This window comes from Pteropus vampyrus, unplaced genomic scaffold (assembly GCF_000151845.1).
Source record: "Pteropus vampyrus isolate Shadow unplaced genomic scaffold, Pvam_2.0 Scaffold50, whole genome shotgun sequence".
In the NCBI taxonomy this organism is placed as follows: Eukaryota; Metazoa; Chordata; class Mammalia; order Chiroptera; family Pteropodidae; genus Pteropus; species Pteropus vampyrus.
In genome coordinates this window covers 8,794,919-8,904,124 of record NW_011888831.1, presented here as the reverse complement: position 1 = coordinate 8,904,124, position 109,206 = coordinate 8,794,919, and the positions used below count along the sequence as shown (strand labels likewise).

General features: G+C 37.8%; 3 protein-coding genes, 1 long non-coding RNA gene, 1 other non-coding gene and 1 pseudogene across 12 annotated transcripts in view; 1 reads left to right on the top strand and 5 right to left on the bottom strand.

Moving 5' to 3' along the window:
- Positions 1–5,811: 5,811 nt before the first annotated feature.
- Positions 5,812–57,622, bottom strand: RHOT1 (ras homolog family member T1). Of its 6 annotated transcripts, none has more exons than XM_011360020.2 (21): positions 57,334–57,622; positions 43,774–43,832; positions 42,160–42,241; positions 40,120–40,163; positions 39,813–39,866; positions 39,607–39,659; positions 35,797–35,905; positions 35,377–35,478; positions 30,337–30,435; positions 29,710–29,818; positions 28,820–28,940; positions 26,638–26,722; positions 26,127–26,272; positions 25,055–25,155; positions 23,532–23,662; positions 22,765–22,848; positions 21,243–21,362; positions 20,527–20,729; positions 19,390–19,485; positions 17,618–17,740; positions 5,812–6,916 (listed from the first exon to the last, which is right to left on the bottom strand). In XM_011360020.2, exons 1-21 carry the CDS (start codon positions 57,407–57,409, stop codon positions 6,799–6,801), a joined length of 2,115 nt encoding a protein of 704 aa, XP_011358322.1. In that variant the 5' UTR covers positions 57,410–57,622; the 3' UTR covers positions 5,812–6,798. The 6 variants fall into 6 exon arrangements, with proteins under 6 accessions (XP_011358322.1, XP_011358324.1, XP_011358323.1 ...); XM_023530600.1 differs by lacking the exon at positions 5,812–6,916 and adding an exon at positions 16,046–16,159; XM_011360022.2 differs by lacking the exon at positions 17,618–17,740.
- Positions 9,591–9,708, bottom strand: LOC111739459 (annotated as a pseudogene).
- LOC105291952 lies at positions 56,812–71,785 on the top strand. 2 transcript variants are annotated; one of them, XR_895871.2, is made up of 4 exons: positions 56,812–57,168; positions 58,521–58,616; positions 60,992–61,056; positions 71,636–71,785. It is a non-coding gene; the product is annotated as an uncharacterized LOC105291952 (long non-coding RNA). The 2 variants fall into 2 exon arrangements; XR_002780267.1 differs by lacking the exon at positions 71,636–71,785 and adding an exon at positions 68,469–68,599.
- Positions 61,650–90,844, bottom strand: RNF135 (ring finger protein 135). Of its 2 annotated transcripts, XM_011360018.2 has the most exons (5): positions 89,852–90,841; positions 87,171–87,314; positions 84,516–84,678; positions 70,935–71,024; positions 61,650–69,966 (listed from the first exon to the last, which is right to left on the bottom strand). In XM_011360018.2, exons 1-5 carry the CDS (start codon positions 90,197–90,199, stop codon positions 69,437–69,439), a joined length of 1,275 nt encoding a protein of 424 aa, XP_011358320.1. In that variant the 5' UTR covers positions 90,200–90,841; the 3' UTR covers positions 61,650–69,436. The 2 variants fall into 2 exon arrangements, with proteins under 2 accessions (XP_011358320.1, XP_011358321.1); XM_011360019.2 differs by lacking the exon at positions 87,171–87,314 and having other exon boundaries at positions 89,852–90,844.
- Positions 90,845–92,087: 1,243 nt separating this feature from the next.
- LOC111739499 lies at positions 92,088–92,206 on the bottom strand. Its single transcript, XR_002780277.1, has one exon. It is a non-coding gene; the product is annotated as a 5S ribosomal RNA (ribosomal RNA).
- A 7,868-nt stretch (positions 92,207–100,074) lies between these two features.
- The window catches only part of ADAP2 (ArfGAP with dual PH domains 2), a 22,580-nt gene continuing 13,448 nt past the window's right edge, over positions 100,075–109,206 (bottom strand). Inside the window, exons 8-12 of the mRNA XM_023530378.1 lie at positions 106,710–106,793; positions 103,810–103,872; positions 102,516–102,593; positions 101,593–101,840; positions 100,075–100,563 (exon numbers count right to left, since the gene is read on the bottom strand). Coding sequence (XP_023386146.1) covers positions 100,545–100,563; positions 101,593–101,840; positions 102,516–102,593; positions 103,810–103,872; positions 106,710–106,793 — 492 coding nt within the window. The 3' untranslated portion in view covers positions 100,075–100,544. The remainder of the gene's footprint in view (positions 100,564–101,592; positions 101,841–102,515; positions 102,594–103,809; positions 103,873–106,709; positions 106,794–109,206) is intronic.

The window sequence follows — 109,206 nt, the reverse complement described above, 5'->3', positions numbered from 1 at the left end:
TGTTATGTGAAAGAAACCAGTCACAAAAAAACAAATATTGTATGACTCCATTTATGTGTAATGCTCAGAATTGGCAAATCTTATTATTATTTTGCCACTTTTAAAATGTTTCAGATTATTTCAAAATAAAAGTTAAAAATATAAAATCAAAGTGCTCAATGAGATTATCTGGAGACGGATTATACAGAGAGGATAAGGGAACTCAAGACAGAACCTTGGGGTATGCTAACACTTTTAGGTTGAACAGGAGTTGAACATCCAACAATATAGGAAATTCAGCTATTTGTGCTGCTGGCCAAGACAATAGGGTTGAAGAACATCTTATTGGTCTCAATACTCAAGACAGCTTAATCAAGACATTTCTCAGATACATGGAGAAAAAACAAAGCTGGCTGTCACCCATGCCTCTCCTGCTTGCCCAGACTCAACAGCAACGGTTCAGCTCTGCTTAAGTGTAGGAGAGACAGGAGCTTGCCACTCAGTGGCGCTTGCTGTGGGGATGCACATTTCCTTTTCTGGGGAAAGAGGAAGGTAAAATTAAATCCACTGGGATGGAGCTCTGTGACTGTGCACAACGATCCTAATCTTCATTTTAGAGAAAAAAAAAATCAAGTAATTTGCACAATGAACGTGGCAAAGTTAGGATTCAAACTTGAGTTTTAGCTCTTAAGTCCATGCTTTTCCACTCCTCTACCCACAATCTAGTGAACTTCCAATACCACTAAGGGATCGTTTAGATTCCAGGGCTGCTAGTCAGTGTTTCCACAAGGGCTACAGTGACTGAGTAAAGTTGTTTCTCAAACAAAGGATGCATAAATCAAGAAAATTAAGTAAGACAAAAGCAGATAGATACATAACCCCTGGGTACTTTAGGTGGGAGCACAACAGGTGGGGCTAAGATCCGAGACTCAGTTCACTGCCAGGAAGGCACAGCCAGGCAGGTTGGAGACTGGTTGGCTACGCCAGGTTCAGTTTCTCAGGGACAGGGGAAAGGACAATTTGCTGAGACCTGCTTACCACGTCACTTCCTCGCTTCAAACCCTTCAGTGGAATCTCTAGAGAGGGTAAAGAAGATGGTCTCTAGACAAAGCTCGGGGAGGGCAAGGGTGCCAAGCTGAGAAAAGTGGGGATGAAGGGGACAGACGCTCTCTGAACACCAGGACTCAGCTCCTGGATTCTGGCAGCTTGGCCTTGACCCTCCTGAGACCTAAAGGATGAGGAGCTGGGGTTTTAGACAGAGGGAGCATCTGCAAAGCTCCCAACACAGAGTGAGGGAGGTGCATTCTTAGGACTGAAAGATCTCTTCGACTAGTGTCATCCATGGGAGAGCGCAGATGTGACTGCGAAGAAGGTCTGGGGCCAGGTCTGCAGGGTCCTGTTTACCACCTTAAGATTTGAATTTCATCATAAGAGGAAAGGGAAGGCATTAAAGAGTTTGTTCTCTTTTAATCAAAATTATACTTACACATAATTGTCTTTAAAAAAAAATTTAACTGTTAACTTAGCTATCCAAACAGACTGTAATCTCTTTGAGGGCAAAGACTGTATATTGAGTGACTTCAGCTTCCTCAATGTCTAGTGAAGTGGTCTTAAACTTCAGCATGCATCAGAATCACAGGGCCAGTATGTGTGTAGGGGGGTTGTCAACGCAGATTTTGCAAGGCCCCAACCTCAAATGTTCTGATTCAGTAGGTCTGAGGTGGGGCCTGAAAATTGTATTACAAGTTCCCAGGAATTGTGACCACACTGAGAATCTGGGGGAAAAATAAGAGGCTGAGAGGAAATTAGTAAAAAGAATAAGTGAGTGTGTGAAGACACACTCGGCCACTTCCACTCTAAAGGTATACAGAAGTGGCTGGGATGGAGAAGCTGGAATTATGGAAATCCCAGAGGCAGATTAGAGAAGTAAAAATAAAAAATCGTTAGTGATAAAACCTTATTCTAGGAGTTTCCCCTTTATTAATGCCCCCGTCTCAAAGTATTTCTCCATTTATAAATAAAAGGTAAAACAGTATTTTCTTCAAAGTTAACAATTTAAGAACAATTAAACAAAAATCATAAAGAGCGCTTTTAAAAGAGTAGTTACATCCCTACTTCCCTCAATTACCTATTCCTGAAATAAACCTAACCACCAAGTCTGCACTCCTCTAAATAGACATCATCAATTACCTGGTGACAGCTACCAGAAGTGAAGGCAAAATGCCTCTGAGGGATTGAAAGGCTTCCAGAAAATCTGCTTTGCCAACTTTAACCCTTCTTAGTAATAGAAATGTCAAAACTTTTTTTTTTTCCTTAGGCCTAGCCTTTTAAACTGAACATACTAAAGTATGTATAAAATTTACTAAAGGTATAATATCAAGTTAAAGGCTGGCTCCCACAGTGGAAAGAGTACTGAACTAGGAAGTGAGGACACCTGGGTTCTAATCCTTGCTCAGGCACAGACTAATAGTGTGGCTTTAGGTAAGTCACCTCTGCTTTTTGTGCTGTTATGCTACAAAAGTACAGAGTTGGACAGATGATCTTCCTGGTCTAACTAACCCCTGAAATTTTGACTTTCGAATCTAAAGAAATAAGAAGCATGATCACACTGTAATGTGCACAAGGGGCAGATTCCCCAGATAACTAGAGTTCAAACTAAACATCCTCGTAGGGCTCTTTCACCTTCCAGGGATGCCAATTACACACAACCAGACAAATGGAAAACAAATATGGATGATGTACCAAAAGAATAGCTCCAGGTGAGTGCTCAAAGTGGAACTGACGCTCCCTTTACCTTCTGAGTGCTACACTGCCCTCCAGATGAGCCTCTCTGCTGGGCCAGACCACCCCGTTCTGGTGAATAATACCATCATTAAAGTGAAAACAAATTAAATGCATGTTACGGGTTCAAACTGTTTCTCTACAAATAAAGCATGACTATAGTAGCTTTATAGTACTTCCTAGTATATTATACCTTTTCAAATTCCAGAACAAGGTAAAAAAATTTTAACCAATTTAAATGCTGCTATGCATTTACTACTACCATATTTACACAAGGGTTTGGTCAAATCTGGCCCACAGCCTGTTTTTGCACAGCCTGTGAACTAAGAATAGTTACATTTTTAAGTGGTTAAAAAAAAAAATCAAAATAATATTTTGACAAGTGAAAATTATATGAAACAAATTTCAGTGCCTATAAGTTTTATTGGAATGCAGTCACGCTCACTTGTTTACATATCATCTACGGCTCCTTTCTCATTATGGCAGAATTGAGCAGCTGCAAAAGCCTCAAATATTTACTATCTGGACCTTTACAGAAAATGTCTGTTACGCCTAAGTTATACTACAGCATATATATCCATATAATCCTAATAATAAACACTTCCAAGGGTTACTTGATTATAAAAGGCTTATATGTAAACTATGAATAGGAAAATACTGAAAGAAGAAAAAGAATTCTTGTGGAATTTGGATATATGGATGTATGATGATAATATTGACAATGCCTCGTGTGCATCAACATACAGCTTTCAAATCCAGAAGGAATGACAATTTCTCAATTTCACTGACTCTCTGCTAAAGGAGATTAAAATCTACAGACCAAATGCTATCCTTGGAAAATACAACTAGGAACCAGAATGGCACTATGAAATTAGGAAGTGTTTCCTACTGATGACAAAATCTCGCCTTCTAGTAAGGTGTCTATATTTTCTGAACCCAAAATAACTGGGACAAATGGTCTGATAAGTGTGAGTGTGCCACAGGAGGCAAGAGGATGTAGTTTTTTAATTTGGGATATATAGAGAAATCTGAGATACTCACAGGTAAGACTTCCACAGAGCTAAGGGCCAAACAGGTTAACAGACATTTGCTCTTATTGATGAAGACTTTTGATAGAGTTATAAGAAAACAAGAATTACTTGCAAACTTAGAGGTTTTTAACACGTGGATCATTGGGACTGTGAATCTGGGGATTGAGGTTTTTGGAGTGGTCAGCATTCTCATACTGTAAACATCATATAAATTGAGCATCTCGACATGTGGTATTTCTCAAAAAGTACCTAGCCTTCAACTTCCTAAAAACACACGGACTATTAAAAATTAAAGGATGCTGCCAAATACATGTTAATAAAAACTAGGTCACATACTCATTTTTAAGATTTGCACATATATTTAAAAGACACTTTTATATTGACTTTTACTAGTACAATTCAAACAAAAGGGCCATTAATACTAACACTAGTTCTATTCTGAGGGCCTGTTTAGGAAAGATTTATGGTCTACACAGAGTTTGAGCACTTACCTCTGCCCCCCCCTGCCCCACCCCCCTACTATTTATTATTCAGTTGCCTTCCCTCAGGTCAGAAAAGTTCTCATTTCATTCAGGACTGACTCATCAGTATACTTCACCTTTGGTACCTTCCCTCTGACTGGTGATACAGAGATACAACCACCCTCCTACCTCTTCTTTCATAGGCCATTTCAGAAAGGTTATGTGCTCCCCAAACTCCTAACATCAGAGCCCACACCTATATAGCATTTATAAACTCTGACAATGTGGGATATTGCTCCTTTTATGATCAAATGTGAAAGAGAAAGCTATTGTGAATGGCAAGAAGCAATAGACCTTTGATGTGCTAAGCAAGACTAGGTTACCGCATTATGCCACTGGACTATAAACCTTCAAAGGAATGTTTCTTCACATCACTACTTCACTATTCATTAAAACATGGTAGCAAGCAGCCTCAGAATTGTCCATTTAAAAGATAATGCAATTGGTGCAAAGTGAAATTTCCTTTCAATATTCAAGTTCTATTTTCCTCATTTTTCCTTAGTTATACTCTTACAGCTTGCATATTCTGAGCAACTGTAAAAGCCAGAAGAAGCCTATTACTGTACTTATTCACGTATGTTTTCACATTAACTAGTCTCTAAAGTGGATGTGAAATGAAAAATATCTGCACATGACTATAGGTTAAAAAGAAACCAGTGAGCATTCCCTCTACAAACCTGCCCTGCCTAGACTGACAGTAAAGGAAGGCTGCTAGGCTTGTTGAGAGTGGGTAAGAATACAGGGCAGCTACAGATTTGTTTTCTATGAATCAGGCACTTAAGCTCAAATATAAAGTTTAAGAGAGAAAAATCTAAGTATACAAACACACCGTGACTTTCCATCTCTTGACAAACTACCGTCTTTCCTCTATTTCTCACAAACACAACAATCTATAAGGAATAGTCATTTAAAATATTTTAGTCTGAACAGGGAAGAACTTGGAAGGAAAGAATTAACTCATTGAAAGGTGTATAACTGACAAATTTACTTGGTAAATAGAAATCTCAGAAAATAATGAAAATGAGGAGTCACCAGATTGTTCCTTAATTTTCCTTTCCCTCAAATTTAGAATAAAAATGGGGGGAGGGGAGAAAGGGAAATAAGCAAGTAAATATGGCACACATTACTTTACAAGCTTATAGCTAGTAAGTTATACTTCTACTAGCTGCTTAAGAAGTGTGATCTTATGAGAAAACATTCCTCAGAATAGTAAATAGAGAAAAAAGCCCTGTTAAAGGAGAAAATAAACATGTAATCAGAGCAGAAACCACATTAGTTAGATATGTGGAGGGGAAAACAATTGGCCTTTTCTAAGAATAGATTTCCCTACAACTTAAAAATAATTTCCCCTTATACATACAAATCTTACTTGTCTTCTTTCCTAATTAGTATTATGTTTTTGTATAAAAAATAATTTTCAAGGTAAGAAAGATAGAAACCACAGGATTTCACTCACATCTGTACAGAAATATTTACTTTGTAAGACAAAAAACTCAAGATCACAGTACACAGTGGTTATTTATTTAAATACTTGAAAAGGTCGATGATGAAAAAAATAGGTTTATCATGAGAGTTTATATTCATTAGATTTATTTTACCATTTAAAAAAAGTGCTGCTTCTAGGTTATCCTAGCCAGATACAGAACACTTCATGATACATGCAGCTACTGTAATATACTATAATAGACACAGCCATTATAGAATGATTTACACTTTGGGAGGAAATTCAACAGTAGTAATGGTGACTGTTTATTTAAACTAAAAACATTGATAATATACAAATCTTTTTTCTCATTTGATTGAAAGGGCTATAAAATTCAACATACTGACAAAAGCAGCAACATAATCACATAAGTAACACCTCTAACTGCCTTTAGCTTACTCCTTCCTTAAAGGAAAGCCTCACACTCAGCTATACAATTTCTGGACTGCATGATGGCTTCAAGGGTGGCTTACCATAAGTGACTGAAAGTTGTTTTGGTAAGCTGACACTGACCCCTTTGTTTTTAAAAACGGAGAGAAATGGCAAATTGTGCCTCATGTCCCTAACAAACCCCAAAATCATTCTGAGTAAATGTGAAATAAATAAGTGATCCATGAGTAAATATAATCTCTGAGCTGACTTAAACCTAACAGAGTGAGCCAACTGAGCACTAGCAATACCATGTAGAAACATCTAGAAACATCATTTCCAGAACTCAGTTTAGGAGACCATATCTTGCCTGAATATGTACATTATTTACAAAATATTCCCTTTTGGCCTCTGGAATTTAGCCATTTTAGTTTGGCTGTTAAGCTGTTTCTTTCCATATGTTAGTTAATACTGCAGTTATAACTATCATTAAAATACTCTTATGCATGAATTACAAATATTAATAAAGTAACTCTGCATGTATAAATATGTCAATATTCCTAGCAGAATTTAAAGCATTCAGAATGTACATAAAAGTATTTTTTTTTTGGTAGGGGCCAGTATTTTTTTTTAATCATCGTTGTTTCAATAATGCTTTGTACATAGCAAAGCCCAAAACTGCAAAAACAGTAGCACCAAAACTTGCTCGAAGCCAAAACGTGGAGCTCTTGAGGTCAGCTTGTGTCACGTGCCTGTAGTCAGAAAATATAATTAATGTGTGAAACATGATTAGTATGAAAATACCAGTTAATTAACAGTCTACTTTTAGGGAAGTATTAGCACACTTGTCAGGCTAATTGCATACAGTAATGCTTACCAAAAAACATTTATCAATATAGTCATGTATATATTGCTTAGATAATCCTTATCTCATAATGTAGACATGAATAAAAACAAATGTCTTTACAATTAGCTACTATTTGGGAGCAAACGTTTTAAATTTTATACATTTTCTTCATATGAGAAATGGAGAACTTAGACAAATCAATCTATCACTTTTTAATACTACCATGCTCTTTCAAAATGAGATGTAAGACTGAGATCTCATAATTTTGAGAGTCAATTTCATGGAACTTAATATACACTCTCTAGTCTCCAGGAACTGAAAGCTAACTTGTAAGCAGTTAAGCGACAAGTGACAATACTTTTCTAAGAGCAATGCTTAAAGTCAATTTTGGAAACATTGAGCCCCATAAAAATTCACCATAGAAATACCAAAGGGAGTTGGGAAGATACCAGTTTGTATTAATTTGGCTACTGCTGATTAATGAAAGGAAAAAACAAACAAATCCTGGTAATAGTTAGACAGGCAGTGGTGATACCAACCAAAAGATGTAATGTAACATGATGGACTGAAAGGTAAATGATGTTTAAAAAAAAAAAAAAAAGCTATGTTGTGCATGACAAGAACAGGGACAGCCTGTACCACAAACTGAGTTTGTGAGCATGCTCAGTTAATAACACTGCTAAGCACTCTCAAGAGTCTCAAGTATGACAGCTTACCACAAAGAGGATAAAGCTCTAAAGCAAAGGCTAGAACATTTTATTCAAGTGTCACTGAAGTTTTAGTTAAGTGAATACAATTGAGGTAATGTAGAAAACTTAAGAGAATTAAGACCTTAGAGAGACTGGCTAGTTTAGGTTATTTTACAACTAAGTTAAACGAACAGACTGAAGAAAAAGTCAGATATCATTAAAAGACCAAGACACCGACATATGCAAAAGAGTTAAGAGCCAAGAATATAAATTGTACAAAACTACTTTGCCTCAATAACAGTGGGAGTGAACAATCAGATTAGTTATCACAAAATGCGATCTGTAAATCCATAGAAACAAGTCTATACCATGAGTGCTCCATGCTTATCACCATGGCAAAACAACACACAGCACTCCAATTTCTTATCTTGCCCAGTTTCTATTAAAAAAAAGATTGCTCCTTATATAATTATTATTTTACAAAGCAAAGTGATAACGCAGGTTCATTCCGCCTTGCAAGTTAGTTCTTTCAACAGGCAATGTTTTATTTTTATATTTAAAGTTAGGGAAGAGAATACTTAGGTTTTAGTTTTTCCAGTTGGAAAAACTCCAAGAAGGCCAACCCACTGGTTGTGGGAAATGTTACCTGGCTTCAAGAAAAAGTGGACCATGAGATGACTCCATGAAGATGGAATCTTCAACAGAGCTGATGGCGTGCACTTGGTGAGTAATACTGCCTTCGTCGTCTGCTAACAGCATGGCACCCCACTCAGCTACCCGGGCTCTTAACCTTTTATACACATGCACACAGTTTGCAGTTCACAGCAGAGCTCACAAAAGGGGACTGAAAATAACATCTCTCAATTAAACATCCCACACAGAAATTGAGTTGCCACCTATATGAAGCATCTCATGCTTTCTATATTTAAAAATAAATATATTCTACAGCAAATTGCCAAACTTAAAAATCTATCTATATGTACTCTTTAAAACACTCAAATACTAGGCAAGGAAACCTAAGGCTGTTACATACATCCTCTATATATCCCTCGGAGGCTGGTGGTGGTCTTTCAAGAGAAGCCCTTGAAACCAATATCCTAAGCAGTACCTGCCAATATGTGGTGATGCTAAGTATTCATTCAAAATGAGGCTAACAACTATTAGTCGTGACGTTTATAGATGCTTCTAATTTCAGACTACCAAAAACTACAAAATACACCTGTGAAAAATTGAGCCCAACATGTCAAACTCATAGACTGTCATGAACCTATGATGAGAGTTTCAAAGTTTACAACTCCAAGTCAATAGTGATGTATAGAATTTGAAGCGAGAACACAGGCTAAAAGTGCATTAGAGCTTTTGCTTCAAACTTTGCTATCTCTGTGTTTTTTGTGCATTTCCACTGATAGAAGATTTTTTGAAAAATTTTTTCATGTTTTTTTAACTTAGGGAAAGAAAGGGGTTAGGATTAAAGCTAGCTATAATTACATTAACATCAGTCAAAATAATTTCTCATAAATATTCAAGTATAGAATCTGTTGCACACAGCTCCCTTTATCGTATTTTAAGAAACTATTATCATTCACTAAATAATATATTCTGACTGACTTTATTGCTTAGTTTTCTCTTGCATTTCAAAACAGTAATTGTTATTTTCCCCTAGCTATAGTATAAGCTTCAATAGGCAAACAGCAGTTCATATTTATATATGACAAACAATATAGATACATGCTCAAGATGTATCTAGTTAAAAACTCAAGGTAACTATTTATTTGTTTATTTGTTTGTTTGTTTATTTTAGGCGAGGCAACCCTTGGTTGACCGCACAGATTGTAAGGACCTTGTCAATTTACAACCCCTTATTTTGTTTGTTTGTTTGTTTATTATTTATGACTACAGCACCTGGTCTTCCTAGGTGGTCTCCCATCCAAGTATTTGCCAGGCTCGACCCTGCTTAGCTTCCGAGATCAGATGGGATCGGGCTTGTTCAGGGTGGCATGGTGTAGACTCAACGCAACTATTAACTCATATGACATATTTCAATGATTCCATCAACGTTATAGTAGTTTTTTTGACACTTTTAGACATGAAAAACTACACTTCCAGACATGGAAAACTACTTAGAGAACTATTTTATGCCTTTATCATGTGCATTTACAAGCTGCATTAACCAGGCTCCACTTATAAAAAAGAAAGCATTTGTAACGCATGGCACATTTGTCATTGCTTAGCTGACAACACCTGAATAGAGAATAGTGCAATCTTAACTGTATTCCATAACTATTAAGAACTGAGTCATGTTTGTCATTTTAGGTCTCAAGTAGAAGCAGAGTAACAATTCCATAAAGCTGCTTCCCAGTTTTCTAAATTCAAGCAAAAAATAATTCTTCCACAATTCAAAAGTATAATTCTTTCAAAATGACTCAAATATCATCTTAGAATAAATTTAATATCTTACTGTATACTTTTTCTTCTTAAAGTTTTTATAGTATTAAAAAGGTAATATATGTTCATTATAAAATATGTGCAAAATAAAAGTAGGAAGAAAAAAAATCACCTAGAGTCCTATCACCTAAGGCAAATAATTAAAATTTGGTATTTCCTTTTAGACTTTTTCTATGTATTTCTTACACAGCTGCAAACACAGTGTGTATCATTTATATAATTTTATATCCTTTTAAAAACTTACCATTATATAAGAACTTTTCCATAAATTATAGAAACATCATTTTAAATAGCTGCATTATATTCCATTCTCCTATTGGCGGCTATCTGCATTTACTGGTGACTATAACAAAAGTGATGATTATCTTTCCACATAAGATTTTTCTCTATATTTAGGATACTTTCCTTAAGACAGACTTCCCCGAAAGGAATATTATAGGGTTAAAAATGTGTGTATGTGACTATGTGTGTATAAAGGTTCTTTTAAAAAATCTGTTGATATACCAGAATCATATTTTCCTACTCTATGTGGAATAAGATAATTTAGTTGAGTAGTACCTCTTTTTAGAACATAATGACTAAATGCTGGAATGTAACCTTAATCAATCATTTGAAGCTTGTCAGAACTTTCAAGTTCTTAGGTGGAAAATTCTTGTGTTTTGGATGCTGGCTTTCTGTCTTAGAAGTGCTAAGGGCCCATCTGTCAATCAGATGACAGGTGCTCTTGAAACAGGTGTGGGAGCGGACCAACATGTTCGGACTTGGATATTATTAAGGCTGCTACTCAATAAGGCAGAGAGGAAGAAATGTTTTAAAATGCAGGCAAGAAAGGTTAAATTAAGAACTGTCTTTGTGAACCAGTCACACCAGGCATGTAACAGTGACCAAAATTCCTATGTACTTTTGCACAGAATGCCTTAAAGAAAGCATACAAGATGCTTTTGGTTAACTCTGCAATTTATGGCAAATATAAGAAAATTACCTAAAATCTTATTGGTTCAATGTATTTAACCAATAATAAATAAAGGGAATATTATCAATAGCAATAACCAAATCTTAAACAGCTCAATGGCATTAAACCCATTCTAGCTACTACCAAACAGGATAGTTTTAACATTGTTTTTTTATAATGTGTCATATTACTTTATATTTGGAGTATGAAAACTATATTGCAGTGACCTAAAACTTTGCAAAAATTAGAATTGGAGAAAGAAGGAGAATAGAGAGATCCAGATTCAATTAAGCTTGTCTTAGGTTGCAGGCTACTATGGAGAGGAAAAATAAGTAAAGTAGAATATACTCAAGGTGTACAAATGCACTAATATGAAAGGTCTAATTTTATAATTCTATCCATATATGTATCTCAGGTATGGAGTTTTAAGTTAATACTCTGAAAAAGCTTATGGAACTATAATGCATGTTACCTAAAGTTACTAGTAATGCATGTAACTAAAGCTCAAAGATATCATATATAATTTTCTGCTATTTGCAACTACACATCTCAAGTTGAAAACTATGAGGTCACCAAAACTAGTTTTGTTTTTAAATAACTCACTTTTTTTCTAAGAATTCTGAATCTCCCTGCTTTTACTGCTTCTGCCTGAAGTATTTTTTAATATTTATTTCCAATAAAAATGCTACTGCTAATAATAATCTTAAAATGACAATTTCCCTAACTGAACTAGTAGGCGTGAAATATTTTAATAATATATTTTTCAAAATAGGTTAAGAAATCAAAACAGTACCCTATAAAGATGAATTAAAACATAAAAATCATAAGAAGGCTGGCTGTTAACTAAGCATGCCTAAATCGTAACATACTCTAGAAAAGGACATAGGTGTGCATCGATGTCAAAAAACGCTTTACCAAGCATTAGAAGAATCAAAATTTAGATGATCATAGATACATGAGAAATACTCCATGGGGAACATGATACCTATATGTTAACTACTAATACTTAAAGATCAGAATAGGCAAACTCCACCCTGTCATGTCCTTTAATATACTAACCAAATGGCAAAAATATTTTAAATTATAAGTAGCAGCAGCAGCTTACTTAATGAGGCTGTATAACACAAGCTCTTCTATAATTTTAAACATATGACTATGTATCTAAATTCAAAGAAAAGCTTTGTAAGGACCTTCATACAAGGGAAAACAGAAGTTTTATATGAAACTAAAACAAAGGACAAACTTCCCTGGATACAATATTTTACTATAACATTAATATCCCTAGAACTCTTACATTCCCAACAGAAGCTCTATAACATTAAGATGTCTAGGAACCAATCCTCTCCATAAAGCAATCCTATGAAAAGGCAATTCATTTTGGTATAATGATAGTAAAATCCTTCCTTCAAAAAAAAAAGGGCTCTTATATTAAGTAATATGATTTTAAGTAATGTAAAAGAGGAACTTAAGTGATTATTAAAGTAATACGGGCAAATTAAGTAATTCATTGACTAATGGCTTAAAATATATGCCACACACATCTAATTTAAAAAATACGGTAAAAAATAAAATGGGTACAATGACTGTCCATCATACCTTTGGGTCTCTGTAAATACTCAGTATGAACTATGCACTTGGTTGCTAAAGTAAAATGCTGTTACCAAACTTATGAAGTAACATGAACAAATAAGATATGGCTAATGCAAACAATAAAATAGGATAAAAGAAATTCTATAACCAAAATAGGCATCAAAGAAAATCACACCAAAATAATGCACTATAAAATAAACAATTTTGATTGAATTACAGATTAGAAGAAGTGGATTATACACAGAAAACTAGTTGGGAAAGGGATCGAAAGGAGTTAAAAAAAAAATGACTAAGTAGCCCAGACAAACAAATGAAAATGAACACCTAAAGGAAGGACAAATTAAAGTTCGCAGCACACTATAGTATAGTAACATCTTCATTCATGCAAAGTAGGAGTTTTCTGCAGTCAGAATAATATATATTTAATAAACTAAAATCCTGGGTAGTTCAAACCAACAATGAAGCTCACTTCTACATGATCATTTTAATACTTTCAGATTAAAAAGGTATTTAAAAATTAAACTATAATCAAAGGTATTTTTTCCCGGTTACATGATTTACACGATTTGAAATGAAAACATTACCAAAGATTAAAATCATCTGACCACATGTTAATAATCCTCCAAATGTATTTAAATTAAAATAATTCCAGTTATTCATAAATTATTCTAAAGAAAAACAAACCTATTCAGATCTGAAGAGTGAGCCCATATTACCAAACAAAGTTACATGCCAAATACAGTTTAACATTTCTCTCACATGTTGAAATCAATATACAGTCAATTAAATTGGAAAGAAAAAATCTATTATGACTTTCTATTTAAAATATGTACTGCCAGTGAATAAGCTCCAAAAAAGGAACAATCTTTTCTGGTCAAAGACACATAGCTAGGGAAAAAATGGACAATTTTAGAAATAAATCTATTAAAACTGCTTAAGTATAAAATAATAGACTTACATCCTCTCATGATCAGATTATAGCACTTCCTTTTTTAGCATGGGACTAAGGTCACTGAAAATATACCAGTTTAAAGAAAAAAATTTTTTGGCAACATAATGTTTAGAAACTTAAAGGTACGTTCATATCTTCTTCATCTTCATATTTTGCCCCAGCTCACCCCAGCAGGATCCTACCTAAAGCAGGTACTTAAATTAAGTATTTAAATAAATAAATCAAGGACTGAGGGGTGAGATAAAGGGAGAACATGTATTATCTCTGGAAGTAATTTCTATTTCAGCAACCACTGGAACAATGCGCTAATTTGAGAGTAACATCTATGTACCAATATTTGTCTATCAGTTTCTTGGTAGACATTTGATAAACCTTTTCCTTAATTAAAAAATTAAAACTGCTCTTTTACAGCTATAAATCAAACACTAAGCATGGCAGATTTCTAAAACCAAATACTTAATTCTTAGCACTGAGTGAGAATCCTCCCTACTAAATTATGGTGAAAAATTCTTAAATGGCTTGTACTCAATCAGTCAATCCTCTTCTTGCTTATGTAACATTAAGATATAACTAGAACGACAAGTGGTGACCGACCACCAAAGGTTGCCAAAACCTGAGACTATTAGAGTAAGGTGATTTCATTTGCACCGCACAGCCTTGTAATTTTTTCAAATTTTTCATGGGACAGAGTAAAATGGGGGTGGGGATAAGAAACACTCTCATTCCTTAGGTATACTTTTTTGTGCATGTGTGCCTGCATTTTTACAACTCTAATCCATATCTCAAGACTGAGGTTACAAACTCGTGGCCTCTATGCCTCGTTTGTTCCGATTAGCACTTTAAGTTTTTAAAATTTAGTTGCTATTATGTAAATACCAGAAAATTTCACATAAAAACCCTAATTTCTAATCTCATAGAATCAGAAGACCTGGTAACACCGGGCCTGTACAATAACAAATGGCCAGAGCTGAGCTGTGGCTGCCTCTTTTAGACAAGGCCTATCATAGTCTCTTCTCTTATTTCTTACACTTGGCAACTTCATTTATTTACATTATCTATCCAGACCCTATAGGCACTTAAGTTTTAGGCCTCCACCCCCACCTACCTTATCTATATCCTTTTGTAAACCAGAAAAAACTTCAATACACAACTTTTAAATTTCTACTGTACTTCTATCAAATAAATTATTGAAATACAACCAGGGGTCAGGAAGGAGTTCTTTGAAAGGTACACTGGTTTCCCCCCTCATCTTCTTCATTTCTTCCATTCTTGATTACCAGATGTCAGTGGTATCTTGACATTACTATTAACTTACTTCTAGTTTATAAATAGATATGACAAAATGTACTGATTTCTCTTCGAGAATCACTGTATGGAGTAATATACTATTAGCAAGCTCATCTAATAATACACATCCAACCTATTTCATTTGAAAGCTGACTAAACCAATCTAAGAATAAAATTGTCAAAAAGATGCAGATAATGAATCAATCTGCAATTCTGGACAATCAAGAGCTTCTAGAATAAATAGATGGTTTGTGATGAGCAACTACTAGACACTAAGGTGGGTTCACCAAGAATAAGACACCAAACAGATGTCACTTTCTATTTAAATAAAATTATTATGCTGGTAGATAAGAAGAATGCAGTAAAAAGTTATGTATTGATTTCGAAGAAAGTCCTCCATGAAATCTCTCATGAAAGATAAAATATGGGCTGGATAATAAAATATTTTTAATTGACAGAATAATCTTTCCCCAAGAACTCTGAACCTGTGTCATCGGGAAAAATATTCCCTAGTGGAGTGCTATAGAGCTTGCTTGCTGTAGCTCACTCTCTCCAATCTCTGGGTATTTGACATTATTTTTTATCAATAACTTGAAAGATAAAGAAGACATATCTACCAAATTTGCAAATAACACGATGCTGAGAGATATATATAATGGGACAAATGACAAAAATAATGTTTGAAATGACTGAGCTAGAACAAATGGATCAAAAAGAATATGACATTTAATAGAGATACATATGTATCTGCATTTAGATTCAAAGAGTCAACTGAAAATGGCAAATACACAACTAGAGAGGAGGGGACACTGCCTTAATAGCAGTTCATATGGAAAAAAATATGATTTCCGTTAACCCCAAGATTAATATATATCAACAGTGGGCCGGGGCTGTTAAAAAGTTAATTCATGCAGTAGACAGGTCCTGTCCTAACTGTGGAACATGGCTGCCCACTGTTCGGGACTTGTCAGATCATACCTGGAGCACTGTTCTCCATTCTCAGTGGCACCTTTTAAGAAGTACTCTGAAAACCTAAGGGGCTTTGAGATGAGGACAACCAGGAATAATGAGGTCACTAAACCATCTAAGAAAAGGCTGAAAGAAATGGGGATGTTCTACCTGGAGAAGAGAAAATTAGGGGAGACATGATGGCCGTCTTCAAATGTCTGAAGGATTGCTATGTTGAAGAGGGAGTAGAATAGTCGTATGTTGTTCTAAAGGGCAGAACTAAAACTAAAGGAAAGAAAGTTATAGGGAAATCATTTTAGTTAAAAATAAATAAATAAAAAGCAAAAGCAAAAACCCTCTCCAATGAGGAACGCCATCAGCAGATAAGCAGCACTCTCTCAGGAAGGCTTGCAGGAAGGCATTCAAATGGGAGGTTAGGCCAGATGAATTCTAGAATCTCTTCCAACACTACTATTTCCAACATCAGAGCTCCTGAATGTTGTTTGGTTTGAACTAGCCTGCATTTTCTCAGACAGCTGTCATGAGAGAAACTATGTTACTACTTTATAAGATGTCATTCAAAGGACAGAGGCAGAACATTACCACCAAATGAGTGTGGTGATCCCTTCAAAGCTGTCACCTGGGCTGGCTGCATTCTTATTCCAGAGCTGCTAGTACTCAAACCACCACCAAAACTCTTTTGGAATGCCAGTTTCTGACTCACATGAGATACAGTCTCACTGTTTCAGAGCCACACCTACTACATTGCTAGTCGACACAAATTTATCCTAGTCATCTGGTACAGTCAGAGCGTAGCCCTCAGTGAGAGCCCAATGGTAAATCAAATTACTGACCGATTTCTAACCAAAATCTATTTAGCTTTATCAGCTATCTTAATCAAGTCCAGTTCCCAATGACATTTGAATGATTTCAAAAACCTAATTCATCCAAACACACAGAAATTTGATGTTGGATACAAATTAATATTACATAGGCTCTTAAATGTGCACAAAATGTAAAATCAATTTGAACAAAGCTAGTATGACCAGAATAAGAATATAACCTTCCAAGTTCATTGCTTTGAAGGAATGTATATATCCTACTTTTTTTCTTTCTTTTTAAAAAGCATATTATTTTCTAGGCATACTTCATGTTTTGGGCTCAATTACAAAGACTGCAAAAACTAGTACTACATATCATTTTTTCTTTTCCATATTCCTTTGAATTCTTAAAGTTGGTTATTATCCTCATTTCCAGAAACCATGTTCTTTCAAATAAACCTTCTAGGTATTTATAATAGAGAAAATTTTCAAACTCAAGATATTGTTCACATTAGCATGGTTTTAATAAGTTATATTATTTGAATATAAGCTAAATACAGTATAATACTTGGGATCAATGTTTCTTTTACTTACTACAAGTCTCCTAATCTATTTCTACAACTCTCAGCCAAAAGATTTTAATCTCCCTACCTATATTATCCTAATATGAAAGATATTTAACTTCCTTAATGAAAAAAGAAAACATCTAAAATCTTATAGTCCCCTAAATATATCTATTAATTTAAAGACATTATTAAAGATGAATCCAAATCTAAACATTGTCACCACAGTGAGAATTTTAGTGGAAGTTAGTTGGGCATCAGCCAGCTTGTCTTTATAGTGAGTATCCATATAATACTTATCCACTTTTTCTTTTGTATTTTAACAGAATGCCTGGTACCCAGTAAATAAAGTTAAGAACCTGTTAAGAACTGCAGTGAAGATTTTGTTCTTTACAGATTGCAGCAAGTCTGAGTTGAGGAAGTTCTGACAGATGCAAAATGTACACCTGTTGCAGGTGCACATACAGCGTAACCGGGCATGGCTGCGAAAACACACAGAAGGACAGGAGTTGAGTTCTTACTTACAAATATGGCACAAGCCAGGGTGTGCCAACTTAAAAAAAAAAAAAAGATTTAGGCATAAGCAACACTAAGGAAAAGGATAGTGTGGGGCATGCTAAAGTTGTGCAGAATTCCACATACACCAAAAATATAATAAGCAGCCACAGCTCCCTCCTCCCTCCCTATAGAGAATCTAAGGACAATTACCTAACACTTTTGCTTTTTTTGTAGGGGGGATGGAGTTATTATATAAGAGTTTTAGTGGAATAAATATGCACAGCAATAGATGGCACCCTCATCTAAATAAAAAGAAAAACTGAATAAGCCATAGCACCCGCCAAAAGGACAAAGTTTGCTAACATTTAAATAATCATCCCCTCCTCCTCCTCCTCCTCCCTTAGCATACACACATGCCTGAAAACCAGGAAGGAGAAGAGTGACAAAAACACAAAAGAGTCAAAAGACGAGTATATTCAACCCTGAAGAGATATGAACAACATCGTCTTTAAATTATCAAGCACCCTGGCTCCCAAAGGAAATCAAAGTGCTTCATAAATTTCTACTTGAACAAAATATAGTGTTAATTTCATCTGCTACTAAAACACGGCAGCTAAGTATGATAGTATGAAACTCTGAGTAAGGATGTAAAAATCAACAATGGATCCAATTGTTATTAGATATGAAATTTAGGGAGGTTTTCTGACTCCTTTCTGGTTGAGTGGAATTACACTAGTTGGTACAGCCACATGGGGCAACCCATTTCACCTCCACCCTAACAACCAAAGTAGGAGGTCTCAATGACTACTTAGTGGTCAGAGCCACTCAGACATACAAAGCCATCACACCACCCCTGAAGAGGTACTGGCGCAGAATCCACTCAGAAGAGCGCCACCTGATGAGTCAATGCCATCACTTCCTGTAACACCTGAACATTTTTTAGAGGCTTCTCAGTCAAAGGACTGGCCCAATCTGACTTGGCTTAGCTTGTGAGATCTGATGAGACCACAGCACACACTGGCATGGTTGTGGAGGTTAGCAGCATCCCAACAACGCCTAATTCCCAACATGAAGAAAAACAAGAATTAATTTTTTTGAAACTCTTATAAGCTCAAGACATTCCTTTTTAAAACTCGATGAACATATATCACTGCTACTAAGTCACTGCCAGCTGTCATACTGGAATCCATCTGTTATTTTATAAATTGAATCTGACTCTTCAACATACACAGGCTCCACCCACCAAAAAGGAGGGATGCAAAGTATGCTTAGCAACAGGGAGATGCTTCATGAGAAGGAGTTTGGGATTAACCATATAAAGAAGTATCCAAGTATGTACATTTATCATATATGCACGCGTACACACACACACACACACACACACACACAAACTGCAGTAAAATGTTTTGAAGATGCGGATCTAAAAACACAGTTGCAGTTATTTACAAGATTAAAACAGCACATTTACACCGTAAAAAAAGACACTATAATATGCAGGTAGGCAGTAAGCTTGACCAAGCAGTGCGTTTCTGGATAATTACTAAATATTAATTATGGGAAGAAAGGAGAATTGCTCATCTATAAGAAAAGGTCAACAAAATCCCACAGAAGCCATAAAGAAAAAGTAACTTACAAAGCAGTTTTTAGAAAGACCCAGATTTTTCTCAAATTCTCTATTCTATCAGTGTTGCCCATGTCTCGGGAGAGTCTGTCTCTGTAATGATCCTCTCTGTAGATAACATACATGAGGGTTTTAAAGCAAAAGTAAAACATAAATAAGGTTGTGCTTATCTCATAGTAATAGGAATGACTTGTCTTCAATACAAATAAAATTTCAATGGTTTACTGCATTTTAAAAAAAGTATCAGTTAATAGAATAGCAGTAAAGTTAACTCCGACTTGAAAAACCTGTAACAAATTAATACTTTTCTGAAAAACTTCAGTTTATAGCAATGTTTGATTATTACTATTTTATACTGTAGTTTCCATAAGAAAAATAATTTAGAGAATAACATAATCATAAATAAAATAAACTATAAAGTCCTGAGAAACGCACTGCCTGAAAAACTATCTTGTTACAAAACAGAATTTATACAAACATAGTACTTGAGAATGCCATTAAGAACCATGCAATTTTAAGGCAGTTAGTAAATTATGAAGATGACCACAGTTATGTGCTTGTGCATATGCATGTATAGATACACAATAAATGTACATAAAACTTATGACTCATAACACAATGTAAAACATTTATGTAGTAGGAATTCCAATTACAACTACTTTTTAGAGCACTTAAAAAAGATATCATATTCTGAATTCAAACAAATCCATAATTTAAACATAAATTCATAAAATATTTTAGAATCTTTCACATACTCCAGGTCAATTAATCAAAGGAAAAATATAAAGATGAACTTTTTGTTCATATGGAAATACCTGATAATCATATAGCAACACGTAACAAAAGCATTTCATTGCAGTAAGACTTTTTTTTAAATGCTGGGTGGGGGGCTGAGCTTATTGTACTATCCTATTTAGATACAGTCTGCTCAAAAATATACAAATACTGTCAGAAGGACTATTTACATAATTTATTACAGCACCCAAACCAAAATTCCATTTACTCAAATTTGTACCTTCTCATTACAAAGTCTCTTTCTGTTGCTGAACAACTTCTATGTGACAAAGATTCTACCCTCATGGCTAATAATGGCGTGCAATGTTATTATGAACCATGCAGCATGAAAATGATGGCAGAACAAGTACTTACGGGTACATGGCCATTGTTGTCAATTTAACAAAGATATCTTTACTAGGTGCATCAGCAGTATTGCAAGTGAAGGCTTGTGGTGGAGGCATTTTGTGTTTCCTGCAGAAATCAGTTGGTGAAATACTATATTCTTGTTTAACTTCATGCAGGTCTGACTTTGCAGCTATGATTAAGCAAGGTATTCTGCTGTCCATAAAGTGTTGCTATGGAATAAAAAATGAAATCGAAATCTGATGACAAGTTTAAATGTGCACTAAAAATTATCTCTGAATGAGCAATGCATCAATAGTTTCAAAGAGTAAGGGAACTAAAAGGCAAAGACTGGCAGTAGTCCAGGTCAGTCTTAGAATACGACCAGGGCCCCTGTTCTAATGCTGGTAACAATATAAGCCTATAATACGTCCTCAGATTTGCTACAATTTGAAAAAGATTTTTTTAATTAAAAAGATAGAATATTTAAAAATAAAAAGAAATCAACCTAAATTTCTCTATCCTAAAGCAAACTATTTTCATTTTAAAGAAGAGGAAAACAAAACAAAACAAAACAGATGTCTAGGACTTTACCACCTTCAAATGAAATCAAAGCCTTTAGGGACAGGACGCAGATGTATGTATTTTTAAAAAGCCCCACAAATGATTTTCTTGCATTTCCCTGGTTAGAAAACACCACATTACAATTCCATTAAACTCCATATAAAACTTACAGACCAACAAACCTTAAAAATCCTGGCACAGTATTCAAAAGATTTGGGGTTACTGACATCATAGACCAGGCACACAACATCACAAATGATCTCAGCCTCAGTTAGAAATTCCGATTCTGAAATATCATGCAACTTGTAAAAAGAAAAAGATAATGAGACAGTAAGTATCATATACTGAAGTGTAAGTCATGATGTTTTATTACTTGCTTAAATTAACTTCCTAATTAAAAAATACTAGTTAACCATAAATTTTCAGACCATTCTTAGAAGTGTGAAATGTGGATAAATTAGTAGTTTCTGACTCTGTGGATTAAAAATGGTTATTAAGGTTCTACAGAAGCTAATGTTTAGTGAGTGATTGAAGTGTGCTAGACAGGCCTTTACTTGCATTCTTTAAATTCTATAAATTAAGAAGACAAGCTAAAGAGATTAACTGTCTAAGATAACACATCTAACAAGTCATTAGACCAAAAGATAAACTCAGATATGATTCTAAGTCTATTTTCTTTCTACCACAGGTACCTTTTCTCTCCACCAATCAAAAACACAAAGCGAAGAACTCTTTACACTAAGGTCATTTCATTCTACTTTACTGCCTACACTTTTCCAATGTTTACTACAAAAGTTCTAAAGAAGTATCCCATCTATGATATGATAATGATCCAACAAGAGTAAAATTCAGTACTGAGTAATAAGATAATGCATCTTTGTTGAGAAGAAAGGGGAAGTGTACAGTCAGAAGTGACTCAATATACTACAAATAAAACACTATTATATTATGGATATTAAGACATAAAAGATACCAGTTTACAAAGAATGGTGTAAGAATAAAAACGGGAAAACTAACAGTCAGAAATATTTACTGAGTACACAATAAGTAGAACTATACTTATAGGAAAAGAAAAAAAACAAGGTTTAATTAAAAACTGACAAAGAACTTTTATCATAAAGAGTAAAATATGTATAAAAGTCAATGTGAGCATTTGTCTGGTAGAATAAACTATTTGCAAAGAGAAAAAGAGAGGGAATGAACTTTTTCTAGTACCTACCATTTATTAGGAGCTTTTCGTATTAGCTAACTTAGTAAGAAACAAAAGCTCAGAAAGAGTAAGCCACTTGCCTGAGGTCACGCAGCTAATCTATGGTGGAACAGAGTACAAACTGAAATGTGACTGGATCAAAGGAGAATACATCATCTCTTTCTACTGTATTTCATAGTCTCTTTTCAGTCACAACCCTTCTTTTAATCATTTTTTAGCTTAACACATTTGTTTACTATACCATTTCCTGCTAAATAGATGAAACTCAATTTTCACTTTCTTAACACAGAATTAAGCACACAAATAGATGAATTTTTACTTGATGCTACACCCATGTAATCACCATATATGTCAGGGAATTAAAATTAATTTCAGATTGAGGTGAAAAAAAATCAAACAAAGTTCTACAGACAGCCATTAAATTAAACCCAACTGTTTTCAAAGAGTCTTTAAAAATATAATTAATAATCTTTACATGCCAGAGAATTTCTTACCAACAAGTATTTCTCTTGTCCATATACATAAACAGTGTTAATCGCATAGTAGGATTTATGATCATCACGAATATTCTTCTGCCTCTGGAAATAACCAAAAATATCAATATTTACAGTAAGAAATTACAGTAATTAGTTGTCATCAATACACGTGCTTTGTGTTTATGTGTGGGTATGTTATCAATAAAAGGCCACTCTTCCCTACACTATATATCATTTATCGGTACAAAGGGCATATTGACTTTACATTTCTTAGTTCTTAAGGCCTAAGACAAAAGATGCACTTGCTCTGCATAAAGTGAGAGCAGTAGCTGAAAAGGAAGTACACTATATTATTGAAACTGTATTCCAGAGCCATCTGCTGGCAGTTCTCATTATACTATAATTTCATCTGATATGAGATTCATCTGGAAATACGTCAACCTCCTTAAGGCAGTAGTCAGAATTAGATTTCAGTATTCAATTTGAAGTATTTACTGTATATTTACTTCATGCCAAGCACTGTGTTAGGGCTTTCACACAGGTATTCATTTAATCCCATTTAAACACTGGTTAAAAAAAAAAAGGACAAATGATAGCTAACATTAATGAAATAAAGACAAAGCCAGTTCAATAGGATTATTATTATACTTTGGATTGTACTTTACTAATATATAGGTCACTGAATTACAGTAATCATCTAAAAAGATTAATGGCTATTAAAAATTATGTAAACTTGTGACTATGAAAATATTTTGGGTAAAGTTCTATTTTCTGACAACTCTCACCAGTAAGTTTCTTCCAAGAAGAGCCTGAAGAACTCCACTTTTCCCACAGTTTTTCATCCCAATTACATTACATCTGAACACATTTCTTTGAGTCTGTTTTTTCTGAAGGTCTATCTTTTTATCTCTTGTTACTAAAAAGAAAAAAAAAAATTATGTGCCACTTAGACTTACTGAGCCTCCATTTCACCTTCTGCAAAATAGGGTATTGCTATTTATCACTTTTATGAAGTGTCTGATCAATGAACAAACATAATGTACAACAGTCAAGCTGTATGTGGAATAAAGTACTAAATATAATAAAGAAGGGCCTCGTTTAGTGAAAAAGATGCATTTTTGAAAGATGGCTATAAACTTCTATTGACTGAATATTTATTTCATCATAAATAGTAAATTTTCATTAAAAAGTGATATCCTAAAAATGAATGAAAATACAACCAACAATACATGCCTTCTTTTTTTTCTATGATAAATTATTGTCATAACAAGTTACAAACTAAAAGATGCTCTCTCAAATCTACACTCTTTTGGATCTATAAATAGTAATGAGAAATATACTCTGGGGTTAAATGGCCTTTCAAATATAAATCTGTAAAAGAGGCAGGCAAGAAAGCAATACTCTATCAGCAGAACAATGGGGCATCTCTTCCTGTGGTACAGACCTCCTTGAGCTATAGCTAAAAGATTCAATTGCAACAAAGCTCACCAGAGGCAAAAAAGTGACAACTATAATACAAACACACAATAATAATGGGATAGTTAAATAAGTTATAGGGCATTCATATGATTACAGAATAACATTAAAGATATATAAAAATATACTTACTGATATAGAAAGATGTCCATATTTTGTTAAGTGAAAGAACCAAATGCTGACTAGCAATTAGTTCCTTACTCTTTGATGCTGAATTAAATACTGTCTAATTGGCTAAGTACTTTAATTGCTCTATCAATTTAAGATTGGTTGTCTTATGAGGGGGCTTCCTGTAAGATACAGCATTTTTTTTGTTTTTTTCTTACCAATTAGGATATAAGAAACTCTTGAAATATCAGTTCCCTAATTTGTTATTTCCATAGCTATGAGTTTTCTGTAAGTGGAGCACATTGCTTGGCAAGAATTACAAGATTTGTGAAAGATTTATTAATGTAGAAAAAGATTACAAAGCCAAGAGATGTACAATTAGTTCAATATCAGGATCATATGTTAATAGGCATTGTTTTTAATATTTAAGGAAAATTAAAACACAGGACAAACTATACTTTTAATGCCTGTAGCCTTCCCTGATTTTCATCAGTGGAGTAACCTCAGGGGCGAACTAAAAGGAAACCTCTACTCTTTCTTTTTTGATAAACAATAAAATCAAGCATTTGACTCACAGGAAATTACCAAATCACAGGGAAAACAAATAAGAGTGTAAACATGGAAGACTAGTGAAGATTTATTTATTTTCTTTTTTTTTACATATGAAACTGGAATCTTAAATTTTTTTTCTAACTTTTTCACTAATTAATATTTAGATACTTACCTGTAATGGCTGAAGCTTGAGACTCTTGTTCAGTCAATATTGAATAGCCTAAGTAGCCCAAATACTCCAGACACCGTTGTACATCTAGATAGGTTGTGAGCCTAGGAAATGGAAGAGTTTACAATGTGGCAAGTTTCTCAATGAACATAGGAAAAAAAAAAAATTCCAACAGCTCAAATAATTTTATCACCAGACCCAGGTAAGTGTTGTCATACTGCTTTAATTTTCCATTTCCCATGGTTTTTCCTATGCTGCCATTCTTAAGGAAGAGAAGAAGGGAGGAGAATGCAAGATGTGAAGGATTCCTGTATCTACTCCACCTGCCCAGAAATAGCAAAGCCACACAGATGAGCAGTGAGCTGCTGGCAAAATCTAGAGCAGGAATTTTCTTTCTTTCTTATTTTTTTATAAAACCTGCTTCCCAAGTTACATAGTATACAGCAAATATTGGCTAGTTGAGAACGTAATAATTACATCTGAAAAGGTTTGCAAAAGGAGCAAAAATAACTGAAAGGTGCTTGAGACGAGTTAGCCTTTTTTATGATCTGAAAAAAGAACAGATTTTGGTGTTAAGAAAGTTAGTCTCACCAAGACTAAAGTAATTCCATCATCATACCCAACCAGAGGATTTCCTTAGCACCCTAGATACAATGTCAACTGTACTGTACCCTGCCTGTAGACAAATCCTAAGTGTACATTAAAAACAAAAAAATCTCAAGTTAAGTCTTTAGTGTCAAGTAAAATATGCTCTCCCCATATTCTGAAGGTATAATAATTGTGTAGTAGCAATGATGTTTCTCATTCTCTTAATCAAAAAATGTATTAAAATTTAGCTGACAATGATGTGAGATTTATTATTGTTTCCCTATATCATCCAAAAGTAATATCCCTTCCTGATAAATTTATAGAACATCTCAAATTCATCTGAGAAACAGCAGTAACACTATAAATCCTGCTTATTATGATTAAAGCACTTTGTAAGATCTGAAAAACTTACAAAATGATGGCTGTAATGTACCATAATTTTAAACTAGTGGTGACTATAGAGGAAACAGGTGAGCTGTATACTCACGTCCACTGGGAAAGGAATCCCTGGTAGGTTATCCAGCCCCTTTCATTTGTACAAACTGTGTTATTCACATCTGGCCCCCAAGGTATGTAAGGGAAAACTTTAAACAAGTCTTTAAGCTCATCAGGTGACAAAGCACAGTCTCTATCCTGAAGATACACAAGGAAGAGTACATAATGTTTAGAGATCTAAAAGACTAATTCCCAAACACAAAATTCTCCTAAGTCTAGTAAAGTTATGTTTCTAAAAACTAATATATGAAAAGAAATTTTACATTTATCAAGTAAATTCCTTCCATGTATGTAAGAAAATCTGTGTAAGAGTATCAGAAACTATACTTTCTCATCTTGAGAAAACAGAATAAAAGAAAGTATTTTTGCTATTTTAATGTAAAAGAGCTTGAGCAATTTTTGGCTATGTGACATGAGCACCCTGTAGCTAAGGGAACAGAATTAAATCATTCACTGAAAAAGAGTTTATCATATATCATGGAAAATTGAAGTTAAAAGCTTACCAAATCATGCTTGTCAAAGGTGCTCTGGAGAAACAAATATGCATGATGATTTAATTCAGTTGTGCAATCAGAAGGTATTTTTAGCCTTTTGATAAAAAAATTAAGAGAAAAACAAATCCTCAATCAAATGTTAAAACTTAAGAAACTGCAACAAGTCTTTTTGTGAGATAACAGCATTTACAAAATATTTTTGCTAAAGCCATTTAGACTTTCCAAGGAAAGTCACTGGAGTAGCACGGCAGTCCTCAAAAGAGTTACAATAATGCTCATTCCGAGTTGACATGTAAACTTTTCCTAAATATCTGAAGAGCAGGTTGAAATAAAAATTTTACAAATAATGCTGATTAAACTGTAATAGGTTTGTTCTTCCCATACAAATTATGTCGATTATGTCAACATTGTAATGAGTTGAACATAGTGTGAAGAGATGTTATTTCTGCCTGATTTGACCTTTCTGACCCACCCTAAATTCAGTTGAATAAACATTTATCAAATGCACTGAGCTAGGTACTAGGGACATAAAAGAAGACAGGCTCCCTACCTCTAAGAAATCATATTCAAGTGGGAGATGTATCACAAACAGTTAATTTCACTGTCTCAACAGAATGAGATGAGTGCTGAGTATGGGTAAAGTAAGGGTAAAGTACGGGGGTCGGGGGGGTAGGAGGGTGTCAGCACTGCTGAGAGACACTGTCATCTGAAATGAGACTTGAAGGCTAACAGGCATTAACTAGGTTGAAGGGAGGAGAGTGAAAACATGGACAAAAGCCTGGAGTAGGAAACAACATAGGATTGGTGGACTATAAATAGTTTAGTATTTACTTCTAAAATGAAGGCAGGGAGTAAGCATGAGCAGAGCAGATCATGAATGACCTTGTATACCAGTTAAGAAGCTTGGGTTTTATCCTGTCTTCAAGGGAAGTGACATGGCTAAATCTGTATTTATATAGCTGTTAATCTAGCAGCAGTGTGCAGGACAGAGGCAGAGTTTAATAAGATAGAAAAATTCAAGTGGTGGCCTAAGGGGCTATTTTGAAGAAAATTCAAGGCGGAGAGCATAAAGAAATTGAGAGACCACAAAGCTATAAAAGATGGGGTTTCCTCACTGTCATACTTAAGAAAGCAATAAGCAATCTTCTGGAGAATTTATCTATCTATGTAAATGGCACAGAAAACTTGACAAAAAGGTCCTGGGACAAATTCACTCATTCAATATATATTTATTGAAAAATCTAGAAAATTACTTGAGCCGGATTCAATAACTTTAACAAGAGAGGATTCAATTTAGAACTGATTAACCAACCAGGAATCCAACAAGAAAGAACTTTGCTCCCTCAATGATGGGGAAGGAGAAAACAACAACAAAGTCTTTCTGAACCTGTACATAGTTAGCTAGGGTGCTATGCTAAAATAAAAAAAGACATTATGAAGATAACGTGCCACTGAAAAAGTGAAGGAGAAAGACTGAAGCCTCGAAGGCCCAATCTTGGGAAGTCACTTCCCTGAGTTACAGAAGAGGAAGCCTAGTACAAGGCAGTCTCCTGTTTCGGGGTGACACTGGATCCATTTTTAAACAAACAGAACTTAAAAAATAACCACAAACAGACTAGTTGTTTAGGAAAAATACTTATTTTATTCTGAACTAAGAAAAGACTATAAACCTTAAAGAGAAGAACTAATGAAAAGAAAAATGCTAACTAATATATTTCTCATCTCTTAACTCCAAAAACTAGTTTATCTAGCACCTTTTATTTCCTTCCTCAGTAAAATGAATAATAATAATAAAAAAAGATATTTGCATTCTCCATAAGAAAAAAAGGAAAAGTTTGAGCCATGCTATAAATCAGTGGCTTTCAACTGGGGAAGATTTCGCTCCTGTGAGAACATATGGCAATTTCTAGAGACGCTAGACATTTTTGGTTGTCATAACTGGGGGAGGAGGTGTTACTGGCATTTAAGGATGTGCTAAACATTCTATAATGCATGGGTGCATGGGACAGACTCTACAACAAAGAATTATTCGGTCCAAAATGTCAATAGTGCTGAGGTTGAGAAACCCTGACATAAACCTCTCTGTAAGTCTAAATTATTCCTAAGTCTAAAATATCCCAAAGCTTACCTATGTGCTAAAATTTTTAAATACTTGGCAAGTGAAATCAATTAGAAAGCTAAAGGTACATACAAAGGAAATAAATATTCAGGTGTCAGATCCAGATCATCATCATAACCAAATCGTCGAAGCACAGTCCAAGTAGTTTCATGTCTCCCTCTCTGGATAAAAAGTGTGTGTAAAAAAAGAAAACCTGAAATAAAAGGAGTTAGTAAATACAATTGATGTGAAAAAGGGTACAGTCATTTGGAGGAAAAAGCATATAACACATAATGGCAAGAGCTACATTCATGAACATATGCATACTAGTTTTGTGCACTGAGGATCAAATCAAAACCAAGTTCACGAGTGTCTCATTAAAAACAGAGATGATTTTAGAATCATTTCACATATACACCCAAGTGAGCAAGAGATGGTATTAGATAAAAGGGCCAAAAACACATCCCAAGGAATACACTAACATTCACAAAGTTATAAAATAAAAACAAAGGAAATTCTTTTACAGATCTTCGTGTTTATTTCTATAATGAAAAATTCTGCTTTTCAATTTCATTTATATCACTGTGGTTCTATCACACATTCTATAGGGAACATTCTGTACTTGGTAAATTTGACTGATAGACAAAATGTCTTCTCTAAAAATAATTTTTATTTAAGGATGCTTATGAGTAGGAAGAATTTTAAGATAAATTTGTTCCAGAAATCTCTTTCCCTCAGATGGACCGCTGAATTCCTGAGATCCAATCAATTTCTCTAATTCTAATTTATGCTGACAGTAAGGATTACTATCCCCGCCAATGGCCTGTCTCTTCCAACTCTTATATATCCAAGTTAGATTTTAGGCATATGAACAAATACTAACATTTCTTAAAGTATGAATAATACTATGCTATAAAGACCTTCACTTTCTGCCAAATTTTGAAAATATTAAGTTCAAAAGGGGGAAAATACCATTCATTCACCTTTCAGTGTTAATCCACTATCAGCCACACCATCATTTATATGTTTTCTGACTACGTTCTTGACATCTTCCAGAGCTTGAGGAGCTAACGGAGTGTTGAAACAAATTCTCTAGCAAAATAAATATAACATTTTTAAAAATCAGCATTAAAACCATAAATAATATATACAAAGCATTAATCTATAAAGCAATATTAAGTCAAAGAATTGCAACCAAAAGAAACAAATTCTATGAGGATAGTCTCTGCCTTGTAAAACAAGTCATACTTAGAAGGAAAGAAACTTTCCTTACTCTCCTCATGGCATTTCTAAAACACAGAGCTCTTTGTGTAGCTATGTTACTCAAAACCAAGAAAGAAAAATAATTCAGAGTTCAGACTTCAAGTCATCCTTAATACACCCATTGTGTACCATGAAATAATACTGCCAAAGAGTCTCCTTGATTCCTAGGCGCAAGGGAGTTTTATACCCCACGTAAAGACTTAAATAGCTTGATGTGAAGGACAGTTTACATGAAAGAGACAGAAGTTTATCAACATATCATTGTTTAAGCTAATTAACTCTTATAGCTTTCTTAGTCAAAATAACCCCGCCAAGATTTACAAATGTCTGAAAAAGAGGAGATCTACCTGAAAGAAGTTGAGCTCCGCATCATTGAGAGTACCATCATTATCTTGATCAGATATTTTAAATATACGAGTAAGGGCTTTTATACAGGCTGGTTTCATCTATAAATCGTTAAGAAAATAAAATTATTTTAATTAAAAAGCTGGAATTTTAAAATGTGATTTTCATAAGGCTAAGAATAATTGATTGCTCTGTCAAATACATAACATCGAATACAACCGACATGAAAAATGAACTAAAGCAGAGCTGTTTACTTTTATACTCAACCCTTTTTAAGTAAATGAGGACCAATATTTGAAATGGTCAAACTCTTCCCTCATGACCATGACTCCTCTAAGGAGAGAGAAAAGAGAAGTTCACCTTTAGAGACAATTCATTCTTCCAGACATATAGAGAAGAAATATTTATTTATGCCCTAATTCCATAAAGAATTTCAATGGACTAATAAAACTACTAAAGGCTTTCCTTCCCAACTTCTAATATTTTTTTAAATTTCAGTTTTACTAAGGTATAATCAGCTGTCGATTTTTGACCACCAACATCTGATTACAGAATGGGACTAAATGTTTTGATCTGTCATTTGTGTGTGTATATATACCAAAGCTGGGATATAAAATGTGCTTAATTCACAAACAGGTGGCAAATTAGCACTGGTTGGTAAGTGTAAAAGCCTTTCACTAACTTCCTATTATCAGATAAATCACTTACATTTAAAAAAGAATCTTGCCTTTTGTGACTCTGTAAAACTTTTAAAAGTAATGATGTTGGAAATATACTTTGATAACATCCTTAATATTTGTTTTAGGATTTATAATTGATAGGACAAATATCTGACTATTTAAAAATAAGGCCCACAAGCTTCTAATTTGTATAATTGCTATAGTGATTATAGGATAATAATTGTCAACAATTTTGAGAAAATAAAACTTTCAGGATGATTTCTGAACATTGTGTAAACTTGGAAGCAGATTTCTTATGGAACAGCTGATTCACAGAAATTAGATGGCAAGGTAAGGAAATGTATACTTATTAATTTCAATGCTATCAAACTCAAATGCAGAAAAGAATTTTTTTAAAAAATAGGAACGTTACTTTCCCAATCATATAGATAATCCTTTCTTTTTCTGTTTTAAATGGGAGTCTCTAGGAGAGCAACTTGAAATAGTGAGAAAAAGATTAAACTTAAGATATAAAGATATTAGAAAGAACTGAGAAAAAAGTTAAACATTTAGAGAGAACTGGAAGGAGCTTCCTTTATAAAAGAGTACCAAATGGACTATAATTTATAACATCTACAATCATGAGCGATTTTTTAAAAAATAAAGAATGGTAAAATATTGCTTCTATAATCCTAATACTAGATATTCAAGATTAATACAGATTACATTGTTATATTTTATTTACTCTTTTAAAAATCTGTTATATAATAACCTAAGTGTTTCAAAAAGTAGCAACAGCTAGAACTATGTAAAAAAACAGCATCTAAAAATAACTTTATTTTTTGCAAGTGGTTTTTCCTCACATCACAAAAAGCTACATTAAAAAAAAGTAATTTGGCCTTTTGAGCCACGCTTCTCTTGCTCAGGCCTGCTACCACTTCTGGAAGTGTACTTTCCTTTCTAATAAAACTTTTCTTTTCTACTGTAAAAATAATAATAATAATAAATAAATAAATAAATAAATGATAAAGTAATTTGAGGAAAAATAAAGTGATACATTTTTCATTAAAGCCTGAAATGTATCAGAGAAGCTAAAGTGCTCTAAGGTATTGGCTTAGATATTTAAATATTAGCCACCTTAAAATACAACACCAAAAAAATGACTTCTTTTAAGAAGTATTAAAAATTGTATCTTATTAAAGCTATAAAAACTTTTTTATAGTAATAAACTCTTTTTCCATATAAGTAATCTAAACCCTCACTCAGTAAACATTATTATTACATAAAAGTTATATCTTTTTCATTATTAGGTAAGCAGGGGACTCCATGGGTCACACAGAGTCAATCAGCACTAGAAAAACAATTACAGTTTAGGTTTTAATTTTTAATATGATCTTTTTGATGATTCTGCCGTAAATCTGTGTTAAAAGGTTACTGCTGTCTAAATAAAAGTTTCTAGTGTAAGCCTAGACTCAAAGCTCGTTCTTGTGTAAAACAAGGTATAGTCTCTAAAAATTGCAGATTTTACTTCAGGCAGGTCCTTAAGAAATGAAAAAGAGATGGTGGTAGATGTTTTACTCATGAGACTGGAGAAGGGGAGGGGGTGATTAGCAGATTAGCAGAACTAATAATAGGCCTTTAAAAAGTAGCAATTAAAGAATTGAGAACAAACTAATAGAAGGGATTTAATGTACTGCTAGGCTAAGGCTTCAGAGGTTAATTCTCTATAGGAGAGTGTTTCCCTAATTTCCTCGATAATGAGATATGTACCTGGCTGAATCAGGATGTAATCTGTGTTTTTAACAAATGCACCTAGTGACTATTATGAGGAAAATTTCGGAAATACCAAGTTAAGAGTAAATTAGAAAGAAGCATTCTAATTAAAGAACAGTAACCAGGATTAAGGAAAAGCAAATCAGGGTCAGATTAAAGGATAACTCAGATTAATTACTTATAGCAGAGGCCAGCACTTTTTCTGAAAAGGAGCACACAGCAAATATTTTAGGCTTTGGGAACCAACAGGCAAAATCAAGGATATCATCTAGGTGCTTATATAGCAAGAGAGAATCAAATTTCCATAAAATTTTTATTGACAAAATTCAAAATATAATAGTTACTAAGTATAAATTTGCTATATAGGTCTACTAATAAGAATGGAAATCTTAGAGGGTTAACATTTTGATTAATTGGGGTTCAAAGTTAGTGTTCCCTACCATAAAAATTGATTGCAAATGTTCATCTGTTAATGCTGCTCTGTAATGAGATTTTACATAATCTTTGAAAAAGTTTTTGCACGGATCATATTGCCAATACTGACACACATCCATAAACATATAATTTTAACTGGGCATATTCATTGGAAGGCATTTAAAGAATTAGATTCTTTTCTTGATTTTTGCCTGTTAGCATGTCATAACATTGCAGATTAATCAGTTCCAACTGAAGGTTAGGTGAAAGCTCCTCAGCTGCACAATCAAATGGATTATGAAATATGGAAATTTCCTTTGCACTTGCATCGAGGTCCAAAAAAACAAGGCTGGAACTGTAGTTTCAACTTAGAAAATACATCTGCTTTGCCAATTAAAAATTGACTTTTTTCCTTTCTTGTTTGGGAAGATACGAAAAGCACTGATAATAAAATAAAATGTCACATAACAGTGATACACAAGATATAAATGTGTCAGTGCAAACAGCAGTGCACCAAGTACCACTCAGCACTTCTGCTGGGTACTTCAGCACTGAAAAGTGATGAGAGTACCACATACAAGCTCTGTTGCAACTACTTAACTTTGCTTTTGTAGCACAAAATACAAACAAATACAAACGTAAAGAAATAAGTATGTGCTGCAATAAAACTTATTTATGAATGATGAAATCTGAATGTCATATAATTTTCCCATATCACAAAATATTACTCCTTTCAATTGTTTTTCAATCATTTAAAAATGTGAAATGTATTCTTAGTTCTTAGGCTATAAAAAAACAGGTGGCAGGCCAAATTTGGCCCATAGGTGAAAATCTGCCAACCACTTACCAATACTATAAACTTTTCCTGAAAAAAAAACCTGCAACTTTCTATTTCTTAAAAACTTAACAACAAAAAGACAAATAACTTGAGAAATAATCAAAAGACTTAAACAGACATTTCTCCAAAGAAGATATGTAAATGGCCAATAACCACATGAAAAGATGAACAAATCATTAGCCATCAGGGAAATGCAAATCAAAACAGCAATGAGATACTGCTCACATCCACTAGGATGGCTATAATAAACCAAAAAACAAAGGGAGGGATAACAAATGTTGGCAAAGATGTGGAGAAACTGGAACCCTTGTACAGTGTAGTGGTTCCTCAATAAGTTAAACATAGAATTACCATGGCACCTATCAAGTCTACTCCTAAATATACACTCAGAAGAACTAAAAACATGTTTAAACTTGTGTGTTAATGTTCACAGCAGTTCTATTCACATATCAAAAAGTGAAAACAACCCAAAAGTCTATCAAGAGATGCACAGATAAACAAAATGTGGTATATAGCCATACAATAAAGTATTATTTAGCCATAAAAAGAAATGAAATATTGATACATGCTACAATATGGATGTACCCTGAAAACATTGTTACATGAAAGCCAAACAAAAAAGACTACATATGGTGTGATTCTATTTACATGAAATGTCCATAAAAGGTAAATCCACACAGACAGAAAGTAAATTAGTGGTTGCCAAGGGCTGGGGCTGAGGGGGAAGAGGAGTGACTACCAATAGGTATAGGGTTTCTTTTTAGGGTGATGAAATGTTCTAGAATTAGACAGTGGTAATGGCCACATGACTGTGTGAATATACTAAAAATCACTGAATTATACACTTTAAAAGGGTGAATTTTATGGTATGTGCGTTATCTCAATAAAAATTTAATTTTAAAAGTCCAAGGCAAAATATCATTAAATTTCAGATATTCACTAGGAATTACTGTGTTTCTTAGCTATGAAACAAAAGGGAGTGTTCATGTTGTATTACATGTTGTACCATGTCAAATAACCACACATTTTTGTGTGTGTTTCTGTTTATGGTAGCAAAGCAAGGAGACCACTAGCTAAGTCTTTGGACTTTCTGTTGTTACCGGTGCTAATTCTTTTGTTTATTTTGATGGCACTTCCTGAAATAATATTTGATCTGGAATACTTTTCTGAATATTTACTAGGTCTTTGAAGAAAAGTACCTAGAAAATACCAGTTTAATAAGCAATAAATTTAAACTTCTGCAGTTTATGAGAATACTTAAGAGTTACTAATAATCACTACCATACTAGAGTTACTACCCATACATTCCAGTCCCTACTAACGGAGATGGGAGTTGGGGTTAGGGGTAGAGTAATTACCTCTTTCTCCTCTGGGCAGTACAGGGGCCCTGTAGGATGAAGAACAGCTTTCTGTGCATAATAAAAGAGCTCTGATATGTTCTTAAGGTTTTTTGCTGAACACTGAAAAAAAGTTTAAAATATTACGCTCTGAAAATAATAATGAGAGCTCAGAACAAATTTTAAATTATCAATATAAGGTAATAAGATTCTTTGAAAAAACTGAAAAAAAAAAAAGCATTTTTCTTAGCAGATATCAAAATTTAATTGTCTCCAAAGAGCTCAGAGGCCAATTCCAAGGTCTCTGTTTTATTTTGTTTACATAAGTTCATAAACAATAAGAAATTTATTCCATCTCACATCTTCTCCTCTCCTATTTCAAACCTCAATTTAGTGAGAATTCATCAACAGTATACTTCAAAATCAAATGACAAGGCATACCTCTACACAGGTTTCTATTTCTGTATACTGGTTCATAATAGGAAGGATGGTCTCCATACTACTGTATTCCACCAGGTCAGATTTGTTCCCAACCAATATCAAAGGCAGTCTGAAATAAACAGGGCACATTGGAATAATAAAGAGGGCAAAAGATATTAGATTTAATTTTAATGTACATCATAACCCATTCTAACTAACAAGCTTTAATTAATCTTCCCAATGTGAACCCCCTACTGTAGTCAAAAGCTCCCTAGAGAGCATATTTGATAAATATTTACTGAGTACCTATAATAAGCCAAGTACTGTTCTAGAAATTAAGGACACAAGGCAGACAAAAGTCCCTGCCCATCCTAGTTGTGAAAATCAGAAAACAGTCAATAAGCAAATAAACAAACAAGACAATTTCTAATTCTGTAAGTGCTATGAATGAAGTAAATAGGGGGGATATGGGATAGAGTAATGAAAAGGAACTACTTATATATGATAATCGGTGAAAAATCTCTCAGGCACTGAGTAAAGGGATGATGGATGAAATGGAATCTGCCATGTGAAGAGCCAGGAAAGACCTGGCCAGGAAGCAGAGACAGTATGTACAAAAGCCCCAAAATGAAAACAACATCCTGATAAGTCTAAAGAACAGAAAAATTCCAGAGTGGCTGGGCAGTTCTGAGCAAAGGGGAAGAGATATAAAATGGGGTTGGAGAAAAGAGCAAAGACCAGACACATAAGGACTTATAGCTGTAGTAAGGAATGTGAGTTTTATTATAAGTATAAAATGGAGGTTATAAGTGGGGGAATGACATGATCTGATGGATATTTTAAAATGTAGTCATTTGTTGTCTTTTAGAGATACACATTGACATATTTACAATACATGATGTCTCTATTTATTCAAAATGATCCCAATGGGAGGGGCAATAAATGAAACAAGACGAGTTGATAATTGTTGAAGCTAAATGGTAGATACAGAGACATTTATGTTACTATTCTCTATACTTTTACATGTTTTTTTTTTTTTTCAATATTAAAAAGGTTTTTTTTTGTTTTGTTTTGTTTTGTTTTAATGTGGTGGCTTGGATTAGGGCAGTAAAGATGGAGAAGTAGTATTCAGATTTGAGATATAGGAGCAGCTGGCAGATTAGATATAGAGGTTGAGGGAAAGGCAGAAATCAAAAAAACACATTGGTTTTTGGCTAGATAAAATGTGTCAATCTCCTGAGACAGAAAAGATTAAGAAACTTTTTTGGGTTTGGGACAGGCAGGGAATTAAGAATTTTGTTTCAGACAAGTGAAATCTGATAAGCCTATCAGAAATCTAAATTGGGGATATCAGGGAGAACTAGCCTGGTGGAGAACTGTTATTTGTGCACCCTGCAAGAGAGCCTTAAAGGAAAGCAAATCATCCTGATGGAACTCCAAAGTGCCAGAGGAATGCTTGTAAGCATTTATTTACCCCTTAATTATGCATAAAAGGACTGGCCCACTATATAACCCAAATATAGATTCCTAACGGAGCCAGGAGGGTTTCCAAAAATGTAGTGGTTTGCACCAAAGGTGTGCTCAGAATAATTTAAGGAGCTTAAAATAATACACATGTCCAACTCCCATTCCAAACCTACTAATTCTAAAACTCTAGGGATTGGGCAAAGGCAGTTATAGTTTTTTAAAGTATCTCAGAGGACAGTGATGGGTACCCCTGATTGAGAAACACCATAATAGGGGAGTGGGGAGATAGGCAAAAAAGGTGAAATGGAAAAAGAGGTCCAAGCTTCCAGTTAAGCCACAAAAAAGATTTTAAAAGATAAAACATACAAGCCATGAAGATGTAGTATATAGAGCAAAGAATATGGTCAATAATATTGTAATAACTCTGCATAGTGACAGGTGATTACAAGACTTGATGTGGTGATCACATCATAAGGTATATAAATTTTGAATCACAATACTGTACAACTGAAAACAAATATAATACTGTATGCCAACTATACTTTAATGAAAAAAAATTTTAAAAAGAACCACTATAACAGGTCCAAAAAAGTCCTAAGGAAAAATATATGAGTAACGAATATAAACTTAAGGGAGGAAGGTATTGGAAAGTGTAAGGTCCATATTATAAAAAAAACAGACCCCTTGGGACAAGTCAACTATGATAAAAATAAGTATGCTCATACGATTCAGAGAGGGAAAAAATATAGCCACACCCAAGGAAGCTCAATTAGATCTTCGAATGTTAAAAGCCACTTTCAGGTGGTCCTAGAAGAGCCACAAAATTAGCCACAGCATTTTAGGAAGCTGTCAAAGGAAAGCCAAATTTTTAAATTTCAGTGGTCCAAGCTAGTGCTTGATAGATCTTGGCAAAACTGATTTCTGTGAAGAGTCCCTCCTGGTAACAGCTCAAGCAATCAGTAAGAAGAGCAGGTGTCAGGGGCATATAGGTGTTGGATCCCCCAAGGCATCCCTGTGTAATACACCATTCTGTGATGATGTAAATCTTCTTTATGTGCACTGTCCATTAATGTAATCACAAGTAGTTACTGAGCACTTGAAATGTGGCTACGGGCGTTTGAGAAACTAGATTTTTAGTTTTTTTATTTCATTTCACTTAAATTGTCGCAACTGACTAGAGGCTGCTGAATTGGACAGTGTAGCTCTAGAGGGTCATTCTCTCCTTTCCATCTTGATAGTAAGTCACTACAAAGTTTAAAACCATGATGAAGAGGAGCCATCAGAGGTGCAAGGCACAACATATACAATACCATCGCAATCACAAAGTCTCTCCCCATTAGTATGTGAGATAGACAGACTCAGGGACCATGCTCATCTGCATAGAACCAGATCTTTAGGTTTCAAGGCACAAAAATGCCCAACCAAAAAAGAAATCTAAAAAATTAAGCAAAGGATCAGCTATTGTCAATACATAGATATTAGTCTGTCTTCCTAACATTTAAAAAGACTCAAATGCTTCATAAATAACATGTTCAATTATACAACACTGCAAGAAAAATGTTTTGCTTCTAGTTTGATTTAAAACTCAAGGCATTTGTACCCAGACCTACCATTTTGCTCAGAAAAATACAGAATGTGTGTTCTCTTGCTTTTTCCCTGTCATGTATATATGTCTTCCGCAGAATTTCAAAGAAATTTCCCTGTATAAATTCCTAAATGAAGATCTCTAGAGTTTTTCAGAGATCTTATAAAGGACTCACACATGCATTATTTCTTTGGATTATTAAAATAACCACATGTAGCCAAGACAGGTATTATCAACATTTCTGCTTATAGGTGAGGAAATAGGCTCAATGAAGTCAAAGTCTTAAAACTTGTAAGCGGCCAAACCAGATTCCACAGATCATTCATTTTCCTCCAAGTCCTATGCTCTTACATGCACCACACTATGAGCAATCGATGACAAGGGAGAACAGCATTCCTCATCAAAGGGGCATCTCAAGAGACAAGGCACTTACAATACAGGTGAAGAGGAATTCTAAAGCTAAGATTTTTCAAGCAACAGTTTGAGAAAGAAATGTAAAGATTATTTATCAAAATATTTAATGTTTGAAATTGTGAATCATTATAGTATCAGAGCTCTATTTTCTGCCCTTAAATAATATATGTGCTACATTAAATAATTTTTCCCCCAAAAGGCGTGTGTGTATAAAGAGAGAGAGACCAATAGATAAAGCAAATGTAGCAAAATGCTACCTGGTGGCTCTAAGTGAAGGGTTTATTGATGTTCACTGTACTATTTCTTGCAATTTTTCTGTAAGTTTGAAAATTTTCAATATACAAAGTTTGAGAGAAAAAAAATACCTGCTGTCTTTGTCTGTTCTTTCATTTATGAGAGGAATCCATCGACTTGTTACCTAAAATGAAAATTAACAAGAGCTAAGCCGTGATGGGATCTTCTTTGAAATTACCCTGCCCTTGGACTCCTAAAATGCTAAACTGAGGGTCAATTTTGAAAGTGCCCCACTGAAACTTAACTAAATACAGTGAAAAAAGTCATGATTTCATACCTTATCAATAGAATGCTTGTTGTTAACAGCATAAACTATGCAGATGACATTAGCCTACAAGAAAAATTAACAAGTTAATGTTGTTTATAAATAATAATAATAATAATAACAATAATAATAAAAATTTAACATGCCTCTAAGAAGAAAATGTTCCTAAGGACTTATAGCAAAAAATACATACTCAAAGTCAGCAATAATAACAAATAACTGAAAAGGTCCTCTAGATTGAGAGAATGAAAAAGGCAGGCTCATAGAATCAGCACTGTCTCCCCCGCCCCAAAAAAACCCTACAACTATTTTAACTCACCTGTGATATTTCTTGATGAAGTTGCTCATCACTCTGTTCTGCTTCTAGAAATGACAAAGTAAAAGAGTTTCATATTTTACACATGTTCATAAAAACTATGGCCAAACTAAAGTCTATGTAACACCCATCTAACATCCTTCCAAACATCCTTCATCCCTCATATGATGGTGCCAGACTAGGTGACAAAGGACAAATCAGGGGAAAGAAAGAGTGGAACTATGATAAGGAAGCTGGCTGGCACTAAAAGACAAGTCCACAAGTGATAGCTAAGGCAAAGAGCAAAAGGCATTGTGTTATAAATCTAGGGCAGCATCTGACACAGAGTTGACAAGGGTCAGGCAAAAGAGATCAGAAACTCAAACTGGAAGAGTCAGAAGCCTAGACAAAGAGTCTACCCAAACAGGGTCGGAAGGCCACATGAGAATCTGGACAACACAAGCTTAAGATCTAGATAGCAGATATGAGGACCCAGAAGCAAAACTAGAGCATGATAATGAAGAGTCAAGAATTCCTTCTCTGGCACAGATCTCTAGCTAGAACCAGTCTCCATGGGTAGATGTGCATATAATCCCAAGGTGCAGGAGATAACGCACAACATAGCTAGGATGAAGAAGCACACAAATGAAGAGCAAAGCTATTACTGACATATTTTGATCATCTTTTGTTATATGTTTTCCCCCAAAATGCCTGTTATTTCTGACATATAAACTAATATCATGAGTTCAACTGCATTGTATATTATGTTAAATAATTGGCCGTATTTTTAATATCTTTTCATATGAAAAGTAGTTGAGTAATCAATGGATTAAGGCTTCAGTTCTTATACTGAGGTGAATCTAAGTATATAGTTACACATATTTAAAAAGAACTCTGTACATAAAACTAGTTATAAGACTGATTATAGCAGAAAGAAAACATCCAACCTCTCTCAGCTTCTAGTACAAGTACTGTCCAGGAGAAATATAATGCAAGCCATATACATAATTTTTAATTTTCTAGCAGTTACCTCAAGAAAAGTAAAAAGGAACAGGTAAAATTATTTAACCCAAAGTATCACAAATATTAAAATTTCAATATGTACTCAGTAGAGAATTAATGTAATATTTTACATTGTTTTCATTCTAAGTCTTCTAAATTCTCTTGTATTTTATACTTACAGCACATTTCAGTTTCGACTAGTCATACTTCAAGTGTTCAAATAGTCACATGTATCGGAGTGGCCAGTTCTAATACTCCTTTTTTAGGCCACATGGGATACCAGCTTAGCAAAACAAAGTATTACCAATGTAGTTATACCCATTTTTACAAATAGATTTTATCATTAAAAGCAGTTTCAGTTCACAGCAAAATGAGTGAAAGGTACGAGATTTCCCATATATCTCCCATCCCCATATTGCTCCCCTATTATCAACATCACCCATCGGAGTGGTACACCTGTTACAACTGACCCTTTAAAAAAGGCCCAGAACAAAGCAAAATAATTTAATGATTAAAAAGTCGTAGTGTATGGAAAAATTTTAAATTATTAAAAGCAATACAAATGTGCTTCTATTAGCATAAAATATAAGCAAACAGACAACTGTTTTAGCTATTATTTTATTTGGGACAAAGGCCTGAAAATTAAAGAACAAATTTAGAATTCGACAAATTCTCAAATTCAGAACTCTTTCTAAATTGTCAGTGCATGCCAGATAACAAAATTAACCCAGAATCTCTCTCTGCAAACATACAAACTTCTCTCCCAGAACTTCAAGCAGAGTAATAATCTATCTACTTCTTATCATTTACCATCCCTCCTTCTTTTTCATTATTATGGAACCCAACTCAGTAAATCAGGGACAGAGAACTGCAAGATGGAAGCTACAGGTGAGTGTGGGAGTTGAAAGGGAGATACAAATGAGACAAGAATAGTAAATGATCATTTACTGCCAGAGAAAAAAGACTACTTCTCTTTGAACATTTTTTAAAGCTCAGTAAGTACCTTCTTTGAGAACTATTAAGTTAACCCTATAGCTTCACCTACAATAGGTCTTTTATTACCTGAGTAGTCTACAATGTGTGTTGGAACTCTCTCAGGGGTGACATCAGCTGGAATGGTGATTTCTTCTGCTCGGGGAGGAACCTTCATTAGAAAACAAATAGAGAAAAGGAAAAACTTTTGGATATTATCTATCAAACTTGTTAACAGATTATGTAAATTTATCTATATATTAGCCCCTTTCACCCATACTTATCTGTACAGGTATCTGTTATACTTTTAAATGCTTATTTTTGTGCTTTATCACAGATGCAAATATATACCAAAGCTATATGATAAACCACTTTTTTTTTAAAAAATGCACATTTTTACCAGTGTGGACATATTAAGGATACTTCAGATCTGATGCAGCTTAAAATAGTACTTACATTAATTCAGTGTTTCAAACATTAAATTATCAGAATTCATTTCTTCTAGAGGATAACTGATTGGCTACACAAACCTTATGTTTAATGACTGCATTTTTTAGAAAGACTGGATGATTTTTTTAATCAACTAAAACCCCCTTATTCACACCCAAGAGGACCATGCGAAAATTACAATTCTAAACTAAGTTAAACTATCACAGAAAACTTTTAGATATTATACCTTGAGTGATCATAATTAACGTTGCTGATTCTATGAACCACAAATGAAAATATTCTTCATTTTACAAATTAAATAATTACTTATTTAACCATTTTATTTAAAAGGAAAAAAAGCAAAAGAAACAACGAATGGTCATATGGCCACTGTTGAAAATACTATCACATCATACATCAAATTCCTGTCTGAACAATGAAATTATACAGATATTCCTATCTAAAAAAGAGTTAAAAAAAAGGTAAATGCAAATACTGTTACTAATAACTCCTACTATGTGAAGAAAGAGAATAATAGGAAGTAATTTTCGCCCCATTTGCATTGATCCCATTCCCCACAACAATATCTTGACTTTACATAAGGCTTTAGACAGCAGTCCCTCATACTGGAACTTCCGAAATGTAAATAAATATATTGTCAGTAATAATAAAACCACCTTACTTTTGGTGGCATTCTACCACTATTAAGCTTATTTTATTTGAGACCTGCAACAATTGTCTGAGGTAGGCAAAAGCGGAATGAACTAGTTTCGCCATTTGCAAAATGACAGAGGTGAATAGTATTAAAGGCTTTCAAATATGTGTGCCAGATCCTAGTGGTTCTAATGCCCCCGAGACTGAGGAGTGTCGGGTAGAAGGCAGGTGGGGATCCAGATCTTTCACTCTAACTTCAACTAAAGGAATATTCATCTGCTTTATGTTTTGGGCTTATGAGTAACATTTGTTTTTAAGAAAGGATTTTATCTCTAATATCCCTTTTCACAGATGAGACAAATAAAGCACAGAGATGACAAACATACTAGCCAAAGCCAAAAGTAGGATATGCAAAGGATTGAAGTGAACTCAGATCTAGTGTGATTCTTCTACCTACACTATATTTCAGGGATGTCTTATATAAACTAATATAGGACTTTTTAAAAGTCACAACTGTCAGAAAGGAAACACATATAAAAAAGGGCAGAATTTATTTCATTTTAACTCAATTTTGATAATTTTAAAGCATTTTAAAAATAGAAAAGAAATTAAAATGTTTACCTCCTCTGGGAATTCTTCACTGACCAGAGACATAATCAGTGATGTCTTCCCAACTCTAGCTGTGAAAAAAAAAAAAAAAAAATCATTACTTTAATGAAGTGTTCACTTTCTACATAAAAACTCAAATTCAGCAACCACACAGAAAAGTCTGTTATTTGTTAGCTAAATTTGGAGGCATCCAAATTACCAAGTTTTAGTACAATACTTAAAGTATATATTTTTCTTCTGCTTAGAAAGTTACACATACTCATTGTTTAAAACAAAAAAATTAACAAAATTTGACAAAAAAAGTAAAATTTTCCCATATCCTCCATTAACAGTTTAATATAGACAGTCTCCCAGATTTTTCCTATACTTATATTAATATATTACAATAGTTTACCACAGAGGAATCATAGTATTCATACTATTTTGCAATCTTCCGTTATCACTTACTTATGTATTGGGACAGTATTTCATGTCAATATATAAAAACCTCCTGGGATGAGAGAAGGAAAAGTTATTATTTAATGGATATGGAATTTTTATTGGGGATGAAAAAGTTTAAGCTATAGAAAATGGTGACTGTTTACATAACGCTGTGACTGTATTTAATGCCTCTGAATGGTTAAAATGTTAAATATTTTGTTTTTGATATTTTATCACAATTTTTTAAAATAGCAATAGTAAGTCCATTTTATGTTAACATTTATAAAACCTCCTACATTATTTTTTGATAATGGTATAAAAATCCATTGTATGATATGTCACAATTAATATAATCTAACAATGAACAGTGTTCAACTTTTCAGTTTTATAAATAATGCTTCAATGAGTATTTCTACAGGATAAATTCCTACAAGTGGAATTTAGGTTATCATGCATGATCTTTCTGCTTTTAATAGATATTGTTAAATTACCTTCAAAAAGGAATAAACCAGTTTACACCCCTACCAATAGAAGATCAGAGTGCCTATTTCTGCACATCATTACACTGTTTCCTTTTTAGGGTATCATATTTAAAGGGTTAATAAGAGCAAAGAAACTTTCCTGTTACATTTTCTAACCTAGCAAATTCTTTTTTAATGTACAAACTTAAAAATCTTAATTTTCATTCTGAAATTTGATTTCCATTCCCATCACTTTCTGACCATATAATTATTACTGTTAGACATTCAACTGCTTATCAACTAAATCCCTTTGCGATTCTAGAGGAAAACAGTACATCTGCCTTTTAATCTCTGCCATAATAGCAAATTAATGTTTCCATAAGTAAAGCTGAAATATAAAAGAACTGAAAAATTTTTAAGAGAAGTCACATTTCTTTTTTAAACGACTAAAAGAAAGGGTGAACTAAAAACACAAGTCAAATATCTGGGGAAAAAATAAATGGCTGGAAAGGGAAGAGTAGTGCTCAAAACAATTTAAAGGATATGCTGCAAACAAGTGAATACTGCTGGTGGAGGGACAGATTAGATGGTTTAACAGGTGTCTTCTGGTTCAGATTTCCATGGTTCTTTTAAACTGACCTGTGTGAGAAGGCTTGAGCCTTTTCCAAGCGGCTGACAAAAAACATTTCACTGAGTTCCGTCCGACCATGTCATTGAATCCAGAGCCCATAATCACAGAACTACTAGGCCCTTTGTCATCCATATCACCTTATACATCTCCCCCTAATAATTTTCAGATGAAGAACCTGGGACCCAGAGACAGTGATTTTCTCAAGATCTCACTAAAAGAGTCATTGCACATTAAGAGACTAAACCATCTCTTGATTGCTAAGCCACTGCTCTTTCTTATGCCAGACTTAAAAAAATATTGTTAACACAAGTTAATAACAAAGAAAACAAACAGTGACCCCTAAAGTCAGCAAGCACTGCATATACAAATACTACGTAAGTTAATTAAAATATTCACTGATTCATTGGTGACTAATGCAGCAGCTCTGGTTCAATTTTTTTTTTAAACTTATTTTGAGAAAATTTCAGACTTACAGAAAAACTGCAAAAATAGTACAAAGGAGTCACATCTATTCTTTAACCAAATTCCACATATGTTAACATTTAACCATATTTGCATTATCATTCTCTCTCTACATATATGTTTAATTTTTAAACTGTTTGAGAGTAAGTTGCAGACATGATGATCCCTTACCCTTAAGCACTTTAGTATATGTTTCCTAAAAATAAGATCATTTCTTATATAACCACAGGGCATTGTCACAATCAGGAAATTAACACCAATACAATATTATATTATTATCTAATCTATAGACCTTATATATCTCACCATTTGTACCACTATTATCCTTTATAGAAAAGAAAAATCTTTTTTTCTATCCTGGATCAAATGTTGCATTTTTTTGTCATATCTCTTTAGTTTCCTTTAATCTGAAAGAGATCCTCAATGTTTTTTTTATCTTTCATGATCTTAACGTTTTTGAAGAATACAGGCCATTTAATTTGTAGAATTATCTCTCAATTAGCTTTATATGGTGTTATCATTAATTTCACTTTTAGCAGGAACACCCCAGAAGTTATACTGCATCCTTCTCAGTAAATCACAGCAGAAGAGAGATAAAGTCGATTTATTCCATTACTGGTGATGTTAGGTGTCATCATTTGGAGGAGGTGGTGTTTGCCAGGTTTCTCCACTGTAAAGTTATAATTTTTCCCTTTGTAATTAATAGATATCTTATGAAGAGATACTTTGAGACTATGTAAATATTCTGTTTCTCATCAAATTTTTGCCTACTGGTTTTAGCTGCCATTCATGATTCTTGCCTGAAATTATCTGTTTCTATCAATCCTTCTATATCACTTTGCATTCTACTGTAAGAAAAAACTTTCCTTCTGATTCATATTAGCATGGTCTCATGGATTATTCCACGGGTTATAATCTGATACTGTCACTATTCAGGGGCTCAAATTGTTCCACTTTACTTTTTAAAATTATATTTATGCAGATATAAAGCAGCATATACACTACAAATATGTATTTGCATAGAATAAATTCCTGGGAGGATATATACACCAACAGTGGTTATCTCTGAAGTAAATATAATTGTAACTTTCTTCTTTGGGTTTTTCTGTATTTTCCCAACTTTCTATAATAAATATATAATTATTGCTACTAGAAAAAGTTAACATACTATTTCAAAAGTCATTTTTGGTAGTAAAAATTGGTATGTTCTAAATTTACACATGGCAACCGAAATTCACCTAAAAATTGGCATGTTAAATGCATTCTTTCATCTCTTCAACAAATATTTCTTGAGCATTTCTATATGCCAGGCACTATTTCAGGTGCTGGGGATACCACTGATCCCTACTTTTAACTTTCATGGAGATTACGTTCCAATGGATTTATAAAATTTTCACCAATAAAGAACTCTTTCTACACATTCAGATAAAAAGCAAAAATTCAAAAACTGTAGCCATCTTTGATTCACCCTTCCTCTGTACTTAGCATTCAAATTCTGTCAAATTTTCCTTTGAAATTTTTAATACTTATTTCTTCCTCTCTGTTCCCACTTTTTCCTAATTACAACACTTTTACTGAAAACTTCCCAGTTTCCAACTTTCTACCCACTTCTCCAATCTTTCATTAATCTATTAACAGTGCAAATGCCAGTCCATCTTTTTTAAACATTCTTTTCATTTTCTAACTCATCTGATCAAAAGCCTTCCTTGACTCTCAATTACCTACCACATCAAGATGAAACCATACTGTTGGCCTTTGAAAATCATACATAATTAAACCCAGCTTGTTTATTTAATCGCATACCCCTCTATTTCCCACATACATGATTTGCTCAAATAAGGTCATTCTACTATATCTTAGCACAAACAAGCCATGATGAATCCTGTCCCCTCACATGGTTTTCTTCATCTAAAATACCACTGCATTCTCTCTCTACCTCTATTTCTTCAAATGTTAACCATCTCTCAAGGACAGCTCAAATTCTACCTCATCCTTAAAGACATCTCGGGGCTACTAAAGCCCTCCCCTTCCTTCTCTGAACTAACTACTCCTGTGCCACAAACTGTTATGAATATAAGGTACATAATTAACATATGAGTCTACAATTAACAAAATAACCAAATATTTTTAAACACTTGATAATGAACCAAATTTTTCAATTTTATACAAATGGGTAAAACACCTCTAGCACATCAACCAGACTGATTGAACTATGTGACATTTCACCTTGCCCAAGCACAATAGTATTGCTGTAGCTTCAGCACTGCCATTTGGGAAATTAGTTCAACCTCCTGGAGATTCTGGAACCTTCCCACTCAAAGCTTTTCTTAAAACCAATTGAAGAGCTGAGGCAATAAATTTTTTTAAATTACTTTGTTCATTTTTAGTAAAAAATAATTAATGTTGAAATTTCAAATATTAAAGGAGGATGTGGTATAATAAAGAATACATCTGATCTTTATCCCCAGTTCCTAGCACAGAGCCTCGAAATCCCTTGAAATTTCTGAGTGACAGAAGTCTTTTGTTATTGTCTATTTCAACAGTACTTGAGTTTATCCTCATATCCTGACTCATTAGAGGAACAAGAGGGCCTAGACAGCTTCAGGATAGAAGGTGGTTGCCAGAAAAACCAACCATGTGATTATACAGTTAGAACTTTCAGCCCCACCTCAAAACCTCTGAAGAGGTGTGTGTGTGCTAGAGATTGAGTTCAATCATGTGGTCGATAATTTAATCAATCATACCTATATAAGAAGTCCCATATAAAAACTCTGGACATCAAAGCTCAGGGGGGCTTCTTGGTTGGTGAACGTATCAATGTACCAGGGAGGTGGTGCAACCCTGACTCCACAGGAACAAAAGTTCCCAAGCTTAGGACCCTTTACCTTGCCCTATGAACAGATCTTGCAATTCATCTGTGTAATTGTAAATAGAGAACTTCCCTGAGTTCTGTGAGTCATTCTAGTGAATTATTGAACCTAAGGGAATTATGGGAAGCCCCAAATTTGCAGTTGCCCAGGAAGAACTGTGGGTAGTCTCGGGACCCCACTGTAGCTGATGCCTAAAGTAAGGGTAATCTTGTTGGGGAGCTTGCCCGTTAACTTGTGGGATCTGACACTGGCTCAGGATAGTGTTAAAGTTGAATTGAATTGTAGGACACCCAGTTAGTGTCTGAAAATTGTCAGGATGCAGAATGCTTGAGAGTTTTGCATTTATAAAAAGAAAAGATGGCTCAAAAAACTGAGAAACACTGTAACAGACCTTCTATCCAAGAGCATAAGTTCCACTTACATTTGCCCCCTGCCTGGACTACACTAGAAAAAACACTAGAATATACTGAATATTAACTTATGTTTCTAAATTACCCACTTTTCTTGTGTAGACTCTTACTATTAGTTCATTTGATAAGTATTTACCTGATTGTCTTCTAAGTATAAAGTTTAGTTCTAGATACTATGTGGGGATAATATGGAAATGTATCAAACAAGATAGGTAAAATTGCCACATAAGAGGTATGAATCAAGTGCTAAGTTCAATCACTCTATTTAAAGAAGTGAAGAGGGAGCACAAAGGACAAGAGGAGAAGGGAATATCTACTCCTCCCAGAAGTCTAGAAACACATCAAGAAATCAAAAAGCTAATAAAAGAAGCCTATACCTTGGTCTCTAGGAGGAAAAAATAATAATCTGTTGACATATGCATTCTTAAGACAGTATTAAGAAGGTTGCCTAAGTACAGAATATCACCAATGGTCACCTAAAGGACTTCCCATACATCCTTGGTGAAAACTTGCCATTTACCACCAGCTACTGAGCTCCCCCAGGAAGACTAAGGAACAAGTATTTCACTATCACCCACAGGAAACTCTACAAGCACAGGGAACGTGTCTTTCTTGTTCACTGCTGAAGCCCTAGCTCCTAGCAAATTCACTTAGTAAATGGAGTTATATGGCTTAGTGGTTAAGGGCACAGATTTGAAATTCTGTGGCTGGCTACTTTCGAGGACAAAAGAGTAAAATGCAATGGGCGGGGGCACTTCAAATTATTAGTAATGTTTTATTTCTTAAGCTAGGTGATGGGTATTTGTTCTTTATTCTTTATACTGTTTATATAAATATTTCACTTAAAAAAAAAAAAAGAATACAGGTTTTAGAATCAGATAGAATTGGACTGAAATCTTAGTTCCAGCACTTACTAGCTGTGTTTCCTCAGGCAAGTCATCAAGCCTCAGTTTGCTCATCTATACAATATGGTGCTGAAAAGCTTCATTGAATTGGTAAGAGGATTAATTAAGATGACAGATGTATGATGTATACCTTGCACACATTAAATACACATATGGTAGTTGTTGTTGTGATGATGATGATGATGTCTGACTTAAAGGGGTTAAGTGAGCACTGGAATGGACCAGAAAATTTGGATTTGAGAACCAGCTGTGTCATTAACAAATGACACTGAGTTGTCACTGATTCTCTGTGGGCCTCAATTTTCTTATCAGTTAAAAAAAATTGGATAGATGGTTTCGATGCTTATATTCTATAATTAATCTATAGTATCCTGTAGCACATCAAGAAAATAGACCTTAACAGATGAAAAGATGCATGTTACATCAGGTCACATATCCTATAGTACCTCTGAAATGGTAGACAGATCTCCACTGTATCTGTTAGCTGTTTAATTATGTATAGGAAATGGTTTGGCAGAAACATTTATTTATCTACAAGAACTAAGTAGGACTCACCAAGCCAATATGGGGTCCAGGAATTTCTAAAACTTGCTGACTTATATTCAGCATTTCATAACTTTTTTCCTTAAATAACTCCATTCATCATGGCCTTGTTTAGGGTCCCAACAACCCAAAACCTTCAGCCAGTTCAAGGTAGTATTCATCTCAACATCCATAGTAGTCCATCCTAATTCCACATGATAATTATGCACAACGAAGGCAAAATAGTTATCTTATTTAAACTGATCCAAGCCACTGTCCTCTATCCAGCATTAAGAAACCTAGAACTTAGACCTTCTATTTTTTTACTCTTGGCAACTAATACTACAGAAGAATAATATATTTGGGAGGGAGCCCTAATAATATTCCTTGCAAAGAGTGGTGATGTCTTAAGACAAATAACATACAACAGAGCTCTCTGTGGATCACCACACAGGAGAATGCCTCTGTTGTAAAGTCCAATCAAGTCCACAGGGCTCTATACTTAATGTAATTTATTTAATAAGTAGTGTAACCTCCAGGTACTTAAAACAAACCTTTTACAAAATCTAATGCCTGTACAATTCCTGTGATCTTTGAACTTCTAGGCCTTTTTGGCCCCAGTAGAGATGTCTGCTTTGTCCCTAGTGTCTCCAAAATCCCAAAACTACCACCGGCACAGATATGTCCAGATAACCAGAAATCTCCAGAAATTTTTCCATTTCTGAAGAACTCTCTTGATACCTTATACATCTCTATATTTTATCCTTGATCTACTATGTTAGGAATGGAAAAAATGAATTAGATACTCAATGACTCAGATGCTACTTGGTAATCAGAAGGAAAAGAAGTCTCATTCTTGCTTGGTCTTTGAGAATTTTGCCTACCTTAATACCCTTAAGATTTTGATCCTTCTCATAATCCCCTTTACAAAATTACTTTTAAAATGTTGCTTGTATCTCACCGCTACAAGGCCCTCACCAGTTTCAAAAGAAACCTCCCTAACTTTTAATCCACAGTTCAAAAAACAAAATGGTCAAAATTAAGTTAATCATCAACTTTAAAAGGCCTACAAGTTTCCAAAAAGTTAAGGACTTGTTGCTCCATAATCAAAATCGCTCAGGATCCCTTAACAAAATTCAGGCCTTCGACAGGTGTTCTGTGTTACCTTTAAAGTCCTCCAGCACCGCTCCCACCCTCCGCCCCCATAATCCTTACAAATCTTCCTCATCTCTCTTTTTAAAACTCATTGGAACACCCCTTTTCCTAGCCACAATCCCTTTCTGCTTTTCCCATGGATCCCCTACAAACTCAGCAATATTTTCAGAAGAGAAAGACCAACATTCTAAGGACATTCTGATTTCTTCACAGCTCAGCTTATCAGAGCAGTTCTGGCTGCCTGTGCTGCCAAAGTAGAAACCTGCCGCCAGGTCTATTCCAACGGGGCAGGGCTCAGAAACAATAAAGGAAGCACCTTGGCAGAAGAGGAGGCATTGTAGAGACTACAACAGTTAAACAGCTTTACTTATACTTGATCATATAGACATATAAGACAGTGGTACCAAAGAATGGGAATAATTCAATTTATTTATATCGGTACTACTTTTACCTTTCAGAGTGTGACATTTTTATTTATTCATTTATATCTTGCCTCAGCTGTTAAAGAATATGAGGCAGTTTAGCACTCACTACAATAAAACAATTCCATCTAGTTTCTGAGGTAACTGTATAATAAAAGGTCTTCAAAAATCAAAGAACATGACTCTTTTTCACATAAAATCCCAAGAGCAACTTCCTTCTTTTAAAATAAATTCAAAATTAGAGCAAGAGAAACAGATTACAGTGAATGTGGGAGAAAATGAGCATGTTTTCATTGGTATTATTTTGGGTTTCCTTTTGGAAGAGCAGTGAGATAGATGATAGATATTTTAATAAAGGATTATACACGTGATTTAGTTAAATGCTTCAGTGAACCAAAATAGGGGTTTTTGTTTCTCTTATGCCTACTACCTAACCTTGAGTGAGACCACCAAAAAATAAAAATAAAGCAGCAGGTTTAAAATTAAAATAGGCCACTTTTAAGCTAATTTTAATTGAGAAATGAATGAGTGCCTTAAAGATAAGGAAAACATTTTAGAATTTTAAAATTCTAAATTTTAAAATATTTTGTTTTAAAAAATATTTACATAAGCCTACAATCAAAAAGGTCACTTAAAATGGAAGATATGAGTATAAACACTAGATATTTTAAACTGATCTAGAAAATAAAAATTATTTCCATAAAGGAACAAAGTCCCAAGCTCTTCTCTAATTACTGTACCAATAAAATTTTATAAATACATAGTATATTTTATTTAATACCATTTTATAATAAATATAAATATAGTTAACATTATAAATAAAAATACAAGTATATGGCATTTAATATAAATATTATTATGGAAGACAAAAATATTATCCTTTGTTAGCCAGCCATCTCATGGTCTCTATTACCTCTCTTTTGCATGGGAAATATTAAAGTGATCTATAAAAACAAAAAGCACAGCCACATTATCCCCAAGGACAGAAGGCCTTCTGATTTAGTTCAACACAACTGCCACAGTTCTGAGACTCCATGCTTCTAAGTAGGTCATCCATGGGAAACATAATTCATCACTATAGAACAAATTATCTAGATTTTCCAGGCTAAAAATTTCTTTGTCTTCTCATCACATCTTTTGAACATCTAGTTCTAAATGACAGCAAATTCCTAATATTCAGGAAGTGGAAATAACATTCTCTGCTTCCAATTACCATCCAACTCTAGCCATATTGACAATTTTTTTTAATAACACTGCCTGCTTCAAAAGAACCTACTCATTGTTATCTGCTTTATTAAAAAGCCTTGGTGTCTCTTCCTAAGTTACTGTAATTAGAATACACAGAGAGGAAGACGGTGACAATGGAATTATATTTTTAACTGGAAAACTTTAGCATTTTGGAAAATAACTGAGCACTGTTCCAAAGGAAAATTGTATTGACCATATGCAGACAGTGTGGGCTGCAGAAGAACTAATGCTGTGGTCTATCCCTCTCCTTCATACCAGATCCACACCTGTGCCCAACTCGTGCCAGAGGACCGAAAATCACAGCGGAGGTTAGGTCTTAGTACATATCTGAGGATGATGTAGAACAGACTATATGAATAGAACAGACTATGTAGGATGGACTCTCTATGGTCAGATGCTTGAACATCCTCGGTCACAGAAGATCACCCAGTATATACTGTGTACTAACACAGTATAATTGAAACTGAGCAGTTTAATCTTCAAATATCATTCTAACAAAGACCAGACTGGAGAACAATATGGCTTTAAAAGGACCACAGAAAGTTTTTTTTCTAAAATAACTGCTATTCCTGACGTGTCTTGACTCTTATCCCCAGCTTATAGCTAAAGAATCTTTCCCCAACCCGTTCAAATCTCTAAGATGACTTCCGGTATTTCAAAGAGAAGGTGACCTCTGTTGGCAAGGGCTATAATTCCTGGCAGCCAAGACATGGAATAGACATGGCATTGTCATTGTAAGTCACCGGTCTACTTTACTGCCAGAATACAGGAATCTCCCAAACAAAATAAAGCTAAGGACAAGGAACAAGAGACTGGATGAATGCTGCCCCTTCAAATCCTAACAATAACCATATCAGCCTGGATTTAAAAAAGGAGAATAATCAAATTTATATGACTGAGGGGAGTGGTTTGGAAAACAAGTGAAGTCTAAATAAACCGAACTAGCTTCAACTCATTCATTCATTCAATAATTCTTTGAGTGCCTACTTTGTGCTAGGCCTATTCTAGGCACTAGGGATATAGCAATAAACAGGACAAATCTCCTGTCCTCATGAAGCTTACTTTCTAATCCAAGTAACAAAAAAAGAAAACAAAATAACGAGAACAAAAATAAGTGAAAAAATATGCAGGGGAGTGGGGATAATGTCTGGGTCAGGCAGGGTCTTCCTGCAGAGAAAGCAATGAAGGAGAGTGATACAAGAGCAAAGCAAGGGCCAGATTGTGAAGGACTCTGTAAACCTGCATTAAAGTTTCGACTTTATTCTAAGTGAAAGAAGAAATCATCAGCGAATTTTAAAAATGGGTAACAGGATTTGATAACTTTTTAAAGATCACTCTGTCTGCTACATGGAGAATGAATGAAATTAGAAGCAGGGAGATCAGTTAAGGAGGTATTCCAAAAGCCTAGGCCAGAGCCAGTGGAAGCCTGAACTAGTTTGACAAATCCGGTAAGAGCTACCAGACTCAATTAAAAAGAGGATAAACAGTTCCACTTTCTTAATGAACTTGACCTGTAGTAAACAATTACATCTCAATTAAAAAAAAAAAAAGACCTCACTAAACTAAAACTATCTTATGTACTTTTATGTAGCTACATGATTCAGATAAAAGGGTAATATGACTCACGCTAATTTTACTGTAAGAGGGACATTTGTTAAGCATAATAATGCAAATCTAGTTAAATACAAATTCTGGCCATCGAATTCAACCATGAAAAGCTATAACCTGAAGAACTAAGTTTTGTGTGGTTGCATTTTTAAAGATTTTTAAAGTTTGTTTTGTTGAAAGAGTGGTAATTTTTTGTTTTGGCCTGAATGGTATGCAATACGTTCGATAATTAAGATAAGGTGCAGATGATATTTAAAACATTTTGGTTTTCTCTGAAAATACTTTAAAATTTATAGACAGTCTAACTTCTCTGATCTAAGCACTGACTAAATATTAAGCAATTAATTAGCAGTAAAGCCTGGATGGGTCAGAATCGAGATTCTGGATGGGCCAAAAAAACACCCCCATGTGACCCTCAGATTACAGTACAAGTTTGGCAAACAGAATGTTAAAATCATTCACAACTGTTTCAGAGCTTCAATGAATGAAGTTGCTGCTGTGTGGTTTGGGGACAGACACTAACAGCAATAAAATGTGCTGAAGTGATAGAGAAGGAAACAGGCTTTACAATACCAGAAATGATGCTCCTTTTTCTTTTTCTCCCCATTCCCTTTAACATCTTAAAACTACAACTGAATTACTACCACTTTTTTCTAAGTGATTTTCCTGATAAATGTATGTATCAGATCAATATTAAAATAGTCTTGGTCACACTTATGTTTACCTAGCATTTAGGGTGCTACAGCCAGGCCTAACATTATAAATAAGGCTTTTTCTTGTGTCAAGTTTCACACTATGATCAAAAAACTTGCATATACACTTTTATCAACTCTTATTTGCTTTCATTTCTACAAAACATAGCTTGTAATTTTTCTAACAAATGTTTATTTTACGTATTTATAAATGAATAATACTGTTAACATTTTAACTTAAATGTCCTAAGGCTGACAATATATTTTATATTATGTATAGCATTTCAATTAGGTGTTTTACAGACTAATTATATGTGTTTCCTATATTCAAAACTAGTAATAAAACATAGGATTTTTGTTTTAAGAAAATGAGAATTAACAATTACTATAAACTATTTTATGATACAGTTAAGGATCAATTTAAGCGATCATTCACTCATTTTCCCTACCTTGCTTTTCCAAACTCATCAATATGAACCATGTGTTGTTAATTAACACCTTCCTGAACTTTGTCAAGGAAGTCCATGCAAAATACAGATTAAGATATAGTTATAAATAAAGACTAAAATTCACAACTGCAATTCAAAAAGCAAACTGGCTAAGTTTACTTCTAACTTCTGATTCTAAAGAAAGATTTCTCCAAATGGCAGGTGCACAGAGACTTCAATGAACATTAAAGAACACTACAGAAGACGATAAAAATGTGTTAGTTTTCTTCCTTGGGAGTGTATCACAGTGACCTGGAGGGGGTTCTCTAGAATGGAATAGAGTTTAGAACAGATCGCTTCAAAAGAGCAATGGCAGAGTATTAACTAATGTACTTTAAAACAAACAAGCCAGTCCTCACCAGTCCACTTTCTTATTTTAGTCAACCGAGTTAGTAAGTCCCTGATGTTCTCTCTCCAAGACAGTGAAAAGAAGGCATTTTATCTTCTTTATATCTTCAAAAGGTGAAATCTAAGAATCTCTAGGAGGTCTCATGGGTGCCTGTTATTTATAAATTTATTCCAAACCAAGTAGCTACGGAATAACACTAAAAAGAGAGGGAAAAGTAGGCTTTAGGGTAACAATAATTCTCTTAACTAAAGGACCCTCTCCAGATAATTATTCATTCATTGAGCGCTGTGTAACTTGAAGTTGAGAGTAAATTTGAGGAAATATCGAGTGTACCAGGAGTTATTCCAAGGCAAAGTTAAAGAAAAAAAAAAAAAGCTCCTAGCTTCAAGTCAATGCTTAGAGGGAGAGAATACGGCGAGCGCAAAAATAAAAAATAAAAAAAGCCGAAACCTGACCTTGTCCGTAAGTCGAATAGTTCTGCACCCCACCCCACCCCCACCTTCTCCAGGAGCGGGTTCACGCAATCTCAATTGGTCAGTCTGCCTATTCCAGCATCTGCCCGACAGTGACAAGGGAATCTTCAAGGAAGATGAGCGGGTCTGAAAGGAGCGGCCTCAGAAGCTGAGGCCCAGGAAGAAAGGACTCGAAGAAGAAAAGGAGGAGAGGACCTTCGGAGGGATGAGACCGGGCTGTCAGAAGCTAATGGGGACATGGCTTGAGAAGACAACTGCGGGACACGGGAGGAAGGTCTTATGAGGGCCCAGGTGAGGCCAGAGGTTGAGGGCCGCCTGCGGACAACCTGAAGGGAAGAGTTAAGGGGCTGGGAACACAGGGTTTGCTGATGGAAGAGAGCGGGGCGGCGAGAGGCGAGCAGGCCCGGGGAGGCAGGGGCCGCGGCAGCCACCGCCAGCACGGGTGCGCGGACTCACGTTCTCCCACCAGCAAGATCCGCACGTCTTTCTTCATGTCGGCGGCTCGCAGGGGCCGTACTCGGCCCGCACGCATGGAGCGGACTCCTCTCGCCGGGAGCGCCCACCCCTAGGCGCTGCTCTCCCCGCGCTGCCGGCCAGCCTCCCCCGCTGCCCCGCCCGAGCCTCGGCTACCCGGGCCCGCTGCGCCGCCTCCTCCGCTGCAAACCCACTCGAGAGCCGGGACAGCGGCAGCTCCGACTCCTCCGGCTTCGCGGGAGGCGGCACGGCGGCGGCCGGGTCGACGGAGCGCCGTGAGGGACAAGCGCTTTCAGAACGCGAACGTTCTCTCCGCTTGAGCAGCGCCCCCCGCGGTCAGGCTAGCTGCAGCGCACAGCGGAGGAGCCTTACCCACTCCTCCTCGGGGCGCAACCATCAGCGTTAAGGTTTGAGCTGGGAATTTGAGTGGCAGATGCGCTAGTCTGACCCCATTTATTTTACAAAACAGGGGCAAGAGAAGTTCCTTGTTCAAGGTCACATAGTCAGAGGTTGGCAGTGATTCAAGGTGGGAATATTCTCACCAGACTATACGCTCCAGGAGGGCAGTGACCTGTCTACCTAGTTTTCGTCAATATCCCCACCTTATTGTACATAGTCCTCAGATAATGCATGACTGAGTAAAGAATGACTGGGTCGCAAGATTTATCCCTTTCCACTACCCAAAGCCCACCACCCTAGCTGCTTTTTGCCTGTGATGCTTATAAAATACAATTCTAAACAACAGGATTTGTTCCTACTCTGTGTAAAAAGATTCATTTCTTTGTAGCCAGACTTTTCGCTGGTCTAAGCCATACTAAGCCAAACTAAGTGACTTTCTGTTTTACTTTAGGTAGTGTCTTCTGATAGTTCTCTTTATTCAGGCTTGCCCAGCGTGGTGCTGGGCCCATAGGTGGCACTCTTACTGATTTTTCTAACATTGCCTAATTTCCTCCTGATCTGCTCCATCTGGAGGAATCTGCTGCTACATCTCTAAAGCTAGAATAGTGCTTGGCACACAGTGAGATTAGATAGGCAGACAGAGACGGATAGACAGATAGAAATGAGGAAACACTATCTGTGCATAATGTGCTTTTTTATGTCTTAAATGTTACGTAGTGAGTTTTTAAAGGGAATAAAATGTACATAACACCAATCCTCTTTTCTTTTAGGAGAGGCCATGTGGTCTGGTGCAGCAAGTTAAGAGCTACTGACAATTGCTTGGGTTTGAATCCTGAGTCAGTCACCTAATACTTATGTGATCCTGAGTGAGTTCTTTTACTTCTCCAAGACTGTCCCTTCTTCTGTAACATAGAAGTAATGATAAGAATACCTACCTCTTCAGGTGGTTGTGAAAAATAAATAAGATAATACATGTCAAGCATTTGGTACAGTTCCAGATTCATGGTATTTCTTATACTGATCTCAGGTATCATTATCATAAAGTTCACTGAAAAGTTGTAATCTGCAGGTATTGAGGCAAATATGCTGTTATGTTTATCAAAAATTTCACCATCTTAGTTATATGATGTCCCTAATGAGCATAGGGGAGGAAGCCCTTCCAAAAAAGCACTCTCTCTGTGATATAAGGAAAGACAGGAAAGATGCACTTCCTGCTCACTGCAAGATAATGAAGTCATAGTCCAGGATGGATGCAAATAAGATGTATGGAAATGTGAAATTCAGGAGGCTTGCTTATGTGATCTTTCAGAGAAAAGTATTCCTCCAAATTTGAGTATTAAAAATATTTGAGTTGGAAAGACCCTTACAGAGTACCTATTAGAATTCCACTACTCTGTAGATAAGAAAAACAAGAGATATCATGAATTGCTAAAGGCAGTGCAACTAAGATTGAGCCCTGGCTCTGCCATGCCCAGAGTGTGACTCTGGGCAAGTCACATTACCGCTCTGTGCCTCAGTTTCCTGTCTTCAAATGAAGTCTTTAATCTCTTCCCAGCCTTCTACTTCATAGAGTCATTTAGAGGATCCCATGAAATCATGTATGTGAAAAAGCTTTTCCTTAAAAAAACAAAACAAAACTGAATTACAGGGAGCATTTGAGATCTTGCTCTCTGGCATATGTTGTCACAATTTGGCTCAAATAAATACATAAAAAAATTTTTTTAATGAATTACACAAATATCGTATCACAAAGAACAAAAGCCCTTTACAGAGAGGCAAACTCTTTAGGCCACTGCTCACTCCAGGCAACACTTTGTAGAGAATCTTGACCCCAAGACCTTTGCATCATCTTGCCAATGGTGACAACGTTAATTCTGTGGTGACAATGTTAATTCTCACACACTTCTCCAGGAGTGTGAGAAAAGACAAGTCTTTGTTGTGGTGCATATGTGTACTGGGTAAAGGCTTTCGCATGGGAAAATGTCTGGAAGGCAGAGGACTAGAAAGAAAAGTTTATTTGGGGGAGAATATTGCAGAAATAATATTGGGAACTCCTTTGTAAATAAAACTAAAAAATCCAGACTCAAGCGGTGCAGGAAGGAGAAAATCAGCGAGAGTGTACAGCAGGCAGCAACTAACGGTTTGGTATAAACAGAGGCCAACACTCACTAAAGTGGGAGGGGGGCGTCCAACATGCCAGAAAGTGCCTCCCAGGCAATGTAAATGTCTTTTTACAGCCCCTCTTCATCTACTGATCAGCTATATTTCTGAAGGTCTAATCTCCTGTCTTGCCTTGAGCTTTATACCCTTCTCATAATAAGACATCCATCAGGGGTCACTATGAAGTTCTCCTGGAGATGGCATAGCTCTGTGGTTAAGAGCAAGGACTCTGGAGTCTGCCTGTCTAAGTCTGGACCTCAGCTTTGCCAATTATTTCATTGGGCAAGTTGCTTAATTTCTCTGTAGCCTCGGCTATCAAGTGGGAATGACACCTCATGGAATTATTATGAAGATTAAATGAGTTAGTATAATAAGAAAACATAATAGGAAATAGGGCCTGGTACATGGTCGGTGATACATAAATGTTGAATAAATATAATAAATTGTGCGGGAAGTGACTTTTGTACCCCTCTCTGAGCCTAAAAATAGAGCCACAGGATGACACACAGTGCAGCAAAACATAAGCCAGAGAATGGAGTTGTCGGCAGTGGAATTTACTGTTGGGCTATTACAGATTGATTACTGTATATTAAGTAGATTGGATAAAGCCAAGAGGACAGTTTGATATCTAAAAGGTGCTGATGGAATTTTCCTCTAGAATGCTGCTAGGAAGGAGCTCTACCATCACAAGATAGACTTCATGTCTCCTCAACTGCGCAGGGGACATAGGGATGTCTAAACAAAGTACTTTTGCCAGGTTAACAAAAGGATCCATCTTTTATGCCTATCAAAGGAGGAATTTGCAACATAGCCTCTCTCTGAGTCTTAGGACAGCGAAACACCCAGGGCCAGTGGGCAGGCCTGCTGGGTAGAAGATATATGTATGTTAAATGAATGATATAGGGTGGAACAAGAGGCTGGCCTCTGATTGGTGAGTTAGACATAGTCTTGGGCATGAGGCCAAATTAGACTTGGATTGGCATCAAATCCACCCTTCAGACTCATCTATCTTTGGTCTGTCAAACGCAAAGAAGCATCCATCATCTGCCCATTCTTCACTTTTGTCTCCCGTTCCTTCCAGGAAGTCTTCCTTTTCCTGCCAAGTCCACTCTGGTATAGCAGAAAAGTCCAGTGCCTCAATACAGGGTAAGTATTCTATCTTGCCTTTTAATGCTTTGTTCTTGGTTCATTGTTCAAACATCGATGTCCTCTGCATAGTCACATGGATTAGTCTCTAGAGGACGGAGAGTCTGTTTGCTTGATTTGGCTAGAAGGTACATCACTCAGCACAGTTACTTATCAAAAGGCATTTGATTATAACTAACCATGTTGAAAGGAAATTTTTCCAGACAAGATCCTCATCTGCTGAGGTTGCAGCCAGTTTTCTTTTAATCTTCTTAAGCTCTTTTCAGATACAGGTTGTAAAGCAAATGCCCTCAATTAAGAGATAATTAATATTGAGAAGCTTCTCAGACCATCCTCCCCTATAAAAGCCTTGATTCCTTATGGAATGGTTAAGAGCACAGGCTCTGGAGTCTACATTTCATCTCCAATACTTTACTAGCTGTGCAACATTGGGCAAGTTACATAATTTCTCTGGAAAACCTTAACCTTGTCAGCAAAATGGAGCTATCTCATAGGGGCTCTTTTCAGAATTAAATAAAATAATGCAGGTACATTTGCAACAATGTGGATGGACCTTGAGAGTATCATGCTAAGCAAAATAAGTCAGACAGAAAAAGACAAGAACCATGTGATTTTATTCATACATGGGATGTGAAACAGAAAGCAACAAAATGAACAAACAAAACAGACTCATAGACACAGATAACAGTATGATGGTTACCAGAGGAGAAAGCGGGTAGGAGAAGAATTAAGAGGGGAGAGGGGGTCAAATATATGGTGATGGAAGGAGTCTAGACTGGTGGTGAGCACACAATGCAATATACAGATGACATATTATAGAATCGTACACTTGAAACTCATGTTATTAACCAATGTCACCCCAATATATTGAATTAAAAAATAACGATGCAGGTAAAGCATTTATCATGTTGCTTAACACATAGTTCATAGTTACATTATCACCCTTAACAGCTGCACTTTAAAATTTGGAATTCATTTGCTGACTTGCATTATCTTTCCAAGGGTAAACTGATTAGACTGCTACCAAATTATAAACACTATAAGCAAAAACGGATCTAATAAAATTTTTAATCATTGTAGAGACATTAAAATTTTTGCTGACTTATATACCAACCAGTGATTCTCAAAATATTTTAGGCCACAAGCTATTTCTGCAAAACCAAAAATTCCATAGAATAGTAAGTCTATCATTTCTGTTTATCATTGCAAAGAAATCACCACAATTAAATATATTCTAAGAAAATAATTCAAAAGAACTATACATATACCTATATATTCTATTTATAGCAATATTACACAATAGTTAAAAAATAGAAAAACATACAATTAAAAGGGAATATCTAAATTAAGTATGACATAAAATAATTGGACCTTTGGAGTCATTGAGACTAATGACTATTAAAGATATAGAAAAGTATTTACAAAATAGGTAAAAAAATGGAAATATAAAACCATATATATAATCACAACTATATAAAAACTAAGTATATGTTCACTTATGCAACTTCTGATTTTGAACTTTTACAAGCATGCTCATGTGTTAATTGGGTAATTAAAAACTAATTGACATACATAAATATTAGATGAGAGTACAAAGAATAGAAAAATACATTAAAGATTATGAATTAATTTTTAGTACAAGCATCTTTTGTAAAATGTCAAAGTGAATTTAATAATTATATCTTTTAAGTAAATTAATAGAAATATTTAAAAGAATAGCAATACTTTAAGTGAGACATTAAGGTAGGATATCATGTGTATTAAGTCATTTAACATAGTTATTGTTTTCAGCATATTGAGGCTTTGTGCCAGGTGCTAGGGACACAGTAATAAACATCACAGAGTTATCATGGCAGGCAAGTTGTGGACAAGGCAATTCATCTTTAGACATCCATCCTTCCTCTCATCAGAATCCTCCAAATCATTATCTACATACCCAAACCTCCCTTTTCAAAAACCTTGCATAAAAGTTAGCATCTCATAATCTAAATCTCTTTCTACCTCCTCCCTCCTCGCCCCAGCTCTAGCTGAAACCAGCCAGACTTATGTGCCTGTGTCCCATTCCTTCTAGTAATCTGCTCTCTGCATGGCTGTGTTCACAGATGATCCCCCACGCAACACAATGCCATAACCCAGCAAAAATGCAGATATCCCCAGAAAGCACCTAGGAAAATGACCATGGTTTTAGCCTGAGTGACCTAACTATTCATTCCTAGTATTAGTGGATCAGCTTTGATCTGATCTAAACTCATCGTGCACCATTTTCAATGGTGACTTCTCTCTGGACAAGGGGAGGATACTCTAGGCAAAGCAAAGTGGATGCGCAAAAGTATATATGACGCAAAGCAGGGTGGCTGGGGTGAAAGGTGTATGAGGATGACAGGAAACAGGGGCTAGAGGTAGGAAAGAGTAGAGCAAGGAAGTGGAACGTTCTGCTGTAGGCACTGGAGATTTTTAAGCAAAGGAGCAACATGATCTTATTTGTGTTTCGGAAAGCTCACAGCAGCCGAATGCGACTAGATGGGAAGGGGTTCTGACTAGAGTTGGAGGGGCTCAAATTAAAATAATCCAGGAGAGTAGTGATGAGAGTCTGAACCAGTGTTTAGATGCAGAGGGAAGAGGAGGGACTGGAATTGAGATGATTTGAGATGGCAGAATCCAGTCAGAACTTGGTGACTAATTGCACAGGAAGTGGTAGGAGGAGAGATCCTATGGTAGCTCTCAGACACTGTGTCCTGGAGATTGTCAGTGATCAAAACCATAAGGTTTTCTCCCCCAGGGCATATATATTTTGAAAAATAAAGGTGACCATTTCACTGAGCAGGGAAAGAAGACACAGTCTTCCAAATTTCACCAGACCAATTTTTGGAATCCTGTTTCCTGACATGGTAAAATAAGAGAAATATAAATGATGCAGGGACATCAGAGTGACTCTTGTGGCCAGAAAGATATTCCCTTTTCTATTATCTTTCCATCTTGATTAAGTCAAGGTGAAAGCCTCAGTAAATCGTCGTTAACACTTGATAATCTATTGAGAGGGAGGGAGAGAGTAAGCCTCAGGTTCAGAGCCTTACACAGACTATAGTATCAAGGTAGTAACATTGTTTTGTTTTCCTTGACACATATATTTAGGGTTACCCTGCTTTTTAAGACATATGATTCTGGTTTCCATTTACATATATTTTTAATTTTCCTTTTGAAATAAATATACCTGAAGGGAGAAAAGTGAATCGGTTTAGGAGAAAAAAAATAAGTAAAAAAAGGTACAGGAGACATACAGATGTAACCAATCGTGGCACATAAAAGACTGAAGCTTGGGAAACCCTGTCCTAAAAATACTATGCGTGATTAGGAAGGTAAAGCCCAAATTAAAAATAAATCTTTAGCATAAACTAAGTATAATTAAAGAAGTCTGCAATCCTCTGGAAGGATAATCATGCTGTGATTAGGGTTTTCAGCAATTATGCAAGTGGATGAATTTGGGGTTTGGGGCTGAGGGAGTGCAAGATGATAGAGTTGAGCATATACCAAGAAAAATTCTCCTTTTCCTCTCAAAAGCCCCAGATACCTAACCCTGGGGAAGGGACTTCTTCTATCACAGCTAGAGGGCCTGAGAGGTCTCCCCAGAGAGCAACATCGTTTCATTTCACAGTTTCTTTCTGCAATCATCTAGGAAATAAAGTCTTCAAATTAAAATTTTCCAGAAAAAAAAAATGTATTTGAGGAAAAGCAAGGGGCAGATATAACTGTATTGGAGGTTGCTGTGAGTGTACGAAGGTGGTGGCTTCCTGCTCAGCAGGTAGTTCTTCCAGGAACCCAAAGCCCTGCATCCCTATAACGGGCACAACAGTGTGTTAAAAAAAGAATATCCAGCCTAAGAAAAAGAATTTTGGGAGTTTTTTTAAGCCAAACTTACGACAATTGCCAGGAAGCAAAATCTTAACAGACTGAGAAAATGCTTCAGAAAATGGTAGTTTTACAGCCTATTTTATGTTAGAATCAAAGGAGAAGACTTGTAAGCAGTTGAGGGTTTATATGAAATTCATCGGTGGTAGATTAGGGAGGTAAGAGAAAGAAACGTGCGGAAATCTCTGAGATTGGATAGAAAATAAAATGGAGAGACACACACTTTTACATTGGTGGGTACAGGCTAGTTAACATTTATACACATAGAGATGGTGTATGGGCAACAAGATAACAACAGGGGTTCTGTGGGCTCGTGCTCCGGTGGGAGGCTGTACCCTGAGGGGTCCAGAAAAAGGGGATCACTCTGATATTCCAAGGGTGTATTATCTTAGGTGCAAAAAGACATGGACAGGCTCAGTTAAGGTAAATATTGACCTTTGTCAAGGGAGCTACAAGCTCAGGATGTGACTTACCTGTCACAGTTCACTTTTAGTCAGGAATTTTTATGTTCGGACCATCCTCTGTGGTTACTTTTGGTCCCTGAATTTGTAAGGCCCACCATGCAGGCCTCCCCTGAGCTTGTCAGGTTTAGTATGTGCCCCCTTTTTCATCCACAGTCCTCTCCCTGGCAATTGTCATCAGCTTGGCTCAAATAAACTCTTATAAGACTTTTTCTTAGGCTGGACATTCTTTGACAAGTACCTTCCAGTAGCTTCCTCCCCAGCAGGTGAGTGTGAGTATGTGTCTGAGGTGGAGGAGAAGAGGAGAAATACACAGAGGTAGCCCTCATCACTGACATCACACTACCTCTTTCTCCCTGGACTCCCAGGAAAAAAAAAAAAAAGCACTTAAAAGAGACAAGGCCTGAAAGAAAACACAAGTGTTTGAGAGAAACATCTCCAGATAGGGTGAGAAGCTGCCCACGGGGGAGTTCCTGGTGCTCTCCCCAAGGAAAGAGCCTTCATCCCCTGAGAAGTCTTTCAGGCTTGATGTGTGGGGGGACAATTTCCTCTCAGAAACAATGCAGACCCGAGTGGGAGGTCCTCCATCTCCATTTGAAAAGAGGCATTTCAACTTCGGTTCTCCTTTGGAGGATTGTATGTTTGTGCCAGGGAAGGGTGCCATTTTCCGCAGTGTACTGAAAGGGTTGTACTGACAGAAAGCTCAAGACAAAAGCAAGGAAACCAAAAGTGATAACCTTTATTCTCTACCTTTATGATTCTTGTGCTTAGGCTCCAGTTGGGGGAAAGCATGTGACCAGCTGATAAACCCCATGCTCACAGAGCCCCCTTTATCCAAACCACTTGAGAGGATGGTATTTAATCAAAGCCTCAAGAAGCTAAATCTCTGGTCTTTAAATTTTCAGTACTTTTAAAAGGTGAGCATCAAGGTGACTCTGGGTGAGAAGATAAAAGCTCCATAATGCAGAAAGTGAGAACATAGAGCCTTTTAATGCTCATCTGGCACAGAGAGAAGCCCTGTCCTTGCTTGGACAACCTAAGGCCAGTATACTGAGGACCACCACCAACCACAACCGGAAAAAAAAGAACACCTCATGGCTCTAGGGCTAGCTGTGTCCTATCAGATTGGAACGCCAGGTCCTGGTCACAGCATGGAACCTTATCAGAGAGTATTAAGGTTAGAGACTTGAGTGTGGGGAAATTGGGCCTGGTCCCTGCTCTGCCACACTCAGCTGATTGACCCTGCCCTGGCCTCTGCTTCCTTGTGTGTTAACAGAAGGATAGTAAAATTCATCACACGGGGTGGTCATGAGGCTCAGAGAGCAAAATTAGAAGATCCTGCAGAAATATTCTGCTTGCCCATTTTCAAGCATACATACCAAACTCAGGTGTGAATCTCAAAATGTTAAGAGACCAAAGTGTGTGAGAGTAAAATATAGTTGTCATTGTTTCTATGGTTATAATCACCCTGGCATTTTCCCAATTTTCTCAGAAACCCTTACTTAATTCTTTCAGCAACCTTTGAAGGAAGATAAGGAAGAGAAAATAATTATGATTTCCATTTTACAGGGGAAAGAGAGACAAAGAAGTTAAATGCATTGTCAAAGGTTGCCTGGCTGGTTTGTGTGGCAAGGCTCAACCCAGTCTAACAGAGTTGAATTTCCACATCTTTAAAATAGGTGCTAATGCAGCCTGGGGTCCTACAGATGTGAACTGTAAGGAACAGAAAAGGAGGGGGAAGCATGTAGATTAGGAGACTTAGAAGAAGATTTATCAACTGCTAATGGGTATGAGGGTTCTTTCTGGGGATGATGAAAATGTTCTAAAATTAGATTATGGTGATGGTTTCACAACTCCATGAATATGCTAAATAACACTGATTTGTACACTTTAAATAGGTGAATTTTTTAGTATGGAAATTACATCTCAACAAAGCTGTTAAGCAAAAGATATCAGGGTTTTTGTTTTTGTTTTTGTTTTTTTTAATGGGCAAGATAAACTTGTGGCGAGGGATGCATAACTCTAAAGAAAAGAAGTAAAAAAAAAGAAGTAATCACTGTAAAAGTTAGGATTCCTTTCAGGTGGAAGGAGGTTTTGGGGATTGGGATGGGGCCCACAAAGGAGCTTCTGGGTAGGTAGCAAGCTCTTATTTCTTGACTTGAAGGGTAGTTAACAAGAGTGTTTACCTTACAGGAATTCATTCCACTCCACACGTGTTTTATGTGGTTCTCTACATCTGTTTTATGACAAAATGATTTTTAAAAATAGAGGAAATCAAGTATGAAATGACATCCTGTGCTGGCCAGACTGTAAGACTCATGATCACCGCCCCCCCACCCCATCTGTTTTGTTTTGGGGACAAATTATGCTGAGACTGAGTTTGTCTTTGACAATTGTTTAACACAGCTTCACTGAGGGAATTATAATAATTTCACCAGCCAATAGCATACAGGATAAAGTCTCTTAATAAGCCAATAAAGAAGTAACGTTCTCTAAACCAATGAGATTAATTACACTATTGTTTCAGGAAAGGGGAGATGAAAAGAATGAAGTCCCAATTTAGTTGAGATGTACCTTTATACCAGTTGGTACTTGGGAGAGAAGACTTAGCCAACCGGGAGCTGACATTAGCTGCCAGTGCAAAGTAAAAGTCCCTGTTGCTAGAGCACATTGCTATGGAATGATGGCATCACTATTAGGCAAGATGATCTCTTTTCACTGCTGGTAAGAGTCACCTTTACCATGGCAGGAGTTAATGTTCCAAGGATGTCCGGAAAGCTCTTCAGGTCAGCAAAGTATTGCCTTGCCCAGACCGAAACTCTCAGATATTCCTTGCAAACTCTCAGTATTTATAGTCTAAGTGTCCTCTTGCCATAGTTGCTTCTTCACATATTCTTATTGATAAGCCCCCAGAGGGGCCGTAACAGCTGAGCTTGAGTGCTTATCAACATCCTACAGATACGATAATGACATCCCGACTTACTTTATTTTTATATCAAAAGAATTTTACTTCTAAAAATATTTTTTTGTCTTTGCCATAAACAGTATTAAAACAACTTCACTTAAGTCATAAACAATTGAAATATATCAAACCAATACACAACAAGAACTGAGGCCCTCAGTCTGACAACTCACGAGAAACTGAATGCTGCCAACAACCATGTGAGCTTGGAGGCAGATCCTTCCCCAGTCAAGCCTCTGATGACACCGTGGCCCCAGCTCAAACCGTGACTACAGCTTGTGAGACTCTGAAGCAGAGGCCTCAGCTAAGCTGTGCCCTGACTCCTGACTTACAGAAACTGAAATAATAAACGTGTGTTGTTTGAAACCACTAAGTTTATGGTAATATTATTACACAGAGACTGATAATATGCCCCTTGTGTTGGCGGGTCCCTAAAACCACTCTCAGATTCTGAGAGTCACTAGAAGGACTCACAGAACTCAGCAAAGCTGTTATACTCTTGGTTACAGTTTATTACAGTGAAAAGATACAGATTAAAATAAGCAGCAGGCAAAGGCACATAGGACAGGACCCAAGAGACACTAATTATTCTCTCCCAGTGAAGTTCTATGGACAATGCTTATTTCTCCCAGCAACAATAGGTGACAACGTGCAAGGAGTATTGCCAACCAGAAAAACTCACCCAAGTGTTGGAGTCCAGGGCTTTTATTGGGGGTCAGTCATGTAGGCAGGCCCTACTGCTCATGTGGCTAACATAAGTCTCCAGCTCCTCCAGAGGTCAAGCTGATAACCTCCTGGCCTAAGGTTACCAGGTAAACAAAGTCACTCTTAGCAGGCAGGATATTCCAGGGATTAGAGATTATCTTCCAGGAGCCAGTCAAGGGCCCTTCCTTTCTTTGGAATGTGCAGAGTTTGAACATCCCAAGTCTGCAGAGTTAACCCTTTACGTGTACCCCTTAACTTCGGGAGTGAGATTCTTGTCAGGTTGCTACCCTGCTTGAAGGCAGAGAAAAAGGTCAGGAAACCACCATGTTTTAACTCCAGAGAACCTTTATACCTTTACAGGCCTTATAGACAGAGAGTTTCCAGGATGTAAGCCATATAGCCAGAAGGCAGCGTGCAGGGGAGAGGAACCAGAGACTGGGCACTCGAACAGAAGCTTCTCCTGATTAGCCACTGAATAGAAGGCAAGCTTCTCCTGCTCAAGGTCCAGCCAGATGCCCACTACCCTAGGTTTTTCTGAGCCAAGGACAGTTTCCTTGACCATGTGCCATGCAGAGAGCTGGCTAGTCCCCTTCCACTCTACACACCAGGAGTCCCTGGTCCTTCCCAGGATCTGGTCACGGCTCATCCCCCAGGAAGCCACGCCAACTGCCCAGTGACTGCAATTCTGAGTGTCCACTTCCCAGTACTTCTGCCCAGAAGAGAAGGCCTGGGAACATAAGACCTGGCAGGTTGCAAACCTCTCATGACTCCAGGGATAGAACCGTGAGAAGTGAGACACGGTCACTGTCTGGCAATCCTCAGACACCTTCAGGCTACAGGAGAGGCTCCTCAGGTCAAAGGTTAGACTGACGGCCCCTAAAGAAAAAAACAAGAACGTGAGCAGCCAGCTCTAATTGTCCAAGCTAAGAGGTCCTCAAATACCAAAAAGCAGCTTTGTATCTTTGAGTGTGACAAAGTTTTACTCATACTGGCATTAGGGTTGGTACATCAACTTGCTGTTCTCTGTACATACCCCTGACATTGCCGATTACCCTTTTCCCACCTTAGTCTCTACTTAATGTTAACCCTCTTTCAGGAAGCCCTCTCTGAATCCCACCCAAGCAAAAAGTCACCTCTTGCTTTCCTAAACACTCCTCATGCTTTACCTATTCTCTAATAATATCATCTTCTACCTGTAGTACAGTGACTTATGACCATAGCTGTTTATATCTCTCTAGTTATACATAAGCTTCCTGAATAAGGATCAGGTCTTATTCATTTTGTGTATTTCATACTGTTTCCTACTGAGTAAATAATTGCTAACACTTACATACCATTACTACTTTAGGCACACATTTATACACATTCACTCATTTAACACTAATGACAAGCCTCCATGGGAAGTAAGTGCTCTTATTATCTCCATCTTACAGATGAGGGAACAGAGGCTCCGGGAGGTTACGTAACTGTCCAAGATCACACAGCTAGTGATAGCAGAGCTGGGAGTCAAACCCAAGCAGTCTGGCTCCAGCATCTATGCTCTCAAGGTCTACTCCGGACTGGGACAGCAATAGAACCTAAATGGGTTGGGGAATGGACCACTGGCCACATGTGGTGGCCCCAGCATGGATGCCCACAAGATGCCTGGGCTCCAAATGCTCACAGGTCTAGCTTAGCCTGGAATTTGCGTCTTCAATCCCCTTTGTCTTTGTAATCAGCTCCCCATGTGGAGGGACCTAGTCTGTGGGTAGTAAGACAGGCAGCAGGGAGATGGACGTAGCATGCTCTTGCAGCTCCCCTCTGCAGCAGACCAAACCCAAGGATGAAGCAGACCACATACTTACATTGAGCAAACCGGGAGACCTGCTTGGATGCAGGCTGGCTCTGGTCAACCAGTGGGCATGAGGAGGAAGATGGAGCTTTTGAGAGTTTAACTAAAGAATCAAAAAAATTGGGAGAGGGGAAAAAGTCTCATCAGAAAAAGGCAAACAGAAGGTACCTAAACACTGTGATTGGGGCACATGGTTTGTCTTCCTCATCAGCAGCACATTTTTTAGTGTCAGGACTTGACTAGGCAGTGCTTCCAGCTCAGGTATGTACAGCCCCATGTACTCACTATGGACTTTTTTACTGTCTGTTTCCCCATTAAGCTATGAAGTCCTTGCTGGTTCCTTGTGCATCTATATGCTCTAAGAACCAAGCCCAGTGCCAGATGCATAGGAAATGTTTGATGTATATTTATCAAATAAGTTAACTTATACAGTTCCAGGGGATCACAGTTCCCTGACACCCAGAAAATTCATGAATCCCATGTCAATGCTTTAAACTGTTATAAAAACTTTTAACTGTTGTAAAAACTGAGGAACATGAGTTAGTGTGAGATTCATCTCAATTACTGACACCTCCTATTTCCCTCTTAATGTACTAAAGTTTAATTGTTAACTTAATACTACTGTATGCTTGCAATGACTACAGTAGAAGAAGAGAAAGTAAAGTCAGAGCGTGGACAATGAAGGTGAAATCTTCCCCCATTTATATCTTGAAGTGACAACAGTCTAAAGAGAACCCGAGAGTCAAACCAAGAAGAGATGAAAGACCTTGTCTAGGGTGTGGACTGTGACATCACACAGAGTAGGAGAGCTGCCCTTCAAGAAGCCAGGATCAAAATTCAGGTAGGTACCATTATGCTTGTATTAAGCTGATAAGATTTTTACTTATTATTATTATTTTTTTAATTAAAAAAATTTCAATTACAGTTGATACACACTATCATATTAGTTTCTGGTGTACATTATAGTGATTAGACATTTATATAACTTACAAAGTGATCACCTCAATAAGTCTAGTACCCATCTGACACCATACATAATTATTACGATATTATTGACTATATTCCCTATGCTGTACTTTGCATCCCTGTGACTGTTTTTATAACTGAAAACGGTATACTTCTTAATCCCTTCACTTTTTTCACCCTTCCCCTCCAACCTCCTTACAACTGGCAACCATCAATTTGTTCTCTGCATCTATGAGTTTGTTTCTGTTTTGTTTGTTCATTTATTTTTTTAGATTCCACATATAAGTGAAATTATATGGTATTTGTCTTTGTCTTATTTCAGTTAGCATAATGCCTTCTAAGTCCATGTTGTTGCAAATGGCAAAATTTCATTCTTTTTTTATAGCTAATATTCCATTGTGTATATGTACCACATCTTTATCCAATCATCTATTGGTAGACATTTAGGTTGCTTCCATATCTTGGCTATTGTAAATAATGCTGCAGTGAACATACAGGTGCATACATCTTTTCGAATAAGTGTTTTGGATTTCTTTGGATAAGTACCCAGAAGTAGAATTGCTGGGTCATAAGGCAGTTCTATTTTTAATTTTTTGAGGAACCTCCATACTGTTTTCCATAGTGGCTATACCTATTTACAATCCCACCAACAGTGCATGAGGGTTCCCATTTTGCCAAATATTGTTGATTTATTGATGATAGACATTCTGACAGGTGTGAGGTGATATCTCATTATGGTTTTAATTTGCCTTTCTTTCCCTGATGATTAGTGATGTTGAGCATCTTTTCATATGTCTATTGGCCATCTGTATGTCCTCATTGGAGAAATGTCTATTCAGGTCCTCTGCCCATGTTTTAATCAGGTTGTTTGTTTTTCTGGTGTTCAGTTGTATGAGTTCCTTATATATTTTGGATATTAATCCCTTATTGGATATATCATTGACAGATGTCTTCTCTCATTCAGTATGTTGTCTTTTCATTTTGTTTTTGGTCTCCCTCGCTGTGAAAAACTTTTTCATTTGATGTAGTCCAATTTGTTTATTTTTTTCTTTTGTTTCCCTTGCCTGAGGAGACATATCAGGATTTTTACTTATTTTTAATCATAGTGTTAAAAAATGTTTTTTAGTTAACACCATTTTTTTCTCCTATTGGTGGAGAAAATGAACTATACTTGACTGGTTCTTAAAGGTATTTAGAAAAAAATGACACATGATATAGATTCATAAATGCTGAGTAACTATTAAATAAAACACTGGTAATTATCAAAGAGATGAAGTTTCATGATATGTTAATCTCTCTGGGTCAAAAATCTATTGTTTGCCCACTGGTTGTGATAGGTTTTATAAAAGAAAAAAAATGTTTGCTTCATTCAGCAATTGATTTTACAGAAATATTTGTTATATAAATTTAATTAGTGAAAAAGTTCTTTATAATAGAATCTAAAGAATCTTTTGTTTTTCTACTAAAAGAAGAGAATAAGCCACAGGGTTTTTTTTCTTTTTAAAAAAGTAGCCAGGGTCCTTTGGGAATATAAAATATTATCAGGAACACATCTCTTATAGCACTATTCTGTTTAAGTAGAATTGTCCTGCACAGAATGTAGTTTCCACAGCAGCTCATGGTGTATTACATAGGGTCAAAGGAAGTCATGGTGATGAAGCAGTCAAATTGCTTGGCAGCTGTTAAAGCGCTGACTTGAAGAACAACTGACCCCTTGTCTTAAAAACAATCATGTGAAAACTTTAGGGAATGATGTTTCAGGAAACAGTGATATTTGCAGATTCTTTGTTGTAAAAATGTTCTGGACTGGTCTAAACAATCAAAAACAACATAACCACAGCGAAAGAACTACATTCTACCTGCTAATGCATACTTAAATTTTATAAGCTAAATTTTAAAAAATACTGAACATGTATACTTAATTCCTAAAAAAAATAAAAACGGAATTAGGGTATGATGTAGCAATTCCATTTTGGGGCATACATTCAAAAAAACTGAAAGTAGGATCTTGAAGAGATATTTGTACACCCATGTTCATTGCAGCATTATTCACAATAGCCAAGAGGTGGAAGGAACCCAAGTGTCCATCAATGGTTGAATGGATAAACAAAATGTGGTATTACATACAAAAGAATATATTATTTAGCTTTAAAAAGGAAGGAAATTCTGACATGCTATGACATGGATGACTCTTAAGAACATTTTGCTAAGAGAAACAAGCCAGTCACAAAAAGACAGTAACTGTATAATTCCACTTATATACAGTATCTAGATCAAACTCATAGAAACTGAAAGTGGAATGGTGGTTGCTAAGGCCTGGGGGATAAGGGGGAAGAGGAGTTACTGTTTAAAAGATATAGAGATTCAGTTTCGCAAAATGAAAAAGTGCTGGAGCTTGGTTGCACAACATCGTGAATGTACTTAACACTACAGAAAAATGGTTAAGATGGTGAACTTTATGTTATGTGTAGTTTACCACAATTAAAATAAAAAACTTTGGGGAATGGAGAGGAAGATGGCGGGCTAGGTAAAAGCAGGGTTCACCTTTTCCCAGGTCTGCATTGAAATTACAACCAAATTATAAAATAACTGATGTGGAAAACCACCTGAAGTCCAGCTGATCATAGTCAGATAATATAAACAAGGAGCCACATCGAAGCTGGTAAGAGAGGCAAAGTCACTAATCAGGTTGGACCTGCACCTGCAGGTAGTGGAGGATCACTGGGTGGTAGAGCAAGGCTGTAGAGGCGTCCCTGAAGGAGGAGGGGCTCCTGGCCTTATTCAAGGGCTCCCCAGCCCAAGGAAGAGGAGTTTCCAAAAACTCTGACTATGAGGAGATTCTGGCATCTGGCTGAGACGGAAGGAGAATGAAACCCTAGATGCCCCTTTGAAAGGCCCAAGCACAGGCTCTCTCATCTGTGGACACTCTCCCGGGGCACTGGTGGTGACTCAGAGGCTCCTGCAAGATTCATATGGGGAAAGATTGCATTTCCTGACACTAGAACAAGGGCATGCCAGTGCAGGCCCCTCCCACAGGGCCATTTGGAAGTGCAGGTCTGAAGAGATCAGCCCTCCCTATCCAAACTGCAGATTGCCTGGGGCTTTTGTTGCTGGGTGGCTGCCACACCCTGCACAGATTCAGGGCTAAATATTGGCAGTTGGTAGCCAGGGCTATGAGCGCGTATTTTGGAGACAGTTTCAGGCAGATCACTGCTGCCAACACGAACTCGGGTGGATCTCAAGGATCTGTGGGCCAGTCCTGACAGCAGCTGGTCTTGCTGTGATCTGTGACTTTTGTGGAAACGTGAACAGTTACTGAAGTTGCAGAAAGACTGAGGCTGTATTGCTCTGAGGGTCATTGTCTCCCTGAGACCCAGCCCTGCCCAACCCACAAATTGCTCCAGGCATCTCATTGACAGTCAACCACCAAGGCCCTGCCCCTGCCAATCTCCTGCCACCCTCACAATCTACACAGGCAACAAACTTTGGCTAGCACAGGGTGGGCACTGCAGGGGGAAATCAGTTACAGGCAGACCTCTGTTGCCTGCAAGAGTTGCAGTATCACATGGGGGGATCGCAGGGGTCTGTGGGACTGCACCAGATGGCAGCTCGTCTCACTGTGACTACAGTGGGAACTCCCAGGCACAGAAGTTTCAGCAAAACTGAGGCTGTATTGGCCTGACTGCCCTTGTCTCACTTAGATTCTGCTTTACCCAAGCCACAGAGTGCCTGCAGCCCATTGACAGGCAGCCTCCCTTGCTCTGCTTTTCTCTGAGATTGTGCATTCTGCGCAGGCAACAGACTTTGGCTAGTGCAGTGAGCACATTTCAGGAAAAACAGTTGTGGGTAGACCACTGCTGCCCGTACGAGTTGCAATATCTCTTCAAGGGATCGCAGGGGTCTGTTGGACCGCCCCAGACAGCAGCCTGTCTCCCTGTGATCTGTGACGACTGTGGAAATGTGCAGACACAGAAATTACAGAAAACTGAGGCTATTGGTCCGACGGCCTGTGACCCCCCTGAGCTCCTGCCCTATCCAATACACAAAGTGCCCACCACATGTTGATAGGCAGCTGCCCCTGCCCTGGGGTGGCGCATTCTGCACAGTCAACAAAACTCAGCCAGCGAAGTGAGCAAAATTCAGGGAACACAGTGATGGGAAGATCACTGCTGCCAGCGTGAGTAACAATATCACTTGGGCAGATCTCAGGGGTTTTGTGGGCCCACCACAGATGACAGTAGGTCATGCAGTGATATCTGATTTCGGTGGGAGCCCACAGTTCCAGAGCTGGCAGCAAATCTGGTGCTGTGTAGGCCTAATGGCCCTGTACCTCAATGAGACAACGCCCCACCTAACCTACAAATTACCTGTGGTAAGTCTGCTCCCAAGCAACCCAGTCCCATCCTGTGCTTTCCTTGGGTCGCAAACTCAACAGCAAACAACAGTACTCAGTTCATGCGGCCCATGCAAAGCCCATAAATCCAGGAGAAGCATTCGGTGGCGGGCCACAAACACACGCCCATGAGCTTCGGTAATTCTTAAACAGAGCTTGAGTGTTCGCAGGCCCAAGGTGGGCAGCAGCTGACCTTACTACAATTGGAAATTTGTACAAGGAGCCACCAAGACAGCGCTGGCATGTCAAATGACACTGCAGTGGCAGGGGGAAATTTACTCAATAGACCAGGAGACTCCCTGGGTTCCTGCACCACCTAACACACATATCACCCAGAGGCTCTTCCAGTTTCAGAGACTTACAAGCAACTGACAGGCAATGTCAGGCTTTGAGGAGCACTGGTCCCTCTGCTAAACTGCCCTAGGTCAGGGATGGGGGTTAACTGGGATGCTGCCTATATATAGCATTGTCTTTTCCACTTCCCTACAAATCCAGCATAGGCAACAACCATTTGAGGATCACTTTGTAGCTCCCACCAGGTAGCCATGAGCAATCAAAGGCAGCGGCTGACCTTAGCCTTCTGGGGAGCCCCTCCGAAGGAGCCACAGAACCAAAGCACCCGGAGGATGGCACTAAACCACAACAGAGAAACTCCTGACTAGTCCCATAAGCAGTACATACAAAGGGTGGCCTCAACAAGTACACAAGCCTGCTAGGGCAAATCCCATGCAGTGGAGTCAGGCCACACACAACACCTCTAATCCTGTGGGCGCAGCCAGTTCCCACAGTTACTCATCCTGAGTGTTAATCCCATCCACTGATGTACTAACACCAATAAAGGCTTAGTGACCACAGAAGATTACACACAACTCACACAAAGATCACGTCCACAGTCCCCAGCACGAAGCATCAGGGAGAGTGCACCACTGGGCCACATAGGACATCTTCCACATAAGGCCATCTGGCCAAGGCTGAGAGACAAAACAAATATTCTTAACACATAGAAATGAATACAGAGAGGCTAATACAATGAGAAAACAAAGAAACATGCCACAGATGAAACAACAGGAGAAAACTCCAGAAAGCAAGCTAAATGAAATGGAGGCAAGCAACCTACCAGAAACAAAGTTCAAAATAATGATTATAAGGATGCTTAATGAACTTAGCTGAGGAGAATGGATGAGCACAATGAGAACCTTAACAAAGAGACAGTAAGCATAAAAAAAGGTCATAGAAACCATAGAAAAGCATCGGACAAAAATGAAGACTAACTGAAATGAAGAATACACTAGAAGGATCCAACAGTAGATTGGATGAAGCAGAAGATCGAATCAGCAACCTGGAAGACTTGGTAGCAGAATACACCCAATCAGAACAACAAGAAGAAAAAAGAATTAAGAATGAGGATAGTTTAAGAGACCTCTAGGACAATATGAAGCATAACAATATCTGCATCATGGGAGTAATTGAAGGAGAAGAGACAGAGCAAGGGATTGAGAATGTATTTGAAGAAATAATGACAGAAAACTTTCCTAGCCTGGCAAAGGAATTAGATATACAAGTTCAGGAAGCACAGAGTCCCAAACAAGAGGAATTCAAACAGACCTACACCAAGACACATCATAATTAAAATGCCAAAGGTCAAAGACAAAGAGAGAATCTTAAAAGCAGCAAGAGAAAGGAAGCTAGTTACTTACAAAGGTACACCCATAAGACTCTCTGCTGACTTTTCGATGGAAACTTTGTGAGCCAGAAGGGACTGGCAAGAAATATCCAAAGTTATGAAAAACAAGAATCTACAACCACAAATACTCTACCCAGCAAGGCTTTCGATTAAAATGGAAGGTGAGATAAAGAGCATCCCAGGCAGGAAGAAGCTTAAGGAGTTCATCACCAACAAGCCAGAATAACAAGAAATGTTAAAGAGACTTCTGTGAAAAAAGAAGGGGTGAAAAAGATAAAAGAAAAAAACAAATAAGAATAATAAAATGGCAGTAACTATGTACCTATCAGTAATCACTTCAAATGTAAGAGGATTAAATGCTCCAATCAAAAGACATAGGGTAGCCAAATGGATAAGAAAACAAGACCCATGCATATGCTGTCTACAGGAGACCCACTTCACATCAAATGACACGGACTGAAAGTAAAGGGATGGAAAAGATATTTCACGCAAATGAAAATGAAAAAAAGCCGGGGTAGCAATACTTATATCAGTTAAAATAGACTTGAAAACAAAGTCTATAAGAGACAAAGAAGGGCATTACATAATGATAAAGGGATCAATAAATCAAGAGGACATAACCCTAGTACACAGATATACACGCAACATAGGAGCACCTGCATACATAAAGCCATTATTGACTGACATAAAAGGAGAGATCCGCAGTAATACATTCATAGTAGGAGACTTTAACACCCCATTGACACCAATGGACAGATCTTCTAGACAAAAAGTCAACAAGGAAACAATGGGCCTAACAGACACACTAGACCAGATGGATTTAATAGATATTTTCAGGGCGTTTTACCCCAAAGCAGCAAAATATACATTCTTCTCAAGCGTACATGGCACATTTTCCAGGATAGACCACATGTTAGAACACAAAACAAGTCTCAATAAATTTAAGAAGATTAAAATCCTATCAACCATCTTCTCTGATCTCAATAGTATGAAACTAGAAATCAACTATAAAAAAAAAAAACAACTGGAAAATACACAAACACATAGAGGACAAATAACATGCTACTAAACAGTGAATGGGTTAACAATGAGATCAAGGAAGAAATAAAAAGATATCTAAAGACAAATGGAATTGGAAACACAACAACTCAAAATCTATGGGGCACAGAGAAAGCAGACCTAAGAGGGAAATTCGTAGCAATACAGGCCTACTTCTAGAAACAAGAAAAAGCTCAAATAAACAATCTAACCTTACACTTAAAAGAACTAGAAAGAGAATAGCAAACAAAGCCCAAAGTGAATAGAAGGCTGGAAATAATAAAGATCAGAGTGGAAATAAACGAAAACAATACAAAAGATTAATGAAGCCAAGAGCTGGTTCTCTGAAAGGATAAACAAAATTGACAAACTTGTCTAGAAAACAATACAAAAGATTAATGAAGCCAAGAGCTGGTTCTCTGAAAGAATAAACAAAATTGACAAACTCTTACCCAGATTCATCAAGGAAAACAAAAGACTCAAATAAATAAAATCAGAAATGAAAGAAGAGAAATAACAATGGACTCCACAGAAATACAAAGGATCATAAGAAAATACTATGAGCAATTATATGCCAACAAATTAGACAATTGGAAGAAATGGACACATTCACAGAAACATACAATTTCCCAAGAGTGAGTCAGGAAGAAACACAAAATCTGAACCGACCAATTACCACAAATGAAATTGAATCGGTAATTAAAAACCTCCCCAAAAACAAAAGTCCAGGACCAGATGACTTCATAGGCAAATTTTACCAAACATTCGAAGAAAAATTAACACCTAATCTCAAATTATTCCAAAAGAACTCAAGAAGAGGAAAGACTCCCTAACTCCTTTTATGAGGCCACCATAATCCATACCTGGATTCCAAAACATGACAAAGACGATACAAAAAAAGGAAACTGTATATAGTCAGATATCTCCTATAAACACTGATGCAAAAATTCTCAACAAAATATTAACAAACTGAATTCGGCAATACATTAAAAACATCATATACCATGATCAACTTGGATTTATTCCTGGGATGCAACGTTAGTACAATATCCACGAATCAATTAATGTGATATACCATATTAACAAATCAAAAGATAAAAACCATATGATCATATCAACAGATGCAGAAAAAGCATTCGACAAAATCTAGCATCCATTTATGACAAAAACTCTCAGCAAAGTGGGAATAGAGGGAACACACCTCAATATAACAAAGGCTACGTATGACAAACCTACGGTGAACATCATACTCAATGGGAAAAGGCTAAAAGTGTTTTCCTTAAGATCAGGAACAAAACAAGGACGCCCATTTTCACTACTCCTCTTCAACATTGCATTGGAAGTCTTAGCCACAGCAATAAGACAAGAAAGAGAAATAAAAGGTATCCAAATTGGAAAGGAAGAAGTAAAACGCTCATTATATGCCGATGACATCATACTATATAGAGAGAACCCTAAAGAGTCCACCAAAAAACTGTTAGAACTGATCAATGAATTCAGTAAAGTAGCAGGATACAGAATTAATATTCAGAACTCAGTGGCATTTTTATATACCAACAATGAACTTTCAGAAAGAGAAATTAAGAAAACAACCCCATTTACAATCACATCGAAAACAATAAAATACCTGGGAATCAATTTAACTAAGGAGGTAAAAGACCTATTTTCAGTAAATTATGTCATTGAAAAAAAATAATGAAGAAGATAAAATTAATGGAAGCATATACCATGCTCATGGGTAGGAAGAACCAACATCATTAAAATGGCCATGCTACCCAAAGCAATCTATAGATTCAATGCAATCCTTATCAAAATAACAATGGTATTTTTCAGAGCTAGAACAAATAATCCTAAAATTTATATGGAACCATAAAAGAGCCCGTATAGCCACAGCAATCTTGAGAAAGAAGAACAAAGTTGGAGGTGTCATACTACCTGTTATCAAACTATAGTACAAGTCTACAGTAATCAGAACAGCACGGTACTGGCATAAAAACAGATATATTGATCAACAGAACAGAATAGAGAGCCCAGAAATAAATCCACGCCAATACACTCAATATATGACAAAGGAGGCAAGGATATACAATGGGGTAAAGACAGTCTATTCAATAAATGGTGCTGGGAAAATTGGATAGATACATGCAAAAAATAAGAAACTAGACCACCTTCTTACACCGTATACAAGAATAGACTCGAAATGGATTAAAGATTTAAATGTAAGACCCGAAACCATAAAATTTCTAGAAGAAAACATAGGAGTAAACTCTCTGATATTGCTAACAGTAATTTCTTTTTGGATATATCTCCTCGGACAAGCAAAACAAAAGAAAAATTAAACAAACAGGACTACGTCAAACTAAAAAGTTGTGTATAGCAAAGAAAACCATCAACGAAATGAAAATCAACAGAATGGGAGAAAATATTGGCTTATGATACATCTGGTAATAGGTTAGTAGTTAAAATATATAAAGAATTCATACAACTCGACAACAGAAAAACAATCCAATTAAAAACTGGGCAGAAGATCTGAACAGATATTTCTCCAAAGAGGAAATACAGATGGCCAAAAGACATATGAAAAGATACTCATGGTCACTAATCATCAGAGAAATGCAAATTAAAACCACAATGAGATCTCACCTCATACTTGTCAGAATAGCTATCATCAATAAATCAAAGAACAAGTATTGTTGAGGATGTGGAGAAAAGGAACTTTCATACACTGTTGGTGAGACTGCAAATTGGTACAGCCACTATGGAAAACAATCTGGAGGTTTCTCAAAAAATTAAAAATCAATATACCTTTGGACCCAGCAACTGTACTTCTAGATATTTATCCGAAGAAAACCAAAACAATAATTCATAAAGATCTATGCACTCCTATGTTCATGGCAGCATAATTTACAACAGCCAAGATGTGGAAGAACCTAAATGCCCATCAACAGACGATTAGATAAAGAAGTTATAGTTCATATATACAATGGAATGTTATTCATTAAAAAAATGAAATCAGACCATTTGCAACAACATAGGTAGACCTAGAGGTTATTACACAGAGTGAAATAAGTTAGACAGAGAAAGATAAATACCATATGATTTTACTTACATGTGGAATCTAAGGAACAAAAAGAACAAACAAATCAAAAACAGACTCATAAATTTAGAGGACAATTTGGTGATGGCTAGAGGGGAAAGGGGTTGGGGGTGGGGAAAATGGGAGAAGGGTTAAAGAAGTACAAATTAGTAGTTGATAGATGGACATGGGGCTGGGGAGCATGGCATAGGAAATGCAGTTAGCATTAATGTAATGACTAGGTGGAGAGAAAGAGCAATTAGGGGGATCATTTCATAAACTATATAAATGTCTAACCAATGCACTATATTCTTGAAACTAATATTAAGATAAAATTTTAAAAAAAACCAAACTTTTAAATACATACTCAAATAATCTTAGAAATTGTTCATTTTTTCCCAAGAAATCATGTTTCTCCAGAAGCAACATTTCAACCAGACCAACATCATTAAATATAAAAATATTATAAGAGATATGTCTCTAAAGTGGTGTTATGTAAATATTATTTAAAATTCACTAGTCTACATGCCAGATACACTTCAAATGTGTGAAAGATTTCATCATAAAATGTGAAACCAAAGATTTAAATATAAAATATAAACTACGAACACACACAGACACACACAGGAAAATTCCTTTCTAAACTTGGGGTGGTAACGTTTTCTAAGTAAATTTAAAATCTAAAAGCCATAAAAGAAAAGACTGGTGAAATTTACTACTTGAAAATAGAAGAATGTCTATATGGCATTCTAAAATCTATGCTAAATAGACTCAAAAGATAAATGACAAATTGGGGAATGAAATTTGCAATTCATATCTCAGACAAAAGGTTTTTCTTCCTAATTTATAAAGAGTTCCTAAAAGTCAAATTTTAAAAGACACAAGATATATACACAATTAATGGAGAAATGCAAATTAAAAGTATGGCACACTCACACATTACTTTTTTTAACCCACCAGATTGTAAAAAAAAAAATTACAAAAGTTTGACAACACACTCAGTTGACAGGCTATGGGGATACATATTTCTTCCTTGAGAGTGTAGACCGGTGTAACCTAACTAGAGGGCAATTTGGCAATGTATATCAAAATTACAAATGATTTTACCCTATGATTCCACAACCCTTACTGGCAATTTAACCTACATCTGTATCTGTACCCATATAAAATAGTATATGTATCGTTATTAACATCAATATTATTTGTAAGCAATTGGAAGTAATCATGCATCCATCAGTAGAGGATTGGGTAAATAAATGTTCCATATCCATAAGCTGGAATATTATGCAGCTATAAAAGAAAATGCTGAAGGTACCGATTCATAAATATATCGAGATATATTAAATAAAGAAGAAAAGCAAAATCCAAACACTATATATAGTATCTACCTTTTGAGTAAAAAAGATTAGGGGAGATAAAAATATAAATTCATATTTGCTTGTATTTGCATAAATGAATTCTGAATGCACATTCAATAAACTAATGAAAGTGGTTAATTGAAATGGCAGCATAATTTACAATAGCCAAGATATGGAAGAAACCTAAATGCCCATCTACAGAAGATTGGATAAAGATTATGTTCAAAATTATAAGTTGAATTTTAAAATTAATTTTAAATTTGTATAAATAAATAAAATCGCTAAGGAACTCAACCTAAATTTAGGAGCACACAGGAGCCAAGAGGGTACTTATTTCTCAGATAATTTTTGGAACTGACAAACTATGTTTTAATTGGTTTCCTCAAGAAACTTTTCCAAGGAATTATGTTTCTCCACTTAAATATGGGATGACTTCTTAAGCAGAGCAAGATCATTTAAAGAGAAAAATGCTGTAAGAGATATGTCCCTAAAGTATATAAAGCTGGCAGTGGCCAGGGCAGGAAGTGGGGCTGAGGGAGACCAGAGCTGATGTCTGCAGGACAGGGGTTCACTGTTTTCCGGTCATGACCAGGGGAACAACAGAGAACCTACAAAGTCAGGACAGAAAGGTTCTTTTCTACGTTGTTACTGTTTAACATTAACAAACGCTCCAAGGATTATATTTGAATAGAACATATCAAGAACTATTTAAAGTCGCATGTATTGTTAATAAAGACATTTACTAGTTAAAAATAAAAAGCAGCCTGTTTCTGAATCTTCTCATATAACACTGATGAATGGTAAGCTAGCAAAATCAGGTCCAGGCTCTATATTTACAGTCTTAGAAAATGAGTTTCTATCTCATCCAGGGCCTGTATTACATCACACCTCCAGTCGTATCCAAAAGTATTGCCAGCCACAAACACACCGTAGCCCATGCCTTCATCGTTTACAACACCACAGAGATAATGCAGCTGGGCCCTGGGACCATGTCCCCACAAAATAAAGTCACAGAGCATTTTGCCATTTCTCTCCAACTTCCATGTTTAATCCTCCTCTATTAAATGAAATCAACTCACCCTGCCTTTTTTCTTCAAGGGGCTCTTTCTCTGTGAAGTTTTCTCGTAATTTTTCCTGGATTTCTTCTAGGTCATGCAGAATGTCTCTCATTTTTCCCTCAGGTGTGTTGGAAGTTCCTTGCTTTGGAGAAGCCGAGGAAATGTCCATCCCATCAGAAAAAGCCTGTTGATGAATCATTAAATAAATAGATAGATAGATAGATAGATAGATAGATAGATAGATAGATAGATAGATAGATAAATAATGCAGGTCTCCTCTGGAATGCATCTAATAGTATATTCCACTTCTGCCATCCAACTACAATTTTCCACTTACGTCCTAACTAGTTTTTAAAAACATAGGCCCCCAAAATAACATGCCTTGAAAATAATCCTGAATAATACATAGTGCAGCAAAAATATTAAAGAGTGGTTATTTCTGAGTGGTACATTTTGGAAGATTTTCATTAAACTGCTTATGTATTTTCTAGTATTTTGTACAATAAATATGAATTTCTTAGGTAATATTTTAAAAAGTTAAAAGTTTTTAGGCCCATGTTACAGGGGCTTTACAGAATAAATAATACTGATAATTACTGAGATAAGCCACAAAGGCCAGAATAATCTTCCCCAGACTGCTAATATCATTATATCATATTTATTGTAAGAGCTAATGTGAACATGTTGCATGCATCCAGAGCCTGCTCTCTGGGGCCTCCCACACATGCTCCTTGATTTTTTTTTAACCTCAGGACCTACTGTCCTCAGCACAACCTCTCATCTGCTGTCACCTTCCCAATTTCTTACCTTTAGCACCTGACTTTGCTTCCTAACTTTGCATAATCCATTTTCCATTCTTTTCACCAATCATAAGGGTAATAGGCACCACTTACTGAGTGCTTTCCACCCCTCGCTTTTAATTTGCATTAACAACCTTTCAAGGTAGGTTTATTATCTCCATTTTATAAAAGGAGCTAAAGTTCATCAAGGTTAACTAAATTGCCATAGTTAATTTTACTGTCCTACATTTTCACATTGCTTAAACACCTTTCATACAAGATCCCTTTTAATTCCCACATCAAACCAATGAGGTGGCAGGCCTCATTATTCCTATTTTACAGATAGAAACCAGAGACTCAGAAAGACAAAATGACTTGCCCAAGGTCATTATACTAGTGAAAGTCAGACTCTCAGACTTTCCACCCCCACACACTGCAACCCTGAAAACCCACCTATTCACTCAGTCAATGAGTATTTCTTGAGCACTTACTAGTGTCAAGCACTAGGCCTGGGGATACAAGGGTAAACAAAAGAACAAAAGCAATCAAGGTCTCTACCCTCATGAAGCTCAGAGCTTAGTTCAGGGAAGAGGGAAGACAGACATTAATAAATTATGGCAGCAATCATTATCTATCAAGTTGCAACTGTAATAACCGCTACAAATAAAAAGTACATGGAATCATGAGTCTCTAATAGGGGAATTTGACTTGTTTAGTGAAAGTTTCTCTAAGAAAGTGGTGATCTAGCTGGGGTCTGGAGTAATGAGCAGTCATTACCTAGGTGACAGGGTAACATTCCATGGAATGAATGAACCCTGTGGTGGGAAAAAGTGTGACACGCTGGAGGGACCAGTCTGGTTCTTTCTGGTGCTTGAAGAACCAGAAAGAGTTTGGTGAAATGAGATGGGAGAGGCAGACAGGGATGGGATCTTGCAGGACCTTGGTTCTGTGAGGATTTGGGTCTTAATCCCACACAAACAGGTGTCACTGGAGTGTTTTAAGCAGATGAGTTACATGATCAGATTTGTGTTTGAGAGGGTTACTCTGAAGACCACGAGGAGAGCAGACTAGAGGGAGTACAGTGGAGCTGCTATTAGGAAGCTATTTGTAGCAAGAAATGATCATAGGCATGGATTAGAGAAGTCTCAAAGGAGCTCAAGAGTAGTAAATAGATTTGAGAGATGTTTTGGCAGGTAAAGGAGGAGGTGACATGATTCTCAGCCTTCTGACTTACGCCCTTGGAAGGATAACAGCACCAGTCAGAGGGGGAATCCCACAGGAGGAACAGTTTGGGACATGTTAAGAGTGATGTGCCTTTGAGATACCAAGAGGAAAAGATAAGATACCAGACTAGAGCTCAGAGAAGGGGCCAGGCTGGAGCTATGTGTGCTAATTAAAGCCTTGGGTGAGGGAAAGAGAAAGTGACCTACAACTCAGCCTCGAGGCATTTCATTGCTGAGTAGAGGAGAATGAGCCTGCATAACAGACTGAGAAGGAGCAGCCAGAGAGAAACAGGGGAAGGCTGGAAGACTTGTGTTGCAGAAGCTGAGGGAAAAGAAAGTTTCAAGAATGAAGATGTTGTCAACTGTGTCGAAGAATGATGAAAGGTCAATGAAGATGAAGACTAGAATGTCTGCAGGATTTATATAGAGGCCATTGATGACCTTAGAGCTGGTTAGGTAGAGTGATAAGAATAGGACCTGGGCTGCTTGAAGCTCCCCTACCTCACCTAAAGAATTCCAAACTTTTAGTCATTCCTCTTTGGTAGTAAAGAGAATGGTAAAAAATTGAGACTTATTGCATCCTTCAACTGCAAACATATTCATGTTGCTCCATTTGGAAAGTGTTCCCTAGCTCCGCCCCCTGCCACATCCTTTCATCTCCCAGCTGAGCCTACCATGCCCAGGGTGTTCATTTTATTGTCTGGTCCAGATTCTGGGAGGTGTCTCTGACTCTGAAGTCTCCTGACAATGTCTACAAGTTGTTCCACCAGCTCTGCCAGCTTGTGATCAACTTCTGTGATGCTCTTCGATGCCACCGCCTTTAAAAGAGCAAAACAGAACACAAAGCTGGACCCAAGAATCAGCTCTGAACAGAGAATGAAGACTGGATAAAGCAAGGAAGTGACAAAAATATTCAGAGGACAAGGAGGCAGACTCTCAGACCTTTTGTATGCCCATTTCCCCTACTGATTGTCCAGTGGCCATAACAGGAAACCAAAGTCCATCTACAGGATGGGGGCAGGGGAGATGGGAGTAAAGTGTGAAGGGAAGCCTAGGGGTCATTTTGAACAGGACAAGTCAGAGAAGAAATAGGGTGAGAGCCTGGAGATTTGGCAGGGTAAGTGGCAGCTGATAAAGTAAGTGGTGCAGTAGATGGCATTTGGTTCAGGTTTAGGGTCTGGCTCTTGCCTCTGGCTCATCTTGTGTCCTCATCACTCCTTTCAAAAATGAAAGTGACTATCCCCTCTTCTCTTCCATAATAAAAAGGATCTACCTAACTGTTCACTGTGAAAGGATCTTGGAGACTTTAAAGTTATGTATAGGTGCAAGCTCTTTTTGTTTATTGACATCCTTCACATTAAAAAAATATGTATATTCAGAAGAGAGTACTAAACAACTCCACTTAAAGAGCTTTATCTACTCAGCCGCCTGGCTGAGAGTGGGAGTACGTTTTACAGCCAACATAATCTGGCAACAACCTTAAGACCTGGTGACAGTCATCAGAGGCAGGCTGCACAAAGACCTCAATGGAGAACTTCGGGTCACCTCTAAAAGGGTTTCTACATAGAGTCACAGAAATATAAGGTGTTCATCATTCAACTCTAAATAAACCTGAGTTTTTATAAGTTTATTTTGCCTTTTTTCACATTTTAAATTTTGCTGGAAACTCAAAAACTGGAATTGACCTGGGACCTTTTTTATCTCTTAATAGGCTTGACGTCCCTCAAAATATCACGTTTTGCTATGATTTCAATGTTAATAATAGGGGAAATTGTGAGAGTTATTTGGGGACTTTCTACACTATCTGCTCAATTTTCTATAAACTTAGAATTGCTCTAAAAAAGTCTATTAATTAAATTTAAAAAAATGAAAAGAGGACACAACCTGGCTATACAACATGACCTCAACTGTTTAAAAATACTGCAGAGAACAGCAAAAGGGTAGACTAGGCAGTTCCGAGCTCTCATCCTACCCCACAACACACACACAGAGTAAAACATAAAAAACAAGTAGAAATTGTCAGAACCAACTGTCAGAATTCTAAAAAACACTGAATTAAAAAAGAGCAACCTGGCAGTAGGAAAGCTTTGTGGTGTTTTTATTTGTCCTGCCCCACACCCTACCTCAATGCTAGTATTCAAGATTCTCAGCATGGGCCCCTGGTCCTGGTTCTGGAAGGAGCAGAGCAGACCTTACTCACAAATTGTCCTGTATGTTTGTACTAACCTGTCTGGGGGCTGCCTGAAGGGATGGTACAGGGTGCTCACCTAACTCAGGCCAGAAAGGCAGTGGGCATGGCTCGTGAATGCTACAAGCTGAACTAAACTGGCAGATGTCAATAAACAAACAAACAAACAGGTAGATGTCTGGGACAAAACAGCATGGTTGAAACATACAATAAATGACCTAAGTCCCAGGAGCAAAAGCTAAGGAAAATTGGAACTTTCCTACTTTGTTGATGGGCATGTAAAATGGGGTAGTTGCTATGGAATACAGTTTGACTGTTCCTCAGTAAGTTAGACAAAGCATTAGACTATGACCCTGCAAATAAATACATTCTTAGGTACTGAACCAAAAAAATGAAAATAGAGACTCGGATACTTGTACACCAGTGTTCACTGCAACATTATGCACAATAATGAAAAGGTGGAAACAATCCAAATGTCCATCAATGTATAAATGGATTTTTTAAAAAATGTGATATATACATAGGAGGGAATATTATTCAGCCACAAAAAGGAATGAAGTTTGGATACACCGTACAACATGAATAAACCTTGAAAACATGGTAAGTTAAAGAAGCCAGACACAAAAGGACAAATATTATGATTTCACTTATATGAAATATCTTGAGCAGGCAAATTCATAGAGACAAAAAGATTCGAGGTTACCAAGGGCTGGAAGGTTGAGAAGTTATTACTTAACGGGTTACAGAGTTTCTCTTTGTGGTGATGAAAAAGTTCAGGAAATAGATACTAGTGATGGTTGTACAACACTGTGAATCTAACTAAAGCCACTAAATTGTCTACTTAAAAATGCTTAAAATGGCAAAGTTCATGTTATATATATTTTACCACAATAAAAAAAATTCCAGAGAGACAGAGACCGACAGGGAAAAGACTTGAAAGAATCGGAAATATACCAACGTGTATTGACAAGGTTTCAGGAGAATGGATTGTTTTTCCTGCTTCTTCATACTTTTTTGAACTTACCGAAGAGTGGGTTCTACTTTTAGATGGAAAAAAGTAATTTGAAAATAGAAAGGATGAGGAAAGGAGAAAGACCCGTGCAGAGAAAAGGGTGCAAGCAGTGCGATCTGTTTGGAGAGAGGGGAGCCCCAGTCCCGCCACCCTACCCGCAGCTGAGCGGTGCGGCGCTGCGGCCCGGGGGCGGGGTCGGGGGCGGGAATCGGAGTCCGGCCCTGGCCGCCCTCCAGCTCGCCCACCGCCCGGCTGTACTTGTCAGCCAGGTCCTGCAGCAGTGTGTTCTTCCGCAGATCCAGCTGCTGCGCGGCGCCCTCGCGACAGGTGGGGCAGGACCAGTGACGCCTCGCGCCCCACAGGCCCTTCAGGCAGTCTCGACAGAAGCTGTGGCCGCAGGGGAGCGTGACGGGCCAGGCCAGCAGCCCGTGACAGATGATGCAGCCCAGGTCGTCCTCGGCCAGCCACACGGGCACAGTCGGTCCGATGTCCAGGCCTGCCATGGTGACCAGGCCGCCGTCCGGAAGCAGGGCCACACCAGGGACCGCCCGCTCGCGGCTACGTTTCCTCCGGCTCCTCCCTAGCTCTTCCTCGCCCCGCCTCCGTCGCTGCCTCTTCCTCTCCTCGTGGTGGTCTACGCTTTTTCCTTTCTCCGGTCCTGCTGAAAGCTGACTTAGAGCCGCCACCGCCCGGTCAGCGGCGCGCTGTGGGCCGAGCTGGCCCTCACCACAGCCTCCGGCGCTGGGAAGTGAGCGCGCCCTAAGCCGCGAGGAGCCGGCTGGTGTCCCAAAGATTTCCTCTAGTTTGATGCCCCCGCCCCATTAAAACGCAAACCTGACAACTCCTGGGAGAAGAAAAAGAGAGGATTTGATTCCAGGACTCTTTAAGAGAATGCGCCCACTAGGTGTCATCCAGCCCCTCTAACAGGCAGTAGGGATTAAAGAATAACCCATGCCTAAAGCTGGGAAGCTCTTTAAAAATACCAGTGTTCGGGCTCTGCTCCCAGAGGGTTTGGTTTCATTGTCTGGGGTGCAGCCCCAGCACGGGTATTAAAAAAACAAAAAAAAAAAAAACACGATTCTAACGCGCAAAACTTAGTGACCCTAGACTTTAAAAACCGCTATTACAGTGCGGGATTGTGCTGATATCGCCTTACCGCTCTCTGCTGGCTGAAAGCACATTACCCAACATGCATCGGTGCGAAACTACTAGGAAGTGTTTTGTAGGAAGCACTCCTGGTCCTGGCTGGGCTTGCTTTCTTCTAACTCTTATTACAGTCCTAAACGCATTACAAGCGGAAGATGGTGGAACTGCAAAAGCATCAGCTCCTCCACAAAGACCCAAAGAGGCAAAGGAACTTCTAGGCTTACAGAGCAATAACTAAGCATCAGAGACCAGAACCCATCTCTCTGATCTGTTGAAATAAACTAACAATGTCTTATATTTTATTTTACCCCCATCTTACCTGGTCTCAAAATAGTGCCAGATAATACAACTTTGTGACCATTTCCCATACTGGAAATGACAGGTAAAACGTACCTGTTAGCACTGCTCATCAAAATTTCCAGCCCTTTCCCTTTCTAGGTACCTCATTCGATTGGCACTTCTCTGACCCACTTGAAACATATAAGTAACACGTGTTAACTTCCCATCAACTTAAAAAACTAAGCCATATCTCTTTCTATCAGCTGCCCTGACTGTGGAATTGAAGCCATCATCTGTTACTCTGGGTCTCTGAGTGGTGGAGATGAGCAGACTCACTGCCAACCCACACTAGGATGTGCAGTAAAGGAAGGAAATAAATTTGAGATGTTAATTTTACTGAGCTCTAGTGGGTGCTTATTGCTGCAGCATAACCTAGCCTATCCTGACTGATACACAGTTGACCCTTGGACAACTCAAGGGTTAGGGGTGCCAACCCCTGTGCAGTCAAAGAAATCCTTGTATAACTTTTGACTCCCCAAAAACTTAGTTGTCCCTCAGTATCTGCAGGTGAGAGCGATTGGTTCCAGGACTTCCTCAAATACAAAAATCCGTGGATGCTCAAGTCCCCTATATAGGGTGGTGTAGATCAATGTATATACACAGCCCTCTGCATCCACAGACTCCCAGGTTCAAAATGTATAAGTGGACCTCCACAGTTCAAACCCAGTTTGTTCAAGGGTCAACTGTATTACTTGGGTTGTGTTGCAGAGTCTCCTCATTTGGAATAAAATCATAGCTTCTCTAAGCCTCTCTTTTCTGAAAAGTAGGAATGATACCACATGCACAAGCTCAAATCTCCCATCTTAAAAAATAAAATCTCCTTTGATGTAAACCTCCCTTTTGCTCTCTCTTCTTCTTCGTTACACATCCAAGTTTCTTTTTCTTTCTTTCTTTTTTTTTTTTTAAAGCTTACAGCACCCGGTATTCTTAGGTGGTCTCCCATCCAAGTACTAACCAGGCCCAACCCTGCTTAGCTTCCGAGATCGGACGAGATAGGGCACATTCAGGGTGGCATGGCCGTAGACCCAAGTTTTTTGAAAGAATGGATTAACCAGTGGTCTTTAAACTTTTTTCTTGGACACCTCTTAAAAGTTTTAGGCAAAAATATGCAGTAGGTACAGGAGAGGAAAAGGGCGGGAGGAGTAGTCAACACTGGCTGTAAAAATACATAAACCAATTTTTCATTTACATCAGAAATTTTATCATTCTTTCATCTTCTTGAACTTATATTTCCATTCCACTTACTCTAGAGAACTATATTCTAAAGTAATATATGCACAAAAGCCTTTTATCAGTTTATAATCACTTTTATCATTTTGTAATAATTCTCTGCAACAAAAATATGTATATATAGATATATATCAAACTTTTAAATCTGTTTTATTTCCTATGACAAAAAAGCTCTTATTAAAATTTTCTTCTGCTTTGAATTATCATTACAATCAAAACAAATATATTGTAAATTTAAATAATTGTTTAAAAGTAAAACTATTATTGAAATTATAGCTCTAATGAGATAGATGGGCTGGTTTCTTTTCAAATGCATTTATCTGTAATGAACAATACTTTTTGATCCCCAGTTTTATTGAAATATAATTAACATATAACATTTTGAAAGTTTAAGGTGTACATCATAATGAAATCATCATACACATATATATTATAAAATGATTATCACAATAAAGTTAGTGAATATCGAATATCTCCACCACCTTTGGACAGTAGGAGAGTATGAGAACATTTAAGATCTACTTTTTACCAAGTTTCAAGTATAAAAATATAGTATAGTTTATTATAGTCACCATATTGTATATTAGATCCCCAAAATCTATTCATCCTGCAATTGGAAATTTGTACCCTTTGACCAGCATCTTTCCATTTCCTTCACCCTCCAGCCCCTGGCAGTCATTATTCTACTCTCTATTTCTATGAATTTAGCTTTTTTAGATGTCACATGTAAGCAAGATCATACAGTATTTCTCTTTCTCTATTTGACTTATTTTACTTAGTATAATGCTCTCAAGGTCCATCTATGTCATCACAAAAGGCAGAATTTCCTTCTTTTTAATGGCTGAATAATATTTATACATACATATATCTCACAATTTCTTTATCCATTCATTCATCGATGAAGACATGTTGTTTCCATGTCTTGGCAATTGTAAATAATGCATGGTGAAGATATCTCTTCTAGATAGTGATTTCATTTCCTTCAGATATATACTCAGAAGTAGGATTGCAGAGTTATGTGGTAGTTATATTTTTAATTTTTTGATAAACCTCCATACTGTTTTCCATAGTGGATGCACCAATTTACATTCCCACCAACAGCGCACGAGAGTTCCCTTTTCTCCACATTTTTGCCAATATTTATCTCGTCTTTTTTTTTTTTTTTTTTCTTGATAGCAATTCTAGCAGGTGTGAGGTGATGTCTCATTGTGGCTTTGATTTGTATTTCCCTAATGATTAGTGATGTTGAGCACCTTTTCATATACCTGTTCACCATCTTTATGTCTTCTTTGGAAAAATGTCTTTTCAGGTCTTCTGCCCACTTCCCCGCCCCACCCTCAGGAAAATGGGTTTATTCAGGAACAACAAAGAATTGCAATTCAGGGCATATGGTGAACCACAAGCAAGTCCAGAGAACAAAGGAGAGGAACTTTCTTTCAGAGAGGAAAGGAGGAGTTCAGAGGGGCACTCATACACCGAGTCTCTTGGAGGAGACTGGGAGTTCCAAGTGTAGTGGCTTTTCATTGGCTGAGTGGCTGCCAAATGAGGAAAAGATCTTCCTTCTTCCTGCTGGAGAAGCTGAGCAGAAAAACTCCTTCCTGTTTGAGTAATGGACTATGAGTGGTGAGTGAAAGCTCCCCCTACAGGCCCTCAAAACTCCAATTTAAATGAGGTTTCTGTTTATTATCTTCACATTATCTTTTCCTGCCATTTCCTTTCTTTTGTCCAATTATTTCTCTTTGTCACTTATATGTAAATGAATACTTCTCAAAGGTTTCCCTGGTTCCTTTAAGGGTTCCTTTGTTTTGTTTTGTTTTGTTTTGTTTTGGGGGGGTTATTTTTTAATTAAGTTTATTGGGGTGACATTGGTTAATACAATTATATAATTTTCAAGTATTCATTATCATTTGACACCTATATATTCTATTGTGTGTTTACCACCAAAGTCCAATTTCCTTCAGCTACCATATATTTGATCCCCTTTACCCACTTCGCCCTCCCCCTAAACCCTATATTTGATGCTCTTTACCCCGTGTACCTCCTCCCTCCTCCCCCCACCCCACGAGAAACCACTAGTCTATAGTCCTCTGGTAACCACTAGCCTATAGTCCATGTCCATCATTCTGTTTGTTTGTCCTGCTCATTTGTTGCTTTTAGGTTTATATCCCACATATAAGTGATATCAAGTGATTTTCAACTTTTTCTGTCTGGCTTATTTTGCTTAGCATGATTATCTCGAGGACCATCTATGTTGTTGCAAATGGCTGTATTTCATCTCTTCTTATGGCTGAGTAATATTCCATTGTATACATGTACCACAGCTTCTTTAGCCAATCATTTATCATAGGACACTTTGGTTGCTTCTATGTTCTGGCCACTGTGAATAATGCTGCTATAAACATCGCTGTGCAAATATCTTTTGGGATATGGTTTTTCAAGTCTTTGGGGTAAATATCCAGCAGAGAGATTGCTGGATGATATGGTAGATCAATTCTTAGTTTTTTGAGGAACCTCTATACTGTTTGCCATAGTGGCTGTACCAATTCGCAGCCCCACTAGCAGTGTATGAGTGTTCCTTTTTCTTCACATCCTCTCCAACATTTGTTATTACTTGTCCTGTTGATTATAGCCATTCTAACAGGTGTGAGATGGTATCTCATTGTGGTTTTGATTTGCATTTCCCTAATTGCTAGTGATGGTCAGCATCTTTTCATATACTTGTTGGTCTTTTGTATGTCCTCTACGGAGAAGTGTCTGTTCAGATCCTCTGCCCATTTTTTGATTGGATCATTTTTTGTTGTTGTTATTGAGTTGTATGAGCTCTTCGTATATTTTAGATATTAGGCCCTTATTGGAGGCATTGCTTGCAAATATATTTTCTCATTCGGATGGTTCTCTCTTTACCTTGTTGACGCTTTCTTTTGCTGAACAGAAGCTTTTTAGTTTGATGTAGTCCTATTCATTTAGTTTAGCTTCTACTTCCCTTGCCTTTGAGGTCAAATTCATAAAAACCTCTTTAAGTCCAAGGTCCTTGAGTTTAGTTCCTATGTTTTCCTCTATGCATTTTATTGTTTCAGGTCTTATATATAGGTCTTTAATCCATTTTGAATTAATTTTGGTGTGTAGTGATAGACAACAATCTAGTTTCATTCTTTTGCAGGTGGCTTTCCAGTTTTCCCAGCACCATTTATTAAAGAGGCTTTCCTTTCTCCACTGTATGTTTTTCATTTTTTTGTCGAAATTATTTGCCCGTATAAATATGGGTTTACTTCTGTACTCTCAATTCTGTTCCACTGGTCCCTGTGTCTGTTTTGCTGCCAATACCATGCTGTTTGATTACTGCCGCTTTGAAGTATAATTTGAAGTTGGGCAGAGTGATGCCTCCAGCCTCATTCTTTTTTTCTCAGGATGGCTTTGGCAATTCAGGGTCTTCTGTGCTTCCATACAAATCTGATAATTTTTTGTTCTATTTCTTTAAAAAATGTTGATGAGATTTTGACGAGGATTGCATTAAATCTGTATAATGCTTTGGGTAATATGGTCATTTTAACAATGTTGATTCTTCCAATCCAAGAACATGGAATATCTTTCCATTTCTTTGTATCTTCTTCGATTTCTTTTAATAGGGTCATGCAGTTTTCATTGTATAGGTCTTTCATTTGTTTCATTAAATTCATTCCTAGGTATTTTATTCTTTTTGTTGCAATTGCAAAAGGAATTATTTTTTCCACTTCTTTTTCTGACACTTCATTATTAAAGTATAGGAACACTATGGATTTTTGAAAGTTGATTTTGTATCCAGAGACTTTATTGTATTTGCTTATTGTTTCTAGTAGTGTTCTTGTGGAGTCTTTAGTTCTGTCCACTTTTTAACTGTATTATTTGGCTTTTTTTGCTATTGAATTATATGAGTGATGAACATTACTTAACACTATAATTAGACAAAGTTCAGCAATAAATTTGATTTCCAATTTCTGTTTTTATAAATCTTAGTGCTAAGAAATTTTGTCCACATATATAGATAGGTGACAACAATGTCATACATTTTGTTGAACACTTTCTGAGATATGTGCCAAAACAATCACTTAGTGATCCCTCATTAGAAATTATTTAATCTCTCTGCTGACAACTTGATTAGATTTTCTTTTAATTTTTGTCACGAGTAAAGAATTTGAAACTACCAGTGTTGAAAAATTCATCAGAAGTATTCACTTTCTCATTTCTGGGAGGTACGCTAAGAAGATTTTCCCAAGGTTTATCAAATTTCTATCAATTATACCAGTTACTCTTTTTTTTTAGTCATTTTGTTTAACCTGATATACTCAGAAAGGGCTAGGAAAATTAGAATGTTGTTCATTTCAATACACCTTTGTCAATCTAATTTTTTTTTTGAAAAGGTACCTTTTTATCCTACATGCTTCAAATATATTTTCTTTAAAAGTTTGGAGTTTCAGATTTAACTCATTCAATTTATGCAAAATATTTGCCACATAATCTAATTGGCAAGGCCAGTTCTTATAGTCAAACCAGTTAGTCAAATCAGACTTATTTTCTGTTAGAGAGTCTGACATCATTGTTAAATTCAGGTAGATGTGTTAATACACATCTCCTGTGACTCTGGGCTCTAATGCTAAGTTAGGTGAGAAAGGACAAGGTCTTTGAGTTTACACACTGGATGAAATAAGGTGCATCTGCCATTAACATCTACCAGTGCTTTCTTTGCTTTGCTCTTACTGGATTCCCTCAGGGACAAAACCAATTTTGCCATTAAATGTATGTCATCCTTACTTTCACTCCGCTTTATAACATATGAATTCAAAACATTCAAACATAAGCCACAACACCCCATAAAAATGCCAAACTTTGTCACCAATAAAACTCTACATAAAAGAAAGGAAGTCATCAACCTTGACCTCAATGCCTTGATTAAAAAAGGCTTCACTGCATTGTTAAGAGGATGAAAAGCTACAGATTGGGGAGAAATATTTGGATATCCCATGTCGGTCAAAGAACCAGTATCCAGAATGTATAAAGAACTCTCAAAACTCAACGATAAGAAAACAAGCCATCCAATGAAAAAAATGAGCAATGGACACAATCAGTCCTTCAAAGAAGATATAAAGTTGGCAAAGAAGCACATGAAAAGATGTTCAACATCATCGGCTGCTAGGGAAATGCAAATAAAACCCACAAAAATATCACTACATGCCTATTAAAACTTAAAAATACTGACAATACCAAGTGCTGATGAAAATGCAGAGTAACTGAACTCTCATATGTTGCTAGTAGATATGTGAAATGGTACAGCCACTCTGGAAAACAGTTTGACAGTTTGTTATAAAGTTAAACATACACCTACCATATAACCCAGCAGTTCTACTTCTGGATATTGTCACATGTACTCAAATAATTTGTTCCTTTAATTTCTGAGTTCTATTCCTTTGGATAAACAAACTGTGCTACATCCATACAATGAAATACTACTCAGCACAAAAAAAAAAAAAAAAAAGGGAAGAGCTATTGCATTGATGCATGCAGTGACTCGGATGAATCTCAAATACATACAGAGTGAAAGATTACGTATTGAATGATTTCAAGTATATGGCAGTCTCAAAAATATAAATCTGTACTGATGAAGAACAGATCTGTGGTTGCCAGGGGGCAAGGGAATGGTGTGACTATGAAGAGAGAGCACAGGGGAGGTTTTGCAGTGATGTAACTATTCTTTGTTCTGGTTGTGGTGGCAGTTACATGAATCCACATACGTATTAAAATGTACAGAACAGTACAAAAAAAAAAAACTGATGTAAGTAACTTTCTTAAACCAACAAGTCGAAAAGATAAAGGGGATTTAATGTGAAGAGTGCAGAGATATCTTTGGGGAACCCAAAGACAGAGATCCATCCAGGCCTCAGAAACCAACTAAAATCAGGCACTCCATTTCGCTGGGACTTTATCTTCATCTCTGTGGCTGTTCTCTGCCTTTCTGAAGCGCTCCTGAGAATCCCAATTTCCCTCCTCAAGTTGTTTTACTGCCTGTCCACTTCTCTTTCTTCCTTTCTAGAGTATAAGTTTCTCGAGGGCGGAACTATGCCTCTATTAATTTTCTCATCCTTAGAACTTAATAGAGCATAGCCGACAGAGCTCACAGGTGGTTTAAAAAAGAAAAAGGCAAACAAGCCAACTGACCCTTAATATACAAGCCAAATGGTGTTGAAACAGACATTTTCAAGGTGCTTTAGGAGCCAGAGAGAGAAGCAGCCACGTCTCCATCATGGCAGTCAGGAAGACTCAGAAGAGACACTCTGATGATGTTACTTGTCTTCAGATTGGGGGATCCAAAGGACAATCTCACAAAAAGAGAATCTCTTAAAGACCCTCCCAACCTTATAGGTCTCCACTGAAATGAAAAGAGAACACTCAATGTCTTTCTGCACGTTGCCTGAAGGAACGAAGAATCATAAAGCAGAGAGCTTGCTGATCTATTTCTCTAACATTTCAGCCATTCAATATTTTTTTCAGTTCTCCTCCTCATGTCGGGGTCTTTGAACATTTTCTTCTCTCAGGCTAGAGTGTTTTCCTCACTCTCTTCCATTTGATTCACCCCTCTCCCCGTCAGTTAGGGTAAACCTTATTGCCACACGCGCCCACAGCAGCCTGTACTTCCCATTTCTGAACACTCACCTCATTGTCCTGCCCTGCGTAAGGGCTGCTTCCAGCAGTCTGTAATCTGTGACAGCAGGGACCACATCGTCTGTTTCTGCCTATCCCCAGGGCCTGGTGCGGAGCCAGGCACCTGAGAGGTGCTCAAAAATACTTGTTGCTTCTACGGGATTTCAATAGTTAATACAACTTTCTCATTTGAAAGAGAAAAGCCAAGGCACAGAGGTGGGGGAGTGAGTTTTCTAACAGGCTCAAGCTAGTGGCAAGGCCATACCCCACACACAGACTGGATAGCTCTCTGCTCTGGATGCCTGCGAAGTTGTCTGCTTGGCTGCCTCCTTTCCTCCCAGGGTGAGGCAATGATCAATGCAGATGTGTTTTTTGTATTACTTAAGCTTTTATTTCTTGTAAAATGTACACAGAGATGAAACTCTCCCAGGACATATTTGAATCATGTAGAGAAAACACTGCTTTCTAGGAGTGAAAAGTAGATGCTTTTAAAAAAATTTTCCCCCTAAATTTTTAATTTGAAAACTTTCAAAGCTATATAAAATTCACATGAATAGGACAATAAAGACCCATGTAAACTTCATCTAGTTCATCAGTTGGTAACATTTTGTACAGTGTCTCTCTCTCCCTCTGTGTGTATGTATGCGTAGATATATATATATGTATGTATACATATATATATGCTTCCTGTCTTCCAAATATATGTGTGTGTGTATATATATATATATGCTATGTATGTATATACTCTATGCATATACATGTACACATACATATACTTATCTCTTGCTGAACCATTTAAGAATCAGTTGTAGGCTGACTCTTAGGGGATATGAACACTTCAGCTCATATCTCCTAAGAACAAGAGCATTCTCCTACAGCATAAGTATCAATCTTACAATACCATTAGGTAATAATCCATATTCAAATTTATGTCCTTTATAGCTGTTTTTTAAAATCCAGGATCCAATCAAGAATCACAAATTGCATGGTGTTGCTCTTTAGTCTCCTTTAATCTAGAACAATTTCCATACGATCTTTAATAAAATTGACATTTTTGAAGAGTCCAGGCTGGTTGTTTTGCAGAATGTCCCTAACATGAATTTGTCTGATTATTTCCTCATGGTTAGAGTCAGGTTAAACTTTTTTTTTGCGTAAGCATACAACTTGCGTGATGCTGTGGGTGCCTTCCCATTGCATCGCCTTCATTTCAGATGTCCTGGGCCTTGAGGACATGTACCAGATCCCCAGGTCCCCAGGGCCGGGCAGTGAGGAGGCTCAGGGAGTCAGTGAGTAAAGGCCAAAGCTTTAATCCTGGCAGAGTTCGCTGCCAGCAATGGCTGCCAACTGTGGGACAACCTGCTGGGCAATCGAGGCCAAGGTGAGAACTTCTCCTTCCTACCAAGAGCTTCTGTGGCCAGCGGCCAGCCAGTTCCTCATCCAGTGGGTCACCTGCTGCTGTGGCTACGCTCTGTTGATGTAACTGCATGGGAAACAGGAAGAGGGTTAGGGTTGGCCATGTCAATGCAGTCCTACTGGAAGGAAGGGACAGCAGGAGACAGGGGCACAAAGACTGAGGGAACCAGAATAAATAAAAGGACTGAAAGGGTGAGAAACAGAGGGGACACACACACCAAAGAAGAGAAGAGACAAGCAGAGAGTGAGAGACACAGAAACAGAGAGAAGCAGAGAGAGACTCGGACACACAGGCCCACAGGGAAAAGAAAGCACCAGCTGATGTGTTTCACTAACAACATCTGAGTCCGTTTCTGAGGCACTTTGGCTTTGAGATTTTGGAAAGTGAAAAGAGTTTGTGTTTATACTGGTCAGACTCAAAGGGCACACGGGTTTCTCCCAAGGGGCCATGTGGGGTCACTTGCTCAGTCTGTACTTTTCCAAACACACAACTTCTCTTCGGGGTCCCGGAAGCCAGGCCCTGGGCCAGAAGGTTCCTGCTCTAGCTCTGAATGTCTCCTCTTTTTTTCACAGGGCTAGTGGCAGATAGGGAAGCCTACTGTGACACATCTGAGGTGAAGGGGAGGCACAGGAGAGGAGCAGACAGATGGGAGGACCCAGAGAAAAGGGCACTAAAAATAGCCATCCCTCTGTGAGTCAGGAGGAATCCAAACTCCTGTGAGCTGCCCAGCGGGTATGACTTAGCTAATAATAACAGGCCAGGCTTTTCTCACGAGAAAAAGGTCAGGGAGAGGAGGTTGGAGAGAGAGAGGCTGCTGGGCCCCTGGACTCAGCAGTGTAGAGAAGAGGACCTAAGCAAGTCCTTCCAAGGCCCAACTCCGCCAGATGCTGTTGGAGAAGGGCTCCAGAAGGAGGAACTTAGCATGGACAGAGAGGGCTTTCTGGCAATAATGTGCACCATCTGTACTTTTCTTTGGCAGGAAGAAAAGACAGAAAAAGCACAGTCAGGAGCCATGACCTCAGTTTCAGGGCTCAACAGCTGAACTCTATCAAAGAAGCCCCTTTCTGCCCTCTGCCCTCGGCCAAAAGAACAAACCTCAGGCCTTGAATCTTACTAAGAAGGTTGAGGGGCGTCAAGGGGCGAGAGAGAACATCCCGAAAACTCTCCAGCCATTCCCGCTGCTCCTTCTCACTGGGGCAGGTGAAGATGAATCTGCGCTCAGGAGTGATGATGGTGAGGCCGGCCTTCCAGCGATTCCCTCGGACGCCCTTGGGCAGGTCTTCATACACCTCATACCCCTGCTCCTTGCTCCCGAGAAACACCTGACCCTGCTCAAAGGCGTCCTGGAAATAGAGGATATGAGGTCATCAGAGGTCACATCTGGGGCAGAGAGGCACCTGCAGCTGTGGTGACCCCCAAACTCTGTTTTCGAAAGAGGTGTGTGTGTGTGTGGGGACTTCTGCTAGGTAGACCCAGAATTTGAAAGGCTAAAACTGAAAGAAATTACACACATCTTTTAAAATGATACTTGTTAACAAAGAATTCAAGTGTTTTACATATAGTAACGCATATAATCCTCATGGCAATCACTCAGGAAGGCACTGTTATTAAGCCTATTTTCTGGAGGAGGAAACTGAGGCACAGAGAGCTAAGTACCCGCCCAGGGCACAACAACTAAAAGGAGCAGGGCTAAAACCAGAGCCCACACAGCTGAGTTCTAGAGCCCATACTCCTAATCACTACCCTCCTCAGCCTCCTGGTTCGAAATGAGCCCCAGAGACCAGGGGATGAGAAACAACCTACTTAACTACATTGGCAGCATTTTGGATGCACGTACAGGACTTTCTGCAGGGGAAGGGAGAGAAGAGCTTCACGCACCGGAGATGAAGACAAGCAAAGGTACAGGTATGTCCCTTGCCAGGTTCTTCAGCCCTGTAGCTTCCCCACAGTCCCCCAACCAGCACTGTACCCATGTCCACCTAGGGGTAGAGTGGAGAGGGTCCGGCAGTGGCTCTTACCAGTGGGTTCTTGTAATAGAGCAGCCTCCGCTCCTGGGGATCCAGGGCGAACCACCTTTTCTTGAAAGGTTCTCTCTGCTACAAAAGAGGGGACCTCGTAGCAGGACCAGCCAAAGCCGGGGAGCACAGAGGTCAGAGGGCCAGCCTTGGCTGGTTCCAGTCAGATACCCCAATGCCCTTGAGCTCTGAAGTCTCTGCCCACCTCCTCAACCCCTGCCAGCGTCACCCTGCTGCCTTCAGGTGCTGCTGTGGGTTGGAGGAGGCACTTTCCTCTTTTTTCAGGCTGTGGACGAGAAGTCTCAGAAAAAGAAAGTTGAGGAAGTCAGAAGTGGCTACTACTCAGCAATGCGGAAGGCACTGGCCTTGGCCAAATTTGAACCTAGGTCAGGACAGGAGTCCTGGGGAGGGGCGTGCCACTGGCTGGTGAAAGAAGAACACAAAACGTGCAGCCCTTTGACTAGTTCTCGAGCTGATGAGACTTTCTTTCACACCGATTGCCTAACATCTTTTATTGTAGTCTTAACAACCACCTTGTCAACATATTGCGCCTTAAAAAAAGAAGCACTGGATGCTTTGGGAGTTCTTTTAGGAAGCTCCATCTGCTTTTCCCTACTCCTCCCTTCCCCCCTTCCTCTCCTTAAAACCACCGCCACCTCTCCAGCCAGACTTCTGACTTTGAGCCTCATCCCACCCAGTGTCTGAGATGCCGTTGGGCAGCAGGAGCCTCACCCCTCTGTACCCTCAAGGAAGGCACAGAAGCAGCTGAGCTCTCTTTCCTTCATAAACGAGTGGGAATGAGCAGCCACTAGGGGGCTGGGGCAGGTATAGCAAAGCAGAACAGAGGTGGAGTGTGTGCTGGGGAAGGGTGTGCCCACGTGGGCACCCAAGCATGGGTGTATAGGTGTGTTTTCTCAGACCGATCTCTAGCCCCCAACTCACTTGAACAATCCTGGTTCTGGAAAAGGCAAGAGCTGATCCCGAAGGAGTCCCTTTCAGTTATGCTTTCCCAAGAGTAGAGTCAGTCAGAGTTAAGAGGAAAGAAGCAGATGGCATGTTGATAGAGAGAGAGGAGGCTCAATGATAGGTAGAAGCACCTGCAGCAATGCTGGATCACGTGCCAGCTCACTAGTCTGTACTTAGTCACACACACAATGTACACACACATTGGCTTACTCCCCTTCCCTCCCAATTTTCTCCCTTTGGCTGCCCATTTTCTCACCCCCCAAGTTCTGCCCTAGTGCCCACTGGAACAGGGGCTATGTAAACCTCCCAGGGAGCAGTATAACGTATATACCTTTGGGCCAGTCTTCTCCATGAAGCCTTGTTTGAGGTAGTTCCTGGTGATGAGAGGCACGAGCTGGGGGAAGAGAGACATACACTGACCCCATAATTCACACCCCAAGGGTTTAGGGTTCCCTGCTGAACTTGGCTTCCAGAAAAAAAGGGGAAGTTTGGAATGGGGAAGGATGTGTGCTCATGGTTCACAGGGTTATATTTGGAACATGGTATAGATGCAATATTAATATTTCAACAGAGCCAGACGACAGTACCCCAGATGTTTGCAGGGCTTCCCAGCACAGCCGAGTCTTGGTTTAAGTACTTAGTTTAAGGAATGCATCAATAACCCCAGGAGATAGACACAGGCAAGGCTCTGAGGAGACCCTCTTGGTGTCAGGGGGCTTGTTCTGAGGGTCTGTTGTGTATCAGGCTCTGGGAGCATTTCTCAACCACCCCATGAAGTGGTGGATATTATCATCCTCACTGAATAATTGTATAGTGGCCTGAGGTATTCCCAAAGTCACACTGCTGGTAGGATGAAGATCTGGGATTCATACCTAGGGACGCTGCACACGAGACAGACAGTAGAGGTACCCTTACCACTACACTATGGTGCTAAAATATAAACATGCCTCTGAGTAGGACCCTGACCAAAACCTGGACATTGGTGGAGATTCGTCCATAGGGCCCCAAGGAGGTGACAGCAGAGTGGGCAAGTAGAGAAAGCTCTGGACTAGGAGTCAGGAGACCTGGGTTCTAGCTCCAGTTCTGACCTCAAATAGCTGAGTTCTCTTGGTAAAACTTTATGCCTCTCTGGGCTTGTTTCCCTCTATGTAATGAGGAGATGGCTGATGATCTCCAGGACCCCTTCCAGCTTGCCATCCTATTCTCAGCGAAGCTTCCGGGGATTGATGCTGGCCTCCTATGCTCCAGGGGGTCAGCCTGGCAAGTCTAAAGCTTCCAATGACAGCCCAGGCATCTGAAAGCAGAGGCAGTTCTCCAGAGCCCCAGGGCCCAGGTCAAAGGCAAAGGAGAAATAAGGTCTGGGGAATAAGAATGGGAAGTCTGAAAGGGTGAAAATTGTGAGTCAAAACCAAATAAATAAACTATACCATTCCTTTTTCTCTAAAAATATATTCTATAGACTTTAATTCTTTCATTTGGAGATAAAAACAGTCCCTAGTGCTCAACAGTCTGAACCTGAGCCAAGGCAGGGCTAGACTAGGCCTAGGGAAACAACCGAAAGGAAGAAAAGCAGATGGATGGAGTACTATTTACCTTGGATGCCTTGGCTAGCTTGATTCTCACAATAGCCCTGGAAGGTAGGTATTATTCCCATGGTGACAGATGAGTAAACTGAAGCTCAGACAGGTAAGGTGACTTGCCCTAGGTAACCCATCAGCTTCTCTGACTTCAGAGTCCATGCATTTCTTAGCAGAGGACCACAGCCCCACTGGGACTCCCTGGGTTTCTGGCATCTGGATCCCTAAGTTTGAACCAGGCCTGGGTGATTGCCCAGAACCTCATAGAGACATAGATGGGGAAAGACGGGGGAGAGAGGAAGGCAAGGAGGAGCCTGGGGGTGGACAAGGGGTAACAATGTTCAATGAGGGAGGCAAGAGGACATTGAGGATGTTGGCCAAAGCCCAATTGCCTCTGCAGGGATCAGCAAAGTTGGAGAGCTAGCCAGATAAACAAGGCCAAGCATCTGCACTTTGTCCTCCTGTCCTTCCCAGTCAGCAGTCAGCACTCCTGACTCCCTGCCTCCAGGAACATGCGTTCACCAGCTCTGAGTGCTGACTCTGCAGACCGGGAGCACCCTGACTCAGGCCTGGCTGGAACTGCTTTCAGAGAGTTGCCATCTCGGTGTGTCACTGGGCCTGGAGTGGACCCCCATTCCAGACACTTGGTTCCCTGCAAACCTCTGGATTAAGGAGCATTCAGGCTTTCAAGGAGGACTTAACAGTTTGGAATAAGATAGTTCCAGGATTAATGTGGTCTCTCTACCCCTGTCACTTACAAAATCCTCTTAGAGCAGGTCCTAAAACAGACAACAGATCACAGAACCTCAGAGCTGGAAGGGACCCTGAAGATGACCCAGCTCAATCGCCATCTTACAGATCTGGAAACGTGTGGAGAGGTGACGTGACCTGCACTGGTCACACAGCAAGTTAGTGACAGAGCGTCCATGAGAGCCCAGGCCTCCTGGCTTGAGGTAACATCCTCTGCCCCACACTGTCTGCTTCCCCAGCCAAGCCTGAGAGATATAGATGGATGGCCCAGATGACTGAAGACAATCAACATGAAGTTCTCAGGCTTACCATTACCTTGGCCATGAAAGGCGGACTGTTTCTGGTAGAATTATGAAGATCCCATTTCCTTCATGGGACCAGAACACGAAAGAGCAAAGGAGGATGTGAGGGTGGGAAGAGCACCTTCAGTTATTCACTTGACCTTCCTGGGACTCAGTTTTTCATCAGTAAAATGGGAATAATCACCCACTACCTAGAAGACTACTGCAAGGATCATGAAATAAAAGGAATTACAAGATAAAATGGACTCAAAAGCACCTTGTAAGCAGTATGGTAGGAATCATTTGTACCTTTTAGAGGGAGAAGGAGTCAGGAAGAAATGCACAGATCCTGAGCCCTTTGAGATGGTGGATGGTGCCATGCATTCCAAAGGTGAGAGCCTCACCTGCTTTTTGGAGGCTGCCTTGCCATGTGTGAAGCCATAATACCCCAGCCTCCCCAAAAGAAAGCCTTTGGTTTCTCTCTGAGGTACTCAACCCCAAGTCTCAAGGTCTTGCCTGCAAACCAACTTAGTCTGGCCTCTGAGTGTCTTCGAGGTCAGCAGACATGGAGAAGGAGGTCGCAGAAAAGAGACTCAGAAATTGGGAATTCACATTTAGCTCACCTCAGACTCTGGGAGCTCAGGAAAGGCCACTTTTAAGTATTGCAGACGGGCTGCGCGGAGGGCATTGAACCAGTCCACTATCTCCTGCAGAGAAAAATGCAAAGAACAAATGGACAGCCAGTGAGATGAAGTAGGGGAAGCTGAGTCTGGTGGCAGGAAGCCAGCTGCATCTTTAGGTCTGGACACATGCATTCAGCACATGCACACAGCCCCAGTTCCAATAAGGGGCCTGTGGGCATCTGGGAGGACAATGTCAGAGCCTGGGGGATGGGGGGCTCACCTCAGCAAGAGGGAAGCCACTGACAGGAAGCTCCCCAGAGCCACGATAAAGGACCAAGGTGAGCGACATGGGAGTTATGCAATGTCCTAGGACAGTCCTTGACACTTTCTCACATGTGTACAAATCACCTGAGGATCTCGTTAAAATGCAGATTTGGATTAAGTGGGTTTGGGGCAGGGCTTGAGATTCTGCATTCCTAACAACCTCTCAGATAATGTGATGCTGGTCAATAGGACACACTTTGAAGAGTAAGGGTCCTCAGATGTCAAAGACCGGCTTTCGAGTTGGGGCAGGTACACGGCAGGTTGCTCCTCCAGTGGGGATGCTCATTGATTGGAGTGAAACTGAGGCTAAAACTGGTTTAGACTTTCTGCATCCCTTGGCAGTGTGAGCCACCATCATCTCTCACCAGGTGAACTGCTTATCTAGCTGGCTCTGCCTCTGCTCTGCTTCTCTCCAGTCCATCCTCCCCATGGCAGTTAGAGTGATTTTCTAATTGCAAATCTACTGAATCTAGCTTTAAGTCCTCTTCACTACCCTCAAGAAAATAGTCCAAGTTCTTTAGTATGACTTACTTTGTCCTCTGGGCTCCTTCCATACAAAACCATTAGCAATGTCCCCCATCCCACCTCATACATGCTGTTCCCTCCTCCTTGAACACTCTTACTTCACTCACCTCTCTCTCCTCACCCCACACATACCTGTTACCTAGAACATTCTACTCATCCCGAAGGCTAGTTTAAATGTCATAGAGTTTTGTTCAGGCCAAGCCCTGCTTCCGTGAGAACTGCTCCACCCATTCTCACCCACCTACCACCCACCTACCACCCACCCACAGTTGCAGCCACATTTGCTGCTATGATCCTACTCCTTTTTGGCCACAGCTACTGGATCAGGGCTGGTCCAATGCAGAGGCTGGACTGGGCTTATCAGATTCTTTCTCCCAGGAATTTGGATTTGAGAGGCAGAAAGACTTGTTCAAATAGCTACAGTGCTGCACTCTGATGTAATTCGGTAATTGAGCAATTCATTTGAATATGATTTCAAAGGAATAAAACATAATTACCCTTTCTCACGGGTTGAGCACGTAAGGCCTAGTGTTCGGAGTTCTGAGCTCTCTAGTCCTGGGAGTTGAGAACCTTCTGAAGTCTCAGGCACTAAGGGAATGGGGCCACCCCAGGAATGACCTACCTAGGCCTTCATTCTGGAAAGTCTCTCCAGTCACAAACTGGTGACCCCAAGGCCAAATCCAACTTGCATTCATATTTGTTTGGCTCCTGAAGTTTTGTTTCAATTCTCCACAGGTTTTCCTGTTTGCTACAGTCTTATTACTGTCCACCTCTCTTTTAAATTACTCAGCGGTCCCCAACCTTTTTGGCACCAGGGACTGGTGTTCGTTCCTATGAGAATCTAATGCCTGATGATCTGAGGTGGAGCCGAGGCAGTGATGCTAGCTCTGGTGAGCAGCTGCAAATACAGATGAAGCTTCACTCACTTGCCCACCACTCACCTCCTGCTGTGTGGCCTGGCTCCTAACAGGCCACTGTGGAGGTACTGGTCCACAGCTTTGGAGATCCCTGACCTACCTGGCTCCTGCAGGCATGAGTTTGCAGCCCCTCATTTATGCTCATCTAATGGAGAAGATGGGATATCAAGGGAAAGAGGCAGTGGCCAGACTTAGGTTGTTAGATGCTCTACAACTGTGTAATGGGAGGGAGCCAGGTGCTGTAAGTATCAGAGACCTTGGGCACCTCAGCAAAAGTCTTCTTGGTAGCAATTAGCATGGAGAGGTGTCCAGTAGTGTCCAGCAGTCTGAGCTACAGTGGAGAGCCCACCAGGGACTAAGAACCCACTATAGACTGAGAACCAGGGATCTGATTTCCTGAACCCTTAAAAAGTGCTTCTCAAACTTTAATGTGCGTAAAGATCACCTGGGGATCTGTTAAAATGCAGTTTCTAATTCAGTATGTCCAGGGTGTGCCTGAGACTCTAGTTTTAATAAACTTCCAGGTGATGCTAATGCTGTGGGAACAGGCCTACATGTCGAGAAGCAAAGCCCTAGAGTACACCGCTGCCTGAGGTTCTACCCATTCCTCTACCCATTCCTCCAAATTTAGAATCTCTGGCTCTACCTGGATTTGCCATCTGCGGGCACAGTCTCTTCTTCTAACTGGACACCCCTTGGCGGCTATGCACTGTTCAGACCACATCCATAGT

What these genes read in the sequence shown, in the direction of transcription:
- RHOT1 (XM_011360020.2), bottom strand. Translation starts at nt 57,409, where the DNA reads ATGCGTGCGGGCCGAGTACGGCCCCTGCGAGCCGCCGACATGAAGAAA. An exon ending in ACACATTGTAGACTACTCAG is followed by an intron (nt 40,164 to 42,159) that starts GTAATAAAAGAC and finishes TGTCATTTCTAG; the next exon opens with AAGCAGAACAGAGTGATGAG. An exon ending in GGATTCCTTTCCCAGTGGAC is followed by an intron (nt 25,156 to 26,126) that starts GTGAGTATACAG and finishes TCCATTTCCTAG; the next exon opens with GCTCACAACCTATCTAGATG.
- RNF135 (XM_011360018.2), bottom strand. Translation starts at nt 90,199, where the DNA reads ATGGCAGGCCTGGACATCGGACCGACTGTGCCCGTGTGGCTGGCCGAG. An exon ending in GCCGCACCGCTCAGCTGCGG is followed by an intron (nt 87,315 to 89,851) that starts GTAGGGTGGCGG and finishes GCTCTTTTAAAG; the next exon opens with GCGGTGGCATCGAAGAGCAT. An exon ending in CCTTGAAGAAAAAAGGCAGG is followed by an intron (nt 71,025 to 84,515) that starts GTGAGTTGATTT and finishes TTGATTCTTTAG; the next exon opens with TTAAACTCTCAAAAGCTCCA.